Raw genomic sequence first — 110901 nt, 5'->3', positions numbered from 1 at the left:
TGAAGGACTGGCCCCTTCAGCACTACACTGACAGCAGGTATCTTTCCTGCTTGTTTGGAGTTCAGTTTCAAAATCCAAAATCTCATCCTCCTCACAGCCCCCCTCTCTACCCCCACTTTCCATCCTCATTTCTGAATGAGCTCCAAGGTTGATTTCCTGCATGTTTGAATAGGACCAGCTTGACACAGCCTGCCTTGGGATGAAATCACCAACTTGGCTTGCCTTCTGTCTGAAAAACAAATCCTTCTGCAGGGCTTTCATCTAGAAAAAGGACAAGGATTCTGAAATGCAGGCAGGCCTCTGCCAAGTTCCTGTGAACTGGTGCCTGAGTAAAGCTTATATTTGCTGTGTATTTAGCTTAGCTTTAATAAAGGTTACCTAGCTGAGATTTTACACTACAAAACAAAAAATGAACCTCTTCCTGTTTGCCCCACTAGTAGCTCACAATAAAGAAACAGAAATACAGGTAAGCGAGATATGTGATGCTTACAGAAAGTGGATGTTTCCAAGGAATGGGAAACCACGCATGTGGAAATCCCACACCGTGTTAGCAAAGACCAGGGCGAGCTCAGAGAAAGGAAAACCAGGGCACCAGCCTCAAACGACAGGGGTTCTAAAATAATTCCCTCTTTTCCTTTGAGTTCTTCCATGACCAAATCATGTACCTGATGGGAATAACATCCTTCAGGATCTCTGGGCTACAGCTTTCCCATTACTCTGCAGAAAATGGTGAAGATGATGCTAATTTATGACCTAGGAGCTCATGCAAGCAGTATCATGCAATGGCTGGACAGTTAATGGATATAAGGCATGAACAGAGAGTGAGGGAATGGAGAGCAGCCAACCTGGGCAAGTTTCCAGTCTGGTAGTAGATGGTATGACATGTGCTGGGGCCTGATGAGGGTTGTGGTTCCTGCACTGGTTCTGGGACATGGTTGCTTCCATGACAGTCCCCAAATCTGACAAGCAATTGATGGACTGCAAAACACTGGAGCAGAGAAGTACAGTAGGAGCTGTGGGTTCAGCGATGAGAGTTTGCTATGGTAGGGCACCTGCATTCCGGAGGGCGTGGGAGATGAAGGACTAAGTTGTCCCAGCACAGCCTACCTTGATGAAGGCATATAAAGGCCGTCTGGAACCAGTCCCAGTGCCACAACAAGATGACGTGACTGAAGAGCAGCTGGTTGATGAGATGGGGAAAAAGAAGAGTGGGACAGACTGAGGGAAGGAGGGAGGGACATTTCCCCCAAGCTCCACTGATGCTTTAACAGTAAAGCAACATCCTTCTACATTCATGGCTATACCATACACATTTCTGATTGTTTCTTTGAGGGTGACAGGAGAAACAGGTCTTTAGAAAAATAAATAAACAACAGCCTATATCGCCATAAAATTACTAAGCAAAGGCCTGCTTACTCTGTGGTCTGGGCTCAGCATAAAGGGCAGGCAATACACCTGCCACGGTGCTATTCATTCTTGGGAATTTTCTCAAGCACGCTCATCAGCCCAACCTTCCCCAGTTTAGCTGTAGCTGAACCACAAAATGTGGCACTACAACTGTACTACGTTGTGCAGGTGTTTACTGGGCACGTGCAAGCAGCTACAGGCAAGGCTAGGTTACATATCTGCTCTGCAGGAGCTTGCACTAATGCTTGCTAACACTTCTTCTCGTTGGAGAGCTAGGGTCTGAGAGCCACCATATGGTTATCATTGGTACCGGAGGAGCATGTGGCCAGGACATGTGTAACTCACATTTTCCTCTGGACCACACTCAGCCTGCACTTGTTTATTGTGGGGGTGGGACTGGAAAAATCATTGACTCACCATCAGGAACAAAACATTTAAAACCTTGAGTTGAAAATGACTCTTTTTTAACCAAGCTTTTCTGCTGGTGCACAGGAAAGAGAAGAAGTATTGAGTGGGAATGTCTGCGGGCTGTACAAGCGGGAAGGGACATGGCACTGCTCTGGCCAGAGTCAGGTTTCTACTCCAACCTTGCTCTAATCTATAGCTGGTTGAGCCCACACAGAAAAATAAAGAGCCACGATATCTCTGTTCCTCAAGCCATGTGTTTTAGATATCATTGCACTTTGAAATGTTTCCATCCAAAATGGTCTGACCATGTATCTCAAACTGCCCACCCATCAGCTAGGATATAATGATGTGGACAGACTCTACAACTGGCCCACACTGTTCTCAAATACAATGTGATGGGAGACGGGGGGAGTAAGGGTTTAATGTGGAATTCAGTGCATTGCAGGTACAATACCCAGCTCTGCTGAGCATTTACTGGCAAATTTGTGAAGTCATTTTGCAGCTTTGTGCCCCAGCTTACCTATGTTACTGGATCAAAGTTTGCAAAGCATGTGTGGTTCTAACAGTGTTTTTATCAACTACAATACAAGAAAACACACCTGTAGAAAAATCAAAGACATAAAATGGCTGTGGGCAAAAAGTCCTCACATTTGTGCAGTGCTACCCTCTGCCCCATCCCACAGCCGAATTCAGCAGCTGCACTTGGGTCTGCTTCAGCGAGGCTAGCTGAAACACTCCTCTACTCACAAAGTTCCTGCAGATCTAAGGAGGCTCTGCTGGGTCTAAGATCTGAGCCAGGCTTAAGCCTGGGTTCTGCTGCATCCAGTTCCATTTGCCATGATGGGTTCTGCCAAGCTTGCATGAGCACAGGAGAAGCTTCCAGTTCTAATTCTCAGCTCTGTTCTCTTGCCTCTTTCCATTCTTCCTCTCTCATTCTGCTGCCGGAAAACACAAGAACAATGGAGATTAGCCAGATCTCAAAGGCCTTTCAAGTGTTTTCCAAAAAGCATGAAACCTCTGCCTCTGTTCCTTGCTGACGTCACGCAAAGCCAGCTCTCCCCCACCCCACGCTCTCCCAGACATCTGAGAACAGTGAGTGCCTCACATAACTGAAGGGGGTTCCTAGCCTCAAATCTAACAAACAATAAGACAACTGAACATCTGGAAGGAACAGATGTTCTCAGATCCCTGGAGAGCGTGTTTCAATATGCACTTTCTACCACCCAAGGCTGCCTGCCCATGGAGAGGGGGAAGATGGGTTCCTTGGCAGAACGGCACCCATCAGCCATGAATCAGAGCTGTTGGTTCTCTAGTACGTAGGTGTGTTGGTGGCTCACTGCAAAGAACAGCTACAGATTGGACTGTGCTGCTCACCTGATGACCTTAAAATGCACAGCAAATGCAGGCAGATCTTCACAGCATATTTGGATCAGGCAGATTCAGGAATAACTAGGAGTAAGCTGCTGGCTGAAGATCGTGCAGACAGGCACGTACAGAGTCAGTGGGCCAGATCCAACAGCCCCGTACTCTAACTTTTCAGAAATTATTCACTCTCAACTCACAGCAGGGCTCACAGGAGAATGGGTTTGCTTGGTTCGGTCCGTGAATTCTCCAATCAGAATGAATAACACAGTTCTGCAGGTGAAAAACAGAGATTAAACCCACAACTGTCAACTGCAAAACAGCCATCTCTGGGTTCGACACCAACACCGCTACTGGGGCAGGAGCCTCTCGTCTCCTCTTGCAGACCAAGCACAGACAGGAACAAAATACACCTGTCCTTTAGCCGCAACATCCGAGTGCCCTGCTCAGATCTCCTATTTTCCCCGCCTAGCACCCAAAGGAGCAGGAGGCGAGCAGCAGCACAGACCAGCTGAGGCTGCCAAGGTTCCGCGGGAAGGACACTTTGAAGACTGGCCCCGTGCTATTTTTGCAGCCCAGCCCTGTGTGTCTGTTTTGCAAAGTGCCAGATAAACTTCAGTCAGACCCTCTGCGCTCTCACCTTCGGAAACGAATGAGTGAGATCATCCGTGCTGGGTGAGAAAGGGAAGACCTGTGCTCAGAATGTCCCACCTACAGGCAACAGGGAAAGAGGAAAGAACATCGCCAGTGCCACAGCCTAGTCTGTACTCAGCTAAGGCGAGCCCCAGAACTCCAAACTCATGGAAGTTTATAGTGCAAATCCACAAGGCATTAATCTAGTTCAGTCACTTCCAACACAGTCACTAAGCTGCCAAGCAGCAGCATAGGGAATTACATAGAAATAATCTCAGCCCCAGCTTCTTGTGGCATCATAAATTGCCTGTGTCGTCAGTCAGCAGAAACCTGAGATGAAATTCTTTCCTTTGCAGTTAATTATTTCCAAGTCTTTGCAGCCTTTGCAGAACTGGTGAAAGGTGCCGAATTGACAGCCCTGAAGAAATAGGCTTTCCATTTGTCCACGGAGGTAGGGAGAAGTGAGCGAACAGCGAGGACTTCAGCCTGCTCTGCCAATGTGCTGCAAAGCTTCTGCTCACGTTGGACTACTCGTACTCCTACCAGTCCATGCTGAGCAGCTCTGTTGCACGCCCTGTGAAAACCACAGCCTCAAACTTATGTAGCTTATTCACTGGGCCAAACCCTATGTGAATTTTACCCCATGAGCCTGGCAGCCCTCTTAGGGTGAAGCAGCCTCCTCCAGACCTGCTGCTGACGTTTATAATGGCCAGGTGCAAATCTTCTTGCACTGGCCTAGAGCCATGAGACAAGCATGTTTTTAAGAATTTCACCCTCCTACCAGACAGTGTTTTTCAATATTTTGCATTAAATCTTCTGCTGTATTTGATTAGCCTGCAGCAGCTGTTTTCCACTCTCACAACAAATCATAAATCTATAAGCTTATGTGTGAGAGACTGTCTGTGCCTGAGAATGCATGTGTCTGAGAAACCGTGTGGCTGCACAGCTGCGTATGAGCCCATACCTGAATGTAGACTTGAGAGAGATAGGGCAAATCAATGAACCCTTATGCATAAACAAGTTTGAACCTATGTTGCAGGCCATACAGTAATGCAGGATGGCTTATACAAGCTCGTGTGTGCAAACGTAAGAATTCCCACTTGGATAATGCAGACAAATTTGTGTAATTCGGAGAACATGAGAATCCACGTTAATAAATACTTGACTGCACCGATGTGAGTTCACATATGTGCATATGCTTCTATGAAGGAGAGTTTTAACATGAGCATGTACAATGCAGGAGCATGGGAATATCAGAGCACAGGTAAAAGTGTGTGATGCCCTGGAGATGCACCCATTACCATGCCCAAAAACATGAATCCATGTGCAGTCGTGTTTGTGATTGTATGTACTCAGTCAAGAACCACTTGTTGTGAGGCCAAGATCCCCTGTCCCATGGCCAATTCAGATAAGGAGTGCAAATGGCTGAAAGAGAAGGGAGGGGAAACTGCTACATACATTTAAAAAAAAAAAAAAAGCGTTATTCAAAGACTATAAAAGGCAAAAGTTTGGATGAAGGAGAAGAGAGAAGGTTGCCAAGTTGTTACAGGAAAAAAAAAAAAAAAAAGGAGCAAGCTGCTGCCAGGTCTTGGCACGTGTGCTTTTACTTGTATAAATCAGTCATTCTAGACCTATGGTAGTTCTTGCTGACAAGCTGTCAAGCTCCTTGGCTGAGGGAATAGGGCATGTGCTTTACATGCACTTACAGAATAGTAAACTGTTATTAAAAGTGGAAAAAAAAGTCTGATTTACTTGTGGTTTTGCCTGCTCGGCTGTATTATCACAGAACAAATTCACTCGTGCATGGAGTACTGTGGGTGCATGGAAAACTACAGGCTAACCTCCCTGTGGAAGCACTTGACCTCTGAAGGGGATAGGCAGAAACAAAACATCTCCAGGAATGAGAATGTTAAATGAAGAAATGGGCTTAAGCCACAGAAATGCCGTGTGGATTTCAAACAGCCCAAAGCACTGGGGGATGTGGTTCACCCATACTTTCAACTGGACAGACACCTGTGAGCGTCCCAGCCTGATGCAGGAGATGGGGAAAGCACCTCTAGGCAGGCTTAGCTCAGGGTTGGGATTGGACCCATTGCTCTATAAACCCCAGGCTCATGAGCTGGGCCCAGAGCAGAGCAGCCAACAGTCCTGAGCTGCCTGGGGTGCAGGGAAGGGAGGAGAAGCCTGCTGGTTTTGACGGCAAGGGAAACTGGGAGGCACGTGCTTTGTCTGAAGGCTGCTGGGACCACTGGCATGAATGGGCTTTAGACAGCAGGAGACAGGAAGGATAGATGTTCAGCTTAGGGGAAGAGAAGGGAATTAAAAGCAGAAAAGCCAAAAAAGGATTTGGAGATGTTACATGAAGAGAATAAATAGATAATTGTCTGTGGAAAACCTGACCAGACTAGTTCTCTCTGTATTGACTTTGCATTTAAGTATAGCCTCATCTCTGCCTTCCCACGTTACAGAGCATTCAGCCTGTTTTATCACTCAACAGGCAGCACAAATGAAGGCACATAAATAAATACAGGCACGCACCAGTCTGGACGCCTTGCCTGTGTTACCCCACCAAACACCACGTTGACATTCATTCTGACAACCATCCAGAACCTCTCAGCCTTCCCAAGGCTGATGTCTACTTTTCTAGTCTATCCCACACTAACTCAGTTTGGGCAGTAATATGGCACCCACGATGTCAGTCCACACACCAGACTCTTAGGAAACAAGTTTGTCAGGCAATTCAAACTTAAAGGAATAAAAAGAGGAACCCAACAAAGACATGAAACTTTACGTTGCAGTTTGTAGCAACACTTCCAAAACTAGCTTTGCTTGGAATGCAGAGGGTTTGATCGTGCTAATCTAAGACCCACAGAGTGCACAAAGCATCATTATCAGAAGAGACTGAGTCTATCGGTATGTCTTTGACTGTATTTCTCAGTTTATGGGGTGCCAGGCCTCTGCTTACCTCTGGTGGAACCTGCTCTCATCACTCCCCTGGGCTGGTTTGTCCTCATTAGCAGATTTATACCACTCTCTCTCTGAGTGTTACTGCTTATTTGTTGCAGTCACATTTGGAGGAAAATGCTTAGAAGATGAAAACAAATTTAAACATTGTTAAAAATATATATTATTTACACATTATTTTTAAAATAACCTTCTGCTAGCAGAACAAAACAAAACCCAGCAACTGCTGCAGCCTAAATCTCAACCCAGACTGAGATCTCATTGGAGCACGCAAGCAGACAAAATGCCAGTAATAATCCTACCACTAACTCACAGGGAACACAAGTTCTTTGGGACACAGACTGTGGATACAATGGAAAAAAAAAAAAAGCCAGGAAAAAGAGATGTTTGTGTGGATTTGCAAAGCGTGCCTGTAGCCTAATCAAGCACTCCAGGTTTCCAAATCACAGCTCCTGGTCCCAGCTGATGGACTTGCTGCCTTGCTAGTGAGCCTTCGACACCTGACCAGAACAACACGCAGGACACTTTGGGATGGGTTGTGCTGCTGAGGTCTCAGGGCGGATCATGGGGAGAAGGTCAGGCTTGTGCAAGACTTGTATGCTAAAGTAGGTCACTGATCCAACCTATCCATTTAGGGTTATATGCCTTACTGATGACTTCAGCATCTAACTGTCTTGACAACACCAGTGAGGAAGCACTGCTGCCAAAACATTAATGGATCTAGGGCAAAACTCAGCCCCAAGCAGAAGCCAGCGCAACACCCAGGCACCTTAACCACATGCAATGCTTAACCAAGGTCTGAAGTGCATATAAACAAAATGAATCGTTAGCGAGCACGTTCATAACACCAAGTATGTCCCTGGGTGGTCTCTGCAGTTACACAGTGGTCTGCATCCAATGGGTTCAACAACCTCTCTAAATGTTACTGGGGATCACTGCCTGTCCTTTACAGATGGGGACAGTGAGGCACAGAAAATACCCACACAGCAAACCTAGGGGCAGACTCTTGCCCAAACACTGACTTGTGCAACAAAGAACTGTCACTGGACGCCATCAAAAAAACACAGGCTCTCGGTTTTTGAACAATAACTGCATACACCCGAGCCCAAGTGAACCAAAAAAGCAAGTACAAACACCTCAGTTGTTAAGTGCATAGTTACCTCAAGTAGTTTATTTTGGTCTTCTTTAAAAGGAGTGGCTGTGAACAAGTCATGGGGCATGGGGGATTAAAGGAAGGGGGAGTAAGAGGTTAATTGGATTCTATTTGGAGAGGGATTTACGTTGGCTGAGTTTTTTCAGTCAGCAGCGCATAGTGGAACATGTCACTTGTAATTGAGCTAATGAAACACCTCTGGAGATAAAAAAAAAACACAAGCTAAATTCAGACTTGGCTGAGAGAGTTGAAGTTCATTCACTACAAGGTTATGGAGAGATGCAACTGCTTTGTTTAAGGACAGTGGACTGGAAAGGTAACAGCTGAATCAGTTTTACTTTGCAAAATCTGTTTTTTCTCACTCAAGGCTGCTGGACCAAGGGGTAATTAGGCAGACTGTTTTGTTAAGGACACTCTTCCAGGACAGGAATCTAAACTCTGCCAATATGGTAATGCGATTTAATAAGTCCAGCCTCTCTCCTGGTCTAATGATATTATAGTTGTTTTCTATAAATAGAACACCGAGGGCAAGCACTTTGCTCCATGGTTATGGCAGTGGAACTACACATGGCTTAGCTGAGAGAGGGCTGCAAATTCGTGGCCTTTTTGATGCACTTTTATGGTGGGTTCCCATCTTCCAGCGCAGCTCCTTTCAGTTTTCGTAAGGAGAAACAAGGGACTGTTTTCTAGTTTTCAAAGCTATTACAAACCCCCTCTGACCTAAAGCCAAACTACCAAACATGACTTGAATGCAAGTAAGGGAATACTGGTTTCCCAAGCTTGCCAAAGAGCTAAGCCAGAGTCCTGCAGGGAGCTGTGTCTTCTTTGTGAAAAATGTTAACGTATTGAAAATACCTTTTCTTCTAAGTCAGGAAAAAAAAGGCGCTTTTAGAAAACCGTTACTCCACTTCTTCTTAACCCCGGCCTCTTCTTCAGGAGTTTAAGAATTGAGTTAGCTTTAATGAGAAAAGAGGATGTACTTGACACCCCTGAGAAAAAAAAATCACAGTACCGAACTTTATGCAGTTGTACAAATAATGTTACAGGCATGAGGACCTCAGTCTTTAAGTGCACTAGAACACTTAGGTGCCAATCTCACAGCTCGAGAAACCCTGAAATGATGTGGCTGCACCCTGTGTAAGAGAAAGCCATAACAGCACGTAGCTCTGCATAAAACACTAAGTTACTGCATGAGAAGGCAGAGTGCAGACTTACGGCTAGACTGCATAGACTGAGATGGCAAAGAGATCCTGGAGGTTGTGTTTTTTGTATGCTGCTGAGAGCGATACTTGTACAGCACAAATTGCCTTCTGCCATTTAAGTCTTCCTGCTGTGGTTTGATTCTTCCCTCTTCTGATTCTCCCTGCTGAGGTTGGATTCCTCTTTCTCTGGTTTTAGGAAGGAAGAGCAGCAGACAAGTAGCTGCTTGGTCTACTAGCCGATACCTAGAAAATGGAATGTCTCGAGTTAATGAAGGTATCAAAATAGCCAAGGTGCTGAGGGTGAAGAAAATGTACCCTGGTATATCAAGCGAGTTGCATTCTGTGCTGTTAGGTTCTTTGTGTCTCCCAACATCCAGCTTAGAGTCTCTGTGTTGGACAGCAAACAAAAGAAAAGCTTTTTCAGAACACGGGTACTGCAGACCCACTTTGCGACGGGAATTCAAGCTGGAGGGTTTCTGGCATCACCGCTAGGAACAAAGACAAAAACAGATCATGCCTGTTTACAGCTCTGCAGCTGATTCAGTGAATTTGTACAAATGGCAACGGATGGGGAAAAGGCCCCATTGCCACTGGTTCAGCTGCCAGTTCTTGAAAGAAAGGAATCCGGTACCCTCCCCCAAACTGCACTGCTCCTATAGCGCAGAGACAAAGAGGAGCAAAACCAGTAGCAAAAAAACTACTTAAAACATCACAGACATGGAAAAGAATGATCTCCATGGAACAGCTTTATTGTACTGAGGGCTCTATAGCCACTCTTTTGATCAGAGCCATACTTTAAAGGCTATCTGTCCTGGTTTATAAACCGTTTAATATCTGCGGAGCCAAAAGCTTGCTATTTCGCAGTAAGTACTATTAATTGTTCTGGTTATCATGTCGTGCAGTTTGACCTAACCTACTGATTTCCCTCCACTCCTGCCGCAAAACATCCATCACTTTTTAAAGGGTTACATAAAGCTACACAGAAAGGTTCTGGTTTGTGTTAGCTTGATTGCTATAGACTTTAATAAAGCACCCATCACAGTTGCCTAGCCACACAATAGATCAAACTCCTATAATTCTTTTCATGTCTCCAGAGGGAAAGGCTAAGCAAAACATAAAACTTAACCTCCCAGTGCTTTATTACTGGCCTGGAAAGATGTCAAAGGCCATGTGAGCTTTCACTCTTTCCTCGCTCCCTTACAAGCCACAGCAACAGACCGAGGGAAGAAAGCAGGGAAGGCAAGCGAGGGCAGTGAGACGGCAGCGTAAAGCACACTATTCATGACACCTAGCAGCACACTGAAGGTAATATGCAAAAAGACAAGTGTAAACAAGTGGCATCTGGAAACTCAACAGCTAAGATAGGTAGCTCTGAGATCAGTTTTTTTCCTCAACAATAAGGCTGCATGGGATGAAGCCACTTGTCCAATGTCAACTTGTGGCAAAGCTGGTAGGAAATCCAGTACAAAGGCTCATCACATCTGACTGCGCACGTAGGACTAGCGAGTGTGCTATGTTCTGTGGGTTGTCTTTGGCACTTTGCTCACTGAACCTGTTGCATATAGGGTAGTAAATTCACTGGATGACTCACACTAGCATACACATCAGTGGGATGTGTAAGAAACCCATTTTGTGTAGGAGCCTCCAAAATCTGTTTCCTCCTCTCCCGGTGGTAGCAACAAGCTGGAGGCTCCTCTGCATCCTATTGCTCAAGGTGGAAGAGGCAAGGATGAGCAAAGAAACAGGTTTATGTCTTGTTCCCCATCTCTTCTTGAATGTGCTGCTCCCTGGATCAGCTGGAAAAATACCGGAGGAACAGAAAAGCCACAGGCTTTCTTTGATAAGAGATCCACCTTGGCATTGTTTTCTACATCTACCTCACAATGGCAAATTAATTCCAGGAGGTTAGCTCATGTCTGCACTAAGCCTTTAATGGTGCTGTACAGTAATTGCATCCTGCCTCTACCAGATGGATCACAGAAAATGAGTCAGGTACAACTCCTGTAACAACAGAGGCAGGACTTGGGCTTTGCCAGTACAGCCAGCCGGACAAAGAACTTCCCTGTGTGTTTTGGTTTTTTTTTAACATGAATTCACATACTACCAAATGGGTATTCGCTCTAAGGAAGCATTCCTCTCTGAGACACCAGATGCTGACCGTGCAATGTGCAGCAGCCATGTTGCCTTCAGTTCCACTCAAAAACATCTGAGCGCCTGCCAGATGGCAAGTGGAGGAAACAATGTGTATGCCAACAAGTATATGTGGGCCTTCACCTCAGCGGGAATCAGTGACACTGCAATCGCAATACCCAGGAAAACGACGTGTTACAGCTTTTAAAAGGAATTTTAAAATAGAAGGAACTCAAAATTAAAATGTTGAATTACCTCACTGTTAGATTTAAAAAAAAAAAAAAAAGCTGCAAGCCTTAGAAGATAAACAAAATTCTGCCTCTAACACAAATAGAATTTTTAAGAGCAGTTTATTTCTCTGTTCGTCAAGATTTTTCATCCTGGGCTTGTGCTCACTTTTGAAAAAGAGGCAGATCTGAGCATTTTTTATTTTAAAACATAACAAGTCAACCCAACGCCACTTCTTTTTGTTTGGCTCTTTCTTTCTCTGTATTAATTTCAATTCAATCGAGAAGGCAGTTGCATAACTGTTGTTTATAATTGCTGTCACGTCAACCCTGAAACTGATCACTGTAACACTGAAGTTATATAAAAGGTTTTGTTAGGATTTTTGTTATTTTTCTCGTTTAAATTGTGGGGAGATGAAGTTCAACAATGCAGAGATGTTTTGGTTTTCCAAACTCTGATGTCTATTAATCCTGTGCTTTGGTGTCTTTTCTTTCCAGTTCTGTTTTACACAGTGCAGGGCTCTGTTTATGCACAGAAAGTCTCCAAAAACAGTTCTGTGCACCCCGGTAATACACAGGATATAAAATACACTGTGCTGAGTCAGAGAAACAACTAAAGAAGTAAAGTTCACAAAATGGGTAAGCTGTTAAAGAACAATTTAAACACATTTCTGGAAAGGCCGACTATTTAAATGCTTAAGTGGACTGGGACTGTAATTTACCTTGCTCTTCTGAAGCCAGTGGACTGTTACCCTTCAGCAATGTAGTAGCAAACCCTGAGGGATTGTTTCTTCTTCTACGCATGTCAAAATGCCTTCTTCATTTACATACATAAAATGATCCCGGAATTGAGTCATCTCCTTCACCAGCCCGTAAACACATCGTAGTCTCCTTGCTCCTCTCCCAACATTTCTGTTCATTCTTCTTTGACTCGGAGGTGTACTTACCTGGGAGACGTCTCCCCTCTCTGCAAAGCATTCGGATGATCCATTTTACCACTAGTTTTCTGTTTTTCTAGAGATTTGAGTGCCAGGGACATACTCACAGGTATCTTGGGTCCAAGATAGTTTGAAAGCTATACTACACTGCAGTCTATCAAATAATTAGGGACTGTATTTGTTTTAGTGTAAACGAATACTGCCCATATTTATTTGATGATACTTCATGCTTAACAGTAATTTGTAATTGACATTGGCTTTTCTTAGAAATGGTCTGGAAAATGTCAGAGTCTACATGAAGAAAAAACTAAAGAGAAAACTATACTGAAGTGCCATTCACATTCCCCTCCTCCAAAATAAAAATATCTCAAGACCACAAAATATGTCTGCTCCCTTACGATGAATATCTTGGCCTTAAGTCCTGCCTCTCTGTTTAGGGATGAGCACAGGATCACATGAAACCATGCCTCTGCTTTTCACTCCAAACGCAAGAGAAGTTTGTAAGGGCTATGAGAAAAGCGAAGCAAGGTTCTTGCTGGAGTCTTAGGCTAGTAACCTGTTTCAGCCAATTGAGAATCAACCAAGAAAAGCATAGCAATATCGGCTGTAGGGAAGCAGCAAGGAAAGAGTTGGTCAATCGATGTTTTTATATGCTTCTTGTTCAAAATTCTTTCTGAATGAGCACATACAGATTGTGCGTGCGCGCGCGTGCGTGTGTACAGGGGAACAAGCAGTACTTTGTGGGAAAAAAACTGTTATCTTCTAAATGATGGAAGTATTACAAAACACTTGACCTAAGCATCGAGTTTTATACAAGCATATGGAAGACTGGGAATGCAGTTGAGCCAGATGCAGCGGATGTATTCTCAGAGATACTCCCACGTAAATCCAATCACGACTATGAAGAACAGTTGTATCCAAAACAACAGGGGATCTAAGAGTCGGTGATAGCGGCATAGCCACACAAATTAACATACAGTTGGGCAAAGGAGCTCGCTTATGCTGAGATCGTTAACTTCAAAATTCCTACAGAAGGTTCAAGTGAGATATACAAATAGATGCCCCAGGAGCTACTCTCATAGCTTCACCAGGAGACTGACTGAGACGAAGACAGCTCATGATCAAAGATTGACTCAAGCCTTTAGAGTGGTTTTTGAACACATGGTTTTCACTGGGAGTTTGTGGCCTGTTTCTAAAGGATTTGTGAAAGGCAACGAGGAAAATCTGGACTACTATCAGTAAGGGCTATACAAGAGGATCCATATCTTCCCTGAAAAGTGTTAATATATCAAAAAATCAGAATAATTGAAAAACTACTTCTCAGAAGAGCTCTGAGCTGTAACTGAAGCTCTAATGTACACACTTACCCCTGCTCTGCTTGCTCATGGTCTCACAGCAATCTGCGCTCTAAGAATGATGATGACAGACTTACGCTCTGAACTCTGGAGATGCTGCATGCACAAGCAGCTTGGGAAAAGCGCTTTATACATGATCCAAGGCAGGTTCCTCTTAGCAGCTCCATTTTCACCAGGGTATCACATACGAAGGAATGGTGCAGTAAGCCCTGGGAGAGCTCTGGTCCCTGCTCTATTACATTCTCAGTAGCTATGAATTCAATCTCATCTCAGCTGCTCTCCTCTGTGCAAAAGAAATGGTACTTCATTACTGTCAGGAACAAAATGCTTAAATGCTGTAAGTAATCCACAGAAAATCTTTGATAGTGTACACTTGCTTTGTTACGGATCTCTAAAAGATGCTTCATGCTAAACTTAAACATATGGCTGTGCTTTGCAAAAATCCACTTCAGTCACAAGGCTGAACCTCGATATCCATCAAAGGCATGCAGTTTAACAGTCTTGCCTTAGCTTTATGACACTGTATGTTCATATACAGTCATACAGGCTTTAGATTTGTAATGGTCTGCTAAACATCACTGCATACTCCTAACTGCAGTCTGTCTTCAAAGCAAATAAATTCTTTCTTTTGCCGGAGAACAATGGAGTCAAAGCCTTTACATTTCAAACTTTAATTCTCTCCAAAGCTTTCCCCAGATATGTTCCCTCTTCCAATTATGCTTTTGATAAAATACTTCTGTCCCTATACAAGGTCCCGAGGAATATGAGAAATCGGAATTTATAACTCTCAACCCTCTCTATCCAAGGTTCACTGTGGCTGCTTACGCTGCACTGTGGAATGCTTTCCCATTATTTATTTATTTATTTTCACTCCCATGTCAGATGCTGAACACAATTTGACTCCTAGCGCATTAATCACGTCAGCCTGCTTGTTATTCATATAGGTTACTGGGCAGAGTTATAATCATTTCAGCCAAGTAATTACAAAACTTCCATTTTCCTACCTGTGCCCTAGCTATGTGTTGATCCAGCCGGCATTCCTGCTCGGTCAGACAGGTGGGTCTGTAGGAGGCAAATTAATTTAATTGCAAGGGTTGCCAGAAACAGCAGAGGTATATTTTAAATCCCATGACTCTTGGCTGTTTTATGACTATTTTGAAGCGCATGGCTGTGATCACGATGACTCTGTCTACTGTCCTTTTTAAACATCTTCTCCTTTGACTAATTTGATTAGCCTCATTCTTGACTGGCTTTCCATCAATAAAGCCCCATTCAAAAGATGGCCCCACCGCTTTTGCAGAATGCAGCCTAAAAGAGAACATTAACAAAAGGAAATGTAATATACAATGGAAAATTAAACAATGTTTACTTTACTCTTAATACTCTTTACTCATGTAACTCCTCCAATCGTTTATTAATGCTTGGTCTGTTTTAAACTACCTTTCCTCCAAAGACAGCTTGAGCAACAGTGAGTTCTCCTCATATTCAACTATTTTGAGACTAATTATAAGCAAAAGTTATAAGAGAACGTAGCTCTAGCAACAGAGCTGCACCTTCTTACACAAGGTCAAGTCTTTTGTACTATAAGACAAAGTCTGGTGTAGTTAAAGAACGACACAAAGCAAAGATATACTCCATAAAACATTAATATTTTAATGAAAAATCTTAGCTTCATGTTTCTATCCAAAGACACTCAAAACTAGTTTTTCTCCCCCCTTAATTTTGACCTATAATGGGACCAGTTTGGATAATTTTTTTTGTATTTTAGAACATTTTTTTTTAAAGATTAAACAACCAGGCTAGCAAAAAGGTACCCAATACATACTTTTCTTATATCAAACAAGCTAGTATTTCAATACAATGTAACTATACAGAATATATACATTACACATATGATCACAAAGCAAACACTACAGGCTCAGAACAGATTTGAAAAAACATGATATTCACATTGATTACAATAACTCTAAAAATGATTGTAACGTTGAAACGGCACTTAGTTTACAAAAAAAGTCACAAAAATATATATAGCCACCAAGAACTATGGTTCCTGAAAAATACTAATAGCCAGATAGTATTATATAAAATGTGAAGTGTATTTAAACATCGTATACATTAAAAAACAAAACCAAAACCAAAAAACAATTCTGTTAAGTCAATAAACATGCCAAGTAATCTAGCTGTGGCCAGCATCAACAAGAGAAGCTGTACTGTGGATGAGATGACGACTGGATATACGGCTGGTGACCGGAGACTGGCACAGTTAAGGGGGTTTCACTGTTACTAAAATGCACAAAGAAGCCCAACAATAATTTATTTCACATTTTTCCTCCAGCTTTACTCTTTCCCTCTTCAGGGTTTCACCACAGGGCAGCACCTAGAGCGAAGGCACTGCAGGAACAGGGCAAAGAAGCTGTCCAAGAAATTTGTGTAGCCAGGGCTATAAGTCAGAATATCAAAAGCATGCATCAGCGAAATGAATGGTTAAACAAAATCACTCCTCTGGGGACTTCAGCAACCCTCAGGAAGACTGTAGGTACAGTAGCCACACAGGCTGGCAGCACCAGAAACTAATTCGGCTCTCTTTTTTTTTTTTTTTTTAGTGCAACCAGATTTGTAGTTGAGACCTGTGGGGCACTGAATTACTGTGATAGCACACGTTGAGTTAACAAAAACCCAGAGCAATTAAGTACTGTTGCATTAAAAAAATTTCACATTTGTTTTTTTATGGTACATTTCCTCAAATACTTTGAACCGACTCTCCTCACTAGGGACCTCTGATGTGGCTGAGGCGCAGTCTGGCCTTGAACCCTCTTATCTGTCATCAAGATGCTATGGAATTTATTATGTCCGTAATTGGAGATGAGAACCCTCCGAAGTTGGGTTTCACCTTGTACGCAAAATTCGAACTTAATCGAGCTGAATGAAAATTAGCTATTTTCCTTATTCTGATGGTGTGGAAGTTGCAATGGACCTAGGAGCAACAGGCGCTCCTACATCTGCATTTTCTCCATCCCTGCAGGGTGCACAAAGCTCCCGTTCTATTTGCATATAAAATGCTTCATGGTGCGTCTCAGAGAGAGACTGGCAATAGTCTCAGTGCTCTTATGTCCTGGGGCTGGAGGGGAAAGCCAGCAACCAAGAAGCAACTGAAGCCCTCATATAAAAACTTTAAACCATAGCTTAAAAACAATAAAATTTTATCCCGTAAGGGACATATAGGGATCATAGTCTTATAAAATATATTTTACTGCATTGGCAGCTAGTACTTTTTAAAAAAGTTTAAATTCACACCTTTTAGACTCAAGAAACATGTGAACCCAGAACCATTTTCAATAACCTAGTCTACTAATCTCTCAGTATGAGAGACTTGACTACACTATCTGCGAGCCTGACAACTGAACTCAAACTGTAGCAAGACAGACAAACCATCAGGAACACACATCTTTTTTTAATGTGGTGTAAGAAAAGCAGTTCTGACAGGGAGCTTAATTTGCTGAATGTGAAGGCATCCCCATGGATTTCCAGGGGAGTTGTGCTATATGTCTGCATCAAAAAAACAAAACAAACCCTTACGATTTGGCCAGATCTCCCACACAGCTAAAACAGCACTTCTTTTTTCTTCCACTTATTGTGGGGAAAGAGATAGCTTCTGAATGTTATCCCCTCTTCTGAAACACCACATTCAGTCAGAGAAAAAAAAAACAACACTTTCCCCTGCTTTCCCGTTGTTCTCATCAGACATACTGCACAACGTGCAAGGGAGAAAGACCCCAATCAGACTCCAAGAACCCGGGACCCCAGCATACGGCAGAATCTTGCTAGTTCTGTGGCAGTGAAGGCACTCTACTTGCAAAATAAATGGGTGAGGAAAGGATTTTCCACTGAGTGCAAAGAATGGTACTGCATAGAAGGATACACAGAAGTAAAACACATTTACGTCACTTGTGAATGAATGTGGAGACAACTCACTGGGGCAGAAACTGCCGCAATGGGTCTTACGTGTGGCTATTTGGAAGAAATTCTCGACCACTTAGAAGGGAAGGGAAGATGGTGAAGGGATCGGAGCATCTCACGATACACGCTGGGAGAGCTGGGACTGTTTTGAACAGAAGGCTCGGGGGACCCTACCAACGTGTCTAACTAATGGATAGGAGGATGAAAAGAAGATGGAGCCAGACTTTTCTCAGTGGGCACAAGCTGAAGTACAAGAAATTCCATTTAAACACGAGAACATTTTTAAGGTGACGGTGGTCAAACAGTGGAATAGACTGCCCAGAGAAATCATGGAGTCTCCATCTCTGGAGATATTCAGAACCTGACTGGACAAGGTCCTGAGCAACCTGTCCTTGCTGACTGCTGCTTGAGCAGGGAGGGGGTCTGGACCAGACAATCTCTAGAGGTCCCTTCCAATCTTCCAATCTCAACTATTCTGTGATCCCAGTCACGCACACCTATAAATGCAAACCAAATAACTTAGGGTAGGTTTTTTTTTGAGGGTGAGGGTAGGTGGGAGGGGGTGATATGAAAATGCAGTCCAGGGTTCAAAATGCTCTGATAATGTGTTGAAAGAACCTTTAGGATTAATCCCAAGTGCAGTTTAAGGCAAGTTTCTTCTAGTTTAGTTAGATATCTATCTCACTCAAATTGGAATCCAAGTATTAGCAACAGAGCTTGTTTTATGATGTTTTATGTTTTTACATCTCTCCTGTGAAGAACACCAGCATTCCAAAGAACTGAACACTTCCAACAAGTTAGGGAGGAGAAATAAAAGGGTATTTGTATTTAATTTGTGGTAAATTCTATGGAGAAAAGAGATATTAACAAGAAACAATTACAAACAGGAAAGTTAACAAATAAGCCTAACCCTAAAACAAACAAACAAATAAACCCTCTAAGAACTCTACTGTCCCTGCAGTGAAATGAGACTGAAAAGTGAGAAAAAAAATTCAGATGTTACACAGAGATTACAGGGCTGAAAAGATAATGTGTAACACTGCAATGAAAAACAAAACCCAAGACTTGTCTTGTACCAAGGTGTTAACAGTTAATGATACTCATTTCTTCTCAAGGAAGAACAGATTAGAGCTACAAAGTTGTTTTTTGTTGTTCTTTTTTTTTTTTTTTTTAACTTTTTAAATTTCTCTTTGGTATTCAGAAGGCAGTTTGCCTTCTGACACAAAATTTTAAGTCTTTTAAAAATGCAATATCCAGATATGTCTGTTCTGTATTTGCACATCTCCTCACCAACAAATTTCTTAGCAAAGTATCTAATGGGTGAAAATTATCATATTCTAATAGAAGATTATGCCCATCTACATCTGACCTTTGAATATTACACCTGTACATTCTGAAACTGTGTTTCTGTGTAAGTACTTTTTGCTACAAGAATCACAAAGGATTCTTATATACCTGGAAAGACAAATAACACTTATCACAAAAAAGAAAACCCTATATTTGAGTTCAGTGTCATAGCCCTATAAGTCAAGAGAAAACTCAGAAAAAGGCATCTCCTTGTCTCACTGGCTTTTCAGTTACAGAAATCAGAAGTGGAAGAGAACTGGTCTTTAAGTTCAGCCCATCAAAAAGACACTGGACTGACTCACAGTACAGTATCCCTAAAAAACAATTTCTCTTTCAAGCCCTTTTAAGACGTACAAAAGGTAGACAGCAAGACTGAATTGTAGCAGAGAACTTCTTTGCAGCATGTTTATAAAACACCCTTCGAATCTGGTGGAGAAACTTCACTCCAGTAACTTGGAAAGGACTGAAATCCTGACTGTTTTCCCTCTATTTAACTAGTATGTTTTGTACCTAAAACACAGCAGAGAAGAATTGTTAAAGTCACTGAAACCCTTTTAAGCTCTTTCCAAAGGGCAATAAGCTTTTTTCTTTACAAAAGCTGGCTATTAGTAGAAACAACTCAGACCTACAGAGTATCAGAGCCACCTAAGCTAACTGAATACAAATTGATCTTGCAATATAATATGACTTTAGTGTCTTCTGTTTCTTCAAGAGCAACCTTTCTCCATCGGTTTCATTTCCTCCTCGTGTTTGCATAAAGCAAATCCAGATAGAAAACAGTAATTTAAAATCAAGATTCAAAACTAAGGGAGTATATCATGCCTTTGGAATACTAAGATCACGTAATACCTACTCTCTCAGCATGTCATCTGTAGGCTATAGGCATTTGGCATCAAACATCGAGTTAACTTCAGAAGCAATTAAAAAAATCAAAAACCTCCTAATGTATTTCCTAATTTAGCTTTCAAAGCAGTACTATAGCCCAAACAGCCTCAACAAACAAGAATCACTGCTCTGAAAATCCCACACCCTAAATTTGAAGCTTTTTCTAAATATGGAAAAAATGAAATTGCAAATCTTTCAATTTATTGCTTACTTGAGCTGTGTATGTAGCTGGAGTAATGGCCTTTAATAAACTGAGTTGGCAAGGATTTAAAATGTTTTGAAACAGGAACAATTCATCACCACTATATAGGCTTTCTGTAAACAACTCCCTGTTGGGTTAGAAAGTTGGCCTCTGAAGAGAATAAATTGCTTGTTTTGTCCAAAAACAGACTAATAAAAATCTCAGAAACTATACATGCATATGTATAAACAAAAAATGTGCAATAATGCACAAAAGAGCTCATTTTTTTCCCCATCTGTAAACTCCCTCTAGTTAGCTTTTGGAGATCAGTAAAAATACAGTATTTATGACAGGGGGAAGTGACCAGAACTGCAAACAATCTGGCCAAGATTTAAGAATTTCACTTCGGGAAAACATTCATTTTCATGCATGGTTTCCCTTCTACAGAAAGATACAGTCATGAGATATTTATCAGGCTTGTGTGGATATACACTTCTCTATCCTCCTCAGTTCATTATGCATCACTAGAATTTTCCTGGCCATAGTATTTCCATGCCTAACCTTAGACAGGCAAATCCAGACAGGCTATTTGATCAAGCAGTTTCTAAAAGGACTGGAATATAAGAAGTAGGAATACCTGGCATGATATCACTTGGTTTGTCAAAACTGATTTATCTGAGATGAAAAGGGACAATGTGTTTTTAAAAAGTGTGTGACTGTTAGTTTCAAAAATGCTTACCATTTCCGAGAAAAGGGTTACAGTAAGCGCTTTGAAAAACAGCAGGCACAGTGATAGGAAGTGTCATTTTTTATGCAGAAGATTAAAGCATCCACTCAAAACTAGTCAAAGATGTTCAATAATGATTTCCAATGCATCCTTTTGTTTGTCATTTTAAAAAGGTTTCCTCTGATTTCTTTCCCTTAACCAGAGGGTCTGCAGAAGCAAGAGAAACTTAATGAGCTGTTCTAACTGTGGAAGAAGAAATAGTTAAAGTGATCTGAATCAGTTGTTCTTCTTTAGAAGTGTATCACAGCTTCCATGATGTTCTGACAAGATCTTTTTGTGCATTCAGTCTTAAATATTTTCACAGAAGTGATCATTCAGTCATGAAAAATAATGTAACATCTGTTGCAGTTTTCTGTTTAAAGCGTAGCTTACAAAGTAAAAAAGGGAAAATCTCCCCAATTTTGTTTAAAAAAAATTAAATTAAAATGTACAGGACCAAACACAGGCACTTTCCAAAGAACAAAAATTAAACCAAACCATGAATTATTCAATAGTAATAGATGACAGCTCCGGTTTCGGAGGGTCACCTGCGGTTGCCTCAGCAGTGGCGTTAGTCTTTGGCTGCTCTGGCACATCTTCTTCCTTCTCTGCCAACCCACCCAGAGACCCCAAGGGGAAAGTGCTTTCACAATTCTGAGTTGACGAGACCTGTGAAATGACAGGCATTTGGACAGAAGAGTTGCTTTCAAAGCCATGCTCCCCTAGCTCATACTGCCCGAGGGTCTCTTCTTGTTCCTGGTTTAAGTAGTCCGGTACTAGGAAGTCACTAGAAGAGGGGCAAAGGACAGAAGAGAAATGTCACTTCTCACACAAACATTGGAGGTATCAGTTTCTTTGCATCAGTTACATCACACAAGCTACATACTGCATTTAATAGAGACCAAATACTCATTTCACACTGTTCTAAGATCATCACAGCATACTTCACTGGTTCTCATTAAAGCACACAGAAAATTTTATTCAACACCATCTATTTTGCATTGTTGTGCATCTGTATTTCCTACACGGTAACTTCTTATTTAGGTTGTATCACCTTGATGAGAATGAAAGTTAATGACTGGAACATCATATGGCACTAAAAAGATCACTGAAAAAAGGGAGCACTCAACCTTTAAAAATAGAAACAAAAATGAGTTCAGCACTGGCAAAGATGTGGGCCTTTTCCACCCCTGAGATAAGATCCACCCAAGAAACAGCAGTAGCGCTCAGAGTGGCCAGGCTGTAAACAAAAGCTTGAGGCAAGGAAGCACAGGTTCTGCTGCAAGTACAAGGAGGCTGCCAACTACAGTGGTGTTTTGTGACGTGGACACCTCATACTAGTGTGAAAAGAAATGAACTTCATTTCCTTCCCTGATCCACACCATTTTAGTTCTTTCTGGACAACAGTTCCAAAGCTTACTCTTACCAACTGTTGGTTGAGTGTATCCAAAGATAATCGACCAAACTCTTAAGTAGTATTTGCAGAGCATGAGCAGTAAGGACAATAAATTTTCTTTTCAAATGTTCAACACTAGAAATGTAAGTTTATCCCGAAGCAAGGTATTTTTTATATCTATATATGCATTTGTATGCTTTGCTTCCTTTTTGTAATCCATTTAAAAGCAGTAAACTTATTTCAGTGGCAGCAGCATTCACTGCTTCAAATCCAAATTAACAATCAACTATGCTAACTCGAGTGTTTGTAAATTCAAACTAAAGGCAGGCCTATAGACAACTAAAAATCATGTACTTCTCATCTGTTTGATGGCAGCAATAAAGTGCTTACCACAATCATGGCATCATCCCTTAAGAGTTTTCACTCTAGTTTTGGCGCAAGCCCTAAGAACAAGAACTGTGTAAACCCACAGAGTCGAAGCACTTGTACTTTTAAACAACACTGTGCTGGAAAAACACTGACTGGCTTTCCTGGTTTGTTTTGTAATTCTTTCATCTTAACATCACTTCTAAGATAACCAAATAGGAAAAAAATGCTGAAATGTTTTGTAGTAGAAAAAGCATAATGTTTGGAAATCATGAGGGATAGCCTTGTAGATGCTGTAACATTTACAATACATTTCCTTTGCGCTTCTGAAGACAGATGACTCACACACAAAGCTGCACCTTCTCTATAAATTTAAGGGCTATCTTGATCCAATTCCCTCATCCACTCTCGTGTTTTGCTATATCAAATTCCAATGGTTACAAACATTTATTTAAATAGGAGAGCACAATGCTAGCCTGGTATCACAGAACACACGTAGCACCTTTTAATAGTCCTTAGTGAAGTGCATTTATGAAACATGCCAAGTCTTCTGGGCCCTGATAAACAACAAATATATAATTGGCTTTTACTATTTCAAGACATCACACCCTGTTATTCCGTTCATTTAGCAATATGTTACCTAGAAAATGAAAAATATAAGAGAAGGTATGGAGTCATGCAATCTTTCCACAATACCTACCATCAAACGAATACTTAAAATGAAGTCACAAGTCTATTTCTTACGTAAACAAACAGGCTGTGTACAAGACTTTGCATATTACATCATTTACAGAACTCCACAGATAGCAAAGTATAAAATACTGTGGCTTAACACCATTAACCTGTCCATAGATACTACTGAAAAGAGACATTAAGTAGCCTAGAAGCAGCTTCTGCATATCACTGGATTCTTCAATGCCCTCCCATAGAGTTTATACACTGTAAAACAGATCAGATATAACAGATAGTAGTGCAAGAAATAATTTGACTGAAATTAGCTGACAACCTGATGAGAAGCACAGCAGGCTGCCCTGAAAGCAGGAAAAGATGATTTAGGAAAAAAAGGAAAAAGAAAAAAAAAAAAAAAGCAAGTTTCCCTGTTAGGTTTTTGCTGTGCACCTCACCTGCTCTGGAAGTAGTTTGCTAGCTCTGACGCTTCATGGTTCAAGCTCCTCAGGTGAACGATTAAATTTCCAGAGTTGGTGAACATGGCGCCACATGTTTTGCACTCGTAAATCCGAGGCTTGCGGATAATATGCCGGGAAACCCGCATGTGGTGTTTATATTCCCCGAAGGAAGTGAAAGTGGCACTACATATCTGGCACCGGAAACAGCGTTTACCTTCGTGCTTCAGGCGATGCATCTTTAGCGAGTAAGCTCGGGTGAACTTTTTCCCACAGCGGTCACACTGAAATGGTTTAATGCCTGCAGAAGAGAGAGCAAAAAATGTTCACCTTTTGTAATGAGAGGTCACCGGCAAAATCCTTCCAGATTTCTAACAGCAAAAGGACAGCAACTGTGGCCAGTCACAAAGAAGTACTGATTTAGGAAGAAACACTCTGGTTAACTTTAAAATGACAAAACAATTAGCACATAGCTGCAATTTCTCGGAACCAGTTGCCAATATATTTCATAATACTGTAACCTGTCTTTAACGGTTACATTTCTTCTTTTTCACAGTTTAAAATGAACATAAACTTCCATGGTCTGAACTATGGCTAAGATCCTGAGCCGTAGCCAAAAAGTATCTGATGCAGCAGTCACCTCAAACCATCTTTGAACTCCTTTGATCTTGGGAGATTCTTGTGCCAGACTGGTTCCCAACAATGCAATTATCAGACTACCCTTAATTGCAACGCCTTTTTCTTGCTGCCTCTGACCTCAGAGAAGTGTTCTGGCAGGGGGGACTTTGTGCACAGGGATGCCCCTGTAACGGTGATAAAAGGGTAAAGTAGCAGCCTTTATATTGTGTGGGAACCCTTATATACAAGAATTTTCAGCAACTTTGCATGATAGAGAACTCTCTAAGATGGTTTAAGTTCATGCCTCACTTTTTTTTTCTTGTTTTAATTTAGACATTCTGATACTAGTTCACTTTTCACTTAGTATAGGCACTAATACAACCCTAAACCATGAGCTCTGCAACACGCTGCTGTGCCAGAGAGTACGTAATCACACCCAAACAGAATTATTACAACGTAAGACTGAATCACCAAAAAGTTAAGTTTAATAAAAAGTCTGAACTCCAGAAAGTGTAGAAATCCAAACGTGAGGTCAAGAATCTGGAATATGGAGCTCTATTCATAATAGGGCTGTCAAGGAATAAAAAAGGTTGTTTCAAAGGGCTGAATGTGCATCAGTCCAGGCTGTTAATTCCACCAGTCTTTCACCCTGCTTTCCTTATGTTCAAAGTGGGAGCTGAACTTTTAATTGGGGCTTTTATACAGAGAAAGCTGTAGTTAAGGTTACACTGAAACTCCCTGTTAAGCATGTGAAAACAAGTTAATATTCTAGAATATCGTCTTGTGGAGCTAAAACTTTTCATGCTTTTATACTGTTCAAGGGCATCTATTTTCTCAGATAGTTTGAGGAAAATCTCTTCGGCCCTTTTGCTTATGTGAAAACACTTTTAATGCTTCCAAGGTCTGAGAGCTTCTTTCGCACACTAATTACTCTAAAACAGCTATTCAAATCTTTTCCAGCTTTGCGCAGGGGCTGCCAATTGACAGGTCAGCCAGAGATGCTTTGCTGAAGCTGTCTGCTGTCAATTATGACTTTAGCAACCTTCTTCAGATAATTTCACAACTGATATGCTCACACAGTTTGCTTTTTAAATATTAAATGCATATTATTACTGCTAGCCTAAACACAGTCTGGTCATTTTGCCTGAAGGCATTTGACAAATAACTACCAACAGTGAAAAGACTATGCCTTGACATTTGTGGTTGCTCTGCCCTAAAATGGTACAGCACCTGAGTGCAGGTAAGTGTCAATCTCAAACTAGGAGATGCTAAACTGTTTAGTGCAATAGCCCTTTGATATTCCTTTCATTCACTAAAACATCAATGTTCTTGATGGATACCGCTGAAAAGTCTTGAAAAATACTGATAGCAAAGACATTAAGTGTTCATACAAAAAGAATGCAACTGTTTGAGGATCAAAACCCAGAGGAGACATTCATATGCTACCTGCTACTACTATCTGTAGTAACTATATTGATTATCAAACCAATTCAATTGTCCTGCAATCCTTCCAAAAGTTCTGAGATCCAAAAGCATATGACATTCCTTCAATGCAAAGACACGAGATGGTTCATATTTTTAATGGCTGCAAGTCTCCTCTACAACACAGCAGACAATTATGACACCTAAGAGGAAAAATTTCAATCTACGTCACTGCTTTAGTATAATAAAAAAGCCAAGTACACTTTGAGATTTCACCTCAAATCTTTATAATGAGAATAACTTATTCTGATGACTTTCAGGCAATCAGATTTTTTTCAGTCCACACAAATGCTAATTATCCATGAGTGCAGCTATCAGTCAGATCAGATGTATCAAAACAAGCATTCAATGAGACATACCTCTCTACCCAATCTTTCTGAAATCAATTCTCTAGCAGCTGGCAGGTGATTGAAAAAGAATTGCATTACTGTATTTGCTGCACAGAGAGCAAACCTCTGTGAGTCTGTAAATTAGCGATTCTTGCAAGCAGTAACATTTCTTACCTGAGTGGATAAGCATGTGTTGTTTTAAGTTCTGAATGCGAGTGAACCGGACCCCGCAGGTTGGACACTGAAAAGGTCTATCTGGACCATTTGGGCTGGGTCTCTCTGTGCTGCTGGTAGAAGGAGCAATGTAGAGTTGGTAGGGATACTGAACGTTCTCCAAACTACAAAGAAAAAATTCACTGATTTATAAGCAAGCTACAGAAAAAACTAAGAACCCTTGTCCATGGAAATCTGAACCTTGAACATTTGAGAAGGAAAAAAAAATTGTCCTTTTGTATTTCTGTGGAGATCTCTATTTACATCGGAAATCTCTTCCTCTATAGGTACATGTCTGACCTGCATCTTAAGTTTTATATTCACTGACTTTGGAAATCTGAACAGACACAGAATAACTTCTGTTTCTTTAGGCAACAGGTCTCAACAACAGCTGCAAACTGGATATAATTTTCCAGGCATGGGCATTTTATCACGCATATCGATGGTTTACAAGAAGCCAACAGTCCCTGAGGAAGAATTTAAAGAACTGAGTAAATCGGAAAGAAAAGGATTATTTTGCAGTTTCAGTAATATTTACAAAGGAAATTAAAGCCGATTCATTTTTCAATTCAAGTTCCATGAACAAACATTAGTATCTACAATTACATATTTCTAAGTTTAAAATATTCATCTAATTAACCAATACGTGCTCCCTGTCTGATTCAATCAGCTCTATCAGAATAACTCAAGCGTGGTACTTAAAAAAAAAAAAAAAAAAGCACACAGACTATATTAAAGGAACAATTTAACTTTCAAAGTAATTCATTCAAAACTGACTAATTGCTCCCACATAGCCTCTAGCTGCAAACTGTGTGTTATAATACAAGTCCTCTGGCAAGACACTTGTCTCACCAAAGGGCATAGAGAAATAGAAACAAATTGGCTGGTACAAACAGGATAACAATAGGAGTTTGTATTTACCTGGGATTCCCCTTTCCTGAGCTTTAAGGTCTCTATTTTCTGTCAAATAGACATTTCAGCTTGCTCACAGCCTGGTGGCAGATCAGACGTCACTGGAAGCAGGGATCTGCTCTGACCCTGAATCTTCCCTGCTGGTGACAGCTAGCATGGCCAGAACAATGCAATTTTACTCAACTCTTAATGTCTTAAATGCGTGGTGAATAAAGAACAATGTCTCCCATTGAAGACAGGCAGAAGGTCTCCCTAGCTGAACTAATCCTTTGGGTGGTACTTCCATCTCGAGCCCACATCACTGGTTTCTAGACTCAGTTGAATTTGTGGACTTGTAACACATACGGGAACCAAGTGTGCAGTTCGCACAACTACATCTGCCTAGCTGCCACACAAAAATCCACAAGATCTAGATCTAGGACCCCTTCTTTAAAATCAACACCCTAACTGTATTTACTCTGGAAATAAGTGTCAATACAACCGCGAGAAACGGGTATCTGAATTCTGAGTACAAATGAGGGGTTCCAGCAGCAAAAGTTCCAGTTGTAAAATTTGTCTGGTGAGAAAGAGCATCAAGCATCTCTTGACATACACAAGATAAGAGCTTGTTGTGGAGTTTGGTAACAGTCTGTAAAACCAATGAGGATTTTTGGCCTTGCATGGAACTGGAGTAATATTCGCTCTGAAACTCGGTACCGGGGATTTTTACAGAATTTTCTCCACACGTGAGGAGAATATTACCCCAAAAGCTATATCTTATCCACAATAATGGAAAAGCTGGTACCAGGGAGCACAAACCAGACACACCGGGTCACCTCATGTACGGCGAGGGCTGAGTAGGCCCCGCGAATGGGCCGAGCCATCTGGGCAGGCCCGGGCTGCACATACACAGCACATTTCTGCTCTAACACAGACTGCCCATCCTGTTATTACAAGCCTCCTGAGAGCTGGACTATTTTTTTGAAAACTGGACAAGCAATTTCATTGTCCTTCACTTCTTTTTATACACAGCTGCGTCCAAAAGAGCTGTGGAAAAGACAGATACTGGCAAACTTGTTGATCTCTGCTCAAGGGAATATTTAAAAGAGGGAAGTTGCCAGCTCATACCCTGGGCCTGACAGAATATAGTTCACTGCCACTAAGGGGTCCAAAAAAGATGCCTCACCACATGCATTTGCAATAAAGGAGGTTATTTTCAGGCACAGGTTCTGATTCATCTAGCCGAATTTCTGCCATAAGCACTGGCACTCCTGCTCCTCTTTGTGAGCAGATCACTAGCTAAAGAACAGATTTTACTCAGATGTGGAAACACTGGTTTTATCTCCAGAGTTGGTACGACCATACGCTTTCCAGTTTACCTATGGAAGCTCTATCAGCACAGACTGACAGATCTGTTATCCCCCCAAAAAACAAAACAAAACAAAACAACAAAAAAAGCAACATTGCAAAAAAAGCATAAAGCGCATAAGTCCAGCTGTCATAATAGCCTAATAATCAAATAGCCAAACTGATTCGGGCCCAAGATGGACAACTTTCCCCCCATCTGATGTTTAACAAATATCATGCAATTTGGCTAAGAGGTAAATCCCTTCAAAAAAGGTTTCCTTGTGCTCAGCTGATTGGAGAACTCATAATTAATATTTACACAGCTATGTGCCAACAGAAGTGACAGTCGTGATGCACAGGGCTGATGAAGGGATCACTGGATGGGAAGCAAGAACTCTTGCTCTTAAATGTACATACAGGTATACACATGTAGTGTGCTCAAATAAGAATTACGTTTTGTTCTTTGCAACAATATTTAATCTGCTTTACAGAGAACTTCATCTTCTAGTGACGTGTTTCTCGGGTCCTTCCTCCCTCATTCCGGCCAAACAGGCTTGTAAAGAGGCAAAAGTACATTGTGCTCCTAGAGCTTTCTAGGGAGATACTCAAACACTGCAGAAATTAGGAGCCACTGCTCTCCCTTTGTTTCCAGCTTTCTCGGGCTAGCTCATCCTCAAAGCCTGTACCAGTGCCAGCTTCTCTGCCACTGAAACAGAAACGAGATGTGCTATGGCGACAATCTTCCTAGAAGAAATTTAAAATAAAGGTTTAGTTTTCTATTTAAAAACTTCTTAATGAGAAAGGCTGGTTAAAGCAGATAAAAGGCTCTCCAGCTACCAGTGACTGGCACGTCTTTTTCCGTTCTTACATTGCAAGCAGGCTGAAATACCTATCGGTGACAAAACAGTGGACCTTAGCACAATGAAGAAATTACATTTAAAACGCAATCATATTTTCTCTACCCTGCTTCTTTTTCCTCATATATACTCAATTTTCCATGACTTTCAATTTGTGATAATGTGGCATTTAACAGCTGAGATTTATCTAACATCTGAGAGAATTCCTGTAACAGCTGTATTAAAAGATAGGTTTAGAATGTTTTAGCTGTAACGCTAAAAGATACGACCTGCAAGTTTTTCTTCTTTTCAGCAACAGATTATACACATATTCAACAATGTAGAACTAACACTGACAAATGTAAATGCTGGAATGCTCAGTGAGCCTAAAAATGTCCTCTATTTGTAAATAACAAGTGCTTTAGAAAAATGGGAGTTCTCATTATAATGGATCTCAGAGATCTCTTATAATTGAGCCTTTGCAACTCCTTTGTAAATGCAGCCACAAACTGATATAGAGACTAACTGTTAAATCAGCCAAGGCTGTGTTGGGCGTCTTTATTAGAGAATTGTGTTACAACCCAAAAGTGAAATATCCGAGAAAGAACGTAACAGACATCACTGTGAAACAGTAGTTTTAATATTTACCAGATTCCTACGTGTCTATTAAACTGACTACAACTGCATGTGACCTGCTGTTTAAAAAACACTGATTATGGAGGAGGACCAATTCATTATGTTCGTTATTTAACAAAGAAAATCAAGAGATAAAACATCCTAAAGTCTGAAATATTTACAAGTGTTTCCACAGTGATAAGGACATTGCATTGGAAGACCTTTAGATAGGCCAATCTTTTGCTTTGTTTTATGAAAATAAAATACATACAAACTCAAATATGTATATTTCAATATAAACTTGCATTGTCTAATCACAACTGATTTTGACATTGTGAGAATCTCCACTCATAAAACAATGTACAACCTGGACTTAAACGTAAAGGTCCATTAAAAAGCTAACAAACAGCAAGTGAGGAAGTTTTTCTCCATTTGTATGTTTTGTTGATCACGTTTTCATTTGAATCAGCTAGAGTTACATGTTTGATTATATTAAGAATTCTGTAGTATCTCATTTTATGCACCCAAAACTGTGCACTCGAATTGCTGCACAGCGAATGTATTTATCTGTTACACAGGCTGTATTTATCTGTTGATATGCCCATCCTGTGCTTGAAATGGGAATTCAGGAGCCCCTTGCTTGAAGGGCTGGCACTGCATTTCACACGTGCATATGAAAGAAAACTTCTTATGACTTTGAAAGCCTCATTTTACCCATTTAACTGATTCACAGATTAAGTAAAGTCTTGGAACTTTCATTTGAATTTATAAAATAAATCACTTGGCAGAAAATTTTAATTCTGTAGTCTAAAATTTTCATAAATTCCCATAACTATTAGTTCCCTTACTGTTATATAAACAATGTGCAAACTCTAGTTCATTTTGCTGATGGTTCTGTTATCCTCAGACTAATTAATTTCAAAACTTGAGCATAAGCTAAGGCAAATATTCTTTCTTTTTCAGCATGAAAGAGACCTTTTTGCAGAATTTTTCAGTGTGTTAAAAGGATTTTCTGTATATTGAATTTTCTGTGCAGTTTGGGTGAAAATCTTTAATTTTATGGGAAAATTCTGAAATAATCCACTGCTGAAAATATGTATGCCACTTGATTTTAGAATTATAGCTTTAAAAAAGGAAGGGATTAGTTCTAATGCAACATGTGCTCCTACTACCAATTCAAACCCAAAGTGCTGGTTATTATTTTTACACTAAGATTTTCTAGCAGATGGATAAAATCTTCTCTGTCATACACAAAATCTTTTATAGGCAGTTATTTTCCCTTCAAATTTAATCCTACAATGGGACAGGTTTCAGATGGAAATGGCAGGAAAGATTTTATGAGCTATGAAAATGCAGCTCTTCATAGTTATCTCTACAGGGAGTTTCACTTGACACAGTTTCTGGAACAACTCCCAAAGATTCACACTTCTTCCTCAGACCCACTTGTCTAACAAAACACTATGCAAAAGCTACCTTGTCAATACTTTAAAACTTTTCCTGAGGAACAGAATAGCTATCTATACACCATACTTGACACATACCACAAAAGCAAAGAAATAAAAGTCAAACCGATTGAGTGCACCCTTGTAAGCACCTTGCAGGTACATTGCTTTGCTCCAACAGAACTACTATATAGCTTTGAGCAAACAGACCCATCTGAGCTCTGCCTTCCTTGCCAGCCTTCCCTTTCAAGGGATTCCCGTAATAAAACACTCATCTCAACACAGCAAAAGGCTACTACATGTTTACAATTATCAACACACAGCGTCTTGGTGAAAAGCTACATAGAAAGTTTGGGAGAAAAGATATAAGGCTGCTCTGTGGCTTAGGACAACAGTAATGTCAGGGGAAGCCACAACCAGGTATCTCATCTTATTGCTTTTGTGGCTTTACGTCAGCTTCAGCACGCATGCAACCACACCTGTTTCACAACAAAGGCTTTTTTTTTTATTTATGAATAAAGAGCAGTGATGAAGAAACAGTAAAAACATGAGTATCTTTCTTCACCAGTGTAGCCTGGAAATAAGACAGGAAATGAAAAGCAACAAGTAAGCAAATTCTGACTTTCATCACCTACATTCTTCTAAAGCATCTGATCCTTCAGGCACTGATTGTACTTTGATCAACACAGAGAATTATACGTACAAACAGCTAAACATTCTGGGATTAAGGCTGGGTAGGTTAATTACAACATACCACTTGCTGCAGAACAGTTTGCACACTACATTGGTACATACCGATCATCATCATCTGCATGAGCGTTAGTGCCAGAGGTACTCTGGAGTGTGGGTAATCCCTCCGTAACCCCCTCATCTATTGAGCCTAGGCAAAGAAAAAAGGGCAACTTAATGCAAATACGTGTTCAAAAAGGGTTTGGGGGGGGCAGGTAAATACACATACAGCTTGCTTTCCCAAATCTCGGAGAGACACTGCTTCCTGGGTGATGAGATATTAAAATTGTCTTGGGAAAATCATTTAGAAAACCCAGAAGCAACGTGTTCCAACTCAATTTCTCCTCTGCACCGATTATCTAGTAAACGGACAACTCAATAAAGGGCAAATATTTGGCACACCTAGAAAATGAAAAGAATCTATGTTAAATGCAGCCAGAGTTTATAAAACACATCCAGTACTAACACCGCAAAGCAGAAATGTTACTTTCACCTAAAGCGTGTATTTCATCAAATTTCAAGACTTCATGAGCAATACAGTTCAGTTCTTCTACTTTACATGGCTTTTGTGTTCCAAATCTTCCACATACGTATCTATTCAATTGATAACGCCTTCATTTATTGATAAGATGCTGAGATGGGAAGAGCCCCCTGAGAAATTACAAATGCAACACAAAGGAGCCTAAACATCTGTCTGTACGAGAGATGTATACACAAAACCATTGAGAAATTTTGTTCAGAGCACCAACATTTAGACAAGTGGGTTTCAGAAACAGAATCTAAGGTAAATGCAGCACTAAACCAAACCTTTACGACTTCATTCACCTGATGTGTCTGTTGCTCAGACAGGCCTCTCTCACCACCACTTGGAGTCTGGCATTCAAACCTTGTTTAGGCAAACTAAGCAAGGACATTTGGGCCTGATGTCACCATAACATAGAGGGAATTTGGCAGCATAGCACTCAAACATTTCTAAGAACTTGTAGATTCCTCCCCCAAGCATACCCGTTGATAAAAACCATCCTCTGGTTTGGTTACGTGCACCCATTTAGATAAACCGTGTTTTGTTCTCCTGTAAGCTGCGTGCAGGAAGCAGACTGGATCTCCTCACGTTCCTCCTATTCCTCTGACAATGTCTATGCGTGCAATGGGAGATAAGAAAACTAAATGACTGAACTCCACCAAATTTCGAAAGGATCATGGCTGTGGTCATTCCTCTCCAAAACAGAGGTTCCCACACGTATGATCAATAACGTGAAATAACTTGGGAGCGATGCAGAAGAAATTCCATCTTGCCTCCTCTTCCCTCTGTTGAGACAGAATACTAAGCACTGCTCAAACTTTTCTGAAGCCAAGCAGCCTTTGGGTCTCTACCACTGAATCCCTACGAGATGACAACAGACAGGGGAAGGAGATTTCGCTCTCTGCACCTACGTTCTGAGAATGAGCACAGCTTAGGACAGTGCTCGGAGCTGCTCTTGCTGCTAGGGTAGACGTAGCTCCAAGGCAGAGGTACATGAGCAGTCTGAATTCGGGAAGCCTTCTCTAAAGCACGCTAGGAAAATAAAGCATCATTAGGTCTACAATGACAAGTGTCAGACAAAATGGAAAACTGAAAAGAAACAAAAGTATGGAAAGAGAAGCAGAAAACATGTTTATTTTATCAAAAAGAATGAGAGTACTGTCTCCAAAAATGGCTCTCCTCCCTATAAAGGACAGAGTGTTCTACAAAACCTTACTGAAGTAAAAGATTATTGTCTTAAAGTACCCAGTGTTATGGCACCAGTGATGGGAGGAAACGAGCATCTCTAGCAGTTTCAAAATAACACTAATAGAATCAAAAATTTTAATTTTGCCATGAACGGACAAACTATGGTTGGGAAATTTGCAACTATGCAATCTGCGAAGTTACAACAGTTAATCCCATTTTGATTTATCCTTCTTTCTCATGCTACGCTTAACTGAAAGTCTACCAAAAAATAATCCCAATTGCTCCTCGGTTTAATTTTATGCCTTCACCTCTCAAATGGAAACTGTGTTAATAACTTATGAAAATATCTTCTCATACATAGCTATTGTTGTTACTGTAATGACTTATTTATCGAGGCCCTGCTTCACGTCTTCTTCTGTATTATAAAGTGCCTCCAAATATAATAAATTGCAAATGAATGATTCTGAAATTGTCCAAAGAGTGAAGAAGAGCTTTTTGCAATATCAGAAATAAAGGCAAGAATGCTTTTTATACAAATGCACTATAAAACACTGAGATAAATATATGCAATTATACAAGGAAAATATCTTCAGGAAAGAGAAAGCTGTACTTCAACATATCTTTCTGCCTTCATTTGCTGTTCCTATATTACTGCATGAAGAAACACATCTTTGGGAGGTAAAAAGTGCTCTCTGAGCTACAAAGCATGTCTTATCATATATTTGGTACATAGGAACTGTGCAAAAAATGAGAGCATTGTTTCCCTTTATAGGAAAATGTGAATAAAAACTATTATCAGGATAGTTAATAATGTTATGCAAAGACCACCACATATTAATTCAAACATATTCAAGGACAAAGAACAGATTTGCACTTTGAGGATTTGGGGCTGGCTAGTATACTGTTCTTCTCTACGTAGCCCTTTAAGGAAGAACATGCTGTACTGATATCCTCAATAACAGACATTTCAAGTTTAAACATTATCATCACTAAGATCCTCTGCTCCATGCTGTACAAATGGTCAGCTCCGTGACCTTCGTGGTACAAAAACTAGAATAGGAACTAGAAAATGGAAGATTTTCCAGCAAATGTCATGCAGCTTCCAAACAGAAACCTCTTGAAGATGGATGTGCAAAGCTGCTCGTCAACAGAAATCATTTCACAGCTGAGGAAACTGGCTAAAGCAATCTTCAGCAAGAGGAAGATGCAGCAAGGTGCCTGGGTATTACTTACAGCATGTTTCAAAAGGAGATTTTATAGCATTGTGGCACCTCTCTTCCTACAACCGATTTCTTATCTCACATTCTCAGGTCCCAATTCATTCAAACTCATTCTGTGTAGTTCTGCTGACATTTCAAACTCCAAGAGACACCCTCTGAAAACTTCTGTAGATAGTATGCTACTCATTTGCAATCTAGTTCATTCATTTGATCTGCTTGGATATGATATTTATAGTTGGTAAAATTCCCTCCTTTCACTTGATACGCTGTTTGTAACTTTCCCTAATCATTATTTGTACTGGTTCTGTTTTATCTGTGATGGTACAATTACGTTGATGTAATAATTTGCATCTCCGATCACTTGGCCCTGGCAAGGTGTTCCCTAAGTTCCTACTAAAATGAGTTAAAATCTGAGTCAAACTAAACCTGCTTGAACAAGGATCACTTTTCCTGGAAACTGCCCAGCAAGCAAGCTGTTGCTTTTAATCTGTGCACTATTTTGGAAAACTACATCCAAAGATTTAGAGGTCCTTAAGTTAAGTCTGCTCCTCAGAAAAGGCAAACGGCATTGCCTTTGGTAAATAAAACATTTTCATTTGGAAAAAGAATTAGTGACATATGGTATCAACACATGAACTCTACAAACTGACAAACAGAAACAACATCATGTCTTTAAGGGACTGGACAAAGGGAAGATACGTTCATTTCTTTTTAGTAAGTATTACCCGAGATACTTTAACAACACAGACCACATCTACCGCAAACTTAGAATGGCCAGAGCCACTTTCTGCAGAGAAGAACGTGATACACTGAGCAAAGAAAAAAAGATTATGCAGGCTACTAGGCTACATTTATTTACTTTGTTTTAGTTTATTTACTTAATTAACTGACGTAGCCTTTCATGTATACATTACGTGAATGAAGCAGACCAGCACATTCTTCATTCTTATGGTTTTCAAATAAAACAGGCTTGATTAAAAATCTCTCAGTAAACAAACTCTACCGAACACAGGTCAAGCCACTTAACTGAAGGCAAAATAGCTGACTAGGGCAAAATTTTGGTAATTAAACTAGAAATACTGCAAATTGCTGGCCTTCTGACTTACTAAAAGCCATTCAATACATTATGTGCAAAGAGAAAAAAACAACCTTTAAATATTAGCTATTAATAAGTAACAGCCTGCTAGAAAAACCCAAAACTGGCTTCAAATTGTCCTTTACGGAAAAAGGTTTCTCTCAGCAATTGGCAGCATTTGAAGAAGCAACTTGAGAACAAGCCCCACAGAAATGGAAAGATTCTCAGTATTATGACTGTGTGGTTTTGCCTTCGTCTGGGACATTAAGATGACAGTGTTCCACCACTTATTTTGCAAATCTTCTTACAAAGGCTCTCTGTCATGGTTATACAAGATTTTATGTCTGATGCAAAGTACCATTCTGTCCCTCTGTGGCTACAAGCCATAACTCTTTCAGATTTGGTGTTACAGAGTAACTGAGATCGTGCCTTTTGACACTACTGAAAACAGAATTATTTTCCCCAGTCAAGCAACCAGAGGTAAAAAGGGGCTATCAATCTCTTCTGAATAATCAGGAGGTCTACCAGCAGGCCTACCTTCCTTAGTTGCGTTCCAGTTATTTAAAGAGCTAACTCCCGTCCCTTCACCAGGGTTTATATATAACATTTCATTAAACAGGAAAAAAGAAAAGCGGTTCCACAAAAATAAAACACAAACACATTTCCTCCAGTAAAATCACAAGTGCACACGCATGTACTTGTACATCTACGACCCCAGAAACGGCCATACCTATAGAGGAAGATTGTGGGCTGATCAGGAGATCTTCCTGAACTTGCTCGCTTCCTGGGACCGTCTGCTGATCGCTCAGGGAGCTCTGGGACGCGCTAACAGGCTGCGATACCTCCTCATGAACCTCCTCATCACTTAACCTCTCCACTTTGACACGCACGTCTTCCTCGATCACGAGGGGCGAGCTGGCTTTCGTGCTCTCACACGTCACGTAGTCTGCAATTCTTCGGTTGGCCTCCGAGGGCCCGGGCATTTCCAAAGTCCTAGAGTTCTCCACCTGCTTCACCTTCTCAGACTGAAGCCTTCGATCAATTCCAAAAGGAAAAGTCCAGGGAAAAGCTAAGGAGGAGTCTACAGGCTGATTTCTGGACTCCGGGTAAGAAGTTGAAGGATTCAGCACTTGGGGGGAACTTGTTTGGGTGTTACACTTGAGGGGGCTCTCAGGAGACATAACGATGTAGCTTTTGCGCTTTCTTCGTGACTCTCGGCACACGGGAATGGTTCTTTCCACCACGCTGCACTCAGAAGACACCGGAGAAAGGCTGCCGTCTCGCGAAGTGAAATTGCAGTTTGCGCTGTTCTCCTGGCCTGCGTCTAGCACCTTCTCCTGCTGGCTGTTGGGCGTATTCCATAAGATGCTCGACTTCATGAACTCGGAGCACGTGCTGGCAACACTGAACATTTGCATATAGCTGGCTGCGGCCAACACGTCAATAATGTTTTCTGTATTGATGGACAGCGTTGCCGTGTAAGCGTATTCCAGAAGAGGTATAAAACCAGTCACTGTCACATGGTGCAGGTCTAACACGCTCTTGCTCTCGTCTTCTGCTTGGCCGACGAGTTTGGATCGGAAGAAGTCGCTGCAGGCTGCCAAAACCACCTTGTGCGCCCTGAAGATTTTGTCCTGGACGCGAATGGTGATATCACAGAAATGTCCGTCGTTGCGAAGCATGTTCAGCTTTCCAAGCATCTCCTGACTGTGAGCAGGGGAATTATGAGTGAATGTTTTAACACCCATTTTTTCACCTTTCTGCTAGCGTTCCTTCCACATACGAGAGATCACAGGTATCCTGAAACAAAGAGAAGAGCTGTCATTTTCATCTCGGAAAGCAAAAGTGAAGTGGCTTCACTTCAGACCCTGCTTGAAGAAAATGCAGTGGAATCCTCTAGGGCCTGGTTTATTATTTTATTTTTTAGGATCCAGACTGTGCAATGGATTAACTATACAAAAATGCAATTACTCAGTTGTAATTTTCAAAAATGCAGACCAAATTGTTTGCAGTCTATCACTAATATCATCTCCCACATTTCTGCTATTGTCCACTCAGAACAAATTTCCAACACAGTTTAGAGAAAAATAAGTGCCTGTAGCACTACAAAGAAAGCATTTTTGAAACCATCATCTGTGTAAGAAACCTCTATTTTTTCTTTTCTGGGCTCAGGAAACTATTGCTCATGGCTCTTAAGCCTGAGGGACTTTGTCGAATGATTCTTTTAAGTGGAATAGACGTTTCCTTGGATCCACTTATGAGCGTGCAGGAGCAGGCAAATATCCCAGAGAAGGCATTTAATACCAGAAGTTTTAGAGAAACTACAACATGAATTTTCAGAGGGCAGAGTTCAAGCTAGTAAACACAAAATAATAGTTGCCAATAGCTCTGCTTTACTGCTGTAGTGCAGGTACTGATTGCCTAAAGCTGCTTTTAATAAATAATTTTGGACTAGGATGAGAAGTTATTGAAAATCTCTTCAAAAACACAGTGGATTACAAACCTCAAAGTGAAGTTTGGATTTAAATCAAATAGACACAAATTGATTTTATACATGTGATAAATAATGGAAGTAGTGCAACTTTTTCTTACAAAAAATACACACTGCCTTCTTGGGGACCAATTCTCTTCTATGTGTAGGAAGAAATGCATGTTTTCTGTGCAAGGTCCTGAAGGACTAGAGGGGACCGTACGTCCCACAGTGTCTGGCAGCTGTAAAGACCATCTCCAAAAGAAAAAATATATAAAATTGGTTCCCGTGTTTGCTCAAATTGTTTCTGAATTATTTCACCATAGAGGGAAAATAAGCTGTAATGTTACACCTTCTTAGGGCCCCCCAAGCTTCCATGTAAAGTCTTCCGTGTTCTACATGACTCACGTAATTAACATGATACAGAAACATCATCTGGTAAAGTTGGTGGTTAAACATCAATAACACAATTGGATCTGATTATTTCCTGGAGTCAGTCAGCTTCTTCACATCATCCTTTGCCTCTTCCTTACACATACACAGAACCATACCACTCTTGCAAATTGTGCATGTGAAGCTTCCCAGATACAGAGCTCACTGTAGTTTGGAACAACTTCCCACCAGTCTCACAAGTCTTAGCACGTATTTAAATGGCAGCTGTCAGAGCCTACCCTGTTCTACAGACACTTGCACTCGGCTTCTTCTTGTCCTCTGATTTCACTTTTGATACTGCAAACCCTTTCACACTGGAAAAACATTTATGCTAGAGAAGAGACTAAGACTTAATACGCATAAAGGCTGAGTGAAACTATAAGTCCATTTGGATTTAAAATGAAATTTCACACTACTGCAGAAGAAGAAGTTAAGCACAAGCAAAACACTCCTCTTCAGCGAAAGAAAACATATCGACCTCAAGAGGCATCTGAAGATCCAGACTGTTTGTTCTCCGGCACGAATCAAATGAAAAGCATATTTAATTGATCTCAGACCAAAACTCTGCAGTAAAATCTTGTAACAGCATATTCTAAAATGGCCTTAGGATAGCCTTCCTGCTGAATTCCCAGTAGCTGCAGCAATTCCTTGGCACATCAGAAGCCCAGAACCCCTGTTCAGGAACTGGCTGCAAAAAGATGAATACATGCACAAGGACTATCAATAGCATATCTGGTATTTAGAAATACCACCGATATATAATGGTAAACAAAGAGAAAAACCTAGGCAAGCGATACTCCCAATACTTATATGCCCAGAAGACTAATCACAATCATCCTTCTCCATTCATCTGAGTGAGTAACGCTCACAATCCCTCCCGTCTCCGAGAGATCTCTCCTGCTCACCTCCTTCAAACCCTCTTTTGAAGCACTGCTTGTCCTGCTTCCCCCTTCCTGCCTGCCTCTCCCCTCTTCTGGCTTCCTTTCTCCTTTCCCTTTCATCTTCTACTTCCTTGACCTTGATCTGGTTACAGAATTTAAAATAAAATAGCGGAAGGCAGCGCAATAAATTTAAATGAATTTATTACACGAGCGGAGCGCCTGCCATGAACGTGGGACCTTGTTTTGTTGAGTCACTTCCATAACACGACTTTGCCCCGTTCCTTGGACACACCGCTGTGCAAACAAGTGGCTCCTACACAGGCTGAAGGATGTACACATATGCATGTTACTTTCAGTAAAATCGGAAGAGCTGGGCTGGGGAGGGGAAACAATGCCAGTTATTTATAGTTAGTAAGGTAGTAAAAATGTCAAATATTTTTAGAAGATAATTTGAACAGTATGAAAGTATTTTTTCACATGAAAAGATGGGGATGCTAAAGCTCAGACAGGTCCTAAGGCATTCAATTCTCTTTTTTAAACTTTTAGTGGCACAGGGCACTTTTATAGCTGCAGTAAATCCTAGTGATGAAAGAGAGTAAAGGACCGAGGCATTACAACTCCACCTCAAGTCTTTGGATTGTCAACATTTCAAAATTACTTTTTTTTACACTTATTTTCAATTATTAGATATAATCGATAGAAATAATTATTAGATTTACCCTGACAATAACCCAATTATTAGATATACCCCGACAGCAGTCGTTAGACGCTCAGGTATGGGGTACTACATTCAGGAGTGATTAAGAACCAAAGGCAAACTAAACGCACAGTACATCAGGAGCGTTTGGGGTCTGGAGATCAAGGTGTGCATGTAAAGTAAGTGATAAATGGGTTGGAGCTGGAAAAGTTGCCTTCAGCTTTAAGCCAAACACCATCAGTGGTTCCGTAAGCAGGTCCTGGGTTGGTGTCAAAGAAATGGGGACCAGCTTTTCCCTCCCAGCTGCTGGCAGCACGACTCCTCTCTCCCATCCCTAGGCACACACGTCCACCTTGCCCTGTCCCACGCTACAGAAAAGTATTTTAGAGTTCAAGAGAAACAGAAGGAAATTTAAAGATACTTTCAGAAGTTGTTAAAATATTCTCAACGGGACACTTCAGCATGCATCAGAGTTGTTTTTAACTTCGCCTCAGACGCTTGCAGCTCGAGCGAATGGTTTTTCCAGCGTACATTCCCACACTGGAAACGTGTGGGAATTCACAACCTTGCCAAGGCGCTGATCCCAGGACAAGGTGAGAAGTCAGACAAGAGCACTTCAGGACTCCCAGAGAATTTTCTCCACTCCTAGGCAAAAGCAGTTTGAAGGCAAGTGCTACAGAACCAAAGACTTTGTACAATTAGTTTGAACATTAATTTAGGTCTGGGTGTTTTTTAAGCCTACAAGCACTAATGTAGACCTGACCTTTAAGTAGTCAGAGCAACTTAGCTCATTCTTACTGTGTCAAGGCTAACAAAAAACAAGTTTTACCAAGTTATCAATTCACATACGCTGTTTTGTGACAATGATTAAACATATGGCAAGCTTCTGTGCTTAGAAGCAGTAAATATGAAATTCTATGCTATACCCTGTAAGTGGAAAAGAAATGGTAATGGTTGAAAAATTTGGCTTATGTGACCTGCCAGTTCCACATACGCAAAAGTTGCTTCTTCACCTCCTGACTAGCACTATGACTCAAATCAGTGTTTTTAAAACATAGTACTTAGAATGGTCTTGGTTTTTCTTTGAACAACTCAGCAAAGCACACTCAAAGAACTGTTCGCATTCAGTTTCTGACTTGGCTACATCATCTTACAACTCATTTTTAGCACCACAAAGCTACTGCCCCACCTTTAAACTCTGCGTCCTGACCTGAGGACACTGACAAAATATGAAGACAACTTCTCTGAATACTAAAACCAACTGACTTCAGGTATGTAAATGCCATGTTGGCTCCAGTGCCAAAATGCACAGGGAATTCCCACCCTCCTGCTCCCCAGCCCCTCATTCCTTGAACTTTGAAGCCATGGTGTAAATGGGATCACTACAGCTACCTTTGGGGAAATTTACTCATAACCCAGACCGCTTCTTGGCCGCTGATTACAGCACCACCTCATATGCAGCGGCAGCAGCCTGGGGATCTTCTGTGGGGAGAAATGCGTAAACTGGAAAGTCTCCAATGGCTGAACTAGGAGCACTGCCCAACTACACCCGTACCTAAAATATTAGGCTGCTAACATAACTTTCACAACACACCTCATCTCTATTTCTTCTGTGTTCAAGAGGTAGCAATTGGCTGCTCTGAGACACAGAGGTACAAAACCAGGATCTGCCAACATCCCACTCCGCTGCACAGGTACCAGCACCCCACTCTCCCTCAAAGTGTCTCACTGGTTAGTATAATTAAGCTTATAATTGAGTTAGAACAACTGCTCTGAGCGTGTACTTAACTTCCAAGTTTGCTGTTTCTATTTCGGCCTTGAAACACTTGTGTATCTAAACACACATCTGTTTCCCCCAACAACACCAGCTGGCCTATTAAAAGGTACGATCTCCCACTACAAATCTTGCCTTGCTTCATTTGACAAAACTGCTGGCTGGAGCTCACAAACCATTCCCATTTCAAATGAATCAACAGTGCTTTCTAAACTTTGTTTAAAACAGTATTTTCGGTCAGCAAACCTAGTTTGAACTCAGCCTGCCATCGCCAAGCCTAGCGGTATTTATGAGAAGAGAAGGCAAACACAAGGTTCCTTTGCTCAAAATTACGTCAATGCACAGCATTCACTTTGGTGTCCTGGAATCTGTGGAATGCAAACCTGTAACCTTTAGCTGCAGTGGGTGAGCAGGCCAGGGAAATGAACCATCCAGAGAAGCACGCAGTGGTTCTGAACTCCAATTTCCTCTAGGATAGCATACTTCAAATTGTAAGCGCACAAAGAAGCTAGTGTTAAATTAGTTACTTCATAAACACACCGGTTGCGTTAAAACATGAAATAAATGCTGAGCTGCAGTCTATAAATGGAGTCTGAGGGGATACTCCTAGCCTGCAAAAGCCGTGACAGCATCCAGGCCTGGGGCTGACCGGGCCCTTGGTCTCTGGGCCTGGCACCAGGCCTTTATCCCCCAAACCCTTCCCACTTGACTACCCCAAGACACTGAAATTCCTCAGGCATCCTCTTCCTCCCAGCTTCATAGAAGAGGACGATTTTGAGGTGTTTTCCTTTGTAAGGAGTCTGTGGGAAGCTTCTGTTCTTGGACAGGGCTCTCCGGCAGGTTTGGCAGGCCTCCCGGAGGAGCGCTGTGTGCATAGCCCTGCTTCAGAGCAGAGAATTGCTGACAGCGAGGTACAAAACTCTGGAAAGCTCCACCTGGGAGCTTTAATTGTAGAGTAATTCCACATTCGAAGCTAAAGCCTAGAAATGCTGCAATCCATCTATTTATTGTTAGCAGTAATATTCCCTTTCACAGCAGAACACAGACGAAAGTATGTTTTTCTTTTTGTACACTCTCCACAAGTACTGCATTTGATAATGCCATTTCTTTCGTAAAAAAGTGGGTTTGGCTCACCACTTTTGACAACCTCATACACCAGAGGTTTTGAGGCCATTGACTCCATCTACAATTACTGTCGTGTATAAAAAGCATTTCTTAGCTTCTCTGTATTCACAGAGAAGTTTACACCTATATATTGCCACTTCATCTTTTTTCCTTTTTTTTTTTTTGAAGGAATCCTTTCCAAAGATGCTATGGCGGCAAGTTGCTTCCCAGTCACCTCTTCCTCTGAAAAAAGCCCAGCAGAGACTTTCCAAAGGAAGACCTTCCCGAATTTCAACTACATACCACCAGGCGCTGGTGCAGAGAGTGGCAGGAAGTATTTCAGAAGTCGCATTCATAGAGGTGGACTAAAACACCAGCAGTCAACAGCTGCTTCAAATGTTTAAGTGCACACAAATAATTCTACGTTGATTCAAGCCTGTGTAAACAGCCTACATAATTTTCAGATTAAAGACGAACTCCACACACCCAGGCCTGTTTAACACTTGTGAAAGCCACTTTATGGCAATGAACACTACCACCAACCCCACGTCTTCAACAAATCAGTAAGGATCCAGCTAAGCTCCTCACAAATCCTGTAACATCTGAGTCTTACAAAGCCTAAGTACCAAGGCTGCAACCCCATCACAATAATTTGCTGAAAAGATTTGCACATCTGGAAATCCTGAGCTGTGCCAGGACTTGATAACTTTACTTGCTTGGCAGCAACCAAGGTACGTCTCTTCAGTACAGGATATTGAGATGCAGGTGCAAAAGCACTCATTATTCCTTTACTCTAAGTTCACTTACAGACTAGAAATAGTATTTATCTGCAAAGCACAAGCAGGAAAAGCACCTGATAGCTCCTCTACCCAAATAATTACTTGGAAACATGAAGTGCCCACAAAATACCTGTTTCATATTCCTAGCACATCCCTTAAGTTTTCTCAAAATTATAAGAATGGAAAAGCCGTAACTGTAACATGCCACGAGAACAGAGAAGTTGTCTGAGGGCATGGCAAAATCTCTGATGGCAGTTACAGCACTGACTCACATTATCACTGCTATTGAAAACATTAATCTTTAATGTGGATAGGAAAAAAACAACACAGATGACAGAAAAGTAGATTTGCGTGACACAAAGCTGGTAGGTGCATTTTAATTCTCAGAGCTGCTGAAAGCATTGAGACCAGTGCTGGGGTGCCAGAAACAGCAGTTTATTCTACAAAACAGTTTTTATTGTAAATTGAGATGGTAGGTCAGTTGCAACAGAACAGTTCTGAGAGGATAAAATTAGAAAACATTTACATATACATTTTGAAGGAAAGTTGAGCGCATAATTTTTGAAGTAACAACAGACGCCTTTCCCCTCACTTGTGACAGCAGAGTACAGACTATCTTAGGTTTGCATGACTAGAACTTCAGCTTCAAGTTCAACTTAAGAAGGTGCTGATACTCCTCCTCTGTAAGATGCCACGGCTCCCACTCATTTATCACCCTTGCAGTTTATCATTCAAAACCCAGGTACTGTTTTTGGCAACCATGCTTTAATTACTGTTGTTTCTAATCCATCCAATTTACTCTTGAGGTACACTACCAAACAAGAGGGAAAATGAGCAAAACATCCACCTCTTCAGGATTTCAGTTTTAACTGTTTATACAGGCATCAAGGTGTAAGCTTTGATCAGAAACCAGTGCTGCTGCCAAATGCACTGAACTTGAGCTCTCCATGTCCTGGAACATGCGTTTTACTCTGTGGTAAGGAGATTGATACACAACTTGTATGAAGCTAACAAAAGGACTCACATTTCTGTGCAAATTGCTACAAATAATTTAAAAAAAATTCTCAGCTCTCTCCTCAGTTTTTGTCAATGCAAGCCCAAGGCCTGCTCACCAAAATCTTTCGCCACCCTTATTCAGCACCTGGTAGTGGGTTCCAAAGTTTTGGCTGAGCAGGGCATGCTCCTGCCATGTTCTGTCAATGTCAATGTCCACGCTCTGTCAAAGCTCCAGGAGCCTGTCCCTTAACTGCCACTGCTCCCAGAAGCGTCCCCTTAGCACGGCTGTCTTGACTCAGAGCTGATCTGAACAGAACTGAAGGGGCCTGCGAGAGAAGCCAAAGCATCTTGTTAGGGACCTGGGTAACAACGTCTTACCAAACCTCCCCACGAGGCAGGATGGGAAAGGCACTGCTTTTGCAATCTACCTCTGCTCGTTCCTGTTACATGGTTTCAGCCTTGTTCGCCAAAAGACGTGCAGTTTGCTCTTCTGTTTCTTCCTCAGTTTTGCAGAAGTTTTTTTTTTTTTTTTTTTTTACACCCTGGATATTTAACAACTAAACAGCACAATACTTCCTGTTAAAGCAATACAAACCAAGAATAAAGGGGATATATTTACTTGGTTCCAAACATTTCAGTTATACTGGTTCTAAACAACGCTCCAAGTAAAAAGCATACAGAAGCCAGAATGAGAGGACCAAAGTCTTCCTCATGCTACAAGACTGCCTCTGCCTGTAAAAGCAGCATGTTTGCTGGATACGTGAAAAAAGCAGCGTTTACTGTAATGAAAAACAAGGGAACACGTCTATTGCTTAAATCCCAAGTAATTTAGAATATTCAAAACAACATAAAACAACATCACAGAGCTGCTGTTCTTGTAACACAAGGTCTTAACAAAGAAAAGGCTATAAACCATTAGTTAAACCATCATTTTTTAGGAGTTGCTCTTTCTACGCCTACTGTGAAGCACTATATGTCTTATTTTTTTTTCCTCTAGATCATTCATTTGCAAAGTCAAGAAGTCGAATGCAAAAATTCAGCAGTCCTATTCCAACAGCGTGGCAGGAGATATTAGATAAAGGCAGTCTGGATGCAGGCTGACAGAAAGAACTACTACAGCCTAAGCAGGAGCCTACATTAGAGCCCAGGACATGGCTAAGGATGGAAATGCAAATACCGAAACGAAGGTGGATCGGTGGATAAAAGTGCCACTATAAACCTTTGAAAATTTCCCAGTGATGAAATGGAACACGACATGGAACTTACCAATTTGGGCTGACACATCCTCCAGCGTCTCCTTTGCAGACTGTATCTGCTCGGAAGCCACAAACATGTCCTGAAACTTAAAGGAGCTCTATTCCAACCCCTGCATCTGGCATAATTAAGAAGTCATCTGTCTGGATGTAACAGATTACAGATGCCAAGGCCACCCTCATTAAGCTTACCAGCAGCCACACACTTGCAACAGACTCTTGTGGAGCTCTGTCTTGTCATTTCCTCGTGAAAGTGACACTTCTAGATTTATTCGTGTCCTTTATCATCCCGTGTATGTGGCCTACAGAAGCAGCCTACAAGACTTCCTCCTGACCAATCTCAAGTTGGCAAGAGGATTTAGTCTTACTGTAAGCCTTTCTTTTCATTTCTACAGAGACACTCTGCTCGTGGCTCGGGCAAAGAGAAAAATGAGTTTTGGTCTCTGCAGCTGACAAACTTACGTCTGCTGTGAGGCAGCTTCACAGCAGATAATAATTTCCCCATTTATCTGTGAATCGGTTAACTGTGGAAGGTGTCACTGAGTTGGACTTCAAGTCACATACAGTGAAATGCAACCTGCTAAATGGTTTCGGTCCCATTGGCTTTGGGCAATGAAAATGAATCTGCACAGCACTGCAAATGGCCACGGCCAAGAGCAGACCCTTCTGACTGATGGGAGAAGCTGCGAGCTGACAGAAGTTTGTAACCAAAACAGCCTGGGAACCACTGACAGGCAATTGAGAGCTCTGTATGTGGGCACTCACTGTGCTAGATTACTACAGCAAGATTAAAGCATAGCTACAACTCCTAGTCTAGATAAAACTTGAAGATTAAAGATCACGTTGTAGGTGTGTAAAACATGTTACCACTCCTTTCATTAGAAGTCGATCTAAAAATGTTTCCATTAGGCACCGCTCTGTGATTACAAGCATGCAATCTGATATTTTAGTTTTCAAGAAAAGGTGCTAGTGTACTAGGAGAAGAGGCAAGACTGTTCAAAGATTGTCTTATTGTGTGGCACGCACCTGCCAGAAGGCTTGGCAACATTACCACGGTGTTAATTCAATCTCTCAAATATTTAGTGCCAAAGCTCCGGTTATTTAAAAACATAAAGATGTTTCATCTCTCAAAGATCAGCAGTGATATATGATTAGGTGTTTGTATACAACTGCAGAACCTGGCTAAATGAAAACAATGAGGAAAAGAAGAACGAAAAATAAGAAACCAAACAGAAAATGAGACACCACCTGTGTTTACTGAAGCTGAAGCATGTCACACTAACTCGATAATGTATTTTTCGGAAAAAAAACAAATGCCACGTAAGATGAGGACTACATTAAAATGTTTGAGTAACGTGACATGCAGAATTATTAGCGAAAACAAGGAGATGAATAGACAAACTACAAGTCAGCTAAGGAGCTGGTTAAAAAGAAGTAATTTGTGTATTGAAATGACAGGTTGAAGAATTTACCTGTGAAGTGCCGTAAGGACTTGGTTTAGCAATAATCTCCAAGTGTTTCCGTAGAGACACTGGCTCAAAAAAATGCTGATGAAAAGGCTAAGATGTATCATCAGCACAAAGCGTAAAAACAAATGACTTAACTGAAGTCTTAGGAACAGAAGGAAATTCACTGGAAATCCAACAGTATGAAATTAAAAACCCACCATTATATACTAGGGACCTACTAATAGAGTCGAGCTATAATCTGGAAGCTAATTAGTTAAAAGTGACTTTGGAGAAAGATCTCCATAACATTTAATTAAATTGAGCAGCTAACTGAAAGGCCCACAGAATAACCAGACTATTTTAATATCTCATCTTTTGGTCAGGTGTTTGTCAGGATCTATTTTAGCCTCCCGAAAGGTTCTCAAGAGGATTTTTTGGTGCGTTCTTCTTCCCTGCATGTCTGCTCCTTACCTCGCCTGTAAAGTAAACTATGCTTGGGTCTTCTCAGAGCATTTGACTAAGCCAGACGACATTTCAGACAGCAACATGCACTAGCTAGAACCAACAGGGCATCCATTAAGTGCACTGATCAGCAAGACAGTGCTTAATCTCAGGATCTAATTGAAAGAGGAGATTACAATAATCAGGACAGTACTGGAGCGTGCGCCACACATGAGTCGTTGGTCTGACGCCACTGAGTATTTTTTACGCAAGACCTAGAAGATGAGATGTGCCTTAAAACATTTACAGATACGTGGAGAAGATAGATGTTTTCTTAAAGGACTCCGCACCTTTCGACATCACTGAAGCTTGCTGGCTGCAACAAATCGCACACCTGATGCACCAGCTGAGCTCTTAAACATGCACCTGGCGGGAGTGGAGAGCAGCAACTCGCAGCATTTTGGTGCAGAACGGGTGAAGAGCCTTGGGAACGGAGCCCGGTACAACACGCTGGCTGCTCCATCCCTAAAAACACGCAAGCAACTCCACACATTTTCATAACCTGTGTTGTTTTTTTTTCTTTTTTTTTTTTTTTCCCAGTCTTGTCTTCCCGAGCCACAACAGTTTCTCAAGTTTTGGTGTGATCATTTGAAGTCAGCTCTTTCAGAGAACAGAATGTTACCATTCACTACTTCAAAGGACCCAGATTTAACTTGTTGCCTTTTTGAAGCTGCAGTGCAAAGTATAAACTTTACGTGCCTAATATAGCTTTCACATGGTTGAATAAGCAAACCCGATAAATGCCACTTTCCCCAGCCTCCAGCACTTTGAACTTTTCATTGTAGGAATCTCACGTTAGTGCTCCATATAACACATAAAAGTCAATTTTCAGGCTGTACTTAAAACTGAGGCTCATTTAACAACACGAGCAGTAACAGCTAAGAGGTCTTGCTATATATGCAATTATATTTATTTTCTTAATAAAAATTAATGTGCAAACTTCATTAGACGGAATGTATTGTGATATATCACAGATTCATTGCCCTGTAACTGTTTTTTTCCACCAGTTCTCTGAAAAAGCCCATGACCAAACTCCTACATTGCCAGTTTAACAGCCGTTTGCCCTGAAAGCACGTGCTGGAGATGCTCGTACCACCAGCATACGAGCAAACCTGTTTGTTTTGTTCTGGTTTTTTCCTAGAATAAAGCAACAAACGAATTTGCAGTACCGTCATGCGGGCAAGCCCCAGAACATAATGAGATTATACTGAGCGGACTGATGTTACACCCCTGAGGCACGCATTCAAATTCAACCACTCTTTCCACAATAGCGTCATTTTAATGCGCTCTGAACACTTTCTTCAAAGTTTTCCCCCGCGCTAACTCCGATCCAGTTTGTCCCCGGCTTCCCAGTGTAGACAAGCCACTGCACGACCTCTTCCCATGCTGCGTAACAAAGCACAAGGCTTCGTTTTCCCTGTCTTGGCGAGGAGCACGAACCAAGACCCAGACACGCCGGTACCTGCGGCCTCGCTGACCTGCGGAGGTCGAGCACTTCTGAGGGTATCGGGCAGGAAGCACTGGGTTCAGCAATTCTTCCGACCGAGCTGCGGGAATACTACTACAGTAGCAGAAAAAATTCAAGTCAAACATTAAATTCTACTAAATACTGTAAATTGCCCCCCAAAAATCCATAGAGCGCTTTTATTTGTCACATGGCAGCAACCTTCTAGTCTGAACTAATTCCAGAAAGGTAATTTTTCTTGTTGTACCACGGCTACCCACAGCACTGCAGTCCTTGCTCTCAGAAGCTCTGCAAGCATCTCAACAAACTTTGGAACAACGTACATCAGAGTGTCTGCTCACCCCAATCTCCCTCCCAAATTACTAACAGAAGCCCCAAGCCCTTTTTGGGGGTGCCACGGGAAAGAAGCGGGAAGAAAAACGGCATAGGTTGTGTATCCTCGTGCTAAAATATTCTACTATATTCAAAGATTTTCTTGGTAGCTCTACTGCATTGGATCCATGGAAGAGTCAAAAGGTAAACCAAAAATCTCTGCTTCCTCACACACGCGTACGCCTATTTACAGAACACTGCCAAATCTTACTACATGTCTTTGAGGAGAAAAGAGGGCACACGAGGCATGTTTCAGACAGAAGAGAGTCGATTTCAGAGATCACTTTAACTGATGGCAGGTTGAAAACCACCCTTGGAAAGTAAACCATCTCTTCTGTTCCTCCAGGACAAAACCTGGGTGCGTTATGCCCCGAGAGCCGCCAGCGGCAACAGAATTTCGGGAGCTGAGGAATCCCTCCTCTCCCCACCCCGGTGCTGTCACCCCCGAGCACTGCCTCCTACCTGACTGTGTGCGAGGCTTTAATTTTTGTCACTTGCAAATGACAAAGCTGTCGCCTCATTTTGCAGAAACAAACGACTGTAACTGCACATCACAATCGTTAGGTTTGTGACAGCCAAATTTGGCTAAGTGCTAGTTTTTACTGGTTCAGCACAAAGCTTACCTGTCAACTGATTTGTTGTTTGAAGTACTCAGTTTTATTACAATAAATGACAGCTTTCCTTCTCCGACTTTAATTTCAGATTAACAAGGAAGCATTACACCTTAATGAAATACACATTAACCGTAATAAATTAATTTTTCTGAAGCAGAATGCAAATCTCAACCCTCCCCGAAGCACGCTAGCCCCGCTCCTGCCAGAAGTACAAGAAGCCAGCGCTGACAAGCAACGCCACGGAAAACCTGCGGAAAGAGCAAAGGGGAGAGAGATCAAGGCGCAGCCACACGTCGGGCACAATCTCGAGAAGCAAAAAAGGCATCGCCGATCCAGACGGCGTGGCCCAGGGCCAGCTAGTCGGGGTGTCACAGACACGGCAACAAGCAGCCGCCTTTCAGACGGAAGCGGCTATAAAGAATCCCCAACAAGTTGGAGCAAGGCAGGAATTCGGTTGTGTCATCGCCCTCTTAGCACTGTGTGTACCCTTTATTTTCCTAATGACTCAATTATGCAGGTAAAATTAAATGCCTAAAAGGAGTTCTTCCTGGCCCCGAAAACTCAAAATCCTGGTGTTTACCCACAAAGCTGCTGTCAGGTGAGCAGCGGCAACGCCGGCTCTCTCGCTTTCTTGCCTTGTATGGCCAAACCTGGGCTGGAAGAACCAGCCGCATGGTTCAGGCTGGGAATAACGAGTTTTGTGGATTTTGTTTTATTTTTTTTAAGCCTCTAGCATCTTTATTAACATCTCACAGAAACCTCTTGGAGTACGTCTTTCTTAACGTGGGTATATAGCCACTAAAAAAAAGCGACAACAACAACACAGACAACAAAAGCTGAAAGACAACTGCAGAAACTGCTGGACCCACAGAGCTCTAACACCACATAAATATCCGTCCCTAACATGGGACCAACGCTCACCATAACCACCAGGCACCTCCAGGGCTCCTGGGTCTCTGTAGGACACATCTTAACGCTTCCAAAACCCAGCAACAGACTCAGCTGTGGCAAGTACCCACCATAAATTCACTTTTTCCATAACGTACTCTCGGTAACGCCCAAATGCACTACACCATCTGTAGTTACACTTATAAACCAACATCTTCTCGACTATCCCTACCTGTATCTCCAGCAAAACAGCTCTCGGCACAATGATGATGTTCCGTTGTACTTCTGAACACAAAACACTACACACATTTGTAACATTATCACAGATGAGCTACAAAATACCCTTTATGAGAAAGCCTCTTACTGCTCTGGAAAAAGCTGCCTTTATTCAACCTTCTTGGGTAGATCAGGCAAACAAATGTTGCGGTCGAATCACCTCAAAAACAACGTAGCAGACCTCAAAGGAAAAAAAAAAAAAAAAGAAAGGTGATGTAGAACAGCCTCGGCAGACAGAGGTACCAAATAGCCTGGGACAATTCAGCTGGGGGGGGGAACAAAGAGAAAACTGAGAACAGAGATCTATACAATTGCAAATGAGAAGGTGACTGGCAAAAAAGATTCTTTATTCTTTCTCGTGCTGCAAAAACTAGGCGGCACTCAATGAAATTACCATGCACCGGGTTTAAAAAAAAACGCAACAGGAAATCTGTTTTCGCGCAGTTTGTGGAATTCATTGCACAGCACACTGCAGAAGCTGGAGGTATAAACTGCTCGAAAGGTTTAGGCAAATCCACAGATGACGGGTCCGAGAGGCACAAGTAAACAGATTGTCTGCACGCACCCTCTAGCTCAGGCCGTCTCTAAATCCTCCGCCGCTGGTAGAGGCGCTGAGGGACGCTTACTGCGTCACCTATGTCTGCTCTGCTACTTTCCCCCTAATGATTTACTTCTGGCCACTGCCACCGACCACACGCCGAGCTCCACGCGTTCTGCAGCCCTTATTATCCCAGCCCTCCCGCACTCTGATAAACCTGTTTGTCTGAAATAATTATTTCCCCGGCTCTAAATTGGAATATATTAAAAACACGCCGTCTACAAATAAAGCGTGCTTTAAGTCGCTTCCTTAAATTGATTAAATGGAAATAAAGAACTAAATTAAATTCCCGGCCTCCACAACTCCTCCCTCCCCATCACACACGTGAATGCCATTTTACCAGGTTTGCAGCTCGCTCCCTGCCACCACCATTTCATTTGCGCGCCTTCTGCAAAGCAGCACCAGACATTTGTTTTCATCCCGTGGAACCATTAGAAGAATCAATGTGACCTCCGAAGGAAGTTAAGAGGAATGGACTCCTGTGTTTACTTAGCAGTACGTACACAACTATTTAATTAGATCTATTTGCTAAAAACTGCATCTTTCAAGGCAACAGCAGCAACCGCAAAGCGAGGAGCTTCGACTTCCTCCATAAACCAGTTTTCAGGGCTTTTTTGCAGCTCAATACTGCTGGAAGAGCAACGGCCCCTACCAAAGCGCTGCTACAGGTGAAGGCACATGTCCCACCCAGCTCCGTTCCTTTGTCAGAGCACCAAGTAACTGAGCTGCTGCCCCTTTTCAGCCACACAACTCCAAGACTGATGTCATGTTTCCAGCGACAGACTCAACGTGCTCCGCGACCGTAGCATTTAATTTCGGAGTCAGCACTTGACACGTTGAAGTATTTGGAATTCCTGAAGTCTGGCTGTCTGCGCAGTTGCATAATTTGAGCAGGGATAACCTACTTCTAACCAGACAAGAGAGATGTACGTCAACAGACAATCCCTTCTACGTCAAGGGACATCTCCTTCCTCATCACGTACCCGCAAAAGCATCGCTCGCTGATTTGCCAGTTGGGTTTTCTTCTTGTTTAAGCAGGGAATTACGACGCCAAAAGAAAAAAGTGAAGTTACACATATCACCACATCTTGTTACAGAAACTAACATCCCCAAAGATCGTTGAAAAATAAAGTTTATCAGATGCAACAGACGGCACCACTGAAGCACCGGATGAGAAGGAACCAACACGAGGGCAAAGGACCCGAGGTTTCCTTATCAGCGACAGGTGAGTGGTGTTTGTGCAACCTCACCTTACGGCAGACATCACACAGCTATTAAGGACACAAAAAGAAAGAGCCTCCTTCAAACGGGTCACGGGACAGAACCAAAAATAATGCTGGGCCACTTGTTCAGCTTCACACACAGCTGACCAGACCCTCGGAGCAGCACACATTTGCAACAGACACCACAGAACGAAGCCACCCCCTTTTAGAAGCTGCCAGAGTTTATGATTAACCTCCTGTTGCAACAAACATGGCAAGGATTCAGTTTCACTTGCCGACTACTTCTGTTACGTATTACAGAAGAAACACATAAAGGCTCTCGCCCCCCAAAGCTCCCACTCACAAAGAGAAGAATTCTCTCACCCCGTAAACAAAACCAGTGGGAAAGCTCCTGGGTGGGAAAGCAAGCGCGAGCCTCCCCTCCTCGCGAGCTAGCATCCGTGCAGCATCCACCTGGGGAGGTGGAAGGAGGGCGAGAAATTCCCTTCCCCTGGAAAGGGACCGCTCGGAGTGTTCGCACCAATTAAAGCTTCAGATTAAAACCAGCTGTTTAAATAGAAGGAGTCCCCCGGGAGACGCACTTACAGCATTATAGCCAGTTTCTGGTATAAACAGCTTTACATCAACGGGAGTATTTACGTTGGTAGAGCCGCATCTCGGCCCGCAGGTTAACGCTTGCTCAGCTCCATCTTCTTAAACAGGAGCACTTAAACCCAGGCAAGGTCTCCAAGCGCGTCACACCCCGGAGCCGCGTTACGCGCGGACGTCGCGCTGCACGAAGAGAGCTCAATGGCAGAAGAAAGGCGCAGCGCATCTGGGGTGCCCTGCAAGACTCCGGGACGCCAGTCTGTGAGCCTCCAAAGTAAAGCCATCCCTCCCCGCTGCCACCTCGCAAGGTAGTACCACGAGCGTGACCTGCACGTGGTAAACAACACGCCACCTGGTCTGCCAAACGTGCAGCTCGAAACCAGGAGGCACCTCGGGGGGGGGGGCAACTCCTCCACCTAAATAAAGGCCAAGAGTACCTGGCACCCAAAGGGCAAGTGAAATTAAAATTAAAAAACAAGGAAAAAGGGAAAGCGCCATGCCAGGCAGGAGAAGCACAGAGAAAAGGCAGGGGCAAACACCTAGGTGGGAACGCGGAGAAATTTCCCACGTGGGTAGGGCAAACCTAGGACGTCACGCGAGGAGAATAATGAAAGCAGGAGACTTCTAGAAACATGCGAGAAAGATTCTGAGCTGGATGAGAACGGGAGGCTGACAAGATCAGGAAACTTCCAAATTACAGGTATGGCTGGAAAAGAGAAATCCAATGAATTTCAGACCAGTGGTTTCCAGCTTGGGATCTGCAGGCACCCGGGCAGCACACAGACTGCTTCCAAGCGGCCTCTGGGAGAGTAAACGGAAAAGAAAACCCCCGGCAGCCATGAAGCGCAGGGTAAGAAGAGGTGACCCTTCTGGCACGTGTAGCGAGGAGGTACCACGCTCCCGGGGGCAGGCGCCAAAACAGCTGCCGCCAGGTGTCTGCGGGGACACAGGAGACATGGAAGGACACGCAGGGGAAACCTGCTGCCTGGGAGCGCGTAGGAGAAACGCCTGCACCCTGAAAGCTACCTGCGAAATGCCGCCCATTCCTCTCCTGGCGTGTGCAAACGGGCACGACACGGGATGTGCCAGCAGCTTTCGGCAGACAGGCGACGCGATGCCCGTTGCACAAGGCCCTGGAGACAGACCCTCCCTCACCAGCAGGTATAACGAGCTCGGCAGAGATGGCAGAGCCGTCTCTCAGCTTCGGTGGGAGATACGTGCCTGCCTATTTGGGTGGAAAGCCTCAGCGCCTTTCTGCAGGCAGCAAGAAGCCTCCTGGGGTGCCCGCGCTTAAGCGGGCTGCGGCGGTCAAGCATGAAGGCATTCCCCAGCACAACCTGCGTACGGAAAAAGCATAAAGGCATTTGGGAAGGCAGCGGTGCCCTGCTCGGGGCGCGCACGCCTATAGGCAAGGAGGCGACAGCTCTGGCGAGCCGGGAGCGCGGCGCGTACCCCCCCAGCTCCCGCGTGTGCCGGTGTTTGTGTGCCCGTGGGGTTTATGTTTGCGTGGGGCAGGCCGCAGCCAAAATAACCTGGGACACGCGGAGGGGGAGGCAGGCGAGAGCCGCACCGAGACCCTGGTGGGTGGGCAGCGGGGTGCTGCGGGGGGGGGGGACAATGACAGGGCCGGGGGCTCTGCCTCGCAGCCTGGGGACTCCCCTTCCTCCATAAACACACACAGGGGAGGAAGAAATAAATAAATAAACAAACAAACAAATAAATAAATAAAAGCAGCGGCAGGAGGCACAACTTCCCCAGCTGCTGCTTGCCCCGGGGTGGTGGTGGTGGGGGGGGGGGGGGTCTTACAGGCCTGGAGGGGGCTTTGGCAGGGCTGGGGGGGGGGGGACATGGAGGGCTCTGACAGACCTGTGGGGGGGACGGGGGGGGGTCTAAGGGGAGCACAAGGGGATCCCACAGGCCGGCGGGGGGGGCACGGGGGACTCTGAAAGGCCTGGGGGGGGACAGAGGGGCTCTGAGGGGACCGGGGGGGGGCAGAGGGGCTCTGAGGGGACTGGGGGGGTCTAGGAGGCTCTGTCAGGCCCGGGGGGGGCACAGCCAGGTCCAGGCCAGGCGCTGCACCCCCCCCCCCCTTCATTCTCCCCCCCCCGTCCCCCCCGTCCCCACGCGGCGCTGCGGGGGGGCGCTGCCGGGGGCGGACCCGCGGTGCAGCAGCCAAAGCCCTCCCCCGGCGCCCGTTGGTTCCCCCCACCCCCACCACCTCCGTTCCCCCCCCGCCCCCATCCCCGTTTCCCCCCCCCCCCCCCCGGTACCTGCGGGGCCCGGGAGGAGGCCGCGCCCCCTACCGCGCCTGGGCCATGGCGGGGCGGCGGCGGCGGCGGCGGCGGCAGGAGGAGGAGGAGGAGGAGGAGGAGGAGGAGGAGGGGGGGGGGGGGGGGGGCGGGAGGAAGGCGCCGCCGCCGCCGCCTCCCCCTCAGGCGTGGGGGGGGGGGGGGGGGGAGCGAGGAGGGGGGGGGGCGGCGGCGCGCGCGGGCTCGGCGCGAGGAGGGAGGGAGGGGGAGGAGGGGGCGCGGGGCGCGGGGCGCCGTGTTTGTGTCCCACAGTGCTCCGCGCGGGGCGGGGCCGGGGGCGGGGCCGGGGGCGGGGCTACGGGAGGGGGCGGGGCTACGGGAGGGGGGGGAGGGAGAGGGCGCAGGCGCGGGGAGGGGAGCGGGGAGCGGGGAGCGGGGGGCGGGCGCCCGGTGCGGGCACAGCCGGGAACGTGCACGCGGGACGCCCCCGGTGCAAGCACCCCACACCCCCCCAGGACCGCGCACCCCAAACACCGCAGTGTGTGCGTGCACAGACCGGGGCTGTGCACACGGGACCCCCTGGTGTGTGCACCCCCCCTGGATGGTGCACGCAGGGCAGCCCAGTGCATGCATGGAGCGGGACCGTGCGCAGCAGACGCACCGGTTGCATGCGTGCGCAGAGCGGGACTGTGCACATGGGACACCCCGGGGGGTGCACCCCTCTGGGTCGTGCACGTGGGACACCTCAGTGGGTGCATGGACCAGGACCTTGCACACGGGACTGCAAGGTGCGTGCGTGCACTGACTGGGACCGTGTACACCGGATACCCACGTTCATGCACGCACGAAAAGCAGGGTGCACACAGGACACCCCCTGTGCATGCATCCCCCCGGGACTGGGCACCCCAGGCACACCAGTGCGTGCGTGCACAGACTGGGACTGTGCACATGGGACACCCCAGTGAGTGCACCCCCCAGACCATGCACACCAGGCACGCCAGTGAATGCAAGGACCAGGACTGTGCACACAGGACACCCCAGTGTGTGCACGCACAGACTGGGACTGTGCACACAGGACCCTCTGGTGTGTGCACCCCTCTGGATCATGCACACAGGACACCCCAGTGCGTGCATGGAGCAGGACCGTGCACACGCAAAACCTCGGTGCGTGCACACATGGACCAGCTCCATGCCAAAAGGACTGTGCACACCAGACACCTGTGTGTGCACCCCCAGACTATGCACACCCCTGTCCATGCACCCCCCAGGACCAGGCCCCGTTCCCAGCAGCTGCCCCCCATGCAGCTGCTCCAGCACACGAAGCGCAGCCACGCGCCGGAGCAGAATCCTCCCGTTTACATCTACCCCAATGGAGCTGGGAGTTAACGAGTCTCGAGTTAATCCGCTCCTGTAATTTGGTCCAAATCTGCACTAACTTGGGGTAAGCGCGGTTTAATTTGAGGTGATTAGTGCGGCCATTTTCTCCGCGGTCGCTTTATTTATTTATTTATTTATTGCAATAAGTGCTCAGTAAATCGAGGCAGGAAACAGATTGAACGGCCACCGTCCAAGAACGTTAATCAGCGGTAAAATATTTAAAAGCGGCCCCTGGAAAACGGCATGCTGCTCCCTAAATAAAAAAAATAAATAATAATAAAAAAAAAAAAAAAAAAAAAAAAAAACACAAAAAACGACGCCAAACTCCTCGTGCTAGAGTGAAAACCCTGGGACCGTTTTTTTGCTGGTTTCTTGCAAAACCAGGGGGAGAGCGGAACCCCTGCAGGCTCTGGGATCCTGCTCTCTGCTGCTTCATTCTCCTTTTGCTTCCTCTGGCTTTGCATTCATGGGGAGCTGCAGGGTAAACCTGGTGCACTGCTCTTTTGCAATTTATTTCGGTGAAAAGCAGGAGCAAAACGGCACCAATTTGGGCAAATTGCACGTGTGTGTGCACAGGTTGCTGCCACCTTTTTCAGCTGATGAATAAGACATAATTTGCAAGGCGAGGAAGAATCTGGTCCTGTCTACCTGTGGTTTAATAAAGATTAATAAAAATCAGGGCTACCATCCCTGTCCCTCCAAATGCTACCCCAAAAAGTGCAGAGCCGAGGGCATTTCGTGGTGACACTGCTGCAGACCAAGCGGGTTTAGTGGACATGCAGCCGATGCCGTTTCCTGAAGGCGCTTGATCTGATTTGCCTTTTCTTGCTGGCTGCAGAAACGGGTGCCGCTTGTTGTGGCATCGCTTCGAAACGCTGATTTGGGATAATTTTGTGTGCAAAGCCCCAGGTTCATGCAGCGGAGGTGATGGTGGGTCGCTGCCCTTGCTTCAAGCCTGGCCTCGAGCAAGCCGTGGGCTTGGCAGGTGAGGGGCCGGCTCCGAACGCCCAAATTCGCGTCGGGAAGATTCAGCGTGGTGCTCACGGTGCCGCAGCAAAATCACCAAACCCTACAAGTATCGCCCTTCAATCAACAGCTGCTGAACCTGCTGCGTGCATCCAAGACATAAAGCTACGCGATGAAACAACGCATTGACTTTATTTCTTTTAGTAATTAATTCTTTACATTGCTGAGCACCCGGCGAGCAAAGTGCATCGCCCCAGGGGCTGGGTGAGTGCACGACAGCACACCTAATGTCACCCCAGCGAGATTTCCCCCAGAAAGCACCAAAAGCAAGGAGGGTGAGCAAGGGGGACTTTTGGGTGCATGCTCACCCAGCTGTGACAGCAGCACCAGTGCTGCCAAACGGATCAGCCCAGACTGAAAATAAATAAAATAAAACAAAATAAATAAAATAAAATGCAAACAAAAAAATGACCACCTAAATTTAATATCGTCCCGTTTCTCCTTTTCCCATGCAACCTCCCAGATCCCGGCTGTGCTCTCCGCTTGCCCCGTTAGGTTTCCAATTAGCAGCAGGGCATTGGGTGTGGGAACCGTGTGGGTCTGGCAGTCAGCAGGCTCTGCAGAGCGTTGGAGGCTCCTTGCATGGGACGCTCGTGGGTTTGGGCTTCAGCTGCCAGTAAATCCTGGGCTGCCTCCGTGCTGGACCAAGGCAGCCCAGAGCACGACTGGGATGCACGAGCAATAGAAGGTGGGGCTCAAGGTGCTGAAAGGCACCCTCAGCGTTACCCAAAATCCTTACGACCCCAAATCCTTTGTAGAAAACTGCATGAAGGCTCTGTGGAAATCCATTCCGGGGATCACACTTAATAAATGAAATATTCCGAGATGTGTAAAAGATCAAAGTCACAGCTTTCCCGTAAGAGGCAACTTGCTCTTAAGCACATTTTCCAACATTGTGAGCTCGAGTCGTTGACACAGATGGAAAAACATTGACATGAAACCCGAGTAATTCGGTGGTAAATCTGCTCCTCATCTACCGAGAGCGAGCCCAAGCTCGTTTATTGCTTGGGACCGTAACTTGGCTGGGCTGGCTGCAGGTCCGCAGGTACAAACACCAGCGGGGAAATTAAGAGAAACCTCTGACAGCATCGTGATGGCTCCTGGCCTCCACCTGCAGCTTGTACACAAGATGCAAACTCCTGATGCCTTGCCTCATTTAACAGGTGAGATCTGAGCGTTTTGGAAAACGTTAGAGGCTTAAAGCCTGCAGCAAGAGCGGTGTCAGCAGCGCCGGCAGCCCCTAGGGCAGCTCAGCCATCCGGGACAGCTTCCCTTTGAGGCAGCTCTGCTTTCCCTGATGCCAAACCTCCAGGACTGGGAACGTGTTTGACCTTCAGGGTTTGCAGGTCCAGCTCCGGTGTGCCGGCTGCACGCACAGGAATTGTCCCACCAGGAAGCTGCCCACGTGCTCGCGCCTCTCCTGATTGCCTCTGCTGCAAAAAAAAAAAAAAAAAGGTGCAGCTCGTGCAGATTTCCTCGCTGCTTCCGTCTGTTTTGCACCAGGAGGTCTCAAAGCCCCGGTGGGACTTGCTGTTGGCCACATGGCTTCCCTGCCCCGACCAGGATGCAGAGGGCACTGATGCAGGATAAATTGGAGATGAGCTTAAAGATGCTCAGCCGCTCCCTGGGGGCTGGTCTCTTGCTTGGATCCTTGAATCTTTCCCCTCCTGGCTTGCTCACCGCCTGCAAGCTCCCAGAACGGGTGATCCCTGGCTCAGGGTTGTTTCACCCCCTTGCTGCAGCCTGTAGGTGACTTCTCCCTTTGCTTCAGCAGCCCTAGGAGCAGATCCCGTGCTCTTATGAGTCTGCTTTTCTGCTCCATGCAGGATGCTCCCTGTAGCACAGAAACCAAACGACACCTTCCCAGCGCCCTGCGCAGCTTCCTTGCATTGCTCCCACCCTCAAGGAACCGCTGCCTTGTCCTTGCTTGGCACCAGTGTGCAGGAACCGTCCCCTCCTTGCTCCTGCCTGCTGCGCACCCTGGGGCTCAGTTAACCACCCAAACCCTGCCGAGCACTTTGATAACCCCCAGTTTTCTCCCGGTGCCCCCTCCTTTTGTGCAAGTGCAGCTTTGGGGCTCATCCTGTGAAGGAGGCGATGCGCTCGAGGCTGCCGGCGGCTGCAGGGAAGGTAGCTCTGTCATCAGGGGCCAGCTGCGAGCCCCCTGCGGGGTTTGGCTGCGCCAGCCTCAAGGCCTCAGCTGTCCTTGTCGTGCAGGATCAGGCCCGGAGCTGGCACCCGAAAGGAAAACAGCGGGAGGTCAGGGGAAGAGCCTGGAAATGAGCTGAGCCTGGGCGAGCGCTGCGGAGCAGGATGGGGAGGAGGGGACGTGGTGCCAAGGGCTGCAGCTGTGGGGGCATTGGGGCAGGGTTTGGGGGTTTTGTCCTCTCTGGACCCGGGATCCTGTCTTCGAGGTGTGCTGAATTGCAGCAGCCCCTCTGAAATGCTGTCAGCCAGCACCTTTGGGATTCAGGCAGCTTGCTTGGGCGACTGAGTATGAATTTATCAGGCATCCGCATGGAGAAAGAGATCTAGAAGAGCAGAGGGGCTGAAAGACCAGGATATGTCAGCTGAGCTGGAAATAACGGCCTAAACCAGACGTAACGGTCCTAGGACACGCCAGGAAAGATGTTTCCGTCAGAAGTGAGGAAGGATTCATGGCTGGAGCACCAGGTGCTGGCGTGACCTTGCTGGGACACGGTGGCTGCTTCTGCCCAGGGACAATAAATCCAGCCCCGCGCGGAGCCTCCTGGGGCATGAGGAGGGCACTTCGTGCCATGAGCCTGGCTGGCTAAATTCAGCAAAACAAGGCTGAAAGAGCGTGCAGCTCCTGCCTGCTAACAGGGGAAGGAGAGGTTTAAACTGGGGAGAGAGGAAAGCAAAAGGAAAAAGGAAACCAAGGATCAGCATGAGCATAAGAGCACGCAGGGAGCAGCTATCCGGGAGTAATTCGGGTTGGGGAACCCAGCCCTTGCAGGGACGAGGTTCAGGAACATGAGCAAACACCCTTTCAGCAGGTACTTGTGATGTCTGTGCCTGTGGCACAGAACCCCCTTCCCATCCTGCATCCTCTGAGCGACGCCGGTTTTAAAGACGTCAGGGATGCCAGAGCCTGGCTTCTATCACCCCCTTGACAGCTGGGCTGTGTTTCTCCATCAATCACGATCCTATTCAGAAACTCCCCTCTCCTGCTGCCCAAACAGCTCTTTTGTGCCATACTCCTCCAGCACGACATGGCAGGGTGCTGCACGCAAGCGAAGTGCCCTGCATCCACGTGGATGAAGCCAGTGGGGGCTGCACCGTGCCCAAAATGCTGCTGGATTTGGGGTGGAGCAGCAACAGCTGGGCTGACCCTAATCATTTCCCCCAGTAAGGCCACAGAAGCATGTTTCTGCCCACCAGTCCCCACTCTTTTTGGGGTGCCATCATGGGCACGGTGACTGGGAAGCTCCAGTAAGTTTTATTTTCTGATGCCCCCATTCCTTTTTAACTTCGTAACACCCAAATTGTAACGATGCTCGGCTATGATTAATTAGGGGCTTTTTCCTACCCGTTAATATTCTGAAGCCTTTGGCATTGGAAATCCCAATTATTTGACTCGAAGCCAACGATGGCAACAAGACAAAAAGGTGGGGGACGAGACGGGGCAGGAGCTGGAAAACGGGACCCGGCTGTACGGGGGCCAAGGGAAGGCACCTGAAGTGAGTGTCCCACAGGGTTATAAATAGGGTGTCACGCGTCCTGTGCCCAGGGCTGCAGTGACACTGCCCAGGGCCAGATATCGCTGCCCACACAGTCCGACAAAATAGCTGGAAGGTCTGCGCCGCCACGTGCCAGGTTTCAGCAACCCTGCGTTTCAGAGGACAGCACTGCACATAGAGGAACAGCGCCGAGGTCTCACTGCAATATAAAAAGGGAAGGAGCCAGCAACCCTCCTGTTTTAGCCCGAGGCTCTGTTTCCTCCCGGTAAGCAGCAGAATTGGCTGCGTGTACATAAGCGCAGAGAGGAGGTGGCTGCTCATAGCAGGCTGCAAAACAGAGGACGATTCAAACTTCTGGGGAAGCGTTCTTGCTCCCTGGGTTTTGTCAGCTCCGTCACATGATGTTTTGGTTCAGCATCTTAGAGCTGAATTAACTGTTTATTTAAAACAGAATAAGCTACTGGAAAGGGAGATTTAAATATTGCTTTTGGGACAGAGACAGAAAACATCCTGCGAAAAGCATTAAAAAAAAAATACAAAAAGGTGATTGGCAGGAAATCCTTTATTGAAGAGGTAAAGGCAGAGTCACAAACATACTTGTTCTCAAGGTCAAAAACAAAGAAAAAAAGATAAAATCAGACAACAGTATTTTTTTTTCCCCTTGCAACCGAAGTCCCGAGCTCACTTCTGTCGGATTTGTTCCGCTTGCAAAGCTCGCCCTGATTTGCGCACCCCGGGGGAGCGAGCCCCCAGCTGTGTAACACGGGGGCCGCACGCGGAGCGAGACCTCCCCTCTCTGGCACCGCTGCGGGTTTCGGAGCGGGGATGTGGGAGCAGCATGATAAAACACAGACAGTCTTTTTTTTTTTTCCCCTTTTTTCTTCTCATTTCCAGACAGCTACTGTACAAAACAAAAAATTTATAATAAATACCTAACACGAGAGGCTCAGTACGTTGCTACAATCCTTCACTGAAGGGAAACATATATATACACATATATATCCTAATATATAACCTCTTTGACTTAATCAGCGTAAAGGCTACGTGTTTCTACGGGAAGGCAGGACGGGAACAGCACGTGCCAGACCCCACACCTCACCCAGACCCCGCACCCCAGCCCCAGGCAGGGCCCTATCAGCATCCTGGCTGGAAAAGCAAGGGAAAGATCAAAACCGGGTGCATTTTCTGCAAGGAGCCTCCTGCCCTTGCACAGATGTGCACCTTCAGCTGCGGTTGCTCCTTTGACATCCCGGGGAGGTGCCAGGGGAAAAAGGGCACAGTGCGGGATTTGCCTGCAGCAGGGAGGGTTTTTTGCATAGGGGAAGCTCTGGCTAAGATGCTGCACAGCTCATATGAGAAACTGGAAGAGGCCCTTGGCGTGCAAGACTCCTGTGCAGGGCTGATAAATATGGACGTTTTCCTTGGCACCGTCTCAGGCTGAAATTTCTGACCCATCCTAAATGGATGCTGGTTACAATGCTGGAGAGGAAACACATGCTCGCCTTTGAGCTGAAACCCTCTCAGATGCAAAGGGGAAAAGAAAATAACCCAGCAAGGCTACATGACTTTAGCATCCAGCTATTTGTTAGAGCGAGAGGCCTTAAATTCCTGGAGATTAATTAGCAGACAGAGAACATTGCCCGAAGGTAGGTCTGAACTGCAGCCCAAGCAGCTCTGCATCCAAACTCTGCAGCTGGCCTTTGTTTTTTCTTTTCTAAAAAAGAGCCAAGCCAAAACCCTCAGCCCTCTGCTCCCTGGTTATACGCCCCTTGGCTTTGAAAGGGGTCAGCCACCGAAGGGGTGAACGTCCCTGCTCTTCAAACCTAGGTTAGGGGATGGGCTTCTGGCCCCGGTCCCATCCTGCGCGGTGGGCACAGCACCAGGAAGGGTTTCACGCCAGCTTAGAGATGAACCCCCTGCTCCAAACCCAGAGGTCCACGTCGACTACAAAATCCTCAGCCCTCTCCCTGCTACCGCAGAGCTTCAGCACAGCGTCACATCTCCACACCACGAATAACACCGGAGCCTCCTCGCAGACAAGGCAGGCTGTCTGCTTGGAAAGGGGGCAGAAAGAATTTCTCCCAAAGGCATGGTTTTCAAGGTGGACCTGCCATTTGGTCACCTCCAAGCTGGTGAAAATATCTTATCACCCCCCAGCCCTTCTTGCAGAAGCGCCCTCTCGTTTTGCAGCAGTGTTTCCCGTGCTCAGAGCAGCTCCTGGACAAAAAGCAGCTCCACGAGGCCGCTTCGTTTTGCAGATGGGGAAAGACAGATGTAGCGAATCCAAGTCCTTCTGCTGCTGCCAGCCAGCAGGAGCAAAGCCGGGTGTTTTTGCAGTGGGGACGTGCTGCTCTCCTCAATCCAGGTTGGGGTTTCCAGCCCTTTTCTCCCACTCCCCTCTGCCATGGGAAAAAGGCAGACAGGAGAGGCCATTCCCCCTGGGAATTCAAGGGGGGAGACGCATGCCTGGCCATCCGCAGGGAAGCAGCAAGGGGCACACAGAGAGGAGCCTCTGGACGCTGAGACATCCACTCACGGCACGATGTCCATGACAAAACATTTGCAGATTCCAGCCCAGCTCCCAAGGCAGCGGCTGCTGCCAACACATGTCCAGCGAGAGGCGACTGCTTCAAAAGGGGAAAGTTCAGCGAGTGAGCAGCATCTGCGCCGCGGCCAGACAGCGTCCGGGCTGGGAGAGGGGGCCCAGCCGGTCCCTGCTGGGCAGGAGGAGCTCCAGCCCTGCGAGGCTCCGTTTTAGACCTTCCAGTCCCAAATTAAGCGGGGCTGGAGCCAAACGCTGGATCTGAGCATCCTCACGCACCCCAGGCTTGGGAAATCAGGGTTGAGCAGTGGCACCGGTCGCTGCGGTGGGGTGGGAGAGGCTGGGTCTCACTCGGCACCTGCGGGTCCTGGGGATGTTTGGGAAGGGGGGGTTGCAGTGTTGGAGGTGATAAATCCGGCAGGAAGCGTGACGATCTCATAGCCTGGCCTCCCACCTAACGCATGCCCTCAGCTCGGTCCTGCTGCAAGCCAGATGCTTATCTTTGCAACTAAAAGCACAGCTGATAAAGTGAGCATGCAGCGCACAGAGCCAAGGAAGACAAGAGAGGGGATGGTGGCACAGCCAAGTGGCCCTTCCAGAGGGGAATGGGGTACAGCAATAGGCATTTCACAGCCAGAGCACTGCAGAAGCTTTAATTAATCCTTGTGGCAACCCTGCAAGTGGGATCGGGTGTAATTAAGCCTTGGTTTTAGAGCTGGGGAAATGGAGGCGTCGAGACAAGAATTCCTGGTGGGGCTGCGGCTCAGGGAACAACGGCGGGTGCTGGGGATGTTTGGAGGCAGAGGTTTGTCACCGCCTGGATGATAAATCCAGCAGAAGCTGCCACAACTGATTAGCCCAGCCCTCAGCTCATTCCCTCTTCCAGCCAAACGAGGGAGTTATCTCCAGCTGAAACCACAGCTGATAAAACGCTCCTTGTGCTCAGACACCCACACTGCTGCATGGCGGGGACAGCGACCCGACCCGACCCGTCCCGCGCAGCAGCGCTTTTGGAAAGAAACCCCAAATTTATCACATCCTAGACCAGCACCACCCACCCCAGCCCTCCTCAACCCACAGCCCCAGCCAGCCAGAAAGGAAAAAAGAAGCAATTCCTCCTCTTTTTGCTGCCGTTATTCCCCCCTCTGAGGTAGATGCTGATGGGGGGGGATGAACTATGGGGGTACCAGTGGCTATCGTCCTTGAGGGCATCTGTGTCCCCATCCCCGGGGGTCAGGAGCATCGCCCCATCCCGTCCCGTCCCCACTCAGCACTGCCGCAGCAGGCAGGCGGCGGTGGCCGGCGGTGGCCCCGGGGAGCCGCATTTCTCCGGGGCGATGATGGTGCCGGTGTAGTGGATGCAGGAGGCGTTGCGCGTCCGCACGCCCTCGCCGCACGTCTGTGAGCAGGGGGACCAAGGGCCCAGGCGCCAGAGCGGGCAGGGGACGTCGCCGCAGGGCTTGATGTCCTCAGGCTTGAGGGCTCGGTCGCAGGTGGAGGAAGGTTGGCCCTCAACGTCCCGGCAGTCCACCGTCCGCCTCTGCCAGCCCGAGCCACAGGTCTTGGAGCACTCGGACCAGTCGCCCAGGACCCACTGGGAGGTGAGCATCGGGCGGATGATGTTGGCCGATTTCTTCTCTTTGCCCTTCTGCTTGCTGAAGGGGACATCCTTGGGGATGAAGAAGGTGTACTTGACCTTGGGTGGGAAGACCTCGCTGGCGATGGTCAGCAGCTGGACGGTCAGCGGCTCGGGGAGCTGCCGGAAGCTCTGCAGCCTCTCCAAGGTCGTCATGGAGCCGCTGTACTTCAGGATGGTCCCCTTAACGAGGATGTCCTGCTCCATGGCCGAGATGGCAAAGTCACCGTTCAGCAGGTACTTGCCCTCCAGGGTCCTCAGGGCCAGGTAGTTCCCGTCGTGACGGACCCCGCGGTGGCTGCGCTGCTTGATGTCGATGTTGGTGGCCCCGGCGGGGATGGTGACGATGTCGTTGTAGCCGTACCTGCGTGGGGCAAAGGGACGCGGTTATTTTCTTGGCCTGTTGAGAGGAGGCCCGTGCAGGGGATAACATTTTCCAAGAGGGATCACGGTTCTGAAGCTGTTTCTCAGTATCCCAGAGCACTGCGGCTGTGCCAGATGTGCACCAGGCTGGAAGAAATCCCTAAATTACATGCAAAAACGAGCAACGCAATCAAAGGAATTATCACAGTGATCATCCTCAGGAGGAAATTCCGGTTACTTTCATGTTGCCCGCACTCTCTTTTGTTTGAAACGGCCGCAGCATTTGGCACCAAAAGCCCAGATGTGCCTGGTGACTTTGTCGCTGCTGAAGGCACAGTGGGGCAGGGGAGAGGTGGGCGCATCACAGGGTGGGTCCGGGGGCCAGATGTCGCTGCCAAAAACAGATCAGGAGCCAAACAGTTACCAGCACAGCCATCGCAGGCTGCAGATGGCTTGGTGTGAACTGGAAAGCCTTTTCTAGAAGGCAGCAAGAACTGGGGCAGCAAAAAATACCCGCGCTAGCGCCTGCAGTGCTGTAATGCCGACTGGCAGCCATGCCAAAAGTGCCGCCCCGTGCCACGGGGCCGGCAGCGGTCTCGTGTGCATTCCCCAGGTTGATGCTGCGGTCGGTAATTACGGTTGGAGTATTTTGGAGCAAAGCTTTTGGGTCAAACCCTGCTCTCAGTCGCCCTGGCCTCCATAACCCTGATCTTAATGGGATCTCTTCTTGGCCGTAGCTACCACGCTAATCTCTCCTTAGTCAACCACAAACAATTCATAGGAGAATGGAAGCTCCATTCATCTGGCTCCCTGGAAGGAAACCATTTAGGAAATCTAATTTGACTGCGTGAGTCACCTCGCCACATGGAATGGGATGTACTGGGCTTTTGTTGCTATCTGTTCAGCAAAGCCTCCGTGGGACACATTAACTCCGGCTCCTGACAAAGCATCTTGGGCGAGGGAAGCAGCTGCCTCAAAGCCCACGTCCTGGGACCAAACCTCACCCCAAGCCAGGGAGAAGCTGAGCTATTTATATCCTGAATCAGCCCTCAAAATGTGCCTCAAACAGGCTCCCTGCACTGCGGAACAATTCCTATTGTAAACTCCTCAGGGCGACGGCTTTATTCTCATATGGGGTGTCAGCACCAGCTATGGTTTTAGGAGATAAGCTCCCCCTGCAGAACCCTGCCACAGAGTAAAGGCAGCGAAGCCCTGGAGTCTGGGGATGAGCTCAGCCTGCATCTGCAGGGCTGCAAACCCCGGTGGCTCTTTGAGTCCGCAGACGCAGTCCACAGCTGGATGCAATGCTTTGGGTGCAGAAAGCAAAACGTCTTTACATAGCTTTGGAGGATTCCCAATATTCCCGGTCCAGCAACAGAATGGAAGGAAGGGGAATGATTTCCTAAACATCACGCTGTTTCCCAGCAGTGAGAAGCAGAAACAGGCCCACTCTGGTTTTGCTGCTTGAGAGCAAAACACACAAAGCCCCAAATATCCAATTTACCCTTCTGCATCACGGCAGCTTCCAGAGCCAGCACCGTAAGCCAAGTCCTGCACAGCACCCCCTGTTCCATGCAGAGACACCCCAGAACCAGGGGTGGGGACCAGGGGTAGGGGCAGGGGAGCCAGGCAGGAGCCCGGCTGTGGAAGCGCTGCCTCTGCTCTTTGATAAGCCCGGGCCTGGTCTCGTTTCCTCTGTGGCAAGCGTAGGAAGCGCTTACGCAGACGCTGGGCTTTTGTGAACATCTGCCCAGCGCTCCGGGGCTGGCTGCGAGGGACGGAGCGAGCAAAGCTCCCCGGCCAGATGTTGCTGGGTCAGGAGCTCTGCAGAGCGAGAGCAGCTTTTCCAGTCGCAGCCTCGAGAGGAACAAATGCGTCTCTGCTCCCTTCCGACAGCCTGGCGCTGCTCTTCTCCCCCAGCCCCTCTCTGCGGACCCGCTCTCCCCTGAGCCTTACTTGGATCTGTTGAGCGAGCCAGATATTTTCCTGCAAGTCGAGCCGTTGCCGCCGCACACCCCGCATTTGTCCAGCTTCTTGGAGGACCCGACGACGTGATCGCAGCCGGCCTTGATGCACTGCCCGTGCACGCAGATGGAGAGGGTCTCCGGACCACACAGCGTCCCGTCGATCACCTGGGGAGGAGAGGGCGAGGAGGAGCAGTCAGGGCACGGCTGCCTGCAGGGACTTGCTCTGACTCAGGGTAGGGATGGGTGTTAGGAATCGCCATCACGAGACACCTTACTTTGGCCTCAAAGACTTTAAATTCACTCCTCCCCCTGGCTCGGCAAAAGAGCTTGCAGCGGTCCCGGGGGGACACCCCGGCGTACTTGGGGACCCACTCCAGTCGGTTCCCGTCCAGGTCGGTGAAGTTGTAGCTGTTGTACTTCTCGCACTGCTGCTCACGAAAGCTCTTGCCTGGAAGGAAAGGCAAAAATGTGACCCCAAAGCCCCGGGCTGGGAGGCAGGAACCATTATCCTCCTCTGCCATCGCGGAGACACAGGAGAGACCCGAGGATGGGGGGAGCACGCAGGGAGCACATGGAGGAGGGACGCTGCATGCCTCCCACCCGACCGGAGGGATCACAGCCCCCAGCAGACGGCTTTTGCCCAAAACTGCCTCCGACGGACTGCAGAGCAATCACAGGATGCTGGAGAAACAGAGAGGGGAGTGGATGAGCAGATGAGTGGCTTACCATCCTGCGGGCACTCGTCGGTGTGACACGACTGGTAGCGGGTGCGCTGCCCCTCGCAGTACCTGCCGCCGTGCTGGGGCCGGGGCCGGTCGCAGTGGCGGTGGGAGAACTGCACGCCGCCGCCGCACGTCCGCGAGCAGGCGCCCCAGGGGCTCCACGGGCCCCAGTCACCATCCACTGCCGGCTGCAAGAGGCCACAGGGAGCTGAGAGGGTGGAAGAGGCACAAAAATTCCCCTCGTCCGCCCCCAGCTCCTCTCCCCGTGCTGCTAAGCGGGGCCCTGGTCCAGCAAAGCACTTAAGCACATGCTTTGCGTGAAGTCGCTGCCGGCTTCCACGAGTTTGCATGCTGGAAGTTTTCGCTTTGTTGGCTGGCTCAGAAATCGCTGCTAATAACCCCCGGAAAAAAAATAAATACATCAGTTTAATCAGAGTTAATTGCAGAGCTGCTGGCTGCTCGCTCTGGTTAGGACCAGCCTGGTGAACGCGCAGCAGTGCGCATCTAACACAAATCAGCAAAAAGCACAGTGCTGTTGGAGGAAATATCCAGAATATAAACCCAGCAAACCCCAATATGATCCCGGAGACTGTGGGACGGGGGTTTGGGAACCCCAGAAATCCACGTCCCAGCCTGGCAGCCCCACGTCCCCCTGAGCTGTGCCGGTACCTGGGGCTGGAGCGCGTCCTGGGGCAGGCAGGCACCATCCCAGCAGAGCCCACTGCCCTTGCAGGGGGTACCGTCGGCCCAGGGCAGGCTGCCGTTCTTGGTGTGGCACAGCGGCTCCCCGGTGCCCATCCTGCACCACAGCTGGGCACAGATGTCCTCCTCCGTGGTGTTGGGGCAGTGCTGGAAGTCCTTGCCGAAGATCTGCTGGCACTGCTGGTCCAGGCTGTAGAGGGCCCCTCGGCCAGGCAGCTCGGCAGGCAGGGAGAGGGCTTTGGCCGGGGCATCGAGCAGGCAGTCGCCTGGAAGCAGCAAGGAGGTGCAAGCGTTAAGCTGACATCCTGACACCATGGGTGGCACCAAGAAGGTGACCAGAGCTTCAGCCTGTGGTCTGATTGAGTGCCCTCCACCCCACGAACCTCTCCAGGGCTTGCAAAGAGCCTGAGCAATCAAGGAAACCGCTGCCGAGCCTTACCGTGCCCGCCGTCCAGGAACTCGGTGAGGTACATGGCGCTGCAAGGTGACCACGGCTGGCTCTTGTTCAGGTGGACAAAAAGCGGGGCCATCATGTGGTGCTTGCCGAGGGGCCCGAAGAGCCGCTCACAGGTCTTGGAGTCGTCGTGGGGCATGCTGAGCACGTGGCCTGGGGAGCAGCGAGTGTCTCTGTGAGTTACCTGCCATTTCCTACAGCTGCAAATGCTATTTGCTTCCATAAATCCAAAGCAATAAACAAAATGCTTGCTTGCTGTAATGCAATGATGCATGAGATGTTGGGGAAAACAACCCAAATTAGCAGATCTCTAGGAGCAAAACAAGGGTGAGAAGCTCCTGGTCCCATGCCATAGCTCATCACAGCTTAGTTACACCAGAATAAGGCACCCATTTCTACCAGCTCTGGCACTTGTAAATATGTTTGCTCACATAAACCAGCCCCTGCTGGTGCCTGAAGCCCCCCCCAGTACCACGACAGGCTTTGCAGCTGGTACCCAGAGTGGAGATGCCAGTGCTGGGCTGAAAAAAATATAAAACACACACAAAAAACAAAACAGCAAAAACACCAGAGGCCGTGCATTACCCAGTTCATGAGCCAGGGTGTAGGCTGCCTGCAGGCCCTCGTCCTCGATCACCGAGCAGCTTTTGTTGCGGTCGCACATGGTGCCGATATCCGCCACCCCCAGCGTGTCGCAGCTCTGGTGCCCGCAGAAATCCTGTCAGAAGGCAGCACCAAGAGGGTGAGGACGGGGAAACCCAAAACTTGGCACCCAGAAAGCACCAACCCACAATCTGCTCGGCTCATCCCCACCGGCAGCTCTATCCCGTGCTCTCCTTTCCCTCCAGGGCCACCTCGATGCCTCATCTCCCCCCAGCCCATGCCAGGGGTCCCTGCAGACCTGTCTGGTGAGCAGGATGGCGGTGTCGTAGTGCTCGGGGTGCCGGTCGCTCAGGGGATTGAACTGCTGCTGCCAGCTGCAGAAGTTGCGCAGGGTGAGGCCGCCGTTGTCGGACACCTCTGGCCCCGCCGCCTCGTCGTCCACCACCAGCACCTTCACCACCACCAGGTTGATGGCGTTCTTCAGGCTGGGGTGCTTGTAGATGCGGGCTGCCATGGACATCAGGGTCAGGACGTGGTTCTGCAGGGAGGGAGAGGGATGGGAAAAGCCTTGGTGAAACCTCATCCACAGGGGTGTGTGGTGTACCTCGCATCTGCTCGGGGCAACTGTGGGTTTTGCTAGGAAATGAGAAATCAGACCCGTTTATGAAGCCTACCATGTCCCTATGGAGTCATGCAACCACCTGGGCTGGTGGACGAGGTGCTGCCTTCCTGGTACACGGTGCTGTGCACCTTGTGCCAGTGGGAAGGACGCGGCAGGTTATGGGCAGGACGATCCCACCCTGTGGTCATTGCCTTGTCCCCTTCTCCAGCCTCCGCCTGTCACATGCCATGAACACTTTGCACCCAGGGACCCTTTGGGAAAGCCTCACGTGTCCTCACCAGTGCTCCTGCATATTCCCAGGGCATTAACCCTGCCCTCGTCTCCCCGGGGCAGGGGCCGCCGTGCGTGCACAGCCGCTGCTGCTGCAAATTTCCCTCCTGCTGCTGCAAAATTCCTGCCCGTGCCGGTCAGTGGGGCCCGAACCCGACGCCCCCAGCCACAAACCACGCTTTCTGCCCATGACACTCGGCACTATTACTCCTTGAACGTGTTCTCTGGCCTTGGCCCACGCGTCTGAGCCACGTGCGGCTCCTTCCCATCGCGGTCCCTGCTTGTGAATGGGGCTCGCTCTCACCCCAGGGCTTCTCCCAGCAGCATCCTCTGCTCGGCGGCTGGGACAGCCGGCGGTTACTTCATATGTCAAGTGCGCCAGCAACGTTTAGGCTGATGTAAACATCTTATCGGAGCATCGACATTCCTCTTCTGCTTGGCACCCGTTCACAGACCCGGAGTCAGGGGAAAAAAATGCGGCTATTACACAACACGCAAGTGTTGGGAAAGAGAAAGTGGCTTCTCCCGGCCCCAGACGGGTTGCCCCGCCATGGCACCACCAGCCCACGGAGCCGGCGGGAGCCCCTCATGTGTGATTCATGTCCCGGGCCAAAACACGCAGCGAATGTCACAGAGAAGTCACTGCCGAGGCCAGAAATGCAGACGAGGTCCCTGCGAGCGCAGCCACTTGCTCCAGGGGACGGGGGAACTGTTTATCCCATGGGGAAGTCCATTGGGAACCTACCTAAAAATAGCACAAAGCCTTCCTAAAATTACCCCTGGGAGGACCTAGAAGGATGCTTTGCAGGTCCACAGCCTCCAATTTCCTTTGCATCCAGAGTGCTCGTGTAAAACCATGCGGCATCGCCAGCCATTGAGGGGACGATGCGAGAAAAAGGGGCAACTTTTTCCCAACTGCACTGCGGGGAGGTTTTCCTCTCTACAATAGTCTTAAGGTCAATACGTGCACCACAAAACATGCCTGGGACACAGAAGCTAACCTTAATGTCATCATTCCTGCTCAAGCACTATAAGAGGTGTTAAAAATCACGGGATCATCTAGCACCTTGGAGCAAATCCTGCCCTGTCCCTGTCCATCCCCTTTCAGGTTTCTCACCAGTCTGTATTTTTTACCCGGGAGCTCTCAGAACCCTAGGATATGACTGTGGGGCTATGCTCGGCCAAGAAACTATTTCAGTAGTGGGAACGCGGTGGCTTGAAAAACATCCGCCTGCCTGCCCTCCATCTACAAAGCGCCAGAAAGAGCTGGAAAGACGTAAAGTGAACCAAACAAACGGCTATTTAGCACAGATTAAAAGGTCAAATTCACTTGTTCCACCATCTGGTGTCTATTTATACCCTTCCTCGGACCATGCAGGAGCTCACTGGGTTTCGGGTGGCCCAATGCAGGACCCCAACTGCTCTGGGGAGAGCAGCAGCCCACCTGCATCCCTCCTTGCTTTGGCCAAGGGCTCGGAGTTGGCGCTAAAAATGAGCTACGGGGTCCCCAGGGCTCAGGAGAGGCTGACTTTGCTCTTTAGGCCAACGACCGACCGCAGATGAGCTGAATCCCGCTCCTCGCATCCTCCCCATGCCTTTGCAAAGAGGCTGGATGAGCCACCTAGGAGGGAACGCTTGGGCTCGTGGGCTGATTTCTGTCTCCTTGCAAGGTGCCACTGTGATTTCCAACCTGCGCCCTCGGAGATCTTGGCAGGATTTCTGTCCAGCTGGTAAATACAGCCGGAAAACCAGCCCCTCGAGGTGCCAGCCCCCACGGATCGCGGGAGCATCCCTTCTCTGCTCCACCTGCACTGCAGAGGTGGCACAAGAGTCTCTACAGCCTGGCTCATTTTGCTCCCCAGAAGACCAAATTCAACCATTTTTCCCCCCAAAGTGCCCATGCCACAGCTCTGTTACTCCTCCTGCCGCAGCACTGCCATTTCCTACTCCAGCCCTGACATTGCCATTTCCTACCCAAGCCCTGAGCGAGCCGCACACGTGCACCACCGGCATTGCTGCTGTGCCTGGGGAGGAGGAAGAACCCTGCTCGGGCAAACTGCACAGCAGCCACTTCGCAAGGAGAAAACTATTTATCTAGACCCACGGGGGACTCGATCCTGGGGGAGAAAACGCAGCCCTTACCCAGGCAGCTGCCTGACGTGGTTACAGGTCACGGGACTGCCAGCGGCAAGCAGTACGTGCGGCGAAGAGGCTCAGCAATGAAAAAAATAAATAAGTTGGAGCACAGAGAACTGGAGTGATTGCTTGCAACTTGCCAATGCTGAAGGATTGCGCTTTCTGATACAGACTCTTGCAAAATCTCTACTTACGTTCATCTTCAAAGGAAGCACTTGGAAGCTGAAGGCTGCAGAGATCCCCAAACTGTTTTTTAAAATTATTATAATTTTTTTTGGGGGGGTGGACCTGGGGGGGTGGGGGACCTGGGGGGAGGATAAACCATGCTTAGACCGACACTATTGCTGTGGTATGCACATGATGATCTAATGTTGTGGTCCCACCCAATGCAGGAGGATGGCAGGGTGCAGCCCCCCGCACGGCTCGCCTCCCCCCGACATGCTCCCCAGCTTGCACTGGGGAAAAACACCCACGGAGCCTAACTGCTGTGCTTGGCCTGCTCTAGGGCTGTAGGTTTGTTTGTTTGTTCATAAGGTTGCTTTTTCTTTTTTTTTTCCCTCCCCTCCCTTCTCCCTAGAAGCCAGCATTTCTGTAGGGGGAGAGAAGAAAAACGCTGAGATTTCTGGAGAGCGGACAGATGGAAGGAAGAAAACACAGGGTCAGATGTGAGGGCTGCCCAGCTTTTGAAAACAACTGGTGAAAACACATTTCAGCCTGCCTCCCAAAACATCTGCCTGGGTGCCCTGTAAAATCAGTGGTGGCAGCCAAGGGAAACAGGGGGACAAGCTGGGGGCAAGGGGGACAGCCACACCTCACCCATGCCTGGCTGCCCCCTCCCTTTCCCATTTCTCCCTTGATTTTCCTCCTCTCCCACCCCTCTTTTCCCTCCTTGCCGGATATTTGGGGCTGTCCCACGAGAGAAGCAGCTGCCCCTTGTCAGGCCAGGGATACGGAGGCATGGCAGCACTGCTGCATGGGCCAGCGGAGAGCGAACCGCGTCCCCGAGGGGCTGCAGGGGGCAGCCCGAACAGGACTCCCCTCGTGCTGTGCCTTTCATACCGAAGCCCTTTATAATCAGCACTCAGCGGCAGGGCTGAGGCTCGGCAGCTGTTTAACATTACGAGGAGGAGGCAAGAGGAGAAGAGCAGCACATCTGCCAAGGGGATGCTCGGGGGGTGCACGCCCCTCCTGCCCCGCGCAGCCGAGTGCCGGGGCTCCTCCGTCCCTTTGCACCTAGGTCTGGGGAAACGCAGGCGGTGCTGGTGGAGGGCAGGATCGGTGCAGGTTCCCTTTTGCTTTGCAAAAATCCCTGTTAATCCCATCCCTTGGGATCGGCACAGGAGGGGTTGGCTCCTTTTGTCAAGGGATTAAGTGAGCTCCAAGGCTCAAGCTGCAAAGTATCATAAGCAAGCCTAAGAGCCGGACACAAGGGAAACTGAGGCTTGGGGTGGCTTTGGCTTTACCTCCAGGTCACTCTGACAGCTGGCCTGAGCATCAGAGGTGGCAGCAGGACCCTGGCAGTGCCTGGGTGCAGGTCAGCAGTGCCCCATGGCCACACACTCCAGCACCCGGCAGGTCTTAGAGGGGAGGAATTGCAACAGCACTCCTAAAACCTCATAAATCTGCCTGGAAAAACCACAAAAGTCAGGAGAGGAATCCCGGCTTAATCAGCCCAGCCTCATTTTGCTGTGGTCCTTGGTCACTGCCTTCACGTGCCAGCTCTTGGAGACAAGGGATACAGGCTCCTTGCATCATTGAAGAGGGAAAGAAAAGCGGACAGCAGCCAACCCATTTGCTGAGGAAGGCTTAGAAATGCGCCTCATCTCTGGTCTCCTGGGGACAGAAATCCCACTGCAGAGATCTCGTTCTGCTGCCAACTGGCTGGGGATGTTGTGGCCAGTTTCTGTGGCTGCCTGCTGCTTTTGGGGTCGCAGACAGACCCTGGGCATTGCTGAGCACCGCTCCAAGTGCTGCCTGCATGGTGCGCAGCCTTCAGCACATCAGAGGAATTAAGCCCTGCACCATCTCCTGCCTCATTTTTCCGTAATCAAGAACCCCACTTAATTCTGCTAGGGATACATAGTCTTCCCCCCCTTCAAAAATCATCTTGGGTTCTCTGCAGGAAAACACAAAGAATAATTTCTGCATCCATGCTGGGGCCTCGCGCCCTTCTCTATATAGGGGAGCACTTTCTGTTCACCACCGCTCACACCCCATAAAGTCCTCCACGACCTGCTGGGTGCTCACAGGTGGTAGAGCCCAGCACTGCCCTGCTGCTGATGCACCCCCAAGCCCCCCATCTCCTGCAGTCATCAACCCAGAAGAAGGATTGTATCCCCAAATCCCAGGCCTGGTTTTGCTCTCACTTCATAATTTCCTCCCGGTTTACATGAGCATTGATGGAAGCAGAATTAAGCTCTTGTTATCTAAATTGGGTTAACAGCTGAATTATAATGGCTCAATCCATGGCACAGATTGATTAAAAATAAATCACTAATAGCATTTCCCTAATAACAGCATGACATTGATTATAATTTGCAATGCTTGAATGCATCTCATGGTGACTATCTTCTGCTTGATCTCTTGCAGCTTATGCAAGAAAGTAACTGGAAATACAAACAATGCTTGTGGCCTTCAATAAATATTTAGTAATTAAAGTGTGGTTACGGGAAGAAAAGTCACTATGTAAATATGGCTTCTTCTGACTCAACGTTGCAGCTGCCCGGGCATCTCCTTGTGAGAGCCCACTGGCACAAGGGAGCCATCACTTTTTTGGCTCCCAAAACCTAGGTCCTTAGGGAGAAGCAAGCAGGCTATTTGGTCTCCGAGTTGGGAGTTTCTCCCTGTATTTGTGTTGCTGAGATCAAAAGACAGAAATAGAGCAGGTGTTTGTTGGCTGCTTTTTACTGCTACGCTTGGAGGGGAAAACGCTCTAAGTGCAGAAGCTGCCACAAGAGCTGGCTGAAGTTTTCTCCCAAGTACTTAAACGTTATTGCCCTGTTCATCCTAAGTGAGATCTCTAAAAGCTTCCTTTCCATCAGGAAACACCCTGAGAGATGCTGCAAAGATACTCCTCTTCGGGACAAAGAGGAGACAGTAAAATAGGAGCCGAGCAGACTGGAAAATAATTATTAAGGTAATTAAGGGGGGAGCTGCCATGCATCTGCCCTGCAGCATCGCTCATGCTCCAGGGCTCTCCCAGCAAAGCCAGGGCACAGTTCCAGCATTTCAGCCCCTTGCAGCTCAGCAGCCTTCTGCCTTCAAGACCTTCAAGAGCTGCCACGGCACTGATGTCCCCACAGGGGTGTTATTTTTTCTCTGTCTCAAGCTGGGCATTATCAGGATTCCCACCCCAAAATCTATCAGCTTAGCTGTAGCAGGTTGCAGACCCCTGGGTGCCGCTTTAAAATCTTCCTGTGCCCACCTGGCTGCAGAAGGAAGATGCAAAATGCTATTTTTCCTGTCCTTTGGGGGAATCTGGGACTGCTTTCACACTACTGGAAGAGTCATTTGCACTACCATTTATTTGCCTGTTGCTTAAAGGTTTGGGTTGCTCCACTGCAAAACTGTTCTGCCTGCTGAAAGCTCTGGGGGGCTGTCTCCAAGTGCAGCACCCATTGCTCCTTGATCCCCTGCTATCTGGGGACTGAGCCCTCTGGAGCTCCTGCCAGCCCTGCTCGGGGCTACGCGAGCAAAAGCAAGCAAAGGGCGAAGCCTGAGTGATGCTGAACACCCGGAACAACAGCTGAAATCAGCTGGAGCACCGGGGCTCAGCATTTCTCAAGGTCAGGCACTGCCTGAGCAGGGCTGGAATTAAATCACTGCTTTATTAGGAGTGGGGAAGCTGGACGAAGCCGACAGAAAAAAGGACAAAGCGGGCAGAAGTGGCAAAGCCACACAGGTTTCAGGCACCCATACCAAGCTCCAAGGGCTCCTCCACCAGCCCTGTACCCCGCCAGCCACAGCAGAGGACGAGCACTTTCGGTGCACGCCTGTCACTTGCAAAGCCCCAGGGATTTCAGACCGTGCCAGCCTGGATTTGGATCCGGGGACCCAAACAAGCCTTCCCTGCCAGGAGCAGGGCAGCACGTGCAGGGAAGCGGGGCACGGCACAGGACAACGCTGGGGAGATTCCCCCATGCAAGAGCTGGGGAAACTGAGGCACTGGGAGGAGGTCCCCAAAATCAGCGACTGGTGCTGCCGAGAGCCCCTCCGCGATGAGAAGTGCACACCAGACCCGAGGGATTAGCCCTGTCCTTATCACATTTGCAGTTGCACTGGCGTTTCCTGGGCTCGAGCTCCCCGGCACCAGGGGGTCATGTCCCCACCCCGTCCCGCTGCGGGGGTCTCCGCGGTGCCTGGCCAGGGGCAGCGCATCCACGCAAGGAATGTTTCTGGCAGCGGCGGCGTGGGGAAAGGGCAGCGCAGTGCATCTGCTGGGCTGCTAACAGGTGGCTCGGGAGCGGGGCAGTTACTGTGCTGTTTGCTGCCTGGCCCTTTGCAGCATGGCTCTGTCCTTACAGAGAGGGATGGGGACACCGGACACAAGGGACACTGCAGCACACAGCCTAGGCAGATATATGGGGTGGGTGCCGGCTCTGGAAAGGGTCCCCAACACCAACTGAGCCCCCTGCAGCCTTTGCCCAGTGACTTTTGGCTCCTCCATAGTAAGCAAGAGTGGGGACAGAGCGCAGGTCCCCAGCCCACCGCCGGCTGTCCCTGCCTGTCCCTGCCCCACCAGGCTCCGGGGTGGGAAGGGGCCACCCCTTGCTGGCTCCAGGCCCCCCGAGGACCCCGGGGTGCAGCATTGGGTGGGGGGTATATGGGCTCCCCACCGTGCTGGGCGCTCCTCCGTGCCTTAGGGGCTACAGGGGGGCGGGTGGGAGCGGGACACGGCACGGGTGGGGACACCGGGGAGCGAGGAGGGGCTGGGGGGAGGACACAGAGGGGTGGGGGCAGGAGGGACGGAGAAGTGGCGGGGATGGAGAAAGGAAGGGACAGAGGCAGCAGGGGGGACGGGGATGGGGATGGGGACGGGGATGGGGACGGGGACGGGGACGGGGATGGGGACGGGGATGGGGACGGGGATGGGGACGGGGGCCAGCTCCAGCCCTTACCTCCACGTCCTCCCCGTAGAAGCGCACCATGGAGGCGTCGGCCACCAGCAGCGTCTCCACGTAGCGCGCCTCGGAGACGAAGCGCCGGGGCCTCCGGAGCGGCTCCGCGGGGCCGGCGGCTGCCGGGGGCCGGGGCCGGGCCGCCGTCGGGGCGGCCGTCGGGGCGGCGCGGCGCTGGAGGCGGTGCAAGCGGCGCCAGGGAGGGCCGGGAGCGGGCGTCCCGAGCGGCAGCAGCTCGTAGGCCGCCCCGTCGAGCAGGAAGGCGGCGCGGAGCCCGGCGGGCGGCCCGCAGCGGCTGAGCGCGGCGGGGGCATCGGGGCGCCCCTCGACGGTGCCCGCGTAGAAGCAGCCCCGGCGGGGCGAGGCCCGGCCCGGCGGCCTCCGGCCTCCTCCCAAACGCTGCAGGCGGAGGCGAGGGGCGAGGAAGGAGGCGTCGGGCCGGAGGCGAAGCACGACGGCGCGCCCGAAGGCGGCCAGCCGCAGCGCCAGCTGCCCCGACGGGGCGGGCAGGCGGGCGGGCAGCACCGGCTGAGCCTCCCGGGCCGGCGGAGGCTGAGCCTCGCGGGGCGGCGGAGGCAGCGCCCAGGCGTGGCACAGCAGCAGCAGGTGGAGCGGGGCCCGGCCGGCCAGCAGCGCCCGCCGCCCCATGGCCCGGCCCCGCCGGGCTCCCGCTGCCCGGCCCCGCGACGGCTGCTCCGCGCCGGCTGCGGAGCCCGCTGTATTTATACTTTCTCCCCCCGGCTTTGACATAAGAGGTTTATTTTTGATCTCTCGCTGTTCCCCGCTCCCCTCCCCTGCCAGCCAGAGGCTGGGGGAGGAGGAGAAGTGAAAGAGAGAAAAAAAAAAAAAAAAAAAAAAAGAAGAAGAAGCAGAAAAAAAAAAAAAAAAAGCACTTTTGGATGGGGTTTGAGGCCAATCAGGCGCCGGGAGCCCCGCCTGCCTCCAAGTGTCAACTCCAGCCTGTTACTCTCCTAGCGTTAACCCCTTCGGCCCAGCCGCTGCCCGCCCGCGGCCGGGGCCTGATCCTGCCAGCGCCGGCAGCAGGGGGGTGCAGGGTCCTGTCCCCGCTGGGGTCTTGCAGCCGCTTTTCCCCCCGCCACGGGGCGAATTGCCCCGGAGGGGTGCCAGAGGGGCCCACATCCTCCCCCTGGTTTCCTGGGGGTCCCTTTGATCGCTCCTCTGGACAGGGCTGGAAAGCACCAGGGCTTTGCGCCTGCAAGGCAGGAGGTGCCCCAGGACGTTTGGCTCTGTGGTTCCCACATCCTTTACTTTGCCAGGGACAGAGGATTTAGGGCCCCAGGGAAAGCTCCAGCAGTGACAAACCCAGGAGGTTTCCGTGCCCTGAACAGCTGGGGCCACATGGGGTTTGCTCAGGCTGGAATAAAGCAATGGGCTCCGGGGGCTAAATCAGACTTGTGGGAAATCCCTACGAGAATAAAATAACGCAGCCAGCTCCTGCTGTCCATTTTGGGGGCAGGGGGGAGTGTGACTTCATTAAACACCTGGATTTCCCCCTTTCAGATCCATTTTGTCTCCCCGTCCATATTTCCCTGCGGTCAGTGGAAATCTTACAGGTCTCAGCCCACAAAAGCCAGTGGCCACTGCCACGAGTACGGAGGTGGCAAATGTTGGGAGATGGGCAGAAGCACGCTGTCCCTGGCTGGGAACCTGTTCAGCACCAGGAACAACCCGGCTGTAATGGAGCAAGGGAAATTGCTCCTTATAGATTACTCCTTCTTTCCTCTTTAGCCCTCCTTCCCCATTAGTTCATGAGATTCCTGGCTTTTGGAGCACGCTTGGTGCAGCACGGAGATATCCTGGGATGGTGGCAGGTCCCATCCTGCTCCCTGTCCTGATTTCCTAAACCTTTAACGGGGGGTAGCACACACTCAGAGCTGGGCTTGTGCCTTAACCATGCAGTGGATACGAGCCCAAGGATCAGCTCTTCTAAACTGTGGGCTTTTTTCCCCTTAGCCTAATCCTAAGAAGACCTGAAATGGTGAAGCAGCACTTGACACCTTGGGATTCCTGCTTCCCTGTAGCTGGGAAATCAGAGTCCCGGCCACAGCTGGGCAGCTGGGTGCAGGGCGAAGGCGCACCCTTTGCTGAGGATGTATTTACATCTGCCTTTCTATTCTTATCTCCACTTAAAAGCCACATCCCTACCTATATAGTAAACACAGCAGTGGCTCTAAATAGCAGTGCTACCCCGGGGCCAAGGCTCTGATTACTTCTCATCTTTTTAAAGTGCGGTTTTCTGTGACTGTCGGAGGAGAGGGGAGGAAATAAGAAATAAAGAAAAAAAAAAAAAAAGCAACCCCAGGCACGGTGTGGTTCGGTCTGGGACATCTCTACAGGGCTACGTATCAAATGTGCTCCCTCGACACCCGGCCTTGGCTGCTCTCCCCCGGCCGCCCGGCTGCAGCTGGAGGGGCTTTTTCATAGTTCAAATTTGCATTTGAAAATCGGCAGGAAAGCACAAATCAGGGCTAGCAGCCAAAAGTGAGCCTCAACTCTGTCTCCTCTAGCCCCAAAGCCCGCTGAAGGAGCCTGCGCAGGCACGCGGCTCCGAGGCAGAGGGGTGCCCCTGCGCTGAACTAGGACAGGTAAGGCTGCAGGCGATGCAGGGCACGTCTCTCCAACAGGATGCAATTTATTCCCGGCTTTCCGCTCTCCTTGCCGCATCTTTGATCTCGGAGGACATGCCTGCCTCTTAGCTTTAAGGCACCGCTGGTTTTCATTAGCGGCTCTCGCTGCAAACAGTAGCTGGAATTTCTCGTGGCCGATACAAGCCTCGCCGGGCTCGTTACGAGCAAGCTCGAAGGCACGCTCCGAGACAGCGAACCCACACCTGGCTGCCCCGCCACGGCTCCTCCAGGCAGAGGATGAGCACCCCCCAAGGCTTCTTGGGGTTCCTGCAGCTTAACCCCTCGCAGGACCCCTCCACGCTGCCGACAAACCTCGCCTGCCACGGCTCTGCTTTCTGTGGGGCTGCCTGAGCATGCGAAAGCCATTAAGGACATAGTCACTGTGATTTAAAGCCCCTTTTGATCAGACAGCTTGCAGACGTCTCCCCCTCCCCGTGTCCCCAGCTCTGCCAGGCTGTCCCCTGCCCAGGGCTCCTGCCACCGGGCACCCGTCTCCGGGGGACTTTCGCCTGCCAGGACGAGGCCCACGTTGCCTTTTGGGTGAACTATTTGGGAGAAAAAACCCGGTGGGAACAAAGCAGCTCCTCTCCAAAACCTTGCCACTAGATGTCAGTGCCGCCCTGCGCTGCGGCTTCGCAGCCCCCCCCCCCCGGGACAGATTGCGGCAGCACGGGGAGGGTGAGGGGGCCACAGCCAGCCCCAAACCAGCCGTGGGTTTTCCTACACCCCATCCCTTGGCAATATCTCGAACCAGGAGGATTTTTTTGCTGCTAGGGGGATGAGCTGGGCATCATCCTGGGTGCCAGCAGTGCCCGGTGCGCTCATCCCCACCGCCACAAACCCAGGGCAGAGGTGTTCAATCCTTCTCTGACAGTGAAACAAATCCCAGAAGCCAGGAGCAAAAGTTCTCCCAGCATTTATGAGCATTTCACTTTCTGGTCAAAATAAGCAATTTCTTTAGTTTTGCCCTCAAAACGAGCAGGTTGGAAGAAATCTCACTCATAAAAGCTCATCTGGGCTTTAAATCAGGGCCCTGGGTCCTGCCCAGCTGCTTTCAGTGGAGATGTCCTAGCTGCAAGGGTTGGACACTGAGGGTGAGGGAAAGGGCTGCAGCCTGGTGCTGGGCTTGGCTGTGCATGAGAAGGGGATGTCTGGAGTGAGAAGCATGTGAATTAGGAGCAAAATCGATCATCCCGGGAGAAATGCATAAATCCCTGCACTGAACACAGCCGCGAGAGGGCTCCCGTGGCTTACAAGTGCTGGTTAGTCTGCGTTTAGTGCCTCAGCCTCCTCACTCCCACGTAAAAAAGATGTTTTTACCTTCCCCTCAGTGCAGCATTTGCTCTGGGGAAAGCCATAATTCCTACTGGGTCCCCTAAACGTAGGAAAATCCATTTCACAGATGGAAAGGGCAGGGACAGCCGGGCTGCCTCCTCCAAAATCTCTTGGTGCTGCAGACCCAGCATCGCCTGGGGACCCCGAGAGCAAAGGGCTGTGGTCGTGGCCCGGGGATTTCATTTCAAAGGCTGCAGGCTCAGATTTATGAGGCGCTTACCTTTTTATTCGCAATTTTTAATTGCATTTTGATTTTTAATGCAATGCATTGCATTAAATTACATTTAATGCCTCGATTGCCAGAGCAAGAAAGTGGCACCAGAGGGCAGCCTTGCCACGGGGTGGTTTTGGAGCCCCACTTGCCGGCAGGTGTGGTGGGATGTGCTGTCAGGGAAGCAGGATTAGGGCTTTCCAAAAGGGTAAACCCTCTCTCCAGCACTGCATCCTCTTGCCAGGCTTCTCACCCGAGGTCTGAGGCTTGCAAGGTGTCCTGAGAGCAGCGCATCGGTGAGAGGAGCCTCTAAGGATCGCTCCGTCCCCAGCCTTAGCACTAAAAAAATATGGCAAGTTGTACCAAAAAAGCTCTCCTCAAAGCACATAGGAACCCCCCTTCCTCCCTATCCCACCCTCGCATGGTTTATGGGCCGATGAAAATGAATGAGCCTCATAATGGTTTGCCTGAGTGATGAGCGTCCTCGGCAGCTGGATTGTGCATCGCTGTCGCCCCACGTTTATTCCAGATGTGCATAATTCTGACAAACTTTGGGGCTTGCCCAGATCTCCACAGTTTTGCAAGCCTGGTATATTTAGGCATATTTTCTTTATATATTTATGCCACAAATGTTGCATGAAGTTAATTAGTTAAGGTTTGGCCCCACTTCAGGCAGGTATGTACAATACAGAGCTGTGCGGTCCTGGCTCATAAACCTTCAGGCTGGGCTGTAGGGCCCATCAGGTGTGTGTGCATGAGTGATAATAAGTGTGTCACACTGGTTTGGGACCATCCTCTGTCTCCTCTAAATTTCCATTGACTGTTTCAGAGCATCCTGGAAAAAAATGCTTTTCTCATGGCTGTCTTCCTTTAAACAGGAGAGAGCCTTAAAGAGGAGGGGATGAGCACAGAGGGGAGGTTTGGATGCTTTCTAGAGATAGGAGCTATCACCAAGCAGAGACCTGCAAAATCAGGCAAAATCAAGCTTTATGATTTTTTCTACATACGTCTGTATTCCCCCTAATTCCCCTATGATTCCAGGAAGCCCTGCTGGATGCCAGGGGTGACATTGTGTGTCTGGACCATGCGGGAGGACAGCAGAGATGAGTGTCCCTGCTCCAGGAGCAGGGGGCAGCAGGTGGACAGAGGTGGGAGCAGGTCAGTTTGCCTTTTGTCATCCTGCTCCTACACGTTGCAAGGGACATCCAAAGCGCTACAGACGTCGGGAAGGAAAAGGAGAATGAGGATGCAGGAGGAGAAGAGAGCTGGTAAAACCTCAGCTGGCTCTGCAAGAAGAGGTGCAGCACCTGGGGTGTCTCAGAGTAGCTGAGATGTGCCAGGCAGCATGGCATGGCCCTGCAGGGTGGTGGCAAAGCTCTCTGTGTGCAGTGCTGCACTGCTTGAGGATGTCCCAAGCACGGATCCTCCCTACTCGTGGAGCAGAAAAAGAGCTGTTCTCATCCCCATTTTGTAGCATGGGAAACCCAAGCAGAGCATCCTACCTATCCCAGTCACTGTTACCCATGCCAGGACAAATCCAGTTAAATTCATTGTCTTCCTGGACCAAGGATGGGGCTGGTTCTAGGTGTCAAAGACCTCCATGTGCTCAGGTTTCTTGTGTCTCTCTCCCTCAATGACCCCATCTAGACACAGCCAGATTTTGTCCAAGCCTTTATTTCCTGGAAAGCTGCCTAACAACACACTTTGACTCATCTTCAGTCCCTGGAGAGGATCCTCCTTCCTGCCCATGTGGTGGGGAGTTGGGAGAGCACAGCCTGAACTTTTGGGTGAGAGCCCAGGCTGCCGATCTGCCAACCTTTCAGCCGAAGACAAGTGAACTGCTCGCAACGCCAGCTTTCCCTGGCTACAACCTTTCCACTCTATCTTTGGCGTGGAGCTCTCGGCCCATCTATTTTAAACTATTTCTTTTATGAACTGGAACATCCAGGGGCTACGTGAGGTTTTTTGCTCGCCTTTTCTTTCTAGCTTCTCACACTTGGCATTGTGATGATGATGAAAAAATAATGAAAGAAAATAACTTGTTGGTGCTTGCTGGTGCTCGAGAAGAAGAGAGGAAGGTGGAAAGGAGCGCTCAGACTGCTGACCAGCTCACACCAGATCAGGGTGGGCTGTGGGTTAGGTCTGGGGGAGGTGGGATTTACCTTAAAGTGGGCTCTAGGCAAAAATCAAGGTAGGAGCTGAATTTCAGGTATTTGCATCTCACTGCCAGTAGCTGTTCTGTGAGGTCAAAAGACATCTTCCATCTCCATTCCTTCACTACCAGGCGCTCTCTTTAGGACATCTCTATCCAGTCCGTTTCCATTAAACCCAGGCAAACATCAAAGGGTGAAAAGCAGCCAGATGCAGCCTGAAACGCCTGGAAAGATTCACAGAGTGAGCCCGAGTTGTTATCTTGGGCAGGCAGCTCCACAGAACCCCAAAGAACCCCAGCGTCAGTACTGCTGCTGGGATGCCCACGCTGTCCTGCTCCTCTGAACATCAAGAAGCGCCCTGCCCGCTCCTCCCAGCCCAACGCTCTCTGTCCTGGCTGGTTTCTCTAATCTGCCCCTCCACGTTGGCAGGAGACACAACAGAGATGTTCCCCCTGACCACCCTGGTTAAAGGGATGTGCCTCAGAGATAGCAGCACCCCGAGCAGACACCACAACCCAGTGGGACCGCTCAGGGATTTTGTCCGCGTCTTCTCTAGTCACAGGGACTGGGGAAATCAAGCCATGTCCTTGAGATAAGGGAAAATAAAAAAAGTAATGCCTCCCCTCTTGTCTGGAGTGCTCTGAGACGTGCCAGCTGCCTGTAAAGGATGAGCCCTAAGAGCCATAGGCAGCATGTACTGCATACAGTCAACAGCTTTCTAACTCGTCGCAGGCAGAAAAATGAAGGCAGCTTCATTTTGGCTTCACCTTGGCTTGCAGACAAAGCTCTGCCTAGGGGTAGGTGATTCCCTGATGATCAGAGAGTGAGCAAGGGCAGGGGAGGCTGTGAGAGAGTAGCAGGCTGAGCTGCATCACTTAACTTCGACCCCAAAAACACTGGTACAGTGTTAACGTCATGGGGCAGAGCTAAAAGCCAGAGTCTCAGGGGATGGAGTGGGTCCCGGCTCAGCAGATCCAAAACACTCACATTTTCTGCCTGCTTTCCCCATCAGGAGACAGTCAGATGTCCTCCAGGCTGGAGATAAAGCCCTGCCAGTTCGGTTTGACTCATCCTCTCTTGCTGGAGAAGATCTGCCCGATGCAGCAGCGATTAACCCTGGCTAGATGGCCATGGGGCTGCAGCACCTGGAGCCAAGGTGCTCTCACGGTGCATATGGGGACATTTTTGCTCCCTTTTCCATCTGCTCCTCACTGGTATCCCTGCAGGGCAGAGACCCCTGAGCTCCTGGCTCCACGTGCCAGGTCTGTGCTGTTTTTTTTCCCCCAGCGCTGAGCACCAGCCCCTGCTGGAGATGGCGAAACCTCTGCTGCCCTCCCGTCGCGTGTGAAGGGAAGGAGAATTTACTGTCCCTAAACACGAGGCCACGAAGAGCAAACAGAGCAGAGGCGGAGACGAGAGGAAACACGCCAGCATCCCCGTCCCACGCAGGAACCCAGCACGGCTTCAGAAATCAGCTTTGTACCTGAGATGTCCCCGGGAGCAGTGGGCTCAGCCCAGAGCAGGATGGTGCTGTGAGGGGCACTGCCAGGACCATGTGCCACCGGGGATGTTGCTCCTGTCTCCTGGCCTTCAGGGACAAACCCATCCCGTCGGATGGAGCAGTGCTGAGGGAAGGAAGACTCCCTCCTGGCACCTGGAGATGCCCCAGATCATGTCCAGGCCTTTTCCCCTTCCACCTCCACCCGCTGTGCTGCCAGTTTTGTCTCTGTGGCCCTCTCAACATCCCCGGACATGTTGCATGTTGGCCAGCAGACAAAATCCCTGATTCACCAAGCACAGCCTGCGGATTTTTGGGTCACAAGTTCAGCTGCAAGGCACACAACGAAGCACAGCCCGGTGACAAACCACCGTGTGGGGAAGTGCTAGCACCAAAATGAGCCAGGCTGCAGGCTATAGGCTCTGCATCTTAAGCAGCAGCCTTGGTTTATGTTCCAGACATACACACATTTTCAGGCTGTGCTTACAGCCCTTGCTGAGGCTTGAAATCACATCAAAACCAGTGCATTTGCAAAAGGGCCTTAATTCAGCATTAAACCAACCCCGGCTGCTGGAACGGCACGTGGGCTGCGAGGATGTGTGTGACTTGGGTGCCCGATGGCAGCTCGGGAGCGCTGCTGAGATGTCTGTGCTTCTCTGGGCACAAAACCAGCTTGAATGGGAATGAGGGGGGAGACCCTCTTGGGCAGCTCCCTGTGCAGTGTGTCCCAGTGTTGGTGTGCCCATTGCCATCAGAAAATCTGGTCCTTGGCTGCAATCACCGAGGCCTCCTCATCTCTCTCCTTTTAGCTCTCCTGCTCCAAATAATCCCACCCGTGATGAGATCTTTCTAGCGTCAGCAGCCCCAGCATCCTTCCCACCCCCAAATCACGGTGTGTTTGGTGGGCATGAGGAAACCCCTCTCTTCCCTTACAGTCCTTATAGTGCGCCTTGGGGTCTCAGGGGAGGGGACAACTTGGGTCCGAACGCTCACCGAGTGGGTGAGCCCTCCCTTTGGGTGCCCTGGGGATGCGGGGAGGCTAAGCTCCCCCTGACAAGTGGAAATTGCCCCTTTGCCCCCTGGTTGGAGCCCCGGGCAGGGGCTGGGGCAGGGCAGTGAGGGATGTGCCGTGCCCAAAGCTGCTCCCCTGGAGCCCCCTGGTCTGCAGGCACAAGACGTGGAGTTGTGCTGGGCTGGAGGGCTCATGGAGGGACGCTGCCCCGGGCTCAGTGAGGGGCTCGGTCTGAAAATCAGGTTAATGAAGCCAGCCCCACTACAGTGACCAGCACACCCTCCGTCCTGCCAAACACAGCCTGTCCCGAGCAGAGCATCCCCCAATTCTCCTCCCAGCCCTCCTCCTCTCCACACCCCAGCTTTGCTCCCCCTTCCCCGGGGGGATCTGGGGGGGGTCTCCCCCTCCCTCTCCTCCTCGGAGCCGAACCTGCGGGAGCATCCCCGGGGCTGCAGGGCCAGGAGCGGGGCTGGCAGCTCCGGCTTCGCTTTTTATTTTTTTATTTTTTTATTTTCTCCCCTCCCCTTCTCCGCTCTCCCGGCCCCGCTCCGCTTCTCTCGGCCCCGGAGTGGCTGCGGCGGGGCCAAGCCGCGCCCCGCTCCCCCCGGGAGAAAAGCCATATATAAAAGCCCTGCGCCCCACAAGGCAGGTAGCGGCGGGGCAGGCGGCTCGCACTCCTCTCCCTCCGGCCTCCGCCGAGTTTTGGGAAGAGGAGGAGGAGGAGGAGGGAGGGAGGAAGAAGAAGAAGAAGAAGAAGAAGAAGAAGAAGAAGAAGATAGAAGAAGAGGGGGGCTCCTGCTTTCTCCCCCCCCCATGTGAGCCGGGACGATGCTGCCGCTGCTGCTGCCGCTGCTGCTGGGTGCCCGGGCGTTGGGCGCGCCCCAGGGGGACACGGCGGTGGTCACCCCGCTGCGCCTTGACCCCGACATCAACGGGAGGCCCCACTTCGGGCGAGGCGGCCCCGCCGAGGCCGTGGTCTTCCAGCTGTCGGCTTTCGGGGAGGATTTCTACCTGCACCTCGCCCCCGACGCCCGCTTCATTGCCCCCGCCTTCGCCGCGCAATACCTGGGCACCGTGCCCGGTGCCGCACGCCCCCGTCCCGGCCTCCGCCACTGCTTCTACTCGGGGGATGTTAACGGCGACCACGCGTCCTTGCCGCCCTCAGCCTCTGCGGGGGGCTCCGGGGGGCTTTCGGCTACCGAGGAGCCGAGTACACCATCAGCCCGCTGCCCGGGGGGGCGGCTGGGGGAGCCCACCGCCTGCAGCGCCGCGGTGCCGGCCTCCCACTCGGGGCATCCGCCTCACGTTGTGCCGTGGGCTCCGGCCTCACCCCCGGAGTCCTGCAGGCGTTGGCCAAGTACCGGGGGAGGGCTGGGGGGGCGCCGGGGGGGAGAGCCAAGCGGTTCGCCTCTGTGCCCCGTTATGTGGAGACCTTGGTGGTGGCCGACGAGTCCATGGTGAAGTTCCACGGGGACGACCTCCAGCACTACCTGCTGACCCTCATGGCCACGGCCGCCCGCCTCTACAAGCACCCCAGCATCCGCAACCCCATCCAGATCTCCGTCGTCAAGTTCCTCCTCATTGGGCAGGACGACAAGGGGCCCAAAGTTACCGGCAACGCCGCCCTCACCCTCCGCAACTTCTGCGCCTGGCAGAAGAAGTGGAACAAAGTCAGCGACAAGCACCCCGAGTACTGGGACACCGCCATCCTCTTCACCAAGCAGGTGGGTGCGGGTCCCCGGGGAGGGGGGGACGACCCGGCAGGGCTGCCCCCCCTCTCCCCCAGGAGCCCTGCACCCTGCCGCCCCTCGCCTCCCACCTCCTCTGCATCCCCTGCACTGTGCGTGTCCCCCCCCCAGCCCCAGAGCCCTTTCCCAAGGAGCCCTCCACCCTCACTGCCTGGCTTGGATGGCAAAGGGGGGCGGCGGGGAGGGAAGCAGAGGTGTGGAATCTGCTTGAGCCAGCCTGGTTTTGGCCGGCAGCCTGCAGAAAACCCTGCTGAGGGGTGAGTGAGGCCAGGAGGTGTGCAATGGCAGGTTGTCCCCATGCACAGAAACCTGCCGGTCCCTCCCGGAGGAGGGGAAACCCCCCCCAGCATTGGCAGCTAGCTCCATTAGAAAGCAGCCACCACCCCAAAAAGCAGGGTCTGAGCCCAGAAGAGGAGGAGGAGGGCGGCCAGCCCCAGTTCCCCCCGGCTGGGAAGCACTTGTGCGTTGCAGCTTGTGGTGGCACCTGCCAAGAAAAAGCCTCTCCCCGCTTCCTCTGAGTCATGCGCGAGGTCTTCCTGAGGACCCGCAGCTCTCCTCTGTGTCCCGGCTGCTCCGCGTGGACCCAGTTCAGGGCTAAGGAAAGCACTGGAGAAACAGGCAGTGCTTGCAGCCCCAGGGAGTTGAGGGTCTGGCTGTATCCCTGCTTCTCGCTAGAGGTGTCACCGTGCTCGATCGGCCCCAAGGCTGCTAGTGGGAGGGAAGAAGGATGCGCCCAGGTTGAAGGGGACGGTCCCATTTTCCCCCAATGCAGGTTGTGGCAGCAAAGACAACTTGCGTTTTCTCTTTGCCTTCTCCCTGCCCAGCTGTCTGGATGAGGGATGTTTTGGGAACTCCCCTCAGCAGCAGCGAGGCCATCCCCAAGCTGCTTTCCAGGTCAAGCACTCGAGGGTGGGAAGGATGCTGCTGCCAGTTTGGCTTGGCTGCCCCTCGCAAGTGCTCAGTGCGGGCAGGAGCGATGCTGTGCGGGATGTGAGACACCTCAATGCCCCACCTCCCTGTCCCCCCACCCCAAGCAGGGTCTGTGTCCTCTGGGCAGGGGTAAATCCTGCTGGAGCAGCTCCTGTCTATGCCGGGTGGCTGCAAAGGGGAGGAGGAAGCCTGCTGACACCTCTGTGGGCAGGAGCCAGCTCCATCTCTGGTGGAAACCCGGTGAGGTCACCAGAGCTGCACGTGGGACAAAGTTGGGCCCGGGGATCTGCAAGCCACGCCGTCCTGCAGCGCACAGCATGGCTGGGCTGCATTTTTTACACATTGCTAAACCGTCCATTCCTGAAATCCCAAGGCAAGCTCAGTGCAAAGGCACACGATCAAGGAGACATCTGCCTTCCTTGAATGCATCCATCTGTGGTCCCCTGACACCCCAGAGCTTATCTCCCTGCCAAAAAGCTGTTACATAAGCTCCCAACTTAAATTTCACTTTGAGCCCAGTTGATCGGCAGTTTCCAGTTGTGTCAACAAGTTGCTGATGGATGGGGCTGGCCTCTCCTGCCCGGCTTTGCTCCCTGATGCCGGTCGTGCTGGACGGAGGATTCGCCTTTGGGGAGCTCGCTCCTGCCCAGCCGGATGGCGCGGATGTGCCAGCAAGCATGGCCACAGGGTCTTCACCTTCCTTCCCGAGCCGGTGCTTGCCGGAGGGGCCCGCAGAGCATCATTCATCCTCCAGCTGCCCTCCTGCCTCTTGGAAATAACATCACGCATTGCAAGGAAAGGCTCAACTAAAATTTTCACCCATCCTGAACCTTGACATCCACTGGCTGTAACAGCAAAGGTTTGCTGAACTCCTTCGGCCTCCCATCAAACCGAAGGGATGTTGCTCCAGAGGACATCTCGCTGTAGCACAGCATCATGAGGGAGTTTGGAAACCCACGCTCTGAACCTCATGGCTGGGGAGCTCAGATTTTTGGGATTGCTTTGGACACGTGCGGGGTAAACCTCAACAGCCGGGAGAATGCCTGTGGTCTGACCTAGCCTCTGAGTATGTGAATTAACATAAAAGCCACAAGGATCATACTCGGCTGACCTGCAGAAGTTTGCAGGAGGATGAAGAAAAGCCTTTGGGAAGTGTCCACAGATGGAGCTAAGGCTGGCAGGGGAGCCCTGGTGGTGCAGCTCGTGTGCTGCCTGCAGCCCCTTGGCACGGTGCAGGGGCAAGGGCGGCACAGGGAGCACCCGGCCGGCGGGGACAGGATGGTTGTGGCTGTTGTTCCGTGATTTGTGTCCATGCCTGCTTCTGGTTTAATTTCTGGCCATCTGAGCTCCGAGGATGGGTGAGGTGTCAGTGCCTGGGTACCCAGGGTCCTTGCTCGCAGCACGGGGCTCTCCGCTCGCTTTGCCTCTCCGGGCTGTCTCCGAAATGGACAGAGCCCAAATGTCCAATGTCCATGCATGACAGAATGACAACACAACAACCCCACAGGCTTCATGCTGAGCTTTGCACTCAGGTCCTGGACTTGAGTGTCCCTGCAGGAGCACCTTGCCTCCTCCCCGTGCTTGTGCTGGCAGCAGCAGGGGAGAGTGGAGCTGGTGAGCGCACCATGTAAAGAGAGCGCTGGTCCTTTGCATGCTGCTTTCCCACCTTAAACCCCTTGCATTTCCCTCTCCTTCCCTCCGTAGCTCCAGTCCCTCTCCCTGTCCTGGGCATCACCCCATGAACTCCTTCCCAGCCTCTCCTCCCGTTCCTCCAGCTCCTCTTGGCACCACCACTCACATTACCTCTTGTGCTGCCCTTCCTCAGCAGGCTGCACCCCCGACAAGGCTGCAGGAGGTGGTTTCGGGGGCTCAGGACCCCCTCATTAGAGCCCTGAGCTGCTGCCCATGGGGCTGTGGTTGGGGTCTGAGCCCAGGCCATGGGGGTGATGGAAAACCCCATTAAGAGCTGCTCGTTAATGCGGCCCTGCAGCCAGCAGGCGAGGTTGGGAGCAAGAAGTGGGTCAGTGTGTCAGTGCAGGTGTTGGGCCAGGAGCCAAAAGCTCTCCGCGCCAGCAAGGAAATGGGAACTCTTAAAAGAGCAATGAGCGGGGAGGGTGGCTGCCTGCTCCCTGCATCCCCAGGACACCCCCAAACCCACCACTGTCCCCAAAACCACAGCACTGGCACCGCTGCATCCCTCTAACCCCCAGGTGTAGCTCAGCATGGCGATGGCTCATTTTTGTGGTGTTTTGGGGCAGCTGAGCTTCCTGGCCCCGCTCAGTCACCTTGTGCTTGCTGGGGGTGTGGGGATGCCCCATGCTGGCTCCCGCCATGGGATGTTGTGTGCGGGACAGAGCCTGGGATGCAATGGGATCCCAGATGATGATTAAACCTGCTGCAAAGCGGAGTCAAAGCTGGTTATAAGATAGGGTTTTCCTGCTCTGCATTCTCCTGGTGCTCAGCCTGGTGAGGCACTGGCCACCAAACCAACCTGCGGTGCTGCAGGAGCAAGGGCACCACACCGCATCCATCCCACACCTCTCTGGAGAGCATGGTCTTGTCCGTGCCCGGTAGCCATGCACCTCTCGCTAAAGCCACCTCGGCCCTGGCTGGGGCTCTCTGAAGCTGTCGGGTCTGTTATTTACTGGTAGCTCAACCTGCCTGCGCGGGAATGCCTTCAGTTTGGAAACCTCGCTGGAAATGTTGACAGGGCCACTCGTGCGAGATTTGTAGCAAACCAAGCACTTTGGCTGGCCAGGAGCTGAGCATGAATCACTCTTATTTATAGCATGGGAGCGCCCGGCAAGTCCCTTACGTTTCCTTTTCTTGTGGAAAGCTGCTGCAGCTCCCTGCCCCGTGCATGGCTGCCCCTGCAGCTCTGGGCTCTGTGGGATGGGGACGATGCTCCAGCCCTGTAAAAAAAAACATTGGGGAAGCTGCAGGGAGCCCATCACCCAGCCACACTCCCGCAGGTTGTGATGCTCAAAGGTGGTGATTGCAAATTGGGAAGAAAATGCGGCATTGGTGAGCCAGGAGAAACACGGTGGTGGCTGAGAGCAGGACTTGGCCGAGCCCAGGATGGGCAGTGCTGCCAGCGGTGCTGGCGTGATGTCCCTTGGAGAGGAGCGGAGGGGTGGGGGCATCTGAGGACAAGCTGCTGGGCTTCTTCAAACAGCAGCTTTGGATTCGTGCTGGCACCTTTGGGTGCTGGAGAAGGGCAGGTGTGCCGGTACGTGTGTATCGAAGGTCAGGATCCCCCTGCTGTGACAAGTTCCTCCACGAGCAGATGCCAGGTTCTGGAGCAGATACCTGACCCCAGCAGCTCTGCAGCCACCCTGCTGCCCTGTCCATGCACCTTCCTGTCCCCTGTCCTGGTGGCATCTACCTGGGGTCCCCAAGCTTGGGCTGGCTTCAGCTGGGCTTGGTTCCTCCTGGAGAGACAGCTGCAAAAGGTCTTGGGGACACCGGAGCATTTCCCCTAGCCGTGGTGACCTCTGGGCCCGCTCCAGAAGCTTCTTGTTCCTAGGAAGGAGCAGAGAATGTGTCAGCTGTGAGTCAAGACCAGGTCTTTCCACTGACCCGCCTGGGTCGGGACCTTGAGCTTGCTGAAGGATGGAGCCAGGCTGGCTGCTCTGTGCCAAAAGTGGCTCCACCTTGGCTGGAGGGGCCGCTGGTGTGGGAATTGCTGTCGCTGAAGGCATGGGAGGATGCTAGGTATAAAAAAAGCATCCCCAGTACCAGGGCTGCATGGTCCCATCCCCTGGGGCTGATGCCTCCCCAGCAGCCTGGGGTCAGATCCTGTTGGGATGCAGGGGAATTGGTGGGGACAGGGCCATGTGCCAGCCCCTGGCTAACCCCTTTTCTCTGTGCCCTGCAGGACCTGTGCGGTGCCACCACCTGTGACACACTGGGCATGGCCGACGTGGGCACCATGTGCGACCCCAAGCGCAGCTGCTCCGTCATCGAGGACGACGGGCTGCCCTCGGCTTTCACCACCGCCCACGAGCTGGGTAAGGCATGGTTTCGCGGGCTCTGTGCAGGCTGGGGTCCCCCGGTCCTGGAGCGTGGAGGGGGAAACTGAGGCATGGGCACCACACCACCACGGTGCAGCGCATGGCAAGCCCTGCATTTCTGGAGGAAAAAAACACGTGTGGTCTTGCTGCTGTGCTCACGTCAGTGGTTCTTCCCAGCCTCGTGGCTTCTGCATCACCAAATCCCATCCTCCCGCCCGGCTCTGGAATCGGGAGGGGTGGAGCGACACTGGCAAGGTTCAGAATAGCCCTGGTCCAGCCTCCGGAAGGCCAGACAATGACAGGCATCCGGAGCAGGGAAACTCCACCTCAGGCTGGGTAGGAAAGAGTGGCTGAGAAAGTGAAAGGCTTTGCTGTTGTGGTTGCTTGGTTTCCAGGATCTGGGAATCCTGAAATAACAGGCGGAGGCTGGGGGTTGCTGAGGGCACACCTACATCCGGAGACACTAGCTCTGCTGCCTCCTTTTCTCCGAAATTGCCTTTGTTCTTCTTGCAACTGATGGCCATACAGGAAGGAGAGGGGAAGCGTGATGGAAAGGGCGCTGGCTTGGGGATGCTGCTGTCAGGATGACGTGTGCCTGTTCCCACATCCACATGCAGCCTGAGCCAGGCTACATGCAATCCCCATCCATCCCCAGACATCACCTTCTCCTCTTGGGCTGTCCTTTTGCCATCCTTGCAAGAGTTTTCCCCACTATATGCCTCAGTTTCCCCCACTGCAAACAAGAGAGGGGGCCCTCCACTGTGTGCTGAGCGGGGTTCCTCATGTCGCCCCCTTTCCATCTCCCAGGCCACGTCTTCAACATGCCCCACGACAACGTCAAGGCCTGCGAGGAGGTCTTCGGCCGGCTGAAGACCAACCACATGATGTCCCCCACCCTCATCCAGATCGACCGCGCCAACCCCTGGTCAGCCTGCAGCGCTGCCATCATCACCGACTTCCTCGACAGCGGCCACGGTGAGCCCTCCTGCTGCGCCCTCGCTCTCCTGCCCTCGTCCCCATCCTGTCCTGGTCCCTGCTGTGGGGAGCAGGATCTGTCCCAGGGCTGGTGGTGCAGGGTGGCTGTGATGGGGACAGGCTCCTGGGCTGGGCAGCGGCTGTTCTCCAAACAAAATGAGAAGGAAGCGGGGAGTTCGGCAGCATTTCTGCATCAGCCGGGTGTCCCCATCAGTGACATCTGCTCTGCCAGTGCGGCTCTACCCAGCGTCACCAAGAGATGGAGTCACGTTTTTTCCCTCTGCCTTTGTTGTTGCTGGATTTCGTATCCACAATGAGCGGGCTGAGACGTGGCTGAGCCCACGAGGCTCCCCACGAGGACCCGATCGATCTTCCCCTCCCTGCTCCCGCAGGAGACTGCTTGCTGGACCAGCCCTCCAAACCCATCCCGCTGCCCGAGGACCTGCCGGGGACGAGCTACAGCCTGAACCAGCAGTGCGAGCTGGCCTTTGGCGTGGGCTCCAAGCCCTGCCCGTACATGCAGTACTGTGCCAAGCTCTGGTGCACAGGCAAGGCGCGCGGGCAGATCGTCTGCCAGACCCGCCACTTCCCCTGGGCTGACGGCACCGGCTGCGGCGAGGGACACTTCTGCCTCAAGGGCGCCTGCGTTGAGAGGCACAACGTCAGCAAGTACAGGGTGAGTGCCTGAAAGCGCCCTGCAGGATCACCCCTGGATGCTTTTGCATGGGTACTGGCTGGGCGGTCCCCACTGGGGACCCTGCATGGGGACACTGATGTGAAAGGAAGACAAGGGAGAGCAGGGATGCATGGTGCAAGCAGTCAACAACTCTTTTTCAAGGCTGGATGTGGCTGTGCTCCTCTCTCTAGCCCTATGGAAGACTGGGGACCTGCAAAACTGCAGGTCTCCCTTGTAGAGGCAGGTAGCAAAGGGATGGCTTTGAGACCGGAGAGCCCCTGTTTGGGATGGAGCCACCAGGGAAGGGGACGGCGGGTCTCACTGTGCCGTGTCCCACCAGGTGGACGGCGGCTGGGCCAAGTGGGCGCCCTATGGGCAGTGCTCGCGGACGTGCGGCGGCGGCGTGCAGCTGGCCAAGCGCGAGTGCACCAACCCGGTGCCTGCCAATGGGGGCTCCTACTGCGAGGGTGTCCGCGTCAAGTACCGCTCCTGCAACCTGGACCCCTGCTCCACTGCAGGTAAGGGAATGAGAGGCGAATCCTGCTGAAATAGACGGCCTGAGCTCAGCTCGCTCATGGCTGTCGTCATTAATGCATGCTCCTGCACTGAGCCGAGGGGAAAACCCAGCTTTTTGCATGTGTTGGTTGTTGAGCCAGGCAAGTTCATCAGAGCTGTGAATCCTCTGCTCAACCCCTCCCAGGTGCAGAGGTGCTGCTCACATCTCTGGAGCAGCCGAATTTCAGCAGAGCTGAGCCCTGAGCGTGCCAAAAGCCCAAACTCACCGCAGCTCTCTGGGTGGGGAGGGAGGAGAGCCAGTCTCCAAATGTCAAATTCTTCATCTGTTTCAAAGCGCTTAGAAACATGGTGGGAACGTTCCCCCAGATACACCCCCTGCAAATGTCAGAGGTGACCTTGACATTTGCAGTGCCCCGGTGTCCCTGGGTCACTGTGCTGTGTGAGGAGCAGAATGTCCTGGGCTCAACATGCTGAGGCTACTGGTGCCAATCTTGGGCACCACAGGGTGTGTGTGGCCACCGCGATCTGCACCACCCACAGCAACCCAGTAAAACACACACTGAGGGACTGGTCTGTGCCCCCACCCAATGCACTCCCCCTTTCTTCCAGTGCCAGGGAAGAGTTTCCGAGAGGAGCAGTGTGAGGCTTTCAATGGCTACAGCCACAGCACCAACCGCCTGACCGCCTCCGTCTCCTGGGTCCCCAAGTACTCCGGCGTCTCGCCCCGGGACAAGTGCAAGCTCATCTGTCGGGCAAATGGCACGGGCTACTTCTACGTGCTGGCACCCAAGGTTGGTGAGGGCTGGAGGGCATGAACGAATTGTCCGTGTCTGGTGGGCAGCTGGGTTTGTGTGAGATTATAAAGGAGGGGAATCCACCAGGCTGGAATGAATCTGTGTGTATGCATCTGCTTATTTACTTCATTTGGTCCACAAAGGGTCTTCCTCTGGGTTTGTAAGGCAGCCTATAGGGTATGCTTGTAGTCCTGATGAGAGGCTGGAGTAGCAGATGAGTCCAGAGGAGAGCTACAAAGGACCACAAAGATGTTCAGAGGACTGGAGCACCTCTCCTCTGAAGAAAGGCTGAGAGAGCTGGGGATGCTCAGCCTGGAGAAGAGAAGGCTCCGGGGAGACCTCATTGCACACTTTCAGTAGTTAAAGGGGTCTTATAAAAGAGATGGAGAAGGGCTCTTTACTCGGGTAGATAATGATAGGACAAGGGAGAATGGTCTTGAACTAAAAGAGGATAGATTTAGACTAGACATTAAGAGGAAATTCTTCCCTGTAAAGGTGGTGAGGCACTGGCACAGGTTGCCCAGGGAAGCTGGGGATGCCCCATCCCTGGAGGTGCTCAAGGCCAGGCTGGATGAGACCTTGAGCATCCTGATCTAGTGGGTGTCATCCCTGCCTATGGCAGGGGGTTTGGAATTAGATGGTCTTTAAGGTCCCTTCCAACTTGAGACATTCAATGATAATTATTGTGCTGGGGAAGTGATTCACCTGCCAGGCTGGGCTGTGCAGGCTGGTGCTGGCTGTATTCCTAATGCAGCCCCTTACATTCGCACCGATGCAAAGAAAATGATGTAGATATGGCAGAAAGGGGAAATGATGCCGTATGGCTTTTGTCAGAGCCAGAAGAGCTCAGTTGCAAAGCAGAACATGAACAAGGTGCAACACTGTGCCAGCCAGCACCTCCTCAGGTCTGGCTGGAGTGGGGCTGGCCTCAGCGGGGCAATGCGGGGCCACAGCAGCTTGTCTCACCTCCGCAGGTTGTGGATGGCACCCCTTGCTCCCCAGACTCCACCTCGGTCTGCGTCCAGGGCAAATGCATCAAAGCGGGCTGCGACGGGAAGCTGGGCTCTAAGAAGAAATTCGACAAATGCAGCGTGTGTGGGGGAGACAACAAGAGCTGCAAGAAGGTCTCAGGCTTGTTCACCAAACCCATGTAAGCACTGGGTGGCTACACGCGCCTCCCTCTCTCCCAGCTCTGCTTTTTGGGGTGTACAGGGGAAGGCCGTGGGGCTGGTGAGGAGCAACCTCCAGGTGCCAATGAATGTCTCTGTGTGGAGAGCTGAGCTGTGAGGACACATTTAATGTGGTAATGGCTTCTGCTGGTGGAGCCACCTCTGCATCCTCCGTGGTGTTGAGCTGGAGGAGCTGAAACCTCTTCCCATATCTGGGTGACCTCAGCCTAAACGAAACTTGGCGTGGGGAAAGTGATCTCCACGGGATGGAGGAGATAATCTCAGGGGTGGGAAGATCTCGGGGCTGAGGCCAAGTGGCAGCGGGTGGGAGCAGGGGACACCCAGCAGGGGACACCCCGCCAGCTCCCAGCCTGACGCCCCCCTACCTGCTCCTCCCTTCCAGGCACGGCTACAACTTCGTGGTGGTGATCCCCGCGGGCGCCTCCAACATCGACATCAGGCAGCGGGGCTACAAGGGGCTCATCAGCGACGACAACTACCTGGCGCTGAAGAACGGGCAGGGCAAGTACCTGCTGAACGGCCACTTCATTGTCTCGGCCGTGGAGAGGGACCTGATGGTGAAGGGCAGCGTGCTGCGCTACAGCGGCACCGGCACCGCTGTCGAGAGCCTTCAAGCCTTCAAACCCATCCAGGAGCCCCTGACTTTGGAGGTGCTCTCCGTGGGGAAGATGACCCCTCCCCGGGTGCGCTACTCCTTCTACCTCCCCAAGGAGAGCAAGGAGGACAAGTCCTCCTACAAGAAGGAGGGCAAGACCCCGCCGGACCTCAACAACAGCGTCCTCAGCCTGTCCAACCGCTTGGACGGGGGCAGGCCAACCTACAAGCGGCCCTCCTACAAGTGGGCGGCGGGTGGCTGGGAGGCTTGCTCCGTCACCTGCGGCAGCGGGCTGCAGAAGCGAGTGGTGGCTTGCCGCGACTCCTACGGCCACCCGGCCTCTGAGTGCGAGGCCGCACAGAGGCCGGCTGAGGTCCGGCCCTGCGGGGAGCCCTGCCCGGTGTGGGAAGTGGGACCCTGGGCCCCTTGCTCCAAGAGCTGTGGTCGAGGCTTCAAGAGGAGGATGCTGAAGTGCACGGCCCCGGCCGGGCGCCTCCTGCCCCGGGAGAGCTGTAGTTTTCGGAGGAAGCCGCAGGAGCTGGACTTCTGCACCTTGAGGCCATGCTGAGCGGTGCCAGCAAGGACGGGCATGGTGTCTCTCGGGCTGGTGGGCGAGCAGCAGCCAGGGGTTGGGAGAGGGGGAGATGTCCATAGCACATATCAAATGGGGGAAAAAGAAAAAAGGGGAAAAAAAACAAATGAACAAAGAACAGGACCTGGGTGCGGGGAAGGGCGTGCGCCCAGGCCAGAGGGCTTTCACCGAGCAGGTCGCTCGGAGCCGGAGCAGGAACCAACATCTACCTCGATGCCTCCGCACCACACAGGGACCCGCGGCGGAGGCTGGGAGCCGGAGGATGGACGGATGCCACTGCCCAGGAAGGACCTGAGGACGCGTGGGGGATGTCCCCTCATTGCACATCCGATGCCTGCCCCGTCTTCCCAGGGCCAAGCCTACCTCCCCCCTTCCCTGTCTCCCCCAGCACTCATGCTATGTGGGACCAAATGGATTTACTGTCACAGTGATGGCAAATTGTTCTGTCCAACCACCAGCGTGATGGGGTGCTGGTCTCCTAGGGACTGTCACTTTTGGGGCACACTGGCAATGACTTTGCAATCTGGGCACGCTGCTGCCATGGTCTGGGGAGCCCCAGGAGCATCCCCGTGCCAGGCTGGGAGGTGGTGGCTTCATTTTCGTTTTCTCCTCGTGTTTATGACCTGACCAGTGTAGATTTTATGGTGCTTAACTCCATGTTGTTTTTTAACCTCCTCCTCCCTCTTGTAAACCTTGCGCAGAGGGGGCGATGTTGCTTCCAGGAATCCCTCTCCTGAGGCTGAGGTTTTCCTACGGTGCTTTGGGGAGGCTGAGACCGGCTCTCGGCTAACCGGGTGCCCAGAGCACGGCCGGGTGCTCATTTACACCCCGGTACAGGGCAAAGAGTAAAGTACCCATCTGAAGCTCTTCAGGGCTAAAAGGGATCACTGTGGAAGTGAGATTTGAGCTGTAACTCCAGAAAGCAACTGTACTGTAGTGTCAGGGCGCGGTGCCACGGGGCTGGAAGCATCCCTGCACGTCGCTGGTGCTCGACTCCGCTCTGGAGATGGTGCTCGCTGCCGGGCAGGACCGGCACGCCGTGCCCAGGCAACCTGCCCCCTTCCCTCCGAGCCTCAGCTGGGTCATTTTGCTCTGCATTAACCCCCAGAGATGTTCTGAGCTGCAGAAGAGGAAGATGAATTTGGGTCCTGGGCTTTCCTGAACCTCTTGCAGAGCATCCGTGACCAGCTTCACGCCCCAGGGTTTTGTGCGAGGGTTTGTTCTGTACCTCTGAGGGTTACGTAGTGCTCGGAGGCTGCCTTACCTCACACACCGCCCTCCTCACAACAACCCTGTGGCACATCTCCCCCCCCAGCCTTCTGCTCAGAGCAAACCATCAGGGATCATTTTTACGTCTTGCTTTTCCACTGAAGAAGGAAAAGACTCGTAGGGAGTTAGCTCTGGCTGACAGCAACCCGGAGCCTCAGGGCCGAGCTCTGCTGTTATTGGGATCAGCAGGAGGGGAGCCCAGGGAGGAGCCACAGGTTTTGGGAAGGCAGAAGATGCTTACCTTGCATCTTCTTCAAGCCTACCTTGTGTTCTGTCCCTTGTAGATATAAAGTGGAAGCTCCTCGTGCTCCAAAAGGCGTCCAGCAGCTGTGGGTAGGGTGAGGAAGGTCACAAGAGACAGGACCGTGACAGCACAAACATTTTCTTGCTGAGACCTTTCCCACCAGCTGAGCACATTTCTCGTGATAATGTTTGTGGACCCACCCTCCCTGGATTTATGTAATGCCTTTTTGAACACAATAGTATTTCTGGTCTCCACAGTGCTTGATAGAGCCAGGAGCAGATGTTGTGGTTGCTTTGCACAGCAGGGACGGGATTTAATGTTCTAGGAAATCCCTTCCAGGTCTACATTCCCATGAACGTATCATCCATTTTCGGACAGTTTTCCTGCATAGCCGAGCCTGCAGCGCTTTTGTCTGGGGACAGAGCTCCGAGGAGCTGCCCTTTTGTGTCTTGCCATCAAACAGATGGTTTCCAAGCCACCGAGAAATCGTCATCCTTGTCCAAAGGGGGAAGGACGGGGCGGGAGGGGTTTCTTGTGTGTGGTTCTTTTGCCAAGTGTGCAGCAAAAGGACGGAGATGCCTATTGTACTGGCTGCTTTGTGTATACCATGTATACTAAACATCGATCTCTGCTGTTTGTGCATCAATAGCAAACCTGAAATAAAAACGTATTTAAAGATCCACCTGGTTCCTTGGGGGACGTGTTTGTGCCCACGCCGTTCGGGCGGTGTTTGCAGGGCATTTCTTGTCTTATGGCAGTCCCAGCTCATTAATTGATGGAAGAATTTTGAAGGCCCAGCAGGTTTATTCTGAATATTATGGCAATTTGTCTTGCTTCTGCTGCAGGCTTTTAATTGGAAAACAAAACAAAACAAAACAAAACAGCTTGTTGGGTGAGTCCATGCAAGTGTCCAGGCTCGCCCACACCTGGAAGCAATTACAGCAAAGCTGCAGCACGAGGCTGCTTTGCTTTAGCCTGGAATTGGGATGCTCTTTTGTGAGAACAACAGCCACATAGAGTTAAATGGATTAATGCAAACTGGAGCTGTGCTCTCACATCCTGGAATGACCGTCCCCATTACCGGGACTCCCCATTCCTCATTTGCTCCTTCACTCGTGGGACGAGCCAGCAGCCCCCTTGCACCACCTCTGCCTGGTTCAGGAGCAGAAGCTCAAGGATGCTTGTAAAATGCTCTGAGCAGTTCCCAGCATGGCCTCCGTGAGTCACAGCCCTCCTTTTTACCCCTTGGCCATGGCCAAGGGTGAGATAAGGTGAGATAAGACCCTTCCTGCTAATGGGACGCGTCTGCTGGGGGACGCCTGATGCCACCGCCTCTGGTGCTCCATGGGGACGCAGCTCTTGCTCTTTCATTCCCCCCCCCAAAAAAAGCAGTTTTCTATGCAGCTGTGCTGTAACGATTTGACAAATTCAGCGTGCTTTATTGTTTTGCACAAGGCACCGCACGTTTTGCATTTCCATAAAGAAACAAACAGGACAGACCCGAGCGAGCACCGTCCCCCTCTCCAGCCCGGTGACGGATGGCCTCAGTCCCAACAAATCCCACGCTGCGAAGGCTCCAGCTGCACGCAGCTTTACTGGAACAGAGGCTCACTCCTCCGGGGCCAGGTGATAGCCAGGCTTGTAACCGGCCACCCTTACAAATCCCCCAGAGAGATAAAAACTGGCACAAGGGAAACATTTACCCGATAGGGAAGGAAGAAAACGGGTGCTGCTGCCAGCACCACTGCTTCAAAGGGAAAGTTCATGTTTGGCCAAGTCGTGGTCTGTTTGTTCAGGGCCCTTTGCCACTGGAAAACCTGCAATTACCTAACGGCTCTGGGACCATGGGGACACCTGGCACAGGGTGGGGGACGCAGGTGATGGGCAGCAGGGGCTGGGAGCTGCTGGAGCAGGCTGCAGGAGAAGGAGCAGCGACACAGGGGACACCAATGCATCTTCACCCGCTTCCTCCAGATCCACTAAATAAAAAGGAAACCCCTCTCTTTGAAACCTCAGCCTATGGTTAAAAACAGGGTTAAAAACAGGGTTAAAAACAGGGATTCAAAGGTTACCTGGAGTAGGGAGTGGCGTATGGGCTGGCAGACCAGTGAGCACAGGACTCATGCCTTAGGAAAAGAGGCTGAAAAATGAATATTTCATGTGATAGGTGATCTTCTGAGCCTGAGGTCTGGTTTGCCTGCTTGCTTTCCAAAAGCCAGGCCCAGGGGTCCCTTTCAAGTGCTAGGGGAATGTCCCGTCCACAGAAGGGTAAAACCACAGGTTCCCAGGTGTCGCTTGCCCCTGGCAAGTGTTTAGGAACGGCCCCTCTGCGGGCGTTGGATTTTCTGTTCCCTGCCTTTGGTACATGGAGGGGTTTTGTGCAAAGGAAAAAAAAAACATTCAATAAGTAAAGACCTTCCAAAGTTCGATGGAGCAAGTGCAGTTCCCCCCATGCACTTCTTTTGCTCTGTTCCTGTGCGCTTCCCTGGGCATCCCACTTTTGGAGGAAAAAGTTGGATTACGCAGCCTTCTGCGCTCACCCAGCCTACCTTTTCCTTACATCTTTAAAGAATAAAAATAGCATGAAAATTGAATCTACCCCCCATGGCCTCTCAAGCTCTTACGGCAGCACGTATCACAAGAGCTGAATGAAACGATTTAATACTCCAGGGTATTTGCTGAGCAGGAGGGTCCCACGGCACTCCAGCGAAACCACCAAGTGTTTTGCTCCAAACCTGTCCCTTGCTGAGCCCAAGCACTGAGGATGGCTGGGCAGCACAGACTAAATGCCTTTTGGAAGCCAAAATCCAACCCTGCATCTGGGACCACCTGGAAATCTGCTTGCTTTAATTTGTCCCAAGCTGAAACCTGAGAAGCTTGAGGGAAAGGGAAAAAAAAAAAAAAGGGGTTACCTGAAGTGTGAGCTCAGGGAGAGAAACCACAGAGGGCGAGGGCATTTTTCTGGACAAGAGTGCTTTGTTCAGCTGGACACATGCCTGTGGATCGGCTCCCCGGGGCTGGGATGCTGCCTGCCTATTACTGCTATTGTTGTTTCTTCTTGCCAGGAGACAAAAGCAAAACCAGGCGTGGGCTGAACAAGTGGACCTAAGGGGTAACATGTAGCCAGCGTGCCCGCACACAGCAAGCACAGAGGCTCACGTGAGGCAAGGGGCATGCTATGAAATGCTGATGTGGAGCAGGGATGGGGCACAAAAATAAGCATATTTTTTTTTATGCCAGGATAACTGATTTCCCCCTTTGTCACAATAGACTGCCAGTCACTTGCAGCAGACTAAACTTCCCCACATCATCCTCCCCAGCCAGCAAGCTGACACATTCCCACAAGCATTTATTTTTTCTGTATTTTTTCTAATTATATAACCCAGTCGGTGCCAAACGTGTCCAGCCAACTCTAATCTGGCAGGCAGAGCTCGTGTGTTTATGGCAAACAGACCCTCACTTCCTTGCTGAAGGGTGGCAGGAGAGAGAATTTATCAAGAAAAGGCTTTTTGGAAGTCTCCATGCTGTCAATGGCGACTCCTACAAATGCATAATCCTCGAAGAAGCGACGGCAGAAAGAGAGAGGAGGCGTTTGTTGGCCAAGGACCGTGTCAGCATCTCAGATGGAGGTGAGGGCATGAGCTGAGTCGATCCAGCAGCTGTTAAAAATTATAATCCTTAACTAGGCAAAGCCCTTGGAAATTGCACCGCAGGGCAAGCGGTGGGAGCTTTCCAGCAGACTCCTGGGGAAGGTGCCGCTTTCGGGCTTAGTGTAATTAATATCAAGTTCAGCCAAGCAAGCCTGGGAGGCTGATGGTCTCCCAAATGGTTATTTAATGTGGCTTGATTATTTATTTTTTAAAGTGTTTTATTTTCCTCCTTGTAAATGAATTTAACGCTGGGGAGAGGTGTTGGATTGACAGCTCTGGAAATACAAGCCCTGAAGGAAAAATGTTTGGGAGTCCTGTAAGTAACAACACCGCATGTAATCCAGGCGTTAGGGTAATTATTTGCAGCGACAGTAACAGCTGCTTTTTGCTCCAAATTCAATAATAGATATTGCTGTGAGACCACAGGGATTAGGCAGTGGTTGAGACGCTTTCAGGTGGCCGGGAGCGTAGGGCACGGCGGGGGCTGGCTGAGGCCACCGGTGGTAATACATGCTGTCCCTTAGCCACCAGGCACTTCGGGACACGGCTCGGTGCCTAATTGTTATTAATGTTAAAATACCACCCATTTTTCTGAGCCCATGAGTTTGTTTTGAGCAGGCGCTCCAGCACCTCTCTGCTCGGTGCAGCCTTCAGCTTCACGCATGTGCTCCAAGGTTGCATGGAGGCTGTATCAAAGCCTTTGTGGCTTACGGAGATGAGAGAATATACTAAATATATCCCTTCCCACACCACTGGGCAAGCTCTTTTCCTTGCTAATATGCTGCTCTGGCCTTTTATACAAGTCTTTTATACAAGCCTTTTATAGCACTTGCAATGCCTTCAAAGTGCAGCGCGCAGGCTCGGAGCAGCAGAAACGTGTTAGCAGAATCCTGGGCACTACAGGGACCACATCCCAGTGGCAGGGATCGTTACAGCTTGCCATGTTCCCAATGCCACGTGCTGTCCAGAAGCAGCTCCACAAGCTGCATGAGCACAGGCAGGACATCTGGGCCAGGGATGGAGGTAAAGGAGCAGTGAGGGGATGAGATGAGGGAAGACTGAGAGCCACCATTATGCTCGGCTCTACTGGGGCATCTTAGTAAAGCCCAGGGAATTTGGGAAAAAACAACATCCCCATGCTCTATGGTAAGTGAAATTAGGGAGACCAAAGGCCATGTCTTCATTTGTCTTTAGATACCTTCAGCATCTGGAGGTTTTGGGGTCTTGCCTGGGGTCGCACTGGGGCATGGCCTTGATCTGGGTTGTCCCCAGGTGCCCATTAACCCCTGGCTTCGGCATTTCTGAGGTGAGGATGTATTACGTGGAAAAACAAACATGCAGGAGAACAGGCACTGAAAGACGGGGAGAACCTGGATGGTATTTTTTTTTATCCCAAGGGCAAGAGAAAAGGGAGTGAATGGAGAGAAAAGGAAATAAGGAGAAAGAATAAAAACAAGGGAAACCTCAAGAGGGAGACTTGCTTGTTGGCCCCTGCTGCTCTGCTCTGCTAACACAAGGCAGCTGTTATCCCACCTGGATCCCAGGTTTTGGGTTTTCCATGTCCCTGGAGCACTGCACAGCAGCCAGGGATGCTTCATGAGCCCGTGCCCAGGGTGTGGGTAATGCACGGCTGTCAGAGGCGGTAGGGAGAAAGGAAAATATTCTTTTGTTGTTCAGAGGGAGGGTTTTCTCTTGTGTTTTTTTGGAAAGGGGGGAATTGTTGGGAGTATAAGTCTTCTTGCAAATAAATTTTTTGGCTCATTTCCTTTTCAACATTTTTTTTATGCTTTTGAGGAGGAGAAAGGGAAACAAAAAGAGACAACGTTCTTCTTCCAGCTCTTAGGACTATCATTGTCTCCAGGAACAAGGATCTGACATCCTGATGAAAAAGTGAAGCACAAAATTTGTGCTGCCAAAGCCTTTTTTCAATATATATATATAAAAGGACAATCTCCAGGATTAATGATTCTGCATCCTTCCTTCCTTCCTCCCATTGCTCGTGCAGATGCAATTATAAAGGCTTTAGTGATTTTATTTGCTAATGGGGTCTATTTTTTGTTCCTTGTTTTATTATTTTTTTTTCTCCTTTTTTCCCCATTTTGGAAAAGCAGCAGACCTGGGACCTACAAAACCACCAAAATCCACTCTTTCCAGAGCTTGTTATCACCTCGCCCTGTCCCTGACTGCTCTTAGCATCTCCAGCCCTGAGCTAAGTCACCTGACTGGGGGTTTCCTGGGCAAAACCCCACGTGCCATCCCCGCTGCCCAGCAGAAACCACCAACCCGTCACCTCTCTCTCCTTTCATCCTCGCTGGCTCCATATTTTCATGCATTACGTGTTAAACGGAAAAGCAGAGCTGGTCATTTGGTCCCGGTGGGGGCTTTGGGTTTTTCTTTGTGGTTTAAGGCCAAGGCTTTCAAAGCTAAAGGGCAAAGGCATTTTGGAAGCGAGTGGTGGTTTGGGGGGGTGTTGGCAGCCTTGCTCTGGCTCTCCCAAGCCGGCAGCACAGCCTTGGCTCTGGGTAATCCTTAATTCCACAGCACGTGGGGAAATCCTGGCTTTGGGACACCACAAACCCCATCAATCCATGTCAGGCACCTCAGGTTGGAAAAACAAGGGGAAATTTGCTTTTTTTTGTTGTCCTTTTGGTGTCAGGAATAAGCTCGCAAAAATGTTTGATTGGCAGGGGGTGCGTGCAAATAGCAGAGCTGGCAAAAATGGATAAAAATGCTGAAACCTCTTGGTTTGCGGGAAAAAAATGGGGTGGGCACAGCTCCTGTAGGGGGACAACATGGGATGGGGGAGCAGCCGAAAAGCTGCTGGATGCACACAGCTGCCTTGCCGCTCCGTGGCGGGAGGGCTGCCGCCGCTGACGTTTCCTATTTGGACCCAAAAAAGCAATGTCTGCTCTAATTAGCGTGTCGCGTGCATGTGCGTGTGTGGGGGAGGCAATGTTTTTGTTTCCTTTTAGGAAGAAAGAAAAAAATAAAAAAACACCAAAAAAAAAAAAAAAAAAGCACAGAATTAGCTCAGTTGCAAAGCCAACGAGTTGTCTCAGGGGGAAGGGGATCCAAAGGATTTGCTCTGAACCAGCCGAGGGGAACGTGCATGGTGCTGAGCAGCCAGCACGGCTGGGAAATTATTCACCAATTCCTAAAACTGCTATGGGGGGGTTGTCCTTATTTTTGGGGTGATTTTACATGGCAAAAAGCTAACAGTGCTGCCTTTTGCAGCCAAAGCAGTGCCCTGCACATCCCACTGCACTGCTTCTCTCTCCTCACTGTGAAGATTTCCTCCAGGGTTATTTTTTTGCACAGCATTATTTGTGCTGGGGGAAAGCCAAAAAGCACCAGAGAACCCATTTCTGATGCCTCCTCATCATTGTGCCCTCTTTTCTCCCCGTGGCCAGGACTTCACAGAGAAGCTGCCGGTGTGAAGTTGCAAGGGTTAAATATTCCACTCGTTTTTTTCTCATTTTGTCTCGTTAATATTGCCTCTGAAAAAAAACAAACAGAGGCGAATCCCGCCCTTTCCCTGGGGATTCTTTCTTGGCTTGTTCCAGAGAACATTAAATTATTTGTCTTTTTATTTTTTATTTTTTTTAAATTTCAGTGTCTTGTTCCGGCAGCCTTGGGGATTGAGGAAACCAAACGTCAGGATGAACAAGGGAAGCCAAAAACCCAAATAAATAAATAACTGATAAACCTGGAGCGGAAAGGAGATAAAAACCTGACGACATTCCTCTCGTGGTGCGGAGCTGAGAACGTCGATAAATTCATCTACACCGTGGGACGGACGGACGGATGGACGAGGCCATGGGGCTTCACTGATGGCTGTCAATGTGGTGGGAGATGCAAGCACGGTTATTTAGGAAAAAGCCCTAAATCCTCCTCATTCGGAACACTGGGCCTGCTCTTTGGGGATAAATTGGTGGCTCTAGTAAAAGGGGAATTTGTGAGAAATCACACTGCTTTGTGGGGCCAGAGGCTGGCTGACTGCAGAGGGTACGTGAAGCACTCGGCGTCCTCTGGGCTCAGCCCTTTGTCTTTTCCCAGGACCAGCTTCAGTTTCTGTGGATGGCTCTAAAAAAAAAAACAACAAAACAGAACCCACTTTAACCAAAATTAGGGAAAAATGACATGGCCCAAAAAGGAAAAGAAAATGAAGTTTTTGGGAGCAGCCCAAATGCCCGTCCGTGACAGTCTCCTCAGCCTTGCTGCACCAGACCTTCAGCCTTTCCACTGGCCCCGGCTGTGCCAGCACTAAATTGTCCTGAATTACGTATACAGAGCCAGTGTTGTGCCTCCATCAGTAGAAATATTTGGGGTTTGCTCAAAACATTGTGAAAAACAATGCAGGGAACGTTACAAAAAAGAAAAAAAAGAGAGCGGCAGTGTTGTCATGGGTGCGCTCTCCTCCTTTCCACACCTTGTGCTGTATTTTATTTGCGAAAACAGCACTGAGAGATGCTCGCAGCCTGGTTAGGGTCACCCATGGCACTTTCTGGGGATGCAGTGAGCATTTCCCAGGTGTTTTCACACCTTACCGAAGAGGCCCCTCTGTGTTCTCCCTCTGTAGGAAGAGGACTCATGCGCCTTCCCCACTAATCTCCCATCTCCGAGCTCCTCGGAGCCGATAATGAAAAACTTCCCGCTGCGCCGGGGCCGCTGCTTTTCCAGGTTAAGAACCGCTCCTC

General features: G+C 49.3%; 3 protein-coding genes across 6 annotated transcripts; 1 reads left to right on the top strand and 2 right to left on the bottom strand.

The window, feature by feature from the left end:
* Positions 1-15412: 15412 nt before the first annotated feature.
* On the bottom strand, positions 15413-57250 carry ZBTB44 (zinc finger and BTB domain containing 44). Of its 4 annotated transcripts, none has more exons than XM_040534633.1 (6): positions 56939-57250; positions 37040-38109; positions 32370-32454; positions 26405-26568; positions 23802-24102; positions 15413-21702 (listed from the first exon to the last, which is right to left on the bottom strand). In XM_040534633.1, the coding sequence occupies exons 2-6, from the start codon at positions 38055-38057 to the stop codon at positions 21420-21422; spliced, it is 1851 nt and encodes a 616-aa protein (XP_040390567.1). In that variant the 5' UTR covers positions 38058-38109; positions 56939-57250; the 3' UTR covers positions 15413-21419. The 4 variants fall into 4 exon arrangements, with proteins under 4 accessions (XP_040390567.1, XP_040390570.1, XP_040390569.1 ...); XM_040534636.1 differs by having other exon boundaries at positions 24019-24102; positions 56939-57244; XM_040534635.1 differs by having other exon boundaries at positions 26405-26514; positions 56939-57244.
* A 6318-nt stretch (positions 57251-63568) lies between these two features.
* On the bottom strand, positions 63569-80836 carry ADAMTS8 (ADAM metallopeptidase with thrombospondin type 1 motif 8). The gene is made up of 9 exons (XM_040534624.1): positions 80156-80836; positions 72309-72548; positions 71993-72125; positions 71393-71560; positions 70921-71219; positions 70256-70439; positions 69805-69977; positions 69519-69694; positions 63569-67563 (listed from the first exon to the last, which is right to left on the bottom strand). The coding sequence occupies exons 1-9, from the start codon at positions 80801-80803 to the stop codon at positions 66831-66833; spliced, it is 2754 nt and encodes a 917-aa protein (XP_040390558.1). The 5' UTR covers positions 80804-80836; the 3' UTR covers positions 63569-66830.
* An 8789-nt stretch (positions 80837-89625) lies between these two features.
* Positions 89626-103234, top strand: ADAMTS15 (ADAM metallopeptidase with thrombospondin type 1 motif 15). Its single transcript, XM_040534625.1, is given in 10 exon segments — positions 89626-89748; positions 89783-90147; positions 90150-90736; positions 95568-95700; positions 96511-96678; positions 97071-97354; positions 97695-97872; positions 98480-98661; positions 99639-99814; positions 100237-103234. Coding segments are annotated over 9 exon segments (2796 nt in total). The 5' UTR covers positions 89626-89748; positions 89783-89840; the 3' UTR covers positions 101018-103234.
* Positions 103235-110901: the final 7667 nt, after the last annotated feature.

This window comes from Cygnus olor, chromosome 22, assembly GCF_009769625.2.
Source record: "Cygnus olor isolate bCygOlo1 chromosome 22, bCygOlo1.pri.v2, whole genome shotgun sequence".
NCBI lineage: Eukaryota > Metazoa > Chordata > Aves > Anseriformes > Anatidae > Cygnus > Cygnus olor.
This window is presented reverse-complemented; position numbering and strand designations above follow the sequence as displayed.

Excerpts from the sequence above, each read along its gene's own strand:
- ADAMTS8 (XM_040534624.1), bottom strand. The coding sequence starts at position 80,803 with ATGGGGCGGCGGGCGCTGCTGGCCGGCCGGGCCCCGCTCCACCTGCTG. Across the intron at positions 72,549-80,155 it reads TCTACGGGGAGGACGTGGAG|AACCACGTCCTGACCCTGAT; the intron begins GTAAGGGCTGGA and ends CCCTCCCTGCAG. Across the intron at positions 69,695-69,804 it reads TTAAAGTCTTTGAGGCCAAA|GTGATCGACGGGACGCTGTG; the intron begins GTAAGGTGTCTC and ends TCTCCTCCCCAG.
- ZBTB44 (XM_040534633.1), bottom strand. The coding sequence starts at position 38,057 with ATGGGTGTTAAAACATTCACTCATAATTCCCCTGCTCACAGTCAGGAG. Across the intron at positions 24,103-26,404 it reads ACACATGCTTATCCACTCAG|GCATTAAACCATTTCAGTGT; the intron begins GTAAGAAATGTT and ends TCTCTTCTGCAG. Across the intron at positions 21,703-23,801 it reads GCAAACTACTTCCAGAGCAG|TGACTTCCTAGTACCGGACT; the intron begins GTGAGGTGCACA and ends CCCCTCTTCTAG.